This window comes from Miniopterus natalensis (assembly GCF_054644295.1).
Source record: "Miniopterus natalensis isolate mMinNat1 chromosome 9 unlocalized genomic scaffold, mMinNat1.hap1 SUPER_9_unloc_1, whole genome shotgun sequence".
NCBI classification, from domain to species: Eukaryota; Metazoa; Chordata; class Mammalia; order Chiroptera; family Miniopteridae; genus Miniopterus; species Miniopterus natalensis.
Genome location: NW_028269916.1, coordinates 197,561 through 334,362, shown reverse-complemented (window position 1 = coordinate 334,362; position 136,802 = coordinate 197,561). Strand labels below are relative to the sequence as shown.

General features: G+C 47.9%; 1 protein-coding gene and 1 non-coding gene across 3 annotated transcripts; both read right to left on the bottom strand.

The window, feature by feature from the left end:
• Positions 1-22,169: 22,169 nt before the first annotated feature.
• On the bottom strand, positions 22,170-60,864 carry KDM4A (lysine demethylase 4A). 2 transcript variants are annotated; one of them, XM_016199224.2, is made up of 22 exons: positions 60,759-60,864; positions 57,940-58,116; positions 57,101-57,276; positions 54,313-54,427; positions 52,913-53,106; positions 50,808-50,857; positions 49,956-50,059; positions 49,170-49,307; positions 48,275-48,513; positions 47,251-47,450; positions 45,855-46,222; positions 37,278-37,398; positions 33,489-33,670; positions 31,810-32,014; positions 31,284-31,360; positions 30,548-30,603; positions 28,775-28,883; positions 28,260-28,445; positions 25,985-26,155; positions 23,896-24,015; positions 23,537-23,629; positions 22,170-23,406 (listed from the first exon to the last, which is right to left on the bottom strand). In XM_016199224.2, exons 2-22 carry the CDS (start codon positions 58,075-58,077, stop codon positions 23,266-23,268), a joined length of 3,183 nt encoding a protein of 1,060 aa, XP_016054710.2. In that variant the 5' UTR covers positions 58,078-58,116; positions 60,759-60,864; the 3' UTR covers positions 22,170-23,265. The 2 variants fall into 2 exon arrangements, with proteins under 2 accessions (XP_016054710.2, XP_016054711.2); XM_016199225.2 differs by lacking the exon at positions 60,759-60,864 and adding an exon at positions 60,477-60,520.
• LOC148090360 (U6 spliceosomal RNA) lies at positions 47,867-47,970 on the bottom strand. Its single transcript, XR_015713828.1, has one exon. It is a non-coding gene; the product is annotated as a U6 spliceosomal RNA (small nuclear RNA).
• Positions 60,865-136,802: the final 75,938 nt, after the last annotated feature.

Sequence of the window (136,802 nt, the reverse complement as noted above, 5' to 3'; positions counted from 1 at the left end):
CAATCTTGGGGGCAGCAGTTTGCCCTGTGTCCCTCCCCTCTCTTATGGATCCAAGAAGAGCTACTAGATTTTTTTCAGTCTGTTCAGCTTTTTACTTGTTAGGACAGAGCAGCAACGTCCAAGCTCCTTAACATGTGGAACTGAAAACTGGAAGCTACAGAACTCTGAAAAATGTTGGTAACTGGACCAATATTACTCTTGAAGGCTTTCCGGTTAAACACTTGACCCAAGTCCTGGCAATTTGATTAAGCCTTGGCCACATGTAGCTCTCAGCTGCTCAAAACAAAGCAGTCTGCATCCTTCAACAACATGTCTTGGGATTAATGAAAGGATAAAATGATAGTTGTTTTATTTCTCAAGTTATAGGCTGAGAGCATAAAGGTATATGCTCATCTCATATCCATTTTACACAGAATAGTACATAAACCATAACAGGCACGTACTGCTTATTGAATGAACAATTTAATAATAAAAAGCTCTAGATTCCTCTCTGCCCCCCACCATGAAGGAATTCCAATAGGTAATCTTGGTAAGTCATATATAGTATAAAAATTAAGAAAAAATAATGCTAAGGGCATTTACTTTTTAAACGTGAAAATGCCCTCTAAGCTTCTCAGATGAAAGACATACAAATGTGATTACTAAGCCTCTTTGAAGCCTGATTCTACACTTGTAAAAGAGGGTAATAATAATAGAAACTATGGGATCAAATGAGATTATGAATATAAAGTTCCCATTACAGTCCAGACATATAGTAGACTCGCAATAAAAATGTTATTTTAATTTCATTATCATCATTAGTATTATCAACAATATTATTAAACCGAAGCCCGGGAAGCCTCTTCAGCTTGACTTTGTTTATTGAGTAAAGGACCCCTCTCTGATACGATAAGCCATCAGGGTTGGTCATATTCTGGTCTCTGATATTAAGCACAGAATATAATATGCTACAGTGAGAAGGTCTAAACAACCTATTCAAAGTCAAATATCTAAAAGACCTGAGGGCCAAAATAACAGAAAAGATATGAATAGTGGTTAGTCAGCTAACAATTAACTGAAAGGACAGCAGATAAGTACGAATAAGCTACCGAAGCCTACAGCACTAGTGAACAGCAGCCCTGTCACCTCCACCTAATAAACCCTTTTGTCGCCTGGAGAAATGGAGAACTTTCGCTCTCCTTTCCCCTTACTTTCCTTTCTATTTTCCCTCTACCGCCCTCCTGACTGACATTCTATTATTTTTCTGAGTCCCTCTCCTCTCTCCTTTCTCACCAATTAGAATACAGAATTAAATCCTATCCTTAGTACTTATTACACTTTTCAATAAAGTAATGAACATACATTTTAAAGACAGAAAATCAGTATTCCTAAAAATAGAAAATTCCAGTTGTAATAATGAGCTGTGTAAGTTAGGTAAACTAATTAAACTAAATATGCCAGTGTGCTCAACTGGAAAATAGATAATAATAGCATATTCACATGGTTATAGTAAGAACTGAGTAAAATTAAATGAATAAATTGTCTAGCCTAAGACCTGACACACAATAGGTCTTGCATAAAGTTAATATCTTTCTTGACCTATCTAGGAAAATATTATCTAATCCCTGATTATGTCTTCTACAGGTCAGTAGCCCTTATCAGAAAAGGAGATCCCCATTCCTTGTCCATGATTTTAATGGATACAGATGAATTTATCCATTTTGGATATAGATAATGCCTCTCCTCTAACCACAGAATTTTGCACTGCACTGATATAAACACTCCTTATTTTGGGTAGTCTTGATTTTAAAAATAAGTTGGAACACAAATTTAAGTAAACTCTGGAAACACAAAGTAATGAGTGATAATTACAAGCTAAACAGTTAAAAGGCACTTAAACATTCCATATGAAACAATTAATTAAAAATATAACACTTTATTTTTTAAACTGGCTTGAAACTGCTTCAGTAGTTTGGGCCATTTGAGAAATAAATGAACTACTTCATAGGAATGGTTCCCATGTTAAGGTCTCAACACGAGACCAACTGCCAGATGCCTCTCTCAACTCATTCTAACATTTTAACCTCACAGTGAGAGCCTAACTCTCTTCTCAAGTGAATTCTACACTGGTATCAGGTAGATGTTTGTGAAAATAAAACTACTTTAAGGAAGAGACATTCACTAGGAATCAGAAGAGACTACCCAGTATTTCCTGCAACAAGCTCAGACACCCTTCAGGCCAAAGAACCAAAAGGAACACTGCTTGTCACTGTGTGATACTTCAAGCTACTGCCAAAAAGAGAACTTGCAAAGCTGGTGTCTCTCAGTACAAGCCCTTCAACTGCAAGCCAAAAACCACAACACAGGCAACACTGGGGGAACTGAAACCAAGTCCAAGGGGTTCGGGTAGCTATATAGAACATGCTGGGTAGCACATAAGACCTGAGATCCAAATGGAAAGAAGGGATTAGGAGTTATTGGCTCGGGGATGGGTGGTGGGAAAGCCACTACAAATTCAGTACCAGCAAAGGCTAAAAAGATTAAAAAGATTAAGTAGACAGAATTTCTTTCAGAAAATAAAACAAAGACAATATTAAATTAAAAATTTAAGGAAAAGATGAAGTCTTAAAGGCAAAAGAAAACCAACTTCACTCCCAAGCCCTAAGGTAATAAACCGCAAACAGGAGCAGCAACACACTACAGTGACTAAAACGAGCAACGTTCAAGGACTAGAAGTACTGACACAGTTTGAGTTTACACTGAAGAAGGCACTTTCACTGCGTTCATAAAAGGATCTGCCATGGCATGCAGTTTTTTGTGTTTTTTTTTTTAAGTTCTTAACCTATAGCAACGAAAGTGGTAGTCAACATCTAAGCCTAAATTGCAGAAACGGTCAATTTACTTGCACTGCCCATCTCTGAAGAATATGAGAACATTGCAGCCACAAGAAAACCCAATAATTGCTCTGCAACAGGCTTTTCCTGGGGGTAGGCTAGAGGGACCATACTTACTGGAGTCCTCCCACTGGAGTAAATGTAGCTTCCATGCAGAGTAATACAAAAATCCCAGTACCAGAAAAAGGCAGAGGGCTAGCAGCAGATTGCGCACAAATACCAAGAGTCCCATCTTCACATGATTTCCGACTTCCTACATGACCTAAAAAAACAAACAAAAACCACAAAATAAAACCAATTTAGGTCATCTTAAAAGATAAAGCAATCATCTTATTGATATACTCTACCCTAAAGTAAGTATTTGCAGGAGAATTTTCAAATGAAGAATCCCCTGGAATTACCATAAGTTTATGACACGGCACCTTCCCGAATCTGCTCATCCGTGTCAAGGAACAGTTTCAATAGTCACTCAGCACCCAAGTCAGAACTCAGCAGTCATCCGTGTCCCGCCTTCCCCCACCGCTGACATTCAATTAATCACCAAATTCTGGTAATTCCAACCTCCCAAATAAGTATTAAATCACATCCCCTCCCCACCATCACTACCCTCCATCCATGCCACCACTATATTCCAGGAGACAAGTTTCCCTGCCACCAAATTGCATTTTCCCAAATCCATTTTCCATGCAGCACAGGAGTAGTCTGTTAATAACACAAAATCTGACATTACTTCCCTGCCTAAACCCCTCAGTGTTAGTACTCAGTGCTGTAACAAAGTACCATAAACTTAGCACTGTAAAATAAAACAAATTTATTTTCTCAGAGTTTTGTAGGCTCAGCTGGGTCCTCGGCATGGATTCTCACAAGGCCAAAATCAAGTGGTAAGCAGGGCTTTCTGGAGACACTGGAGATGAGTCTGCTTCCAGGTTCACTCAGGCTGTTGGCCGAATTCAGTTCCTTGCGGCTGTAGGGCCAAGGTCCCTGCTTCCTTGTCAGCCGTAAGAGTCTTCGCTCCTGTATTCCTGCTCATGTTTTCCACGTGGTCCCCTTCAGCCAGGGTGGGTTAAGTACCTCTCACTCAGTCTCTCCAACTTCCCCTCCTACCCTATCTTGCTTCTGCTTCCAGCCAGAGAAACTTCTTTGCTTTTCAGGCTCATGTGATTAGACTGGGCCCACTTAAATAATCCAGGATAGCCCTGGCCAATGTGGCTTAGTTGGCTGGAGCGTACACCAAAAGGCTGCGGGTATGATTCTCGGTCAAGGCACATACCCAGGTTGTGGCTTTGATCCCGGTTCTATCCCTCGTCAGGGCATGTCGATGTTTCTATCTCCCTTCCTCTCTCTAAAATCAATTAAAAAAAAAAAATCCAGGATAATCTACCCCCGTTTTAAGGTCCATTGCCTTAATTTCATCTGCAAAGTCCCTTTTGCCATGTAAAGTAACATATTTACAGATTCCAGGGATTAGGGTATGAACATCTTTGGGGGGCCATTCTACCTAACACACCTTTCATTAAATTCTCAATTCCTTTAGAATAAAGTAACTGCTCTGAGAATCCAGCAGCTTTGGACTATGCTCCTATTTCCTCTCCAACCCATCTCTTACTTCTTCCAACCTCGTTTACGTCCTATGCTCTAAGCCACTTTCCATTCACTGGCCACTGCCTATTGTTTCTCTCCCTTAGGCCTGCCTGGAATTCATTCTCCACCACCTTATTTCACCTGTTGCACATTCTTTGATACTCCCCTTAAATGTAACATCAGCCAAGGAGACTTCCCAGGATCACCCGTCACCACCCCCACTCAGATATCTTAGCCATGAGATAACTTATGAAGAAATTATGTATAAATATTATAAATGAAGTGATGGAAGTTATCATTTGCAGATTATATAACTGCCCACCAAGAAAAACCAAGAGAATCAACTGTAAAAACATTACAACTAACAGGAAGTAGGTGATTATAAGATTAAATCAAAAGCTTCTTAAAAACTGTACCAGTAATAACCAATTAGAAAAACTTCCAGCCCAGCTGGGCGTGGCTCAGCGGTTGAGCATCAACCTAGGATCCAGGCGATCAGGGTTCGATTCCCGGTCAGGGCACATGCCCGGGTTTCGGGCTCGATCCCCAGTGGGGGGCCTGCAGGGGGCAGCTGATCAATGACTCTCATCATTGATGTTTCTCTCTCTCTCCCTCTCCTTTCCTCTCTCTGAAATCAATAAAGATATATTTTTAAAAAAAGAAAAAAAAATTCCATTCATTATGGCAACAAAATCTATAAAATATCTAAAAATAAACTTAGGAGGAAACTGGCAAGATTTTCACCAAAGGACATAAAAAATCCACATACTTGTTATACAGAGATATAACAAGTTCCTAAGTGAGAAGATTCAATGATGGAAATATGTCAGTTCTTTTGAAATGCCATTTCTCTATAAATTCAGTCTAACTCTAGTAAAAAAAAAAAAAAAAATCCATGATTAAAAAAAATTTTTTTAAGTTAATTTGAAGACTTCATGTGCAAGAGAAGCCAAGATTTTTTTTAAGTAAAAATAATGAGGTAAGGCTTTGCTTTACCAGATATCAAAACCAACTGTGCCTGAAAGTGGGAAAATGCTCAAAGAGTGAGGACACGTAAAAAGGAAAAAGAAGCCAGTTCGAGGGGCTCCTACTGGCCAGATCATTCTTATTCTTACTATTAAATAAGAATGTAATAAATATGGAGAGGAGAAAATGCTCTTTTAGAGTGAAATGTCAACTAATGAATACAGGAGGAATAACGTAATTACAAAAATCACCATTTAGCAAACATTTTAGTAATAATTCAGCTAAAAAAAAACAAAGGATGCTAAAATTAAGGGTAAAAATTTGAGAAATGGGATCATATATAGTCTTCAAGTATCTCCCCACAAGATACTTATTAATTACAGAGGGGGGGAAAGTAACTTTACAATGGAGAACTCTGACAGACACTACCATAAACTAGCTGAAGATACATGTGGGAAGTTCTTTGTAATATTTTTGCAACTTTTTTTAAGTCTAAAATTATTTTAAAATTAAGTTAAAAAAAGAAAAACCAATTTTAAACTAAATACTCAGAGAAATGTTGGAGTAAACTCCAAATAAGAGATTATGTAGCCACTTAAGATGTTTATGAACATATTTTAATCATTTCGCATGGGAAACACATGATATAATATTGAAAAAATGTTAAGATACAAAGATACAAGTATCATATACTCAATTTAAAAAAAGACTAGAATGAAACATAAAAAGCTAAGAGATTAACGCTGAGGATTTTTCTGCCTGTGGGGATGCCCCCGGCCTCCTTTGCACAGCCGTAAAAAGGTTCGCAGGTAAAGAGCTGCAGCTGCTCACAGGAAGCTCCCCTCAGCACGGAGAGGGAACACAGCGATCTGGACTCAGCTCCCCCCACATACTTCATCTTATCTCAGAGAAGGGGGTGACCCTTCTGTCCAAAGCTAATGTAACAAACACTAAGTGCCAGGGATTGTGCAAGGCACAGAGGACACTCAGACCCTTGTCCTAGGAGCTGTCCACCTTCTCACTTCCTGTTCATTCTTCAGCCCACCATGACCTGATCTGGCTTCCAATCAGCACCTGACACCGTGAGAGGAGACACAGCATGGTGGTAAGAGCCCTTTCTCTGTCTTTGCCTGGCAATGCCAGCCCATCTTTTAGGATTCTGTTCAAGTCTTACCTCCTTCAGGAAGCTTTCCTTAATTACAGCCCTACACAGGCTATGGCTGGCTGTCCTCCCATAACACCAATGCTTACCTCTACCAGAGCATTTATAAAACATCTTGTTTCTTTTTCTGTCTTTGCAAAGAATTGGCATACAATTTGAAAGCAGAATCCATAACAGGTCTGTGAATCATGCATTTAATATCATAGCATCTAATACACAGCAACACTCAAGAAGTATGTTTAAAATTAAATAAATTAATGTATTTCTAATTATATACCCCAACTGTAGACATAACATAGTTTGTACACATTCCAAAAAGTAATATATACTAAAGGTTATATACATTTTAAATGTAGAGAAAAGTTTAGGATACTGAGGCTTTTTAAAATTCTCATTCTACAGATATCCCCAAGGCAACCTCATTACACTTCTGTGACTTCATTTACCATCTTTATCCCAAACTTTATATATCCCGTCTAGACATCTCTAAGTTCCATATCCATTTTTTAACTTCCTACTCTATAAGACCATCTCGGTGTTTCACAGATGCCTCAGAATTCCCCTATACACCTCCTCTTTCCTCGTGTTCACTATCTCAATAAAAGGCAACACCTTCACTAGTGTTTCTGTCAGAAACCTGGAAATTATCCTTGACACGAACCTCCTTCTCATCCCATGTCACCCTCCAAATATAATCAATTATCAGGTCCTATGAATCTTACCTGTTTTTTTAAAATTTATTTTGTAATCCTCACCTGAAGACATTTTTCCATTGTTTTTCTGAGAGTGGAGAGAGACAGAGAGAGAAACATCAGTGTGAGAGAGACACATCTATTGGTTGCCTCCCACACGAGCCCTGACCAGGGCTGGGGCCGGGGATCGAGCCTGCAACCGTGCGGGACATGCCCTTGGCTGGCATCGAACCCGGGGCCCTTCAGTCCGAGGGCCAACGCTCTAACCACTGAGAAAACCAGCCAGGGTGAATTTTACCTGTGAAATGCTTCTGAACCTCCTTCTCACTCTCATCTCGCCCTCCAAACATAATCAGTCATCAGGTCCTACGAATGTTACCTGTTAAATGCTCCTTAAATCCATCCTGCCGCCATCCTATTTCAAATCACTGGAATCTTTTGCTTGGGCTACTACCCGAGCCTCCTAATACACCTCCCACGCCCGTTCCTGATCCTCCCCAAGTCACTCTTGACACAGCAGCTAGCGTGAGTTTATTTCACTTCGTAAATTTCCCATCATCCTTAGGGTAAGTCCCAAATCCCGAACAGGCCTGTAAGACTCTGCTCCATCAGGCCTCTGACCACCGCTCCGCCCACATCTCTTGCCATCTCTTACCACCTCACCTCTGTAAGTCTACAACACTGCACGTCTCTCAGTGTTTTGAACATGTCATCTCCCAGCGTCAAGCTAAAGCCTCTTGACCCCAGGACTTCATCTGACCAACTACCACTCATTCTTCAAGTCTCAGCTTAAAGGTTAATCCCCGAGAAGCCACACCTGTCTCCACACGTTAGGTTAGGTCTCCCTATTATAAATTCTCACAGCACCTGTATAGCCCCATCCCAACACCTAATGCACTTATAATCTTATGAGTATCTGTTTAAAATTTACATTCTGGCTAATCCAGGCAGGAAACATGTCTATTTTGTTCACCAGTGTATCCCTGCTAGGTATTCAAAAACTATCTTTTTGCTGGTTAATATTCAGTCAGTAATAGTATGTACAAAAAAAGGTAAAAAGGCAATAAGGTACATAAAGCTAGGTTATTTTAATTAGCCATAAAAAGAAAATTAAAATTTAAACTCACCTAAACAAACTCACCAAACTCCTGTCATTTTAAAAAATCCTACAATATGGCTTTTTTTCAGAATTATACCAGGCAATAATTTTGTCTGAAATATCAGGATTTTGCCAACCTTCAAATATCAGCCATAATAGATATGAATTCAATTATAACAAAATTACACACAGTGAAAACCACAAAGTACTTCCTGAGCATGTCTCCTGTGAATATTTTTGAGGCAAGCTAATTAGAAGTTATTACGTACTATTTATTACCCAGCTTCCCAAACAAGTTACTGAAAAGCTCGTCAATTTTTAATAACATTTTTGTTGAATGCACACCTCCTATTCAGACTTTATGCATGACTAAGCAGATTTAAGTAGTTAATTAACAACATGCAATATATTAAATTATTCTATGCAGAAGAGCTGTGCACTTTCTAACTGCAAGTCAATATAAGGGGTAAAATAATTAATATTGCTAATATTCATACATCACTTACCACATTGTACGCGGGAAACATATTTATATGTTTTACGTTGACTGGTAGTAGAGCGCGCGATAAAAACTACCCGCAAACAATGTGTTACTGTGAACCAACCACAGTTCTAAGAGTTTTGTATGATTTAACTCAATGAATCTTCTCAACAATCCTATGAGGTTATCATTCCCATTATATAAAGAAGAAATTGAGTCACAGAAAGGTCAAATTATCTTGTCTAAGGTCATAGTGCTAATAAGTGGCAGAGCCAGGATTCAAATCCAAATGATCTGGCTTCAGTTATATAACATTTTTCATTTGAAGAGGCAAGAGTTTATCAGAACAATAATAAAAAGGAACCAGCACAGGATGTCAACAAAAATACTGAAGTGGAGAACACGAATGGGGAAGGGGAAAGGGGGATGAAGATCCCTCAACAGAAAAAATTTTTGTCACAGAACAGGTAAAGATCATTAACAAAGCTTCTCCCAGCCCACCCACTCCCAAATGGCTCTAGAAAACAAAAGCAAACTGAAAGCAGAGGTTAAAGGGAGAGCTTCTTGGAAAACAAGAGTAAAACAATATTTTAAAAATAAATTAAATTAGCACTCAGTAAAAGTGAACCAAAGCTTCAATGGAAGAGAACAAAGTAGACATTGCTGAAGACACAGTAAGAGTCATGAAGGCCATGCTGGATTAAAAAAAATGAGTAAGCCCGGCTGGGCGTGGCTCAGCGGTTGAGCGTTGACCTAGGATCCAGGCGATCCGGGTTCGATTCCCGTCAGGGCACATGCCCGGGTTGCGGGCTCGATCAATGACTCTCTCATCATTGATGTTTCTATCTCTCTCTCTCTCTCCCTCTCCTTTCCTCTCTCTGAAATCAATAAAGATATATTTAAAAAAATTTAAAAAATGAGTATGATAACATGAAAGTTTTTTTTAAAGTTTAAAAGGATTACCAAAACAAACCTCCAAAACAAATGAAAAACATGTAGCAATGGCATTCATAGGAGATCCAGCATAAGCATAACTGGAAGCTAAAAAAAAAAAAAAAAAAAGGACAACCAAGCAAATGGAACCAAAAAAGATATGCAAAAAAATTAGAGATGACTGGAGGCCCCGCAAGTATCTCATTGTGTTTTTGCTTTGCATCTCCTGATGGCTAATGATGTTGGGCATCTTTCCATGTGCTTAATTATTTACTTCTTACTAGCTTATCTCATGTTACTTCAATTCTCTGTTATAGTTAATAATTCTTACATTAAACTTTACCTGCCCAAAGGACCATGTGGTTTTGTTCTCCTGATTGGACCCAGACTCCTGTAACATGGGCAGTCAGTGACTTTCTAACTAGAAATCAGATATCTACCTAGGTTTTAAAAATAGATGAGAGAAGCCCTGGCTCAGTTGGCTGCGTGTTGTCCCATGCACCAAAGGGTTGCCGGTTTGATCCCCGTCACAGCACATGCCCAGGTTTTGGGCTCGATCCCCAGTAGGGGGCGTGCAGGAGGCAGCCAATTGATGTTACGCTTTCACATCAACGTTTCTCTTTTTCCCCTCTCCCTTTCTCTCTCTCTCAAAATCAATTTTAAAAAAATCCAGGACAGAAGAGAAAAGCTGAAAACTATTTTGTCTCTGGTCGGATACTCCCTTTAGAAGTAACTAACAAAAAGCCTAGGGGAGGGGGTAAAATTCCAAGGGCACAAAACCTTGTTTTTCTTTTTTTTTTTTTTTAAATATATCTTTATTGATTTCAGAGAGAGGAAAGGAGAGGGAGAGAGAGATAGAAACATTAATGATGATAGACTCATCGATCAAGCCGGCAACCCGGGCACGTGCCCTGACCGGGAATCGAACCCAGATCGCCTGGATCCTAGGTCGACGCTCAACCGCTGAGCCACGCCCAGCTGGGCCTTCTGTTTTTCATGTTTTAGGTTTTTTTTGTTTTTTTTGAACCAAAATAGGAGCTGTTAAGGTTTGGTTTTATTGGGGTTTTGCTTATTTTTTTAATGGTGCTCAGAGGATAAGGGTTCTATATATATTATTTTTTAATTGGAAAAAGGTGACTTCTATGTGAAAAATTAAAAATGCTGAATGCAATCCATCCTGAGAAAATTCAACTGAAATGTTTGAAAACATAACCTTCCTTTGCCCAAGCCAACTGAAATAAAAGGGCAGTGGCTGGTGTTGAAGGTAGCTGGGAGATGGCAATATGTCCAGAAAACTGAAAGCAGACAATTGTAGCACGAGAGCAGTCTATAATAATACTGAAATGAATTGGCATGTCTGTGTTCCAATGAAGCCTGCAGGCCAGTTGGCCAACCTCTGCTATGTACTGTCTCTGGACATACAATATGTAGCAAAAGCATAAAAACATGTATGAAAATTAAAAACTGTAAATTCAAGACAGTGTCTTCTCTGGTGAAAGAGGGAGGAGACCGGAGGAAAATAAATAGGAGGCATTTACTCAAAATGTAATGTTCTATTTCTTTTAAAAAAACACAAAAACTGACACAATAGTCATATTAAGATTTAATGATAGGTATCACCATATTGTTCTTCTTGTATATGTGAAATACATCATAAGAAAATATGAGGTAAATGTTCCCTTTCATTGCTATTATTTCTCTGAGACTTTAGGTGTCTTAGGCCTAGGTGGTAGTTCCATATTGTTTATCTGCCCACACCTTCTTCTTAAAAGGCAAGGAAAGAGCCCGGCCAGGCGTGGCTCAGCGGTTCAGCATCAACCTAGGTCCCGGAGATGGCAGTTCGATCCCAGTCAGGGCACATGCCCGGGCTGCGGGCTCGATCCCCAGTCGGGGCCGTGCAGGAGGCGGCCGATCGATGGTGAGAAACTCTCATCACTGATGTTTCTCTCTCTCTTCCTCTCCCTGTCTCTCTCTGAGGTCAATAAAGACATATTTAAAATAAATAAATAAAAAGCAAGGAAAGAAATTAGCACTGTGGAACAAGGCTGGAAGCTCCGCAGCCTTTCCGCCGGACGGGAGCCATTCCTGTGCGCCTGGGCACAGCGGGGGCACACAGTGGGGCAGAAACAAGGCACAGGCGGCCGGAGAGGGTGGAGACTGGCCGTCCTCGGTGAGGTTTAGGAAAAGCTTCAGCGCAGCAGCTGAAGCAGCAAAAGGGCAGTGGAGGCCTTAGATGCCACGCTAAGGGGTCTGAAATTTATTCCACTGGCAGTGAAGAACCACTAAGCAGAGAGATGACCTAGTCAGATCTGTATTTCAGGAAGGTCACTCACGCAGCACCGCGGACGGAGGGCAGCCTGGAGAAGGCGAAGGCGAGAGCAAGAAGATGAGCTCACGGCAGCCGCTCAGGCCACTCCTCTTCAGAGAGGATGGATGCAGTCCTTCCTCAGGGCCTGAGGGGCACTGGTTCCAGGGGCCCCCCGGCACTAAAACCCACGGATGCCCCAGTCCCTTATAAAAAATGGCTCAGTACTTGCATATAACTTACGCACATTCCCCCACGTACTTTAAATCCTCCCAATTACTCACAATACCTAATACACTGTAAATGCTATGTAAACAGTTGTTATGCTGTATTGCTTAGGGAACGACGGCAAGAAAGAAGTGCGACCATCTAGGCCTACAGAGTGCCTCAGCCACAACCTAACACTCCCCCCAGCCCAGCCCCTGCAAATATTTCCGATCCTCGGCTGGCTGAGTCCACAGGTGTGGAATCCACAGAGACAGAGCCAACTGTACATCTCAAAAGGTACTCGAAAGGATCGACCTCGGTGGCAAAAGAGAACACCGGAACGCTCGCCTACGACCTTGACTGACCACGGCCTCCTCACACAACCCGTGTCACAGGTCCTGTGGCACACGAGGTTCAGGAAGAGTCCTCAGGAGCGTGGGGGCAGCGGTGTCCTCGCTCACTCACTCGTTTTGTGATGCAGTGCAGTCCGTGTGCTACAAAATGGCACCAATGGGATCAGTTTCAGAAAAAACGGATCTTTTCCATAAGACCATAGCTGAACTTGACAATGAGATGATGAATAACCACAAATTCTTGCACCTCAAAGAAGTTCTCATCCGGTCAAATGCATAGAAGATTTCTGGAACTTAAAGAACAGCTGTATATTTTTCTCTTACAAAAATACTGGTGTTCCAAGTTTGCTGACCTTTTCCGGGATGGCAGATGCCTATGAGAAGGATGTACTTAGCAGATATTCCAAAAATACACACATCTGTCCTTTCAAAGAAAAGGAGATATCTTCACAAAAGATAGAAAATAATTTTTTTTTAAAAAAAGAAACTATGTTGAGTGTATTTTGAAAACATGCATGTCAGTTTTTCTATCCCTGTTTTCGTCGCCAAAAAGATGTAAAAGTGTCACTTATAAAAACTCTCACATCTGCCCTGGCCAGGTGGCTCAGTTGGCTGGGGCATCGTTCTGTACACCAGAGGGTTGTGGGTTCGATTCCTGGTCAGGGCACATACCTAGTTTTTGGGTTTGATGCCCAGTCCGTGTGCATATGGGAGGCAACTGATCAATGTTTTTCTCTCACATTAATGCTTCCCTCTTTCCCTCTTCCTCTCTCCCTAAAACCAATTTAAAATAATAATTAAAAAACCCTCTCACATCTGTATGCCAGTTTTCAAACTGTGACCCAAGGACCCTTGAGGGTCCCTAAGACCCTTTCAGTGAATCCACAGGTTTAAAACCATTTTCATAGTAATTCCCAGACATTATTTGCCTTGTCCACTCTGGCTCTCTCACAAGGATCCAGCAGAGTTTTCCAGAGGCAAATGGAGTGTGTGCTTGTGTACTCTTGTGATTTACCTATTTCTCAGTAATTTTTAGTACATTAAATATCAATAGACAAAACCCACAAAAATGAAAGTTCTTAGGAGTCTTCAATAATTTTTAAACTTATAAAGGGGTCTGAGACCAAGAAGTCTGAGAATCACTGACATATATTTTAAAAACTTATTAAATGAAATTTTTCTAACCTATGTTTAACATATTTCAAACACAAGGTTTTAGTGGGTTTTCAAGTCATGTTAAAAATACATTAACATGCCATCTTTCCATTGTTCTGTAAGAAAAACTGACATCAAGGAAAAGGAAAATTTACTGACATGTAGATAAATAATAAGGCAGCAGATGACATTCATCAGAATAACATAAATTAGCCCGGCTGGGCGTGGCTCAGCGGTTGAGCGTCGACCTAGGATCCAGGCGATTGGGGTTAGATTCCCGGTCAGGGCACATGCCCGGGTTGTGGGCTCGATCAATGACTCTCTCATCACTGATGTTTCTATCTCTCTCTCTCCCTCTCCCTTCCTGTCTCTGAAATCAATAAAGATATATTTTTAAAAAAAAGAAAAAAAAAAGAATAACATAAATTAAGCTGTACAGGAGTTCAGAGAGGAGGAACTCCCGTCAGCCAGGATGACCAGGGAGGAATCTAATGGAGAGCAAGCCTAAATTAAAACCCCATTACCGTCTTTAAAAACATGTTCAGAAGACTGAGGAGGAAGGAAATTTCAGGGGGAGGCAGGCAGCAATGATGACGACAGGCAGGCTGAAGGAAAAGTGCATACATTTTAGCGGCCCTTGCAGTGAGCACATGGTAATATCAGTGCCACAAGTGTATGCACATGTGCATGTGTGACTTCTGAGTGAGGGCTGGGGACAGCTGAAGAGCCATATGTAATCTATTGGCATTTAAAGAATGTTTAAGTCGGTATGATATTCATATCAATTCTTTCCTTCTCAAGTTCAGAATAATTCCCTCATGCCTAACAATCCCAAACCAGCATCACCAATCATTTAAGATGTATAAATAAAATGACAATTTTGGCAGTGGTTATGTCTAGGCGGTGGGATTAAGGCTAACAACCACTTATCATGAACCAGGTAATATATTAAACATGAGAAATCCTAAAACTAGTACTTTCATTATAAGAGATACCTTGAAAAATGATTTTTATCCCCATTTAAAAAATTTGAAAACCAAGAAGACACAAGAGGTTCTGCCCAAGGTCACACATGACTGAAATCCTGGTCTACTGACTCATATATAGTACTCTCTTCTACCCCAGGAAGGAAATGGACACAGTCCTTGTATTACTGCAGCAACCTAACTGGTATCCTTCCCACCAGTCTCACCTCATTCTAATCTCTCCTTATACATAAATATTTTATGACTGTCGTGTAGGAGGCACAGTACTATGGTCGCAAACCTCAGAACTTCCCATGCCAAGGAAATGGGATATTTGCTACTGTTTCCTCCACGTGCAGTACTCTTCCTAAAAGGTAAAGCTGTTAAAAGCCATGTCCTACCTTAGAATCCTTCAAGTGGCTCCTGATCACATGCAACACAGAGCTGTCACCCCTGGACTCACAAAGCCTTCACAATCTGACTTCTGCAGCCTCCACACACTCCCCAAACATTCTCTTGCCATTCAAGCGTCCTCAGGATGTAGCCACTCTCATGTATCTAGGCCGCTGCATCCATTGTTTCCTGTCTAAATGCCTTTTAAACCCACATCCACCCAGCTAATAATTAGTGATTCTTCAAGACTTAGGATAGGTGTGAACTTTTCTGGAAAACCATTATTTATATTCCCAGTGTGAATACAGGAGATCCCACAGGACCCACAAACACAGCCCTTGTTTCAATATATTCTAACCGCTGGTTTACTGGCTCTTGGTTCCACCACACCATGGGGTCTTTGAGGCCAGGGACACACCTTTTGTTTATCATGCCTAATGCTAGAACCTAGCATAGAGCCTGGCACAGAGCTCGTTCGTATTCAGTAAATATCTGTGGGATGACAAAAGCGCCTAGTCTAGTTAGACACACAAAGATGTATACAACTAAGTAAAGTATGGTAGATGTGAAAATAATAAAGGTGTGGCAAGAATGCTATCCAAGGAAGGGGAAAAAGGTAGGAAACCCTGGGGGAACCCTTTGGCCTACATTCCAGGGTTTCCTTTCCTGGTTTCTCAGTTTCTTCAAATCCTGCTGCTGCTGCGGAGCACGACCACGAGTGCCTACTTTGAACCAGGTACTGTGCACAGCACTTTACACAAACGAACTCATTTAATCCTCATAACTGCCCTACCATTTCACTGATAAGGAAACTCAGGCTCAAGAACAAGACACTTGCTCAATGTCAGACAATCAGTGGCAGAGCCAAGATTTCAACCCAGATCTTATCTCCTGAACCAAGGCTCCAAACAGCACTCTAAGCTTCTATTCCTCATCAAAAGTAAAATCTCCTCCCGTTACCAAAGTTTGATGGCCTCAATTAAACCCCGTTAAACCAATAAGGTTGAAGTAAGATTCCTTTCTATGCTAACCATTCAAGTGAAAATGTGCCTCAAGTTATCACACACTTCCTGGCATCTTAAATTGAATGCCTTAAATATAACTTAACTGTTTCAGGATGCCTAAGGACCATCCCTGTGTTCATTACCTAGGTGCTTTAAAACAGCATGCCCTTAGGAATGACTGCACTGGGATATAGTAGATGGCCCTTGTATCAACAGCACTGGCCTGTGAGCATTTCCAGTGCTCATAATGGAGTCCTGACTTCGAAATCCACCCTCACTCCCATGCCTAGTTAGAGCTATTATTTCTTGCTACTGTCAAAGTTTGTCTCTAGCAGCCCATCTGATTCTGCTACCTCTTATCTTCTACGGGCCATGATACTTGTAGGGATATAACAGTCGTTTGTGCTATTCACAAATTATTTCCGGCTCTGCTTTCCAGCACATGATAAGACTGCAACTCCCTGAGCTATTTTAAAGTCAGGCATGGCTGGCCCTGGCTGGGTAGCACAGTTGGTTAGAGTGCTGTACCTATAACGCCAAGGTTGCGGGTTTGATCCCCCGGGGTGAGGGCACAACAAACTGATGCTTCTCTCTCTCTCAAATCAATCAATCATCTAAAGTTATGCATGGCCATGTCACTTGCCTTAGCCAAAGAAATGTGAAAGTAACACATGCCACTTTGGGACAGAGACTTTAAAAGCCAGTGTCCCCTGACCACCACCTTTCAGTCGATCAAAAAGATCATGAAACACCATGTTAAGATGGAGTTTCCACCAGCCTGGGTCCCTGAGTAGCCGTGAGGAGCAGAGTTCCCCATGCACTACTGCTGGGCATGTGGAATGAAAGAGACAACTTTTGTTCCGTTAAGCCACTGAAGTCTCAAGGGTTTTCGTGAATGCTGCCTAACCCAGGCTCCAAACCAATACACCCGATCTCTCATTAAGTAATTCTCTCACACAAGTAACTTTATTTACAGATTTTGTGATGAGTATTTTGTTTGTGCAAAGAATTTTCTTTGCAGCCATCCTGGCTGAAAACTGTATTCAATATAAAATGTGTTTGCCAAGTACCTACTCTGTACAAAACACTGTACTAGATGATGAAGACGACAATACGTGTCTTGAAAGAGCTTCAGTCTTATGTTGGCAACTGTGCCAAAAAGGCAGACTTTGGAGTTATAACGGTTTAAATGAGAGACAAGTCCTATCTAGACAGGGAGAAGAGTACGGAAAAGTTGCACAAAGAAAATTCCATATCAAACGGCCCTGAAACATGGGTGAGAACCAACAATTAGAGACTGAAGGGGGTCATTTAAGATAGAAAAAGCAACATGAGCAAAGATATAGAACACAAAGATCAAACAGTTCCACTGATCTGGAAAATATAATATCATCTAAGGGAATGGCAAAAAAAAAAAAAAGAATTTACCCATAGTGCCCATGCCAGGCTGGTCTGTGCGTAATTCAACAGACAGCGGAGAGCCATTAAATCCTGGCTGGGGAAGTGCGATATCTGAAAGCGATGGTAGTACACAAGATAGATGGGAGGAAAGAAAAAAATGTTAGGGGGTTTCTGCAATAATTCAAGGGAATGATATATCGAAGGCCCCAGATCAGTGTGATGACAGCAGGAACCGAGAGCAGCAGACGCCAGAAATCGTGCCGAGGCCGTATCAAAAGGCCTGGCAACCAGCTGAGCCCAGAGGGAGAGAAAGGCAGGCGAGGATGACTCTTGAGGTATGACTCCCCGGCAGCAGAGAGCACTGTCACTGCACATAGCCGAGGCTAACCAGAAAAGGAACAAAAAGCCCGGGCGGTGTTGCTGTGCATCTTTTCCAATGGCTGGCTGCAGCTTCGCCTGGCGTGAATTCTACTGCCTGTTTACCCTTTGCGCCACTGCTCCACCCAGGAAAGGTGACTTCTTTTTAAAACTGTATTTGTTTAAAATATTACGAAAGGCTACTTCTTGATTTGATGCCACCTTCTTGGTACAACCTCATCGCCCACTCTTCCCAACAGGAACCCCCCTGGAACCACCGTGAGCATTCCGGGTTCTCCCCTGCCCCCTTTACCGTCCTCGCGTTCTCATTTCATCGTCCACCCTGGCTTTCCCATTCACGGCTCAGCTGAACTCCTTTGGCTGCAGTCTTACCGTACCCACTGACTCAGAAATCTAGAGACCATATTATTAGTTACCAATTTCCTGTGTGCCCTTCATTCCCACAATGAACGTACAGGCCCATTAGAGTAAGTCTTACCTCTCACAGGTCTTGGGTTCCCCACAGCTGTATTACCTTGCACACAATATACACACAATAGACAATATGGACGATCCAAAGTCAATTCGTTTCTAAGAATATGCACATCTTAGTTCTTCGCGTAACTTGTGAAATGGAGAGGTTCATCATTTAACACTTCAAAATGTCCTTGCGTTAAGAATCTTTAATCTTAGGAGCTACTATTGCTTTAGGAGATTATCTGAAAATACCATTTTGTCATACATTTTTGTGCCAGCTTCCTTTTAATTCTTTTGACTTGAAGGTATATCACAATTCAGTGATCATCACTCCAGGGTGATTATGACTTAGAAATAACCTTATTTTCCATGATGACTATTTTACTTTCAGAAACCTAATACGTGCTTTTTCCTACCTTCCTGTTCAACTACCTATAGTATACAGACCAGCAATTTTTTTTTTTTTTAAATACATTTTTATTGACTTCAGAGAGAGGAAAGGAGAGGGAGAGAAACAGAAACATCAATGATGAGAGAATCATTGATCGAGCCCGCAACCCAGGCATGTGCCCTGACCGGGAATCAAACCCTGCTCACCTGGATCCTAGGTCGATGCTCAACCCCTGAGCCACACCCGGCAGGGCTAGACCAGCGATTTTTGACCTTTTTCATCTCATGGCACAGATAAACTAGTTACTAAAATTCTCCAGCACACCAAAAAATGTCTTCTATTTTTTGTTAATCAGACCAAAAAAAAAAAAAGTAAAATTTTGATTCATTCAAACCAGATGGCTACTGTTGTTGGCTGTTTCGTTTTTTGTTGTTTTTTTATTTGACAAGCTAAGGGAAAAGAGGTACTGCATGTTTTAAAAATTCTTGCAGCCCACTGGTTGAAAATCGCTAGTATAGATAATTCAAAGCATATCCATAGAAAAGTTTGTGTGTGTGCGGGCGTGTTTACAAAGTAACAGCTGCCTTCGTGAGTCCCTCTTAATTAACTACAATGATTCAATTCAGCTTCACTCCTTCCTCATGTCAGGGGAACACGAATAGAAATAAGGTTTATTAAGGAATTATAAAAATGGCACTGTTGTAAAAAGGGATCCAACGCATCCGTGGGACACTGTCCTCGCCAAACCCGCTCTCCTCGCGCAGCGGGAGAAGGGCCAGCACGAAAGGAGGCCCGGAGGCGAGCCCGGCCGGCCACGGGAGCCCGGCCCCTCCGGCCCGGGAGAGCAGGGAGCCGCCACGGCCGCCGCCCCCGGCCCCCCGCCAGGGGCGCGGCGCTGCGGGCTCTCCCGCCAGCTGACCTCGGGCCACGCGGCCCGCTCTCCTCTGCCCTCGGGCCTGGCGGCCCCTGACCCGACCCGGCAGGACGGCCCGGGGCCGCTCTCCGCGCCCGAGCCCCGGTCCCAGCCCGACCTCCTCGCTCGGAGAGGCCGGGCAGCGCCACGACCCTCCGCCCCCGCGGAGCGCGCGCCGGCGCCGCGCGGGGCCCGGAGCCGCGGGCGGCGGGGGAGGGGCGGCGGGGTGACCGTTAGCCGGCAGCCGCGGCGCCCGACACCTTACCGCAGCGGGGAGGCGGCGCCCGGCTCGACGCGGGCGGGAACTCGGAGGCCACGGCGCAGGCGGCGGCGGCGGCAGCCGCGGGGGACCCCGGAGGGCGCCCAGGACGCTGTGGGCGGCATGGGCGCCGCCATGGTGGGGACGCAGCGGCGGGCGGGGCGCGCGCCCGCGGCCCGGGGCGGCGGGACCACCAATCCCGCTCTCCGCCTCGGCGCGCTCGCCGGGTCGGGCATCCGCGGCCAATCGGCGCGCGGAAGCGGGCGGGGTAGTGGGCAGGCGCAAGCACAGAGCGGGCCAATGGCACGGGAGCCCCAAATTTCCCCGGCCCGCCCGCCGGGGCGGCAGAGGGCTCGAGGGTCCCCGCTCGCGCTGGGCGCAGACGCGCTCGCCCGGCTCTCAGAAGCAAGTGCGGCGTCGGGAGGCTTCTTCCCCGGGTGCCTTCGCTTCCCAGAGGGGGCGCGTTTGGGATGCCAACGTCTGGTGCCCGCAGGGCGCGCTGTCAGCCGGCCTGACCCAGCCTCTCCAGAGCCCGTTTCACCCGTGCGGGGGGCCACGGCCGGTCCACGCCCAGGAGCGCTGCCAGTGCGCTCCCGGAGGCCCAAGACATCGCCCTCCTAGGGCTGAGCGACCCTGCCCAACCTCGTGGGATAAGAGTGGACGGGGTTCCCAGGCTGCGCTTCAGGGTGACCAACTTGAGCCTCGCAAAAAATTTTGTCCGGGGACAGGGTCAGCCTCTGCAGCTCTGGAGGTCCGAGCTCTCTCCCATTCCACTCCGTTCCAGCAGCTGAGCCCAGGCATTCGCCAGGGAACAATTTAAAACGTAATTCCTCAGGTGGGAAGAGGAACCGTTAGGTTGCAATCCTTGGTTGCCAACCCAAAAATCCTAAGAGGAGGGCAGCTTGCCCTGGAAAAAAGGCCCAGGAGGAGCCTAAGACAGGAGAGCACACTCTTCCCTGGAGTGGTCCTCTGAGGCCTGGTGCTGACTAAACTGGCAGGCAGTGAGGGAGAGAACTGCCTGTTATGTGCAATCTAAGTAAAATATGACCTCTTTAAATTTTGGTCTCCCCATGGTTATTAGCCTGACCAACATAAAAAGCACAAAGTTTCTAGACAAATAGTGAACTCTGCTGGGATCAGATCAAGAATCTTAGCTATGCAGGTCCTCCAAAGGGGGGTCAGTGGAGGTAGTGGGACCCTGCCAAGTGTGGGGAAGTGTTCCATTTCTCCAAAGGTATGGGCTCCCAAGGCTCACCAATCCATTAAGACTTGCCTCTGCCCAGTCTTACCCAGTGATCCCCTGGGAATCACTGGGTGCTGCACAAAAAAGCCAACCTCCTCCTTGGCCCCAGGAGGGAGCTGGCATAAAATAGTTTTTGAAACCTACTGCTCTGCCTGTGAGAATGAGACACCAGGAGGCAGGCACCTCCCAAGCTTCAGGACAAAAGCATTTGGAGCTGCTGGGCAGACACAAGCCGCTGTTGCACCTGGACAGGGCCATAAAACAGTGCCTGACCATCCAGGGACCTACTAGAGCAGCTCTGCTGTGCCCAAGTCCTGCACCTATTCACTGGCTCCTTCCTGGCCTGCTGCTGCTCTATAGCTGACCATGTGGACCATAGGAGCCCACCAGGCACAGGGACTAGGTCTTCCTCCAGGGAAGCTTCTCACCAACTACAGACAGCTCAGAGCAGCATCAGGATTCCACTGGGATACTTCTGGGGGTCAAGTCCCTTGCTTGACCTAAAATGTACTCCCTTCCTTTCAAGCTGGTTCCACAATCTGTATGGAACACATTGGAATGAACCTGACCAGCTTAATGAAGAGAGTCAGAAGTGAGAGATCAAATTCAGTTCTACAGGCTGAGTGGTGGTCTGGTCTTTCCTTTATTACCCCTTCCTTCCAATCTCTAAAGCAGGGGAAGCAACAGGTGCTCATGGACAGAGGTGCCTCTGCACCCCCCTTCCACTGTGCTTAGCCTAATACAGAACTACAGTACCAGAACTTGACAAGGAACCCATCTCTTTAGGACAACTTCCTAGATCTTTCTAGACTGAGTCTTAAAATACATGGCCCTGCTCCAGAGCCTATGACTATAGATACACCCCCAGCCTGACCCTGGGCCACTCAGGCTCCTTGGGGCAGACACAACCAATCCTCTGCTCGAGACATTTTATTGCTAAGGACAAGGTAATGCACCAGTTTTCAAAATAATTTGGTTTATAGCGTTCGTAAGTAACAAAAAACAGGGAAGTATTATAAATCTGATTCTTGTATACACAGGGTACAGGTGTGAAGCCCTCCAAGCCTGGGCTCAGGCAAACAAATTCATGAGGAGCAAAAACCTGTTTAACACCCCTTCAGTGTTGCCCTCCAGTCCCGCCCCACCCCCTCCCAAATCTACTCCCTCCCATCCCAGACCAGGGGCAAACCTGCCCCTGGCTACATGGCCCCAGTTCATCTTAATCCTCCCAGCCCCTGCATGATTGCAATTTTCTATTGACAGAATCGCCCACCAGGCTCTGCCTGCTTCCATCATTAAGATACCCCTGCACAGTATTCCCCACTCACACCCTCTAATACCGTGCCACAGGGGCTCGTGCCTAGAGAGATGGGCACACACCCATGTTACCTCTATCTTCTTAAGAGAGGGCAAAGAGGTGGTGTTAACTCCTTAGAATCTCAACACTGCAGCTTTGCCAACACTCCCTTGAGGCAGTTCAAGGGACAGATGCCACACCCATCTCCAGCCAACCCCAGGGGCCCTTATTCAGCTCAGCTGAGGGCAGAACTTCACATTTTGTTTGCCCTGGACAGGCAAGGAAGGAAGTAAAGGCCAGGGGCTGGCAAAAGCTGGTCCAGACCAAACGCACACACCCACACCCACCCACACACACATATAAATACAAAAAGGGGACGGGGAGGGGGCAAGCACCAGCACCTCTTCCTAGTTGGTGCAGGTGATCTTTAGGAAGCTAAGTCCTAGGCCAGGAACAGGGCAACCAGTCCAGCTAGCATAGTTGACCCCATTCGAGACCATGCAGCCACAGCATTCCAGTGCTCAGCTCCTCAGCTGGGAGCTCAGCGGCTGCTGCCACGAGTCCAAGAACGGCTTGTCCTTTCACTAGGGGAGAATGCAATGAGGGTTGGGTGAGAGGATAATGGGTCGGTTATTTCATTCCTTTGCATTTTACAACTTCATTTTAGAGACTTCAGAGTTCAAAAGGTCTGCTGTGCTGTGGAACCTCCAGAGTGCTCGTGCCTTGGTGGCTGGGAATCTCCTGGCTCCTGGAAGCACCTACTCCATGATGGCCCGGTACAGTGCAGGCTCAATGTAGTCTTCCCGGTATCTTGAGTTGATAACTCGCTGCCGTTTCTTTTCCTGTTTAACCTCCTTCTCTGTAAAAATCTCGTTGAAGCGCATGTCTGAGGCTACTGACTACAGAAGAATAGACAAACCAAATGAGCACTTTGTGGCCAACCACCAGGAGAAAAAAACCAAAGGGACACATCCTTGCCTTGTTCCCTTCCTCCCAGACAGGAACCAAGAGCACACAGAACACACTCACCAGTCTAGACTTGACTCTCTTGGGAAGCTCTTCATCCAGGGTGTACACATCATCTCTCTTAACCACAAGCTGTGAGCCATCCTCAAACTCCACCTACCGAGGAAACAGAGGCCTTTGACTAGCTTTTCTCCCTGGGCCACCCTGCACAGTGGCAATTTCCTGTTGACATAGGAAGAATTCAGAACACTGAAGGACTGAAGCCACATCTGGCAGACTGGACACAGGGCTGTCCCTTGCTCTGAAAGGGTTGTTACTAACTCCCTTAGCTCTCCAAAGAGCAAAGACACACCTCTGGCCCAAGAGGAAACACTGAATTAATCAAGTACCCTCCCAACCTCCTGGCAAAAACCTGTGGCTACCTGGTACATCTGGATGGGGTGCGAGGCCACGAACTTGGCTCCATAGACTTGGCCATCTGTCCATCGCACTTGAACCACTTCCCCTTCAGCAGGAGGACCCAACTGGAGACAGTCCTGACTCTGAGGGAACAATAAGAGAGGAGTGAAAGGAAGGTCCACCTGAACACAGTGTTAACCACCATCTACTGTGAGAAGAATGGACCAGGACAGAGTGACCAGGACGAATTCCTGCTTGTATGGAAACATTCGAGACACTTGCTACGTGCAGCATGATGGAAAATCCTGTGTAACTGAGTTGTGAATTGAAGCAGCTGCTTTTTCCATGGAATATAAGCTTTACTTGAAAAAAATGACTGAGCAACAAACTATGGTTATTCAGACTTGAGTACTGGCCGACACTGTCTCAAAAATGAATGAAGTGAGCCGGTCATGTCAAGGAAAACAACTGACAGTATCTAGTATTGCCAATGATAAAAATCTAAGCTTTCAAGCACAAATTAGAAATTAAGGAAAATTATATCAACAATATGAGCTTGAGGCTTCCCAAAACTTAAAGATTTTTCTGAGATGTGTCATACAAATGAATGGGATTTTGATAGTGTATAAGAAAATTTAACACTGGAAAGGTCTGCACAGCCCAATGCTCCAATATGGATATTGTTGTAAAACCATGCATAGATAGGCGAAAGACCCATTCTCAGTGCAGACCGCCCAATAGATTTGAATGTAACAGTATGCAGAGTTCACTGACCTGCTTTCACACCCCACACTGTACCTACCTTTTAAGAAATGAGCACTCATTGAGTTTTGGTGTAATATTAAAGAGAAATAACCACAATTATCTGAAAGGATATTAAAACACTCTTCCACTTCCCAAATACATGTGTCTATGACACAGAAGTTTCTTCATATAGTTTAACCAAAACAATACATTGCAACAGACTGAAGATGGGACATTAAAGATACCTGCAAAATTACAGAAAAATGGCATTCTCCCTGCTAATATTTTTCGTCTTAAAAGGTTGTTTTTACCTTCAACAATAAACTTTTTTAAAAAATAAAAGGAAGCTATTTTTTTTTTTATTAAAAGTGGAATATTTCAAATCAATTTCAGTTTTAATTTCTAACAGAGTAACTGTTGATGGACAAAACCCACAAAAAAATACAAGTTCTTTGGGGCCCTCACTAACATTTAGAGGAGAGTCCTGAAATCACTGTTCTGTAAGTTATAGATGACACCAACTACTTCTCAGAGTTGGTATGAGAGGTGACAGAAATACCTGACATAAAGCACTTAGCATACTGCCTGGCACACTGGAGAGCGTAATAAATCATAGCTATTTTATTGCCACAAATACTGTTACTATCATTCTTACTACCTTATAACTAATGAATGTGCTTTTAGCAACTACATTGTTAATGTGGCATAAATGGGGAAAATAACTGATTTTGTTAAAAGAAGTGGCTCGATCCCACTACCTTGATGCTTAGTTTAACACATGAAAAGGCAGGGTAGGGGTGGGGGAAACCTGAACTAAGTCTTGAGTACTGAGCCAGGAAACCTAGGATTGGGTCCAGGCAGGGCTTTGTGTCTCAAGTGTTGATGAGATAAGCAGGCTAGGGGTGTCTCAAAGCAGTTTCTGCTAAGCCCCAAAGCCTTCTGGTGTAAAGAACCAAAAGCCAATGCCATCTATGTACTAATAGGGCATGATAGAAAAAGAGAGCTAGCTGGACAATTCCAAATTCACACAGCTACTAAGCAATGGAGCTGGTACATGCACATGGGCCTGATCCCAAAGCCTGGGCCTTCTCACTGCAGTAGAATGCCTTCAAGGGTAGTTTAGACTGAAACACAAGTATGTTTCAAAGAAATGCAGAAACACTGATTCCTAAAAGCTTCTAGAGGAGGCACAGTACCCGAGCAGGACACAATTTCATTTGTACAGAAAGACCAGGCTTCTTGTTGTTCTGGGACCAACTGATGAAACCACGGGCCTGACTAGAAAAGGAAGGCCCACAACCAGTCTGCCATCCAGACCTAGGAACACCCCAGTCCCAAACTGCACAAGAAGCTCCTTTCAGAAGTTACCACTATGTCCTCAGGATAGAGATTGTCGCTGAAGGAGCCATCATCAAAGTTGACTTCATAGAAGGTCTCAGTGGTAAGCCTGACCACCTCACACTGGTAGAAGCGCCCGTTCTTGTGCTTGCTAATGACCTTCTGGCCTGCAGTGATGCTCTGCAAGGCGCCCTTGGCACGCTGGAAAAAACAGAGGCTTGGGTTACTCCCACGTTGACTTGACAGGTTTGGCAAATGGGGCCCAAAAAGCAACTGGTTCCTCTTTACCAGGGAAAGACAGCAAAGGAATGGAATAGTAAAAAGGAGTAAGAGATGGGAGTTCAAACAGGTCTTTCCAATTACACACACCCCAGCCAGGACACTGGAAGAAACTAGTATCATATTTTCTTACATAAATGTTGCTCCTCCCTAGTTCCCAGGCCACAACTGTCCTCATACCATACTGTCTTGCCCCAAACTCCCTGAACACTCTTGTAACTTCCCTACCTGTTGCCAGGAACTGACCAAATAGCACCTACTAACGCACACAACTTAGACACACATCAAAGTAGACATTCGACAGGTGATCTGAGGTCTAGGGCCCCCAGAAAATGCTCCACACAGATCTTAGCACTAGCTCTACCCTCACGGCTAGCACACAAAGACTGAGTTTCCCTGGATGCCCTCAGGTGCATAGGACAAAGGGCTCTCCATTACAAGGGCCTTGCCATCTCTGGGACCCTCACATCACCCTTCTTCTCATTCTGAACTTGCCTTTGATACAGATGGGATCACAGAGCATCTGTGGCCTCGTGTCCAACCACTCCTCCCCACACTGCCCAAGCACTGCACTCCAGCCATGCTGGCCTCCTTGTTGTTCTCTGAGCACATGTGCCAAAGGTGTTCCCACCTTGGGGTTTTTTGCACTGCATCTCCCCCTATCTGAAATGCTAGTCCCATTATATGCATGCTGCTCCCTCACATCCAAATGTCAACTTATTGACGCCGTTCCTCATGATCTCCTTTTCCACTCCCCTTATCCTGCCTTATTTTTACCTATTGCAATTTTCCCCATCTAATATACTATATATTTACTTGTTTCCTGACATGTGGTAGATGAATAAGTAAAGAATGAATTAATGAATACTCAACAGCATCAGCCGTTTCCTCACAGCATCAGCAACTTATGGCCACCCATTTAAGGATGTGAAGTGCAATTGATAATCACAAAATCACTATCCTGTTCCACAACAAAACTTCTGTTTCTCAACCAGAGCCAGGACCCAACACTATCTCAGGCCATTACTCTTCCAGAGTTTCATTCTTACATCCACTATTTTTTCACCTTCCTAAGCCCCTCACCCACCCTGACCACGTATAGTGCTCAGTAAAATACTTCTATGAAAGAGAAGAATCCAGTCAGCCAACAAGTCCTCTTCCATAATCCCAAATAGCAGAGGGAAAAGGGTTAGATGTGACACCAAAGCTCTGCCTCTATGTTCCCATTTCGGACTTCACATCTCTTGTAGGCTAACTCGTCTCCCTGCCTCCAATTCTTATTCCTTCAATCCTTGACTCCACCAGAGTGACAAATAAAAGAAGTGTAGCTAAAATCATAATATTGGAGCAGTTCTCCCAATCTACTGGCAGTGCAGCAGTCCTGGCCTCCACCCTCTGGAGCTGCTTGCCCTGCAATACCATCCCCACAAAGATGCCAGAACCAGTCTTACATGTTCATTCTTCTGAGACTTGTCTGTTCTGTTTCTGAAGCCTTGAATGCCCTCCGGCTCACAATTCCTACTCTTGTTTAAGACCCCCTTCAAATGCTACCTTCTACTGAAACCCTTCCATAACTCCTCCAGCTAAAATTACATATACTTTCTCTGAGCTTCAACATTTAGAGAAGTTCAAAGTCTCCACTGTATGGTGGTTAATGGTTAACTGCTGGGAGCTTTCCCTGTCTGTTCACAACATTTACAGAGTTTCTGCCATGTCCCTGACACTGTGCTAAGTAACAGGGACACTCAGATTAATAAAATATGGACCCTTGAGTTTACCTTGGAGGAGAGGCAAACAAACAGGTAATCAAAAGGAATCAGCCACAAGCAGTTTGGTGCCACTGGATTAGGAAGTGCCAGGCAGGGAGTAGAGATGGACAGGGCCATGTCTAAATCCCTTACTCATTAGCACTCTCCATAAAGCATAATGCTTGCGGAAATACTTGCTGAGACAATGAACGAACAACCTGCAGAGAAAATGATCCTGGAAACTGTCAGGAGGAGTCTAAAATGGCACCCTCCCTCACCTCCAAATTAGGAATCCTGTGCCGAAAGCAGGTAATGAAGACGACAAAAGGCCAGTCATCTGGCTGCATCATCACTCCTGCAGCCTGGGCGCAGCTCACGTGGAAAGCAGTTGGGCAACGGCCGTGAGAACACTGCACACAGCAGCCGGCAGTTCTTTTCCTTCGCTTCTTACAGAAGACACATTTCTACAGCACAGGAAGTAAGCCAATGATTCCAGGAACTGACAGTACAGTCACCTCTATCATCCTCCCCTCCCCGCCCCAAAGCAGAGCCAGGCCAGCAGGAGTCAACTTCCTTCCCGAACAGGAGGGTACACACCCCCTCTCAGAATCTCGTGTCTGATTACAGGTGTCCTCAGCAAGCACTTTCAACCATGGGGTGAGTATCACAAACCCTGGTCAAAACCAAGGGGTAAAAGCTGGACACTGGTGGAGCAGAGGCTGCCCTCAGAAGGGCTATGAGACTTGTAAACAAGGTAACGATGTAGTCTGCAGGCCCATCTCGTCTTCCTTACCAGCTTGAAGCGTGGCAGGGGAATTTTGCTCACATCCACTGGACTTCTTTCTGCAATGCTGACAAACCTCGCTTCCAGAATTGCCACAGCACATGAGACATGGACCCACCTGCCAAAAAAGGTAAAGGCTACCTTAGTCACCTGTGGCTCCAACACCCTGTGGCCTTCTCATCTCCTGTGGGCCCGCAGATGGTGCTTCCACCCTAACCCATCATGACTGCTGACCTCCACCAGCAAGTTCCTGGGACCCAGTGAGGTAAGAACCAGAGAGTCTGGAAAATGAGTGTGTGGAAACAGGTCCCCACCACACTGCCCTGGGTTAGCAGAGGGCTGCACTTCTTACAATCTGTTGCAAAAAGAGCAGAGCTAATTGAGTGTGGCGGATTTAGGGAAGTGAGAATAAATTAGAGAGCTCTACCTACACGTCCTTTACTTTAATACCTGGGTGCTTCCTCAAAATATCTCCAACTGTGCCCCCATCTGCCTAACAGCCTTCCCCTGCAGGCCTTTGCTAAAACCCTCCCCTGAGCTGAAACAACCTCTCCCTTCTACTCCCTTCATCCACAGCAGACTCACTCTTTAAGGTCTGGCCCAAGCACCCACTTACTCTGACAGGTAGGTTTAATGGACATTCTTAAAGTATTAAATAAGTTCTGGGCGTTACAGGAAACTGTCACGGCCCAAGATAAGAACTACAACAGGGAAAGCACTTAACAAGCAAGCCAGGTAGAAGCCTACAACAGATGGTGTTGGGGCTACACTGAAGCTGTCTGCAGTATTTACAGGACTATTATACGAGAGTGGGGACAGATTTTTTTTTTTTTTGCGTGGCCCTATAGGGCAGAACAAGAGTGATTTCCACTCCAAGTACAGAAGGACTTTAACAGTGCTATGCTGCAATTGTGAGGAACACCATGACCTCAAGTAATGTCAGCAAGTGCCTTTAAAGGAGTGGGAGCAGGAAGCAGAGGAGTCGTCTATCTGGAACAGCATGAAGGGGGTTCCCATGAGGCAGGAGGCCTGACACAATGTTGGTCCAAGTTCCCACAGGATTCCAGCTGGAAACAGGATACTGACCACTGGTTGCCTACCAAGCTGTGTGTACCACAACCTTGGGAGCCAGCTCTTCCCAGGCAAAAACCTCATTCACCGTACGTTTCTACCGCAGAACAAGTAAGCCAACACCAAGCACAAAGACTCAGCTCAGTGAAAATGAGCTGCCTGCTGTTGAGAAGCCCCGCTCTGGGCTAAGGTCAGATACTTCTGTAGGTCTGATTCAACAGCAAGTTGGCTTGGCCAAGCTCTCCTCAATGGCCCACTCTTCTCAAGGACACATGCCCTCATTCTGAACAGCGGCTCTGAACCAGGGAGAGCCTACCTTCGGAAAAGCACTCACTAGCCACCCATGGCTGTGGGCACCTCTGCACCCACCCAGCCGTAACAAAGTAACTGCCCTCACTTCCAGCCCACAAAGCCCTTGCTCCATCTTGACAGACAGGATCCTTACACCCTCAAGAGTCCATCTCAGCTCCTGCAAAAGGAGGAAGTTGCTTACAGCTCTGCCTCAGAGGGAAAGGTGGACTTGGAAAGGACCAGGACTTCTTGGCTCCCCCTGGCATCCCATTTTAAAATTAGTCTTGGAGATGCTACTCCGCTCCAAACAATGGGCTTCCTCAAACCTCATCAGTCATTCTGATGTGCAGCCACTGCCCTGAGTGCCTCCGCCGGCTGCCTCCGAACTGTACATTCCAAGACGCTGCTCAGGAGACTCACCTGTCGTCATTTGCTCTCTGCAGGGCTCCTCCTCGTAATGAGCATAAACAGCAGTCCTGCCAAGAAGGGAGGGGAGGAAGATGTTACCACCAAGTCACTAACATCCAACATGCTCTCCTCTAGACTTCCTCTGGGCAGCTGTAGCCTCCACATAAGAAAGCAGCCAAATGCCATGTGGGCTTTGCCCGCACAGCCGTTGTAACCAGGACTCCCCTGGAGGAAGACGGGAGGCCACTCTGGGCTAAACTGCACCAAATATTCGCTTGACTTAACATAATCCTCTTCGCTGTTACTGTTAATAACAACAGCTATAAGCAAAGTAACAAATGACACTCTGCTCAAACCAGAGGCACTACAGGGCTCTGACCCCCTCCTATGTGGGTACTGCCAGGTTTGTGGGTGGGGGTGATGAAGAGAAAGCTACAAAATGAGCCATCTGAGCCCCATTCTGGCACTCCAACCCAGTGGCTAAGTTCTTTAAAGGGGGTTAGGGCTCATCCGCAGGAGGACCTGTACTTGGTCCTGATACCACAGAGCAAACACAGCTTCCAGATTCCACATAGGCCCCACCATGGGTGGGCGGCAACCACTCTCACTGTCACGGTGATTTATTCTGACACCGCTGTGTACCAGGCCCCATGCAGACTTCTGGGGATATAAGTCCATAGGAAACAGTCTGGCCCTCAGCGAACTCTAAGTCTCACAGGGAAGAGAGTGACAGTGTGAACGCACTCACCTCCTCCAGGGCATTGGCAGAACAACGAGAACACATCCAGTCTTCAGAAGCCTTTGCAGGGGGGACCCCATAGCAACCTAACGGGGATACCGAGATGATCAAATGAAACCCAGAGGCCAGAGTCAGAATGAAGATTTGCAACTCTTTTCCATGTAGTATGTCCCAAAGCTACAACCAAATCTTCCAGAAACCCCTAAATTCTAGAGTCAGGGCACCCAGGGTTCAGCCTCAAAAAGTCAGAAACTGTAGATTCACTGGTTCAAACATCTAGTGCATAGTGAGGATAAGCTCCTCCTGGTATCTGAACCAAGAGGACAGCAGAGAGGTGGCTGTGAAGCATGGACCCCAGAGAGACAGGAAACTCAGACTCAATCACAACAAACTCCCCAAGAACACATAAGCAATCTTTACACTGGGGGACTGGGGAGGTCAGGGGAGGCTGGGGGAGAGGCCAATGGGGGCAAGGACTTCCAATGAAAAGGCCCATGCCCCCAAGACAGGACACGGGAAAAGGTAAGGCACTCACTGGCGTGGACCCGGACACTGCACTTCTTGCAGGAAACGAGAATGCTGGTGCCATCGTCCTCGAGGTAAGGGGTGGAAAGGTTGATGTCTGTGCTGCAGCCAGTGGAAGTGAAGCACATTTCCGGAATCAATGGCTTGGTCCTCTGCTTCTGTGGGGCTAAATCTGGAGTATTTCCACAGTTCTGACTAAGGCCTCCAAACTCAACCTGAAGACAGAGTGCGAGTGCACACCTCAGTGAACATGCCTGTGTTCTAGGCCCTCTGCCTGCTCCATCAGCAGGAAGCTGGCTCTCTTACCGATATGACTATGGCTGTGGCTCCCCAGTGCACAGCCATTATCCCCTAGCTGCTAATTGAAGTTACCTCTAATGACTCAAATTCAATTTCTCACAGCAGCATCAAACAGTGGCCCCTGGGGGCAACCAAGAAAAGGGAGCGCGATAAGAGGCAACTGGGATTTCAATCTCTTCAAACCAAGTGGTGATAAAGTGCACTGAGATGTTAGCAAGGCTGCTACTGTGGGCTACCCTATGTGCTGCACTGCACTGTGGATCCCACCCAGGGAGCTTACCCACAGCAGCTGCTCCCTATGGGCGAGCACTGATTTCCCCGTGGTACATGTCCGCAGGTCACCTGAGCTGCAGCCCAACCTGCCATTCCCGCCTGGGGACCTTTCAGGAAGAACACTGTGTTTATGTACTTCCTTGTGGCAAACAGCCTGACCACAAACATCTGCTGGCTCTGCCGCTGGATGGCACCATCACGCCCACTGCAAGGATGGCACCCAGAAACATGTCAACCCTAAGCCTACGCCACTCATGAAACTCTGAGCCGCAGTTGGTAAGTCTGCTGACAGTACAGCCAGGTCTTTCCACTTTGTTTCAGAGGCAAGGGCACACGTAGTTCTTCCATTTGGCTTTTTTGTCAATGCAAAGTAGTGCGTTCAATCCAAAATGTGTTGTCTGAGGTTCCATTCTTTGGCAGGCATGAACCTGAGCCCTGCCAGGCTCACTGGCAGCCATGCCACTTTTAACCACCATCGAAAGACTGGTTATTTACATGCCACCCTGGGCAGGTCCCAGCTGAGACTGAGCTGTTCACCTGGCACATGCTGAGGTGGGTGCCTTCCTGGCCTAAAAGACACACAATGGTGAAGCCATCAAATGCCCCGGGAGTACAGCTAAGCTCAGCCTTGGCACCTTCCCAGCCCCTCTCTCCCAGAAGGCCTTTGCTCCTCCCCGTCCCAAGTTCCCTCTGACTACTGAGGCAGTGGGACAGGGAGGAAGAGAGCACTGGGGATGTGGCTCCTCATCTGAAATTCAGACTGTGGTAAAGACACACTCCATCCTCTAGGCTGACTGGCCAGGACTACAAACCACTGGAAGGAATGTCACTGACTAGAATGGTAACAAAAGCACAGATTCCTCTGCAAACAGTACGAGGCACAGGGACCCCCCCCCCCGCAAGCCCCGTCATCAGCTCTTCTCCAAAGCATTCTCCAGTGAAAACTCACATTGCTGGGCTTTCTGCCTCAGAAGCCTGACCAGGACGATGGGGCAGAAAATACCAGAAAAGCGTGCCTTTCCCAAGACGACCAGCGACAAGCTATGTACCCACATTTAAACCTGGCTTCCCTCTGACTGCTGGTTCTGGCCATCAGAGCGGATGGGGTGGGCTCACCTGATTGTAAGTCTGAAAGATCATACAGACAGAGCAGTGAGGGGCCTGCTGGGCCATGGTCTCATTGAATTCCTTTTCAGCCTCAAAGTTCGGGGGTCGGTTCTGCCATAGTTGGCTCAGGGGCTTGGCCCAGGCCTCCGTCTCCTCAGCCTCCTCCTCGGGGGCCAGCTGTTCAGATGTCTCTAGAGAAGAAATCAGAGTGTGAGTCAGTACAGCCATGGTTCTGCCTGGAGAGTGGGTGAGCTCAGCCAGGACTCTTGGTCCCGGATTTAGACTAAACCCAAGATCCTATGGGTGATAAAGGCAAAGGGCAGAAGTAATTTTCAATAAACTCTGTCAATACTTGGATGATTTGCGGGGAGTCCTGCCTGTAGCCCTTACTCTGGTCAGACGATTCATGGTCTCTGCTCTCCTGGCCCCTAACAGCTGCCAGCACTCAACCCCTCTTCCCAAGGGCAGCAGAGTGGAACACTGCCTAGAAACCAAGTTACTTGCTGCCTCCAATATGTCAGCATGTTGAGTCCTTACCTTTCAAGTTTCCTCATTTAGTTGCACTGAAGGGAAACAAGGGAAATGGCAAGGCTTAAAAGTTTCTGCATCATTGCCTCTCGTCAGAACTTCCCGGCTCCCTCTGGAAAGGTCAGTGGGATCTCTGCTTGTTCTGGACAGGGCTCGCCAACCGTCCTGGCTCTGCCTCAAAGGCAGGCAGAGCATGTCTAAGATAAAGCCTTGTTCGGGCATTACGCAGGATGTAATGCCCGAGTCTAGACCAGGGGCTGGCACATGGACCAGATCCAGCCCACTAAGGGAGCTAAGAACTGTCTTTGCATTTTCAAAGGGTTGGGGGGGAAGGGGGGAATATGTGATAGAGACATAAGGCCCACAAAGTCTGAAATATTTACTCTCTGGTCCTTCAAAGACCCCTGGTCTAGATAAGTCTGTATCTCTTCATTACCCTAGACAGGAGAGCACATACTTCATCGGGCCTCAGCACTGCCTGCAAAAGGAAATCCCTTCTGGGCACATCTCCCAAAAGGGACATACTGCTGAATGGAAAACAAAAAACTGCTCACAAAACTAGGTGCACACTTTCCAGCTGCCCCAAATCAGCGAGAAGATGGGCACAGCCCACTAGCTCCCAGTAGAAACAGGTCAAGAAGGGAAGCTCCATAACTCTATCCTTATGGTAAACGAGGTCAAAGATGGGCAGCAGCAGCAACAAATACCAAAATAAACTGATGCCCAGAGTGTTTCTCCAGGTGTTCCCCCAAATGAGGGAAGGATGAGAAACTGTAATTGGGATGTCCCTCTGTGGCAAGTGTTCAAAGAAAGGCCCCAGAATGGAGCACCAGACAGGAGCCCGGTTCTGTGCCAGCCCCACATGAGGCACCTTATCAGACCACTATACCTCTCCATGTGTGGGCACCAGCAATCCCCAGCTACAACCGTTCCAAGGATCTTCTCAGTTCTTCCAAGCAGAAATGCTTTCCAAGAGGCCCTGGAGATCCATGCAGAGCAGCCCAAGAACACTCTGGTATATATATGCTTGCACCACGTGTCCATCTACTTGTTCCCTTCTGGCAGTTCCAGCTCAAGGCTCAGTGCAGATGAATAGTTATCTAGTCCACCTTTATAGTCATGTTTAATTTAAAGGGATCTGGCAGCTACCATGAGTGTGACCTCAGGGAAGGGAAGGTACATACCATAGCATAGTGAGGCCAATGCAGACAATTAAAATCAACCCCTATGAGCCCCATCCTCGAGCCCAGCCAGTAACCATGGCGCCAACCTAAAGCAGATGTTTTCCGCATCCTGGCCAAAATAAGAGTGACCAGGATAGGACCAAAAAAACAGAAACAGACAGCTTCACAATCACAAGAGAAAAATTAACGCACTGACATTTGTTTTGTTTACAAAACCATTAAGTGGCCAAAAATCATTCCATTTGTGAATACTGAACAATGAGGGAGATGTGAACTGTTATGTGAAAATTGCAGGAGTCAAAAGTTTACATTTACATATATAAACTTCACTGAGCTGTACAGTTAACATGTATGCATTTCACTAAATATGTTCTGCCTCAATTGAAAATATTTTAAGTGGGGAAGGGCACACTATGCTAAAAGAAGCTAAAAAAAAGAACTTCCAAATGTGTGACCTTAGATTGGTTTGTGCTGGTTTAAAGGGGAAAAACTATAAGACACATTTTTGGGATAAGCAGGGAAAAATGAAGATGGACTGAGGACTGGAGGGTATTATGAAATTACTGCTTATTTTCCCAGGTGTGATAACAGTAGTGTTTATATAGGAAATAATACTTAGGAGATCCCTCTCTGTATTTAAGTGAAGTGGCTTGATGACTACAACTTAGTTGCCAATGATATGGCAAATATGTACGTAGTATGCACACAAACAATGCAAATGGAGTGAGCAATTAAGGCAAAATGGTAACAGCTGTTGAATACAGGAGGCGAGCACAGTGCTTTTATCTTTCAACTTTTCCACATTTGAAAATTTTAATCATAAAAAGTTGGAGGGCTGTATATTATGATCTCAATTACATTATTATAAAAACACATACATGGGCATAATATCTGACCAGAAAAGTCAGCAAAATGTTCACAGTGATCACCGTTACAGGGTAATTTTGTTGTCCTCTTTGTAACTTTTCTGCTTTTCTACAACCTACATTGCTTTAGAACACTGCGGGGTTAATTATGAAGCTAGGCTGTTGCTACCCAGAGAACCTGAAGCCCCCATCAGGGTGAGAGGAAGACCAGAGGACTTCCTGAGACTCCAGCTCAAGGTCTAGCCTATTTCTGACTATAGGATCTCAAGACACTTTCCCCACCCAACTTATCATGACCCTTCTACCAAGGAAAGCAGTCAAGAAAGGTCATGTGGGGTCTGAGGAGAAGGCTGGTGAGGCTCCGGACCTTCCCACCCAGCTGATGGCACCAGGAAGGACAGGACAGAGTAGGAGAGGGCCTGGAATCAGTCAAGAATGACAGGGAACCTGTTCACTGATAGAGGCTCATCGGCACTGATTTTACTGGATCTCTGGGCTCCAGGCAGCACAGGAGACCACACTGCGCTGATGACAATCACTCCCTGAGCTCTAGTGATATACATCCGGGTTCTACTCCCCTTCTGTCTCCCTCACAGGTTCCTCTTCCTCCCTCCCCTGTCCTCTTAACCCCAGCCTCTGCTTACTGCCCTCTGCACCTCTCCCTGATTTGCCTCAGTTACTCTAAGAAATGTATCAAGGACCATACAACCCCAAGTCTACATCCTGCAGACACTGAACAGAGGTTTCTAAAACCCAGCCACAGCCAGAAACTAGGGAGGCACTCAACTCATGCCTCTCCTTCCCTTCCACCCTCACAGGTCCACATCCAACTGCCAAATCCATCTGACTTTATCTCCCCAGCATCTTTGCTACATCCCCTCCCCCCACCCCCACCTCCATCATCCCATTCAGACCCTCAAATCTCATGGAGACCACGACAAAAGCCTATCTGCTCCTCTCAGAGCCATTGTCAAGATGCAATCACTTGGAGCAATCTTTCTCATGTAAATTTGACCATGTAACTCTTTCTGCTTAACACGCTTCAAAGGCTTAATATAAGGTATCAAATGAAATCCTGCTGTCTTTATGGACTATCTGGAGGAAGAGCCCAGTCACAGGCCCACCCTCAGCCCTCAGCTTGGCCTCCCGGTGACCTGTCAGGCCAAGTCCTAATGTGGTGAGCTGCCTCCCTACTGGTAAAGAGAGAAGACAACGCTTACCATCATCACTGATGCAATCCTGCAACACAAGTGGGTGGTGGCGGGGGAGCTTGCTCAAGGGCTGACGCCGGCCCTTGGACTTCTTATTCTCCTCCAGGGAAAACATGTATTCATCCGCAACCTGTGCAAACCACAAGAAGAAATCAAAATGAGCTTGCCTCCACCTGAGGACACAGCAAAAGTTAGTCTTACGATGAAAACCAAGAAAAAGAGCCGGAACAGAGAAACACACAAAAAATAGAAAACCAAACACAGAAAACATTTGTTTTAGAAAAACAAAATGACAGTATCTTGACGCAAGCTAGTCTGAACTAGGATTATGTCAACATTTTAGAGCAACACTGTGCCTAGTAAGCGGGGGAAAAATGTATCACAAATAAACCTACTCCAGTTCTAAAGGAGCCTTGCCCCCACCCCTGTGCTCACTGTCATAAGACTGCATCTGAGAGCCCCTGAGAAACCCAGGTCCCCTCTCCTTGGACTGGAAAGCCAGCAGCACCTATTACAAAGTGACAGGCAGCTGGGTCATCTAGGTTTGAAAGGCTAGTGGACATTTAAAAGGGTGAGAAGTAGCTGATTCACTAAAGGTAAAATAGGCCAACTTCTCCTTATGCACTGTCGAGACCTCAGCTCTAGCTGACACCATTCATTCCTCTTCTGCAGGGGAGAACATCAGCCAGGACAGAGAGCACATCTAAAATTCTGGCCTAGCTGCAAAGGGAAAGGTTGATGTAATGCTGCATTTACATTAATCTCAAAGTAATTGTAATAAGGTTTAAGATGTATAGGATTGAGTCAGTAATACCACAGAAAAGTTTCTTTCTAACCCACATATCTATAAAACTTTGTTATATTGACATTAGGAGACATGGGGTTCAGCAAAACCTATTAAGCAAGGAAATGAGGCCTCCAAGAGGGCTACTTTGCAACTGTGACAAATACCAATGCCTTCGAGTGGAGCGAGATGGGGCAGCACTGCAGTGCCACCATGCAGTACCTGGGCCTGTAGGTGCCTGGTGCAATGTCACAGAACCCCAGAACTTAAGAACCACACTTGGAATGTCAGGAAAAAACAAACTCTCAGCAGGCCACATCCAAATGTAACAGAGCCTACTCTTCCAAACATAAATTTAACCAATAAGTTTCAGTGTCCATTAGACAAATATTTACTGAGACAACTGAGTGCAAAGGGCCTGCCCAGGAAAGGAGAAAGGTGTGGAGAAATGATCTAAAAAGATGTGATCTCTGCATACTGGAGTGACGCTGACTCAATGAGCAGGAACATACTGGAAGAGTGAGGACGTTAGGGACCTCTTACTACTGATGTCCATGAGACTCAGGAGATCACAGACTTCTAATCAGTTCTGAACCACACAGATTAGTGCCAGTGTCTCCAAATGTACATCAAAAAGGCCCTCAAGAGCCTCCATCAGAGTCAATGGGCAGGGCCCTAGGCCCTGCCTCCATTCCAACCAGAACAGCCCCACTTTAGATTTACATTTTTTTAAATGATTAAGATTTCACTTAAACAAAGGGTTCTTTGGCTAAAACAAACTGGAAAACCCATACTCACCAAATTTGATAGCGCTATCATAAAAATAAAAAATTTCAGGACACGCACCCCAACCTACATATACTTACTAATGAATTACAGATACTAAGATACTTATACACATTTTAAAACAAAAACAGGCTTATAAAAGCATTTTTTAAGTTCCATTATTTTACTCCTGCATCCTAATAACCTTGCATTCCCCACTCTGAACACCACCTAGACAGCAGGCCTAAGCCTGGGAAGTGGCAGAGACTGGGAAGTAAAAGAAGGAAGATAAAGGAACCAGAAGTGGTGGGGATTTCTGGCCTGAGTCACCATGGGAAAGCGGGAGTAGTAATAAGGTGAAACATGCTGCACGTGGTTCACAAGGCCCATATTTGTGGGTCCTTCATTTGGCCCAGAGGCTTAATAAGAAATTTAAACAAGGATTCCGGAGGTTTAGACAAGAGGTCAGAGTAAGAGCTATGGACCTGGGAATCCTCAGCATCAGGTTCAGAACTAAAATCATGGGAGTGACTAAGGTTATCTATGGAAGATAAGTTGACTGGAGCCCACGCCCTCCAGGACAGGAGGAAGAAGGGAGAGAAGGAGGAGAATTGGAAGCAGATAGGTGAGAAGAAGAAAAGCAAGCAAGGAGGGGAGGGCTGCCAGAAGGGACAATCAGGGGGGACAAAGAATACAGAACTGCTGAGCAGAAAGTGGCCAATGGACTGGGCAAGGGGGGAGGGGTCAGCATTTTTTTTGAGATAAATTCCAGCAGGCAGAGGTAAGGAGCTAAGGAGGAAATACATCATAGAAGCTATTTTCAAAAAGAGCAAGGGAAGGAATGAGATTATAGCTTGAGAAGGAAATTTCCTCCAACTACACTTTAGGATAGGGGCTATGTATGGTTTGCTGAGAGGAAAGAAGCTTGTGAAAGGAGAGATATTAGGATAGGTGGTAAATAGAATGGTCCCCCCAAAATGGCCAGTCCTAATCCCTGTGAATATGTTAGCATGACAAAAGGATTGTTAAAGTTGCTAATTAGAGGGCCCGGAAAGTGAGATAATCCTGGATTATCCGGGTGGGCCCAACAGAATCAAACCTTGCTTAACAATGAAGTCAGTGTCTGTGATGTGATATGAGAAAGACTTGGCTGGGATGTTGCTGCCTCTGAAGATGGAAGAGGGCCACAGGCCAGGGAAAGTGGGTGGCCTGCAGAAGCCGGAAAAGGCAAGGACACCACTGTCAGCTTAGAGCCTACAGGAAGGGCTGCAGTCCTATGGACACCTTGACTTTAGCACAGTGAGGCCCATTTCAGACTTCTGAACTGAACAACTAGAAGATAATAAATTTGTGTTGTTTTAAGACTTTAAGTTTGTGGTTAACTTGTTAAAGCAGCAAGAGAAAATAAATATGGGTAGGAAGGGAGACAGACCACTTTATAGGTCCAAGTACTGGAGGAAGTAGAGGGGTCAAGATCAAGAGCCCCAGAGTGCAGCTCTGGGAAGAGGAAGGCGCCTTTCTTCACATGTTTAGTCAGAGGGCCTCCTATACACCCAGCACCCGTGCCCAGCATACACGCTTGGTGTTGTGGCAATGCAGAGACAGGTGAGATGTCATCTCCAACCTCGAGGAGCTTATGACCCAGCAGAGGGAGGCCTGGTGTCCAAGTCTAAAGTCTGTGCCCTTCCACTACTGTCATGCCCTTGACTAAGGTAGTCAGGTCTATTTAAATTTGAAGACCTTCCCATATTCTCATCTGCTAAATGCTCCTCCTGCTACAGGGCATCCGCACCATTCCTCAGTGTGGCCTCTCCCTACAACGTTCTCCAAATTCTAAATTCCCTCAGCATATAGCAGAAACCCCATTCAACCAACGAGCTGTGTGTACTCAGGCGAGTAGCAACCCACTAATAAAATGGGGGTGTGGAGTGCTGCCCCACAGGGCCCTTTGTGAGGATGGAGGGGAGAGCATGTAGCATCTCCCAGGCCCCTGCCCGAATGAGAGCTGGAGCTCAAGCCCTCCACCCCCATGCCTCTGCGTCTCCTTCTAACATTGGGCACCCAGAGTCAAAGTCAATGTTCCTTACAGAGGAGAATCAGTTATTCTCTCCTTGTCTTCCAAGGTACTTAAACAAGAACTTTTGCAGCCAACACATTACTGTGGCCCAGTGTGCACTTGAATGAAACCTCTATGGCTTTGGTGCTTCAACAGTCAGACAACCAAGGAGCCTTTACCAGGGCCCTTGACATAAGACAGTGGCACATAAACTGACTAGCAAGAGCCCCAAATTACACCTTGGGGGGTTGTTAAAGTGGGGAGGGGGTGAGGCACACAGGGTGCTCTTAGAAATCCAGCTGTTTCCAAATACAGATACAGTGCTGTTAGACTTCTCGAGGGACAGGCAAAGTGGTTCAGCCTCTGCCCCCAGCTTGACTGTCAGTCCCCCATTCCACCTTGTCAATTAATCCGAATGTCAGCTTCTCACTAAAACTAAATTTCCATTCCTTCCTCTCTTACAGAAAGCTCACGGGCCAAGCCCTGGGGACCATGCTAGTGCCTCAAGAAGTGAGGCTGAGTGTGGCACAGGGCCTGGGCTCCTAGTGATCTTCCTCACCAACCTAGGGTAAATGTACTGAGACCAAAGCAGAGTGTCATAAAAAAGAAACCAAGTGCTAAAGGGACTCAACAGAGAAAGGAAGAGAAGTAGATGGGAAGCAATGAAAGGTTTCTGAGAGTGGTGACTTTTGCAAAGGGCTGCACTCCAGTGAGCAAAAACAGGTATCTGACTTTTCCAGGAGACCCATGGAGACACTTCCCTATCTCCCACCTCGACGCCACCTGCAGCCTGGTGATAGCTGCAAGACAATGTGAATGCAGTTAAGGCCACTGAACTGCATACTAAAAAATGGCTGAAATGACAGGTTTTATGTCATGTATATAGTATTTTATCACTATTAAAAACAAATGGACCCAACCTCAGCCATCCCTTCCTGTCTCCACTTGTGCTGGAGAGCCCACCCGCCCTCCCGCTTAGACCTACGGGATCCAGTCTCTCCCCGGGCCCCCATTACCTCAAGACTCCCGCCCTGCTCGGCTCTCCCCGTTGCCGGAGGCAAACTCGGCCACAGCTCCCACTGCTGCCAATCCTCCTCCTTCCCCAGCTGTGGGCACACTCCTAGCTCGTCCTCCTACTTCAAAACCGCTGGCTTCGCCTCCTTCCTGCGCCCTCTACCTCCACCCAGTGAAAACTGTCCTCATGCTTCGCACGAGCTCTTTCTTGCCCACAACATCCACCTGGTGACTCCCAGAGGACCCTTCCTGAGCTTCAGATCTGTGCGGACACATCTCCACGGCCTACCTCACGGGCAGGGCCCGCTCCACGCACCCCGGGAGGAACTCACCTCCTGAGCCACACCCGACCATATACCCCTTCACTTTTCTTATACTCTCTACCTTCCACTGATGCACACCATCCATCCAGTAACTCCAGCCAGAATCCCAAGTCAACCCCTGTACTGCCTCTTACTTGGTCCACGGCGAGCCCCCCAATCCTATGCTCTTCCCTTCTGAGCAACTCGAGTCAGCCTCCTACTCCCCCACCGCTGCCTCCACCCAGCTCAGGTCCGCAAAACTCTGCTTCCAGGCTAAGGAATGGGTTTCAAATGGGTTTCCTTATTGCAGATCTTTTTTCCTCCTTTCCTGAAGTAGAAGTAACATGTTAATCACAAAAAATATTCAAACAATTTATAAATGCAGGAAGTGAAAATAATCCATAATTCCATCAAGAGAACCTCTGCTGTTTCTAATTTTGCCTTCTTCCTCCACTCAAAAAACCTTTATACTGCTCCCAAAATGATCTTCCAAAACATCAGTAAAGAGCTTAAAAAACTCTTCATTGCACAATCTAAAGAACTGACATGGTCTCTTGATTAAGTCAATGGTGGGGAAAAGGGAATGCTGCCCTGGAATAAGGTAGAATTAAGATACAATAAACAAATGTAAAGTGTGAGACTAGATTAAACCTTAACTCAAACAAAACTACCATAAAAATAATTTTTAGACAATTGGGAAATTTTAATTAGAGTGGGTATTAGATGATGCTAAAGAAGTTTTGTAATGTTGGTAGGAGTAATAATGGCATAATAATTAAGAAAATATCCATATTTTTTAGATACACACTAAAGTAGGGGGAAAAAATGACACAATTATTTCAGATTTGCTTTAGGATACTTCAGTAAATAAGAAACGATGATGCAAATGTAGCGAGATACGGACAACTGTCAGATCTAGGTGATGAGAATTTGTGGGTTCACCACATTCCTGTGTACACATCTTTGTGCACTTAAAAAATGTACCATGGAAATCTTCAGTCTCCAAAAACACATGGTGGGGAATCTCCCACTGCTCCCCACACCACAACTCTAAATTGCTTCACAAAGCTGAACCACCCTGATCTGGGTCCTGACTCACCCTCTAACACTTCCTAGGCCTCTCCAGTCCCATATGCCTGAGACAAATGGAACCACTGTAGACCCCTCCATGTGCTCTGACCTTGGCATGAGCTACCATCACCATGCAGAATACTCTCCTTTCGCAGATTCCCTTTCCAATTTCATTCTGCCCACCTGGCATGCTCCTGCCAACCTCAGCCTAGCTAAAATTCTTCCTTCTCTGCAGTCTCCCTGAACACTGCACCCCAACCCCGGACTGAGCTGCTAACTCTTCTGCTTGTGCCACAACATGGATCTCTAAATACTAGAATTATTTACTCCCATCTGTCAACTAGTCTAGCCTGTGAGCTCCTTGAAGGAACAGAACTAGCCCAGAGTAGGCATGCCATAAATGACGACAGAGTAAACCGAAGAGGCAGGCAGCTAAGATATTTTTAGAGAAACTGAAGAAGTTCAAAGATGCCAACACATCAAAGGGGGTGGGGGAGGGATGGTTGGTGTGCAGTGGAGAAGGGTATCATCACACAACCGCTAAGAACTCCATACAGGAATGAAAAGGAGCCAGGAAGGCACTGACCGGTTTATCAGCAGGGGTTGAGCGAGGCATGTTGGAGAGCAGCCTCCTTCCTTGGCGTATTTCCCCTGGAGGGATCCCTGGCTTTTCTCCCAGCCCTGGGATATTAGTGAGCTTCACTTAGCTAGGGTCTGCCTCTGGCAGGAGTGCATTCTGGTCTGTGTCCACAACACACAGAAGGCAAGTGGGAAACACTCTGCTGCAACGAGAGGGGCCTGCATCCTCCAGGACAGCCTGTGACTAGGAAGATAATCTGCCTCATTGAGGGTAAATGAGCAGTAGGGCCATTTGGCCACAGGTTAAAAATCCACTTTCTTCAATCATTTTAACTGGTAACAAAGTGACACTCTGAGTGCCATACGATGGACTTCTATATCCATTACTTTATGGTTCCTAATTTGGGAGAAAAAAGATAGTTGTTGCCCTGGCCAGGCAGCTCGGTTGGTTAGGGTGTCATCCCAATACGCCAAGGTTGCAGGTTCGATCCCCCATCAAAGGCACATACAAGAGTCAACCAATGAATGCATGGAACAACAAATAAATGTTTCTCCCTCTCTCTCTAAAAATCAGTAAATATTTTTTAAAAAGAAGAGATGGGTGTTATTATCAGCTCCTCCCCCCAAAAAACCCACAAAAAACTTGACTCTGTGGTTCGATTAATGAAGCAGTAATATATAGTCTAAGCAATGCATATGAAGTATTCAGTATAAAATAAGTCTTTGCTATTGTCAGCTGCTTTTGTGGATGTGACTGCAACTGGAGGCCAGAAAGTCAAGACATTGCAGAGAGGAACAGCGGGACCTGTGGTATGAAAGCAGGACGAACAAGAGGGCACAGAGCTTTGTGAAGAAAGAATGCCTCAATGCGGCAAAGGGGAGTATAAGGGATTCCAGTTTCCAAGCAGAAAAGCCCTCTCCTGTGGGAGCTGCCATACAGAGACGGGGAGCAGCACTCCAAGGCCAGGAGGACACAGAGCAGGCGTCAGCACGGGCCTGCGCCCACTGCGGGGGGAGGGGCACCTGAAAACATGAAGTCTACAGACAATGAACCCTGAGATGCAGGGAGGGCAGAAAAAAAATTACATGGATATTAAAAACAGGACAAACCAACCACAAAAAGGCACTAGTGGGAAAAGTAGAGGGAGTTTTAATATGGACTGTTAGTATTTCAAAGAGAAGATAAAGTCAATACGCCAAATGTTAATACACAGACAATAAGTATACGTAAGGGGCTTCTGAATATACTTGAGAAATGTTTCTTAATAACTTTTAAAAGATATATTCTCAAAAATAAGGTAAGGAGATGGGGAATAAAGAAGACCTTCTGCACTGACTACTGTCCACCCACCCCCACCCAAGGCTGCAACTTGACCCACCTAAGCTATGAGGCTGGGGAAGAAGCCATGTCACTTGGGTAGATGTGAGTACAGCTACATCCAACACAGCTCTGCTGTATCCCACTCAGATCCACCAGGAGTGTCTAGCAGGAAGCCTGAACAAACTTGTTCACACTGATGGCTTTGGGGATTCATCCTGGTCTCCAAAAGGATACTCTATCAACCAGGTAATTCTGGGAGATGAAAAATCATATGGGGTGGGATGGATTGGGGGGAAAGTAGAGGGAGAATTCTCATGGGCATCTACAGGGCAGACACAACTTGTAAGGAAAAAACTTGAATTTTAGAATAAGAGGCCATCTCATCCCCAACCCTCAGATATCTGCGCTGCATCCACTGCCACCCTAAGGCAAGGAGGGTCCAAGGGTGCAACCAATCATCCGCCACTGTCCCCAAGGCTGCAGGGCAATCCTTGGGAACAACAGTCACACAGAGATAAAGAGAAAGGAACTCCTTTCTGGAAGTAAGCCAATGCCAGCTGGCTTTCTGCTTGACACAGCAGACTGGACGTCCACCCTAAGGGCCTCTCCTGCCATCCTGGCCACTGTTGCAGCCCCGCCTCCACAGGGTCCCTCCCAGGCAGCTCATCCTCCAACTGCCGCCCACAGCCCATACCTCCGCCAGCTCCGGCTCGCTGACACTCCTGGTGGCGAGGCCCTTCTTCCGCACGCACGGCTCTCTCCCGGCGACACTGCCATCCCCCTTGGCATAGCTGTGCACAGTGAGAACTCCCGTCTGCCCGTGGGCTCGGCAGGACAGGGGCTCACTGGTCTCTGAATCAGAAGAAACAGAATCCTGTGATGAACTGGAGCCCAGGCTGGATGAGGATTTCTTTTTGGAGCCTGAGAAGACCAGGCGCCTCCCTGCAGAGGCAGGGTTCACAGAGAGATCCAAGGCGGCTGCTTCTGTCTCCTCCTCCTCCTCCTCCTCCAGCTTCACATTTTTAAGCTCTTCAAACTTGACTTCAGTGGAGTCAGGATAATCTGAAACACACATACATGTTGCACAGAGCCAACTCCTTCCCGCACAGCTGAACTTCGAGGCGGCAGAGAGGCAAAGCACACGGGTGGCGAGTGAGGGCTGGCCTTGAATCCCAGCGGCGACCTACAGCGTGCCTGTGTGACGAGGGGCTACCTGCTTACCCTCTCGGGGCCCCCAGTTTCTTCCTCTCTAAGGCGAAGGCACTACCAGGGTTCTGTGTATAAGACGGAGCACAGCCTGGCACACAGCAGACACTCAACTGACAGCTGCCATTCCTCAGAAGTCTTGCAGGAAATGAAGGCCTGAGCTCAGGAGAGACCTGGCACCCCCAGCCCAGGTCCCAGTCCACGGTGCTGCCTGGCTCTCAGCAGAGGTACTGACAAGGTACTGTCGATGCAGAGATTATTCAAGCCTGACTAGGGACTGATATAAGCCCCTCCCCAGGAAACCTACCCTCAACAACCAACCATCCAAGGGACTGCTCTAGAACACTGTGACCACACTAGTCCCTTCCTAAAATACAAATGGCTCCTCACGCCCCCAAGGGAGCAAACCTAAGACAGCAGGCAGTCCGCACATCCTCTCACTTCCATTTCTCTAGCCTCACCCCCTGGTAACACACCTGTCTGCCACCCTTCCGCCCCATATTCAAACGACAGGAAATCACTACCAACTCCCCACATTGCTTGTGTCCTTTCACACCTCCATTTCTTTTGCCCTTGCTACTCCTCTTGGGGATGCCCTTTCTCAGGCCCCAACTCTGTCTGCCTGGAAGATGCCTACTGATCTTGCACGAGTTGGGTGATCGTCACTTCACCAAAACCTTCATTGTTCCCCTGACCCCTCACCAGGCAAGGGGAGGGGCCTTTCCCCTATGTCCCCATCACCCTGTGTGTTCCTGACCGAAGTGCTCCTCACACTCAGACCTGTCTCTCCCCCTTTTCTTATTTGTGACTGTGCATTAAACATGGCATCTGACACAGAACAGAACACAGTTAGGGTTGGGAAGGAAACACCACAACCAACTGACCTGGGAAGGCGAGGCCATCCTCGACCTGCCGCACAGAGCTGTGGGTGGGCCTCACGGGCGCGAGTGCAGCCTGGCACCCAGTCAGATAGTACTGGCTGGGATTCAGCTCCTCCTTGGGGAAGAGCTCGCTCTGACTGACCTCCTGTGGTATCTCAAGACAGACTCGGTGCCTCTTTGTCCCTATACGGTGCTTGGCGAAGCTGCAAGGAGAGCAAGCTTTTTAAAGGTCCACATGCACATCCGCTCACACAAACACATCCACACACAACCCAAAAGCGAGTGGCCGGAGCCTGGCAGGCCTGCTTCACGCTGAGGTGCCACCTCTTATAAATGGGACCTGAGACAAAGCACTTCACCCGAGTTGATCAAATGGAGATAGGAATATCACCACCCCTCACAGGCTTGATGTGAGGCTTGAGGAAAGGTGCGCAGAGTACGCGACAGCACCTAACATAAACTAGGTACCCCGTCAATGCCCCTCCTTTCTCCTCCACATGGCCCAGGATAATGATCCTTAGGGGACAGATCCTCTGGCTCAGACAGTGATGAGGCCGGCCAATGTCAACACCATTCCCTTGATCTCGAGAGTCTCACTCCCACACTCGTTTTTTAATTTTTAAATATGGAATGCTTCACGAATCTGAGTGTCACCCTTGCACAGGGGCCATGATAATCTCTGTAGTGTTCCCATCTTAGTATATGTGCTGCAGAAACAAGCTCCACTCTCCCCATTTTAGAAAGCTCTCATGATGATGAGAAAATGTGACTTCTCTGGCTCAGAGGGATCTGGGCCCTGGCACATGTGTGACACTCGCTCCAACAGACCACAGGCCCACCAACAGGTGCTATCACTCCTGGGAACAGCCGCCAGGGGGACCTAAATGCCCTTGCTCTGAGCATTTTGGAGCCTTTACCAAGAAAATTCCCTCAGCTGTGGCTCAAACACCCCTCTTAGAAACAGCCGCTTGGCAGGTTCTGGGGAGCTGCCCAAACGTCCCCTCACACAGCAGGGCTACTGGGTTACCTTCTCTTCAGGTCGCCCTCCTCAACCCCTTCCATGTCCTCCTCTGGGCACTCCTCCTCCTCTGCGGCCCTTGGGGGCAGCTCGCTCTCCTTAAGAAACTCAGCGGCTTCTGGTGTGGGCAGAGTATGATCGATGACTGTGCTGTCCTTCCCAGCTTTCCAAAGTTTGTACCTTTCTGGCTGGAACTTTCTCACAAATACGTCCATGGAGATCTTCACCATATCCTTTCTGCAGGAGCACTGTCACAAGTAACCAGAAGAACCTTAAGTGAGCACACTGCTTCCACCTGACACCATACCCATCTCCTCCTTCAGGCAGACAAAGGTACAAGACAGTTTAAAGCCAAACAGTTTAGGTTCACAGACTAAAGGCATATTGCAGAGTCTTTAGACGCAGAGAAGAGCAGGGCAGAGAATGTACGGCACTGGGCGAGTCCACCCAGGCACCAATAAGCATGCATGAGAACCGTTAGCGATGAAGCTCAGCACTAGACCCCAGATGGTCAACATCCACCTTCCCGTTGAGATCTCTCCAAACCAGGACCATACCTGCGAGTCTACTCCTGATCAAAGGTCCAGCCCTGCTGCTTCTCTCAAGTAAAAGTAAACCCCTAAGAATTTCTCAACAGAGAAATCCCAGAGTGGCTAAAGTAAGAAGTATCAATGTGTGTGTGTGTGGTTTTAATGCCTAATGGTCTTAATGGAAACCTCACTTTATACGTCCCATATCTGAACAAATTTTTAACAAACACAAGATGTTGGGCACTTCTGCACATTCTCAGCGACTTGGTTTCTGAATTCCAGAAGTTCAAAGACAAGCTCTAATCACCAGCCAGTGGACCTAACAAGAACCAGACAGTTTAGGCATAGAGGGACCAGAAGCCGAGCAGACTCACCAGCACTGCTTGTTTGCCATACTCAATCCACCGCCGTGTAGCAAAATTAGTAGACTCCGCGCAGTTGAAGCCATGGTTAAAGCCAGCGTGGTAACCGTAAGGGAATGTGATCATAAACTCTCCAGCTTCCTGAGTGACCTGAATAAGAGCAGACTTGAAGAGCTGCATCAAGTGGCAGAACTGGGGCTCTGAGCTCCAGCTCCGCCTCAACCTAGCTGAGTAACCAAAGACAAGCCATAAAAGCAGTGGGGTTGCCCCGCCGGGCGTGGCTCAGTGGTTGAGCGTTGACCTGGGATCCAGGCGATTGGGGTTTGATTCTTGGTCAGGGCACATGCCCGGGTTGAGGGCTGGATCTCCAGTGGGGGGGCGTGCAGGAGGCAGCCGATCAATGACTCTCTCATCATTGATGTTTCTAACTCTCTCTCTCCTTCTCCTTTCCTCTCTCTGTAATCAATAAAGATATATTAAAAAAAAAAAAAAAAAAAAAGCAGTGGGGTCTTGGTGTGTTCTGTAAAATGCAAAGCCCAACACGTCAGATGCCATGACTGTAACAGCCATTCTTCCAAAGGAACCTGTTCACAGGGATGTGACTCTCCTCTGGTCCTGGGAAGGTACTGTAGCTCCACCTTTAATACCCTGATATCAAAGTGTCATTATACAGGTTCACTCTGGCCCACACATGGCACAGGGTAATGAACTAGAATAAAGCTCCTCTGTGAAACACAGATCAGAAAGGATGGTTTCTGGTGAGCCTAATAAGGACTTCCATATGTAAAATCAGCTCACCTTGTCAAAGGGAATTCCGTATTTCTTCAGCATTAAAGGGGAAATCAAGGTCATCTTATGGCGGAGAAAAGCCTCACAGCTTTGAGCACTTCCTGGGAAAAAGCCTGTTTAATTGAAAATAGGCATAAGTTAACAGTGCTCTATACTAGTTCTGTAACTAACATCACTATACACCTATGCGTCTCATCTGGCCAATAACAATGAGGACAAACCACCAACGTGATCTCCATGGCTCTTTCTAGCTTCAGACAGATTCTAAGATTCCACAATGAGCCTCTGGGCTCTTCCGTGTAGGCTGTTATGTGGGTAATCAAATTCTGTTTGGGGAACTGAGATGACCCAAGCAGCCTCTTTTCTTATAAAGAGCTTTGAAACTATTTAGGACCTTTCTCCATTTACCTGTATCCTCAGTCTTTTGTTAGTAACACATCTACTACAGAACAGACAACCTAAGCTCCCTTGAAATGGGCACTTGAGGAATAAATCTATCAAAACCCACTTAAAAGAATCAAAGCATTAAATAATTCAATTTTGACTTTTAACATTTGGGTTTCTGGCAGAAAACTCAGACCCAATATCACTGGTACACTGTCTCTGTTTAAATAAATCCATGCTTGATAAAACTGAGGCAAAGGCAGCCTAAGAAGGAATTATTAAGCCCTTCCCAGGACAAAGTGGGGACGGGCTCTCATTTTAGTTGTTCCATTAGGATAACCAACCCAGCAGTCTGGCTTATCCCCCACCTGCAGGCCTGGGAAAGGACGTGAGAATCTGTCCGCAGAGAATGGATGAGTTAAAGCAATGAGCTAACTCACAGGAGGCTCTGACCCAGCTACGGAGGAGACACAGTACCTTTGGCGAGGCGCTCCAACCGCTTCCCGTGCTCGGGGGGAACAGAGTACCTGCAATCACATAAAAGCAATCAATGGACACCGAACAGAGGCCAGAACAGAAGTGAAAAGGCTCATTCCCACTCTCAAAAGAGCTCAAAGTATCAGATTTTTCAACTTCCCAACTACAAAAACGAGAAAAGAATCTGGAGCAATGAATTAGATATTTGGGCAGAGGAGTGGGGAGCCCACAGAGAAGTGTGAGTGAATTTCTCTTTTATATTCATTCATTGACAAGACATTTGCTGAATATTTACCATGAGCCAGGATTTAGGTATGCACTCAATGTTGCTCTCCTTTATAATGTCATTAATGAAATGCAATGCAGTGAAATGCAATGAAATGAAACGGAAGGACAGCATGAAAGTGCTCTTGGCAGAGCCTGATGGAAAACACGGTAAAAATGGATTAGACACTTAGAGACCTGGCCCCATATCTGCTGCTGAACCCACTTCATTTCCCCTTCGTCTGCAGTTATACTGATTACCCAGTAATTACTCCTCCACCCAGAAGGTTATCTAGACACCACAGAAACTGCTCTTCATAAAAAACCCCAAAAAACCATGTAAGACGATTAAAAACTTTTGCAAAACTGCTAAACTTTGTACTCTGAAACTCACAGTAAGTCTATCTTAACCTTTATAATTGAGTCTAAAGATTATTCCACCACAAAAACTTCCCATCCCAAATAGCTTCATTATGAAACAAAACAGATGAAGAGTTGAGGAAATGTTTGTCACCTAAAGGACTTTGGGCAACCTTGCACAGAAATCTCGGAGGTCCCACTTCAGATGACCTAGAGTGTATGTAATAACCAGAAAACCTGTTCTCCACATGAGAACAGAAATCCAGTTTCAGGGAACTTTGGAGTGAACATAGTGAAGACACAAAAGCTGCATTTACAGATCCTAGAAGTCTAGCCAACTAAGGAAGGTAATGGGACAGTAGTTAGGAGGTAATCACAGGCTCAAAAAAAAATTTGCCCCAAGATTAGAACTGGAAAGTATTTGAAAGAAGAAAGGAAAACCCCTGGGAAGGGATGTGGAGTAAGATGCTGGAAAAGAAAACGAAGATGGATGCAGTTTCCACGACTCCCCATGACCTGGCCCATGCTGTTCCCTCTGGCCTCCTCATTCTCTCCCAGGTTTGTACACAGCACCCAAACCACTATGAACTTCCTCTAGTTCACCAAAGACATCACACTCTCTCAGCTTAGGATCTTTACACCTATTTTCCAACCACTTAGACATACTTCCCTCAGCCTCCTCTCTCCTGAACCCACCATCATCCCACCCAGCTACTTCCTCATTTGTTATGTCTCAGCTTAATTGTCACCTCCTTTGGGGGCAACCTCTATAATCCCTACCTCTCATGTACCCTTTCCATGTGGACCTACAGAATCCAACATTTCCCATCAGAGCTTTTCTCACCCCGTGTTATTTTCTCACTTTGTATCTCCTGTCTGTGTGAGGGTGGACACCTCATTTTTGTCATTCACTGCTGTTGCATGCAACACCTTCACTAAATGCTAAGACTGAGTGATGAGGGAGAGGGAGAACACGTCTTTGCCTCCCCAGCTAGACTGAGAACATCCTGGAGAGCAGGAAACATATGCTGAGTGGTCTTGCATCTCCTCTTGTGTTAAGTACACACTGCTGCTCACCAAATATTTTTTCCACAAGGAAAAGAAAGCTTCCTATCGCCTGAAGGCGTGACTCCAGACTTGGAAGTCAGCCTCTAAGAAATGCGTCAGGCCCGCTCAGAAAAAGAAATCAGAAAGCAGTGGGAGACTCTGGAATAGCCTCTGTGGCTCCCAGTCACTCAGCCAACTTATGCCTTCATACAGTGGTATGAACTTCCTTGCCCTCTAAAGCCTGCTACTCAAAAGGCAGCCTGAGCGCCAGAGCTCCAACAGCATCTCATCACTTGAAAGTATGTTTAAAATGTAAAATGCCAATCCCACCCCAAGCCTACTGAACCAGAGTCTGCATTTTAACAAGAACTGGAGGCATTTCCTATGCACATGAAAGCTGAGAAGCACCAGTGCCAACTGCACGCTGACTTTACCAGGACTTTGGTTCTCCGAAGTGCAGGTAATTGATGCTGTACAGGTCCATGTCTTCAGTGTGCCAGGCGAAGGACGTCTTCCACATACCAAAGTACAGGTATGGGGTGTTCACACCCTCAATGGTGATCCCACTCTCCTTTTCCACCAAGTCCAGGATTGTTTTCAGCCGGCCAATATTCCACTCATCAACATGCTACAAAGGAAATGACAGTCCGGGGCAAGTCATAATGAATATAAACTGAGGCTCTGAACCTACAAATCATGGAGTAGGTCATAGGTGAGCTGTCACCTCTAGCAAAGATGTGGGGTAATGTCAAAACAGCATGGGCATGAAGATCATAGCATGCCTCACGCACTCTTCAGGGCCACCCCTGGAAATGATGCCATTATACCTCTGAAAGGCAAATACCACCGGTGAACACTAGTGTATGAAAGATGAGTAAAAAGGTGACAGCCACCTGTTCTAAACCCCAGGGAGAGTGTTTAAATGGAAGCTAAAGAAACTTATTCAAAAGAGGAAAAACCTCTTAAACCATAAGAAAATACAAAAGATGGGCATGAACTAGACCAGTTTGTGACTTTTTTTAGCCCCAATTTCCACTGAGCAGCATTTTTAGTAAAAAAGTGTCTCCCAACTCCTTTTCCTGAGCTGTAATGGTCAGCTAGGAGCCCACCTCCTATGGCATGTTATGGATTATTATACCCTGCTTGTATCTCCCCATCCCAGGTCCTTTTAGTATCTTCCTGACATTAATGTCTCTCTGTTTCACTTCCCCACCAACCAAAAAACTGTCATTAACAAACTTGGAATTCACTTTTAAACTCCTTCCTTCTAATAATTTACAAAAACACTGGAATTAATCTGAGAGATAATCCCTGAAACGCCCTACAAATTTTTTAATCATCCAAAAAACCATTCCAAACATTCCTTCCTTTTACATCCCAAGCCAGTGCAATTTTTTTAAACAGCATGTGCTACAGAATCTTATCTGTGGGTTCAGAAAATCTAAATAAGTTTCTTTTCTTAAATATATATACTCCTTTCATTAGTCAGTGATCTTTTTTTCTGCAGAAACCGCACTGCCTCTCCCCCAACAATTCATTCAATGTGATCCCACCCTTTCAAGAACTCATCAGCTACCACCCACAGACTATTCTAACAGCTCTTGCAAAGAACACCACATCATCCGATTCACATGTAGAGTGGGAGAAGTAACATTCAGTCACATGCAAAAATGGTCCCCATTAAGTGAGCACAGCATATCAGCTGGTGGTGGATCATTCCTTTGTTCACCCACCCATTCAGCAAACAGCTTCTGGAGGCCTACTAAGTGCTGGGCAAATAAAAATGGCATTACATTACAAAAATACTGCACAGAGAGTTGCCAGTGAGTCTCACCTTTTCATAAAGAGTGCCATTCACATCTGCACCATAGATTGGGGGATTGAAAGTAAGATTTTTCCAGTATTTCCGTTCGAGCTCTTCAAACTCACTATAGCGTGGGGTACAGTACCTTTCAAAAGTAAAAGAAGTGTTAACCACTTACAAGGGACTAAACTCATTAGGCATTACAAACAGCATAAGACACAATCCCCTGTTCTACAAACAGCAAGATATTTCAAACAAATATTGCATAACCTTGGCCTTCAAGGCTCTAAGACACAGTAACTCCCTCAATATCCCTCCCATGAGCTCTGGGCCCAAGGAAGGTAATGTACATGAAGATGTATTGGCATCTTCCTTAAGAAGTATGGTATGTTCAACTCTTTGTAGAGAATCTATTAAAGCTACACCCCCCTAGAATCAGAAGTGGCCTGGCCACCAAGGTAGAAAATAGGCTTACAAACTTGTGAGATCCGAGAACTGCAAATACCTATACAGCCGACCCTTGAACAACATAGGTTTGAACTAGGCAGGTCCACTTAAACGTGGGTTATTTTTCTGTAAGTGTATTTTCTCTTCCTTATGATTTTCTTAATAGCATTTTCTTTTCTCTAGCTTACTTTATGGTTAAAATACAGTAAATAATACATAAACAAAATGTGTTAATAGACTGTGTATGTTACCAGTAAGGCTTCTGGTGAACAGTAGGCTATTTATTAGTAGTTAAGTTGGGGGAAGTAAAAAGTTATACTCTGATTTTTGACTTTACAGGGTGGGGGTGGGGATGCGGAGTCAATGCCCAAACCTGTACATTGTTCAAGGGTCAGATGTATACCCAGAGACAACCAAAACTCAACAGTCTGTGAAGAGCCGAAGCCCTGGCACAACATTATTTCCCTGCACTCAAGTGAAGGAAGTGGCTCTGAGGGCTCATGCCTCACTGCCAGCACCCAATCCAGCGGCTAACACTCAACAAATAATTGTGCTTACAAACAAAATAATTTAAAACAATTTAAAAATTATTACACAGTGATTTTAAAAAGAGTAACATATAAACCTAATAGGTATTTTAAAATGCACACTATAACTCGAATGGCAAAAAATATCAAGAGTGGATAGAGTGGAAGCGAAGGCCAAAATGAAATTGTATGGAGATAATGAGATAAGAAAAAAAAAATTTTACTTTAAATACTGGCTTACATATTATTGTCAACCTAATGAATAATAAAGTTTAGAACTCTAAAGTATCCTTTGAAATACAAATAACTCTTCTGCCTCCAACTGACCTGGCTTTATAAATTTCGATTTTTACCTACTGGGTTTTGCTGACCATGCAAATAGAAATCAAGGGTAAGAATTTGTCGTATTTCAGATGAAAAGAAAAGACACAGGACTGGTTAATTTAAAAAAGAAAGGAGGTATTGTGAAAGAAGAAAAGGCCTACCATATGTTGACAAGAAGAGAAGACAGGCACTGGAGGCTGAGGCCTCTGGTGGAAGCCCATGTGAAACAGAAAGCAGGTGTGCTTGGTACCGCCACCCCACACACGCACTGCACAGATAAAAATCAGACACAAAGGGTGACAAAGCCTTTCATCTGCAGAGCATGTCACACTTCTTCCACATGCCTGCACATAAATTATCTCACGAGACAGCAGGTTGGCCAGCATTATAGATGTTTTACGCATCAAGCTGTCAATAAAACTGGAAGACCATATCTAGAACTGTGATAAGCAAAAGGAAAAGAAGGCAAAGCATAGAAATAGAAAGAGCGAGATCTGATGTGAGAGAAATGATAAGGCGCATGAAGTCATGCCCCCAAAGTGTGAAGACTGGCAAGCTACAGATCTGGCTCTGGGCTCGTTCACAGTGAAGGCACAACATGTCTGAATGGCTGAAATCGAGACGCATAGATCAGTAAGGCTCGGGAGAAAATCTAGAAAGGGAAAAGGAAGGAATCCCTGTGGACGCTCAAAATTATGGAGCAGCATAGGAAGGGAGAAGATCCGAGGAAAGGGGTTAAGGAGCAGTGAGAGCTGATGAGGGATAGACAAAATTCATTCGCTATACACCTGAAGTCAAATGAGAGCTTGATGTTACGAACAGCAGAGAAAAACAACTGGGAACAGCAGGCCTAAACAAAGAAAGGCGTTTCTAACAGAAACAAGAATGTACAGGTGATGTAGAATGGAGTCAGAGAAAATGGCAACCCGCTTGGCAGTTGATTCACATCGAGTTAATGTCAAAATAGCAAGAAGACAGAGCTTTATGGGTAGTGAGGATTCTGAGCATGATTAAAGACAGAAGGATCCAGAAGGAAGAGCTTAGACTACTAAGGTCACTTTTAGATAAGCAGGCGATATCAATACATCTGGTAAAAGCTCCTTCTGAACCAACTCCAACGTTCTCCTTTGGAAATCTGCAACTTACCAGAGTCAGAAAGTGATTCTACTTTTGATGGAAAAACAATGGGATCACTTTACGTAAGCATATGGACAAGTTTAGACTGGGACAGCATACTGAGAGGAGGAAATGCTTCCATAAAAAGGTCAGAAAGGGAGACAGAAGCTATAGCTGAGGAAACTGGTCTTCAGTAGGACAGCAGCAGTCTTTTGTCTTTTTAAATTTATTTTCATTGTTGAAAGTATTACAGATGTCCCCTTTTCCCCCCTCCATTGATCTCCTCCACCTGGCATTCGCCCCGCACCCTCTCCAGGACAGCACCAGTCTTGAAGATAGCTATGAAGATAAGTTAGGTACTAGATGCTATGATAGGTTAAAGGAAGAAACTGGTTTTCACTCACTTGTCACTATTGGCTATCTTGCGAAACTCTCGGACAGTCATGGCTTTCTTCTGTATGTTGTACTGAGTAAAAAGGCCAGACTGCCCGGTCACCAGCTGCTGGATGGGAGCAGGAATGACCAGATCATCAATGTCATCATAGGACACTCGAGGCTTCCACTCCTTAGGAGGAACAACCTGTAGGGAACACAAGAAACAAAGAGACAGATCAGAAACCTGATGAGCTGGTCAGAGTCCAGGAAGTGTGTAGCCTGCTATCCAATATAACAGTCAATTTTACCAGAAAGTTACTTTCATTTAACCATGCTCATCTAAATACAGCAAGTCGCACTGTCATGTTAACGCTGATCCAGTTCTGCTGCCAACTAGCTGCCTGGTTGCCATTCCCTAACGTAAGTCATATTTGTTTCTCAGTCTCAGTGTCTTAACAGGTACCAAAAGAAGAGGTTAAAGAGCTGCTTCTCTCTCAATCGACAGAAAGTCCACATGGGAAGCCAAATTACTATCAGAATGCTGGCTGAGAGGGAAATGGCAACAAGGGAAGTTGAATGGCACAAGCACTCAATGACAGATAAAAATCCTCAAGCATCATCTCCACCTTGAGGATGGAAGCACCACAGCTTTACATTCCTTTTAAAGATTCCAAGCAGCTCTCCCACTACCTGAAAGAGAGATGCTTCAGATGTTAACAAAAGGAATTAACTTGCAAATAGGACAGCACATACTCAGCTCATCACCCTGCCTGGCTTTCAGTAAAACTCAGTTGTTCCAGCATTCATTTAGGAAGCCTTACTACTGCCCTGAGCACAAAAGCCATTGCTGAACAAGCCAACCCCTCACCTTGGCCAGCCCAGCCCGATGTGCTCCTTGGGATTCAATGTAGGCAATGTATCGACTGAAGTTCCGGAACTCCTCCATAGTCGGATAAAAGGTCATTATCCGAGCGCTGGGATTCAGGGTTTCAGATTCGGAAGCCATTTTCCCTCCTTTTTGAGGTCACTTTGGTCAGACAGGAGTCTGAAGAAATACATAAGAGCATAAAATTATATAAAATGTAACTAAAATTAAGTGCTGGGAATGTCAGTGCTGAAAACAGTAAAAGACAATTTAGAAATTCTTAAGAAGTATTAAGACCTCACACCTGGCCCTGGTGGGTGTGGTTCAGTGGTTAGAGCATCGCCCGGTGCACCAAAGGGTCATGGGTTCGATTTCCGACAAGGGCACATACCCAGGTTGAGGCTCATAGAGGAGGCAACCAATCAATGTTTCTCCCTCTCCCTCCTCTCTCGGATCAATGAAAAAACAAACAACAAATAAAACATATCCTAGGATGAAGATTTAAAAAAAAAAAAGACCTCACACCTGGAATCTGCCTCCAGATGTTATTTAAATGAACCAGAGACAGAAAAGGCTCTGTTTAAAAGAACCTGTCTATCAACGTTGCATGTATTCAAATCTCATTTAAATTGAGACATCGTTTAAGCTAATAAAGGAAATCTCAATTATTTGATTGTTGGTCCTATCTAACAGTACGGGCGGCCCTGCCCATAGTTTGCCCTTATCTTTTCAAGTTGCTCCCTTATTCACACCTTGCTAATTGCTTCTAAGAGTATTAACATAACATACTACAAGTAGATTTAAAAAGCAACCTATGGGCTCCCTTCTCAGGAACAGCTTTAAAATAGGATTATAGATCCCTAAGAAAAGTTACTTAGCTACAAGATTACAAAGTTTAATGTAATTAAAGTATTCTGAGCTCTGGTTGGGTAGCTTCGTTGGTTATGGTGTCATCCTGATACATCAAGGTTGCAGGTTCAATTTCCAGTCAGGGCACATATAAGAAGCAACCAATGAATGCATAAATAAAAGAAATAACAAATCGATGTTTCTGTTACTCTCTCTCTCAAATCAATAAATAAAATAAATTTAAAAAGTAAAGATATACTTTAAAAAAAGTATTTAGGTATTAGTAGCATGAGCTATGATTTTAAAAATTGTATCTAAACCAAAAGGCAGGTTCAGCAGTACTTAATGAAGTCAAGCTAGAGACTGGTTTAACTGCACTGTACCCAGAACTCAAACGACAAAATTTCAACAGGCAATAAACTGGCAATACAGGGCAAACTTCATAACTGACTGGAAAAGGGGAAATGCTTTGTTTTTCAATGAGGCCTCCAGCTAAGTGGGTACATTCCCATTACCAGGCACTACAAGAAATTACTACAACTGAATTAAGAACCAAGCATACCAGCTCAAAGAAGCCAGTCAAGAAGCACAAGGAAATTCTAGAACTCCCCCAATCTGGGCCCCAAAGCCACGGCAGTTCAGCTCCCAGAGTGCCCTTGAGAGCTAGAGAGCTCAGAAGGGAGGAAGCTGCCTCTAACCTGCCAGCAATCTAGTGACAGACTGGGAAGGCAGCAGGGAGCAGAACTAAGGTAAGAGAGAAGACAGCCCCCCTCCCATCTCTCAGGCTTCCATTTTGCCAAAAAGAAGTGTGCCCCAGCCAGGTGCTCTTCACGCACCTTGCCAAACCTTTGCATGACAGTGTACCATTATCCCTGTTTTACATATCAGGAAATCTGCCCATCATCAGTAAAGCACTCCTGGTGCTCCTTCCATTACTCTATGCTGCCTGCATAATAATCATCTCCACCTAGACTAAGCCCTTTAAAAGGGGAGATCCAAGTGTAGGGGAACCTGAAGTTTATTCCATTTTGAAGACGCTCTTTTCAAAAAAGATTACAAAATACCTTACTTTTGCAAATTTTACCAAAACATACTAATCGTGTGAAAGCTGTTAGGGTCCATTCTCAGTGTTGGGGCCCATCGCCTCTGACCTTATTCATCTTTGTGTGCCTAGAACCTGGAACAATGCACGGCATAGAGTAGGCACTCAGGAACTCTTGAATACCTGATTTCCTTGCCTTCACCTCTGTTGCTCATTCCCTTTCTTCAACCTCAGATTCCCTTCCCCCAATCAACTCCCTGGGGAAAGCTCCTGTTCCCTGACACCTTCCTTCTCCCATCCAGCAACAAAGCCTAGTGGTTTAAGAGCACCGGCTCCGGAGTCAAAGCAACTCTGAATACAGATCCGGTTTCTGCCTTTTATTAGCTGTGTGACCTTGGCTGTGTGAGTTGCCAGATCCTCAGTTTCTCCACCTGTAAGATGGGGATCCCAACCTCCTTGCTGGCAGGGTTGCTGTGATTAACTCAGATGATGCAAGCAAAATGCTAAGCACTAGGCCCGGTACTTAACCACTCTGTAAAGGCAGCTATTGCTAAGAATCACTTCAAACTCCTGCCCCCTCCCCTCTCCGCCGCTCCCGCGGGTATCACTCCCAAGACAGCCCCCAGCTCCCAAGGTCCCCGAACCTCACCGTGTAGAGAGGCCCAGCCCCTCCCGGCCCCGCCGCCTCGGCGAAAGGGGCCCCGCCGCAGGAAGAAAATACTGCCTAGTAGACCCGCCCCCCTTCCCGACGACCATTGGCTATAAGAAATTGGAAAGGACCAATCTCAGGACGCATTTTAAAAGCTCCTGCTTCCATTGGCTGAGAACCGTGCCCATCACTCACTCCCCTCACCCCTCACCCACCGGATCTCACGGTCAAGGCCAAAGCAGCAACAAATATAAAAAGATTCCAAAACCCTATGGTTCTCACCTATAGCCTACCGCCCCGGCAGGGCTAAGGCCCAGCTTCTGCTGCCGCCACCAGCCGATTCCACTGCTTTTCCTTCTAGCGAAGAACGGGGCTCCGCCTCCTCTAAAGTCGGTCTCCGCGCAGCCGCACAGATCCTCACAGAGTCAACCAATCCGAGGGCCACTGTAAGCCCTCAAACAACCAATGAGCACCCGCTGTAGGTGTCCCAAAGCCCGGGCGCATCAGTCCGCTCAGCCTATGAGCGTCCGCTCGGGCTGTTGCCAGGAGGAAACACTGTGCGGCTCGGCACCGCGGCCACTGAACGTCTCCGCTAAATGCGGCGCTAGCCTATCATAGGCAGGCTTCTGGCCACCTAGCTAATCCGGGTAGGAAGAGGCGAGTGCCGAGAAATGGGATGGTCGGACGCGCACGGGCGAGGAGGTTACTGTCGAATGCTTCTAACGGAAGCGTGGGGCAGAGCCTTTTAGGGGTGAGTACGACTCTTGCCTAAGGTGGAAGTGTGCTGGGAGCCCTTAAGGTGCAGCTCCCCAGGTCAAGGAGTTCCTCATACGGTGACCAACTTGTCCTGGTTTGCCCCGGACTGTCTCGGTTTTTAAGACCGAAAGTCCCGTGCCCTGGGATGCCCCTCTCTCGCCGGCACACTCGGACGTTCCTTGAAGAGAGTAGTTTCTGAATGGGAAGAAGCTCGGCGGGTTATTAGGACGGATCCTAAGGGGCGATGTCTTTAGAGTCATTAAACAGCAGTTCCCCGGTGAGCGAGGATTTGGGGGTCATTAGGAGCAGCTCTTGGGGAAGAGATCCTGGGAGTCATTAGACGCACGGGGGGGTAGGGGGAGAGGAGGCTCCTAGAATTCGTTAGGAGCAGTTCCTGAGGGGTAGTGAGTCGCCTTAATGCAGGAGCTCCCAAACTGTCAAGGGTGATGGGGAACGAAAGCGTACAGGACGCTCTGATGGGTCCAATAGAAAAGTAGGATACTCACAACCAGTCATAAAAAAAAAAAAAGTACAAAATTACCCATAGAGAGCTATGGGTAATTTCAGATTTCTGTTCCAAACCAGTGCTACTCTGAGTCTGGGATTTCCCATCGGTAAAATGGAAAAGATAATACTAGCCTGGCAGGATTGCTATGGAGATGAGAGCTAATATATGTTGGCAAAAAAGGATGGTATTACATACAATGGTATGGACTTGGACCAATCGTGGTGTATCCCATGCTTGCCCCCTCCTACTCCCAAAAAGTAGAGTTCTGTTTCCAAACGGACAAGGGAGTAACTGTTGGGTAGTCAACCAACAGTCTTTCACAATTACAAAGTTTTTCTCTCTTGACCTAGTCAGGTAATATATTAGATTATGCTGGGTAGCTCACAAAATTGCTACTAGTCTGAAGAACCCAACTTGGGGGATACGTAATGAGGAAAATCACATCAAATCATGCTGCAGAGGTCACCCACCATTGCTGTGCTCCTGCCACCAAGGACAGATTCTTGCTTTACAGACTCCACTATCCTGCACATGGATATACTTACCAGCACTGCTGTCATTACCAACTACTTCATGAATTTAATCTTGTTACATTTCCTGCTGTTGCCAAAGAGGATTTTCTAACATCACGGCTACTTTGTATCACTAGCTTTCATTTGGTGTGTACATGGGGTAGGTGGAGCCTAGATCAAGTTCTCTTGACATCCTCCCATTTCTCTGATCAGTTTATCTCAGCCACCCTTTTAAGCTCATCTTTCCTTTTCCATTCCTTAAATGTTGACATTCAAGGCAAAAGTCAATGTTGTGGTTACCTTTGGGGAGCCAGGGCGGCATATATAATGCTTCTGGGGTGTTGATAATGTCCTATTTCTTCATCTGGATGGTCGTTATTACACTGGTGTAACATTCGAGGTACATACCTTAATTTTTAAAAATTAATTACAAAGTTAATAATTTTTATTTTAATTTCTTGTAAAAAGAAAATCAGGTTGATGTTTTCATAGCTGTGTCCTTTGCCCTATTCTCTCATTCTACAAACTTTCCTTAGGTGTATCTGGTTTCACGACTCACTGGCGGTATGACTTAGGGGCAATTACTTAGTTTTCCAATCCTCACTTATCTAATAATTAAAACTGGAACAGGACTCCCTTTCTTGGTTGTCAGAATTGAATGAGATGATACAGGCATAGCACTTTGATGTTGAATTGGCATGTAGTATGTGCTTAGTCAATGTTAGTTGCACTGATGGATGATGATGGTAATGATACAAAGCACTTACTTAGCATAAATTCTGAAACAAGAGCTCAGTATACGAGTCACTCATGTGCACACTGACGACACCCATTCTATACTCCAGCACAATCTTCTCCCCTGAGGTCAGATCCATATATTATCCTTCATCTAGACTCCCTCCCCCCGCCCGCCCCCCCCCCCCCCACCGGGTGTCCTACAAGTACCTGAAACTCACATGCCCAATAAAGAATTACTCTCTGCCTCACCAATGAACTCCACCTCCTAAGTTTCCTATACAGTTAGTGGGGTAGCCGCCCACACAATCACCTAAGCCAGAAACCAGTATGCAACTAGGGACTCCTACATGGGTCCATTACTTCACCCTGTACAGAGTTCCACAAGTGTTTTACAAGTGTGTGTGGGGGGGGTTTCATTGTCATCTTCCTCCACTGGACAAAAATCTCTCAAGAGTATCGCATCAGTCTTATTGGCAGTATCATTTAGAAATGTGCTTCATTGCCGGAAATAGAACTCTAGCAAGAGCGGCTTAAACAAACATAGTTCTTTTTCTCAAGTAATAAGAAGTCGGAAGACTGACATTCGTTGACATTGGCTCAGTATTCAACAAAGGCACCAGAGATACAGGTTCTTTCCATTTTACTCCATCACACTTCACAACCTGGTTTTGGCCCTCGTGTGTGCACCTCATGGTGATTGTAGGGTGATGGCTGCAGTTCCAGACAGCCTGCCCACGATCATGGGGATGAAGAAGAAAGGGACCGTTTTATCAGGAGCACCTGCTCTTCCCACCAGATGCAGCAAGAAGCCTCCCAGAACCTGCCCACCTGTTACCGAATCCCACCATGACTGAATGAGTGGGACGGCCCCTTCACTGCCCCCATGGTGTTTACAGTCTAGTGAGGAAGACAGACAGGAAACAAGTGCTCAAGCTAATAAAGAAAACCACAACAGCTGTGCTTGTTATGAAGGGAAAAAATGGGGGAGAACAACCTTTAGAGTGACTTGTTAGCAGTGATGGTAGGATTTGGAGATAAACCCTGGCACTATGGCATAAAGTTCATGCCATGCTCCTAGCTCAAGGATGCTTTCCTGGAGCTTCACTTGATCCAGCAACCAGCACAATGCCCAGCACATAGTAAGCATGGCAATATCACTAGCCTTCAAAGTTAACTAAAGGTACTCAGCCCGTATTATGTTCCAAACACTATACTAAATACTTTATATACACAAAAGTTGTATACCTTGTCATTAATGTTTTTCTTTTTATAAAAACTTTATTGTGGTATAATTTACATACCATAAAATCCTCCCATTTTAAGGGTATGATATAATGATTTTTTTTTTTTTATTGATTTGAGAGAGAGAGAGAGGGAGGGAGAAAGATTTGTCGTTCTACTCACCCATGCAGTCATTGGCTGGTTGTTACTTTCTATAAAGTATATCATTATTGATTTCAGAGAGAGGAAGGGAGAGGGAGAGAAACATCAATAATGAGAGTCATCATTGATCAGCTGCACCCTGCATGCCCCAACTGGGGACTGAGCCCACAACCCGGGCATGTGCCCTGACGAGGAATCGAACATTAATCTCCTGAATCATAGGTGAATGCTCAACCACTGAGACACACTAGGCTGGGGAGTTGGTTGTTCTTGTATGTACCTTGACCAGGGATCAAAACTACAACCTTGGCGAATCTGTATGATGCTCCAACCAATTAGATACCTTTCCAGGGCTTATGTACAAAAGTCACGCAACCATCACCTAATTCAGTTTTAGAACATTTCTATCACCTCATTAAGGTCGCTAGTACCCAACTACAATCATTCTCTTTCCCCAATCCCAGCCCCAGGGAATGATTTAGGGTTAGGATTACGAATATGGTTAGCATTAGGATTAGACCTAGGGTTAGGGTTAGGATGAGGGATAGAGTTAGGGGGATGGTTACGGTTAGGATTAGACCTACGGTTAGGATTATGTTCAGGGGGTTACCATAACGGAGATGGTTACACTTAGGATTAGACCTAGGGAAAGAGTTACGTTGACTGTAAGGGTTAGGGAGATGGTTAAGATTAGGATTAGGCCGAGGATTACGGTTATGTTGAGGGTTAGGGTTAGAGAGACGGTTAGGGTTAGGATTGGCAATAGGGTTAGGGTTATGTTGAGGGCTAGGCTTAGAGAGACGGTTAGGGTTAGGATTGGAACTAGGGTTAGGGTTATGTTTAGGGCTAGGGTTAGAGAGACGGTTAGGGTTAGGATTGGACCTAGGGTTAGGGTTATGTTGAGGGCTAGGGTATAGAGAAAAGGTTAGGGTGAGGATTGGACCTAGGGTTAGGGTTATGTTGAGGGCTAGGGTTAGAGAGACGGTTAGGGTGAGGATTGGACCTAGGGTTAGGGTTATGTTGAGGGATAGGCTTAGAGAGACGGTTAGGGTTAGGATTGGACCTAGGGTTAGGGTTATGTTGAGGGCTAGGGTTAGAGGGACGATTAGGGTTAGGATTGGACCTAGGGTTAGGGTTATGTTGAGGGCTAGGGTTAGAGGGACGGTTAGGGTTAGGATTGGACCTAGGGTTAGGGTTATGTTGAGGGCTAGGGTGAGAGGGACGGTTAGGGTTAGGATTGGACCTAGGGTTAGGATAATGTTGAGGGCTAGGGTTAGAGGGATGCTTAGGGTTAGGATTGGACCTAGGGTTAGGGTTATGTTGAGGGCTAGGGTTAGAGGGACGGTTAGGGATAGGATTAGACCTAGGGTTAGGGTTATGTTGAGGGCTAGGGTTAGACGGACGATTAGGGTTAGGATTGGACCTAGGGTTAGGGTTATGTTGAGGGCTAGGGTTAGAGAGCCGGATAGGGTTAGGATTAGACCTAGGGTTCGGGTTATGTTGAGGGCTACGGTTAGAGAGTCGGTTAGGGTTAGGATTGGACCTAGGGTTAGGGTTATGTTGAGGGCTAGGGTTAGAGAGACGGTTAGGGTTAGGATTGGACCTAGGGTTAGGGTTATGTTGAGGGCTAGGGTTAGAGAGACGGTTAGGGTTAGGATTGGACCTAGGGTTAGGGTTATGTTGAGGGCTAGGGTGAGAGGGACGGTTAGGGTTAGGATTGGACCTAGGGTTAGGGTTATGTTGAGGACTAGGGTTAGAGGGACGGTTAGGGTTAGGATTGGACCTAGGGTTAGGGTTATGTTGAGGGCTAGGGTGAGAGGGATGGTTAGGGATAGGATTGGACCTAGGGTTAGGGTTATGTTGAGGGCTATTGTTAGAGAGTCGGTTAGGGTTAGGATTGGACCTAGGGTTAGGGTTATGTTGAGGGCTAGGGTTAGAGAGCCAGTTAGGGTTAGGATTGGCAATAGGGTTAGGGTTATGTTGAGGGCTAGGGTTAGAGAGACGGTTAGGGTTAGGATTGGACCTAGGGTTAGGGTTATATTGAGGGCTAGGGTTAGAGAGACCATGAGGGTTAGGATTGGACCTAGGGTTAGAGTTATGTTGAGGGCTAGGATTAGCGGGACGGTTAGGGTTAGGATTGGACCTAGGGTTAGGGTTATGTTTAGGGCTAGCGTTAGAGGGACGGTTAGGGTTAGGATTGGACGTAGGGTTAGGGTTATGTTGAGGGCTAGAGTTAGAGAGGTGATTCGGGTTAGGATTGGACCTAGGGCTGGGGTTATGTTGAGGGCTAGGATTAGAGAGCCGGTTAGGGTTAGGATGGACCTAGGGTTAGGGTTATGTTGAGGGCTAGGGTTAGAGGGACGGTTAGAGTTAGGATTAGACCTAGGGTTCGGGTTATGTTGAGGGCTAGGGTTAGAGAGCCGGTTAGGGTTAGGATTGGACCTAGGGTTAGGGTTATGTTGAGGGCTAGGGTTAGAGAGCCGGTTAGGGTTAGGATTGGACCTAGGGTTAGGGTTATGTTGAGGGATAGGGTTAGAGAGACGGTTAGGGTAAGGATTGGACCTAGGGTTAGGGTTATGTTGAGGGCTAGGGTTAGAGAGATGATTAGGGTTAGGATTGGACCTAGGGTTGGGGTTATGTTGAGGGCTAGGGTTAGAGAGCCGGTTAGGTTTAGGATGGACCTAGGGTTAGGGTTATGTTGAGGGCTAGGGTTAGAGAGAAGGTTAGGGTTAGGATTGGACCTAGGGTTAGGGATATGTTGAGGGCTAGGCTTAGAGAGACGGTTAGGGTTAGGATTGGACCTAGGGTTTGGGTTATGTTGAGGGCTAGGTTTAGAGAGACGGTTAGGGTTAGGATTGGACCTAGGGTTAGGGTTATGTTGAGGGCTAGGGTTAGAGAGACGGTAGGGTTAGGATTGGACCTAGGGTTAGGGTTATGTTGAGGGCTATGGTTAGAGAGACGGATAGGGTTAAGATTGGACCTAGGGTTAGGGTTATGTTGAGGGCTTGTGTTAGAGAGACGGTTAGGGTTAGGATTGGACCTAGGGTTAGGGTTATGTTGAGGGCTAGGGTTAGAGAGACGGTTAGGGTTAGGATTGGACCTAGGGTTAGGGTTATGTTGAGGGCTAGGGTTAGAGAGACGGTTAGGGTAAGGATTGGACCTAGGGTTAGGGTTATGTTGAGGGCTAGGGTTAGAAGACGGTTAGGGTTAGGATTGGACCTAGGGTTAGGGTTATATTGATGGCTACGGTTAGAGAGACGGTTAGGGTTAGGATTGGACCTAGGGTTAGGGTTATGTTGAGGGCTAGGGTTAGAGAGACGGTTAGGGTTAGGATTGGACCTAGGGTTAGGGTTATGTTGAGGGCTAGGGTTAGAGAGACGGTTAGGGTTAGGATCGGACCTAGGGTTAGGGTTATGTTGAGGGCTAGGGTTAGAGAGACGGTTAGGGTTAGGATTGGACCTAGCGTTAGGGTTATGTTGAGGGCTAGGGTTAGAGAGACGGTTAGGGTAAGGATTGGACCTAGGGTTAGGGTTATGTTGAGGGCTAGGGTTAGAGAGACGGTTAGGGTTAGGATTGGACCTAGGGTTAGGGTTATGTTGAGGGCTAGGGAAGGAGAGACGTTTAGGGTTAGGATTGGAACTAGGGTTAGGGTTATGTTGAGGGCTAGGGTTAGAGAGACGGTTAGGGTTAGGATTGGACCTAGGGTTAGGGTTATGTTGAGGGCTAGGGTTAGAGAGACGGTTAGGGTTAGGATTGGACGTAGGGTTAGGGTTATGTTGATGGCTAGGGTTAGAGAGACGGTTAGGGTTAGGATTGGACCTAGGGTTAGGGTTATGTTGAGGGCTAGGGTTAGAGAGACGGTTAGGGTTAGGATTGGACCTAGGGTTAGGGTTATGTTGAGGGCTAGGGTTAGAGAGACGGTTAGGGTTAGGATTGGATCTAGGGTTAGGGTTATGTTGAGGGCTAGGGTTAGAGAGACGTTTAGGGTTAGGATTGGACCTAGGGTAAGGGTTATGTTGAGGGCTAGGGAAGCAGAGACGGTTAGGGTTAGGATTGGACCTAGGGTTAGGGTTATGTTGAGGGCTAGGGTTAGAGAGACTGTTAGGGTTAGGATTGGACCTAGCGTCAGGGTTATGTTCAGGGCTAGGGTTAGAGAGACGGTTAGGGTTAGGATTGGACCTAGGGTTAGGGTTATGTTGAGGGCTAGGGTTAGAGAGCCGGTTAGGGTTAGGATTGGACCTAGGGTTAGGGTTATGTTGAGGGCTAGGTTTAGATAGACGGTTAGGGTTAGGATTGGACCTAGGGTTAGGGTTATGTTGAGGGCTAGGGTTAGAGAGACGGTTAGGGTTAGGATTGGACCTAGGGTTAGGGTTATGTTGAGGGCTGTGGTTAGAAAGACGGATAGGGTTAAGATTGGACCTAGGGTTAGGGTTATGTAAAGGGCTTGTGTTAGAGAGACGGTTAGGGTTAAGATTGGACCTAGGGTTAGGGTTATGTTGAGGGCTAGGGTTAGAGAGACGGTTAGGGTTCGGATTGGACCTAGGGTGAGGGTTATGTTGAGGGCTAGGGATAGAGAGACGGTTAGGGTTAGGATTGGACCTAGGGTTAGGGTTATGTTGAGGGCTAGGGTTAGCGAGACGGTTAGGGTTAGGATTGGACCTAGGGTTAGGGTTATGTTGAGGGCTAGGGTTAGAGAGACGGTTAGGGTAAGGATTGGACCTAGGGTTAGGGTTATGTTGAGGGCTAGGGTTAGAGAGACGGTTAGGGTTAGGATTGGACCTAGCGTTAGGGTTATGTTCAGGGCTAGGGTTAGAGAGACGGTTAGGGTTAGGATTGGACCTAGGGTTAGGGTTATGTTGAGGGCTAGGGTTAGAGAGCCGGTTAGGGTTAGGATTGGACCTAGGGTTAGGGTTATGTTGAGGGCTAGGTTTAGATAGACGGTTAGGGTTAGGATTGGACCTAGGGTTAGGGTTATGTTGAGGGCTAGGGTTAGAGAGATGGTTAGGGTTAGGATTGGACCTAGGGTTAGGGTTATGTTGAGGGCTATGGTTAGAGAGACGGATAGGGTTAAGATTGGACCTAGGGTTAGGGTTATGTTAAGGGCTTGTGTTAGAGAGACGGTTAGGGTTAAGATTGGACCTAGGGTTAGGGTTATGTTGAGGGCTAGGGTTAGAGAGACGGTTAGGGTTCGGATTGGACCTGGGGTGAGGGTTATGTTGAGGGCTAGGGATAGAGAGACGGTTAGGGTTAGGATTGGACCTAGGGTTAGGGTTATGTTGAGGGCTAAGGTGAGAGAGACGGTTAGGGTTAGGATTGGACCTAGGGTTAGGGTTATGTTGAGGGCTAGGGTTAGAGAGACGGTTAGGGTTAGGATTGGACCTAGGCTTAGGGTTATGTTGAGGGCTAGGGTTAGAGAGACGGTTAGGGTTAGGATTGGACCGAGGGTTAGGGCTATGTTGAGGGCTAGGGAAGGAGAGACGGTTAGGGTTAGGATTGGACCTAGGGTTAGGGTTATGTTGAGGGCTAGGGTTAGAGAGACGGTTAGGGTTAGGATTGGACCTAGGGTTACGGTTAAGTTGAGGGCTAGGGTTAGAGAGACGGTTAAGGTTAGGATTGGACCTAGGGTTAGGTTTATGTTGAGGGCTAGGGTTAGAGAGACGGTTAGGGTTAGGATTGGACCTAGGGTTAGGGTTATGTTGAGGGCTAGGGTTAGAGAGCCGGTTAGGGTTAGGATTGGACCTAGGGTTAGGGTTATGTTGAGGGCTAGGTTTAGATAGACGGTTAGGGTTAGGATTGGACCTAGGGTTAGGGTTATGTTGAGGGCTAGGGTTAGAGAGACGGTTAGGGTTAGGATTGGACCTAGGGTTAGGGTTATGTTGAGGGCTATGGTTAGAGAGACGGATAGGGTTAAGATTGGACCTAGGGTTAGGGTTATGTTAAGGGCTTGTGTTAGAGAGACGGTTAGGGTTAAGATTGGACCTAGGGTTAGGGTTCTGTTGAGGGCTAGGGTTAGAGAGACGGTTAGGGTTCGGATTGGACCTAGGGTGAGGGTTATGTTGAGGGCTAGGGATAGAGAGACGGTTAGGGGTAGGATTGGACCTAGGGTTAGGGTTATGTTGAGGGCTAAGGTGAGAGAGACGGTTAGGGTTAGGATTGGACCTAGGGTTAGGGTTATGTTGAGGGCTAGGGTTAGAGAGACGGTTAGGGTTAGGATTGGACCTAGGCTTAGGGTTCTGTTGAGGGCTAGGGTTAGAGAGACGGTTAGGGTTCGGATTGGACCTAGGGTGAGGGTTATGTTGAGGGCTAGGGAAGGAGAGACGGTTAGGGTTAGGATTGGACCTAGGGTTAGGGTTATGTTGAGGGCTAGGGTTAGAGAGACGGTTAGGGTTAGGATTGGACCTAGGGTTAGGGTTATGTTGAGGGCTAGGGTTAGAGAGACGGTTAAGGTTAGGACTGGACCTAGGGTTAGGTTTATGTTGAGGGCTAGGGTTAGAGAGACGGTTAGGGTTAGGATTGGACCTAGGGTTAGGGTTATGTTGAGGGCTAGGGTTAGAGAGACGGTTAGGGTTAGGATTGGACCTAGGGTTAGGGTTATGTTGAGGGCTAGGTTTAGAGAGACGGTTAGGGTTAGGATTGGACCTAGGGTTAGGGTTATGTTGAGGGCTAGGGTTAGAGAGACGGTTAGGGTTAGGATTGGACCTAGGGTTAGGGTTATGTTGAGGGCTAGGGAAGGACAGACGGTTAGGGTTAGGATTGGACCTAGGGTTAGGGTTATGTTGAGGGCTAGGGTTAGAGAGGAAGTTAGGTTTAGGATTGGACCTAGGGTTAGGGTTATGTTGAGGGCTAGGGTTAGAGAGAAGGTTAGGGTTAGGATTGGACCTAGGGTTAGGGTTATGTTGAGGGCTAGGGAAGCAGAGACGGTTAGGGTTAGGATTGGACCTAGGGTTAGGGTTATGTTGAGGGCTAGGGTTAGAGAGACGGTTAGGGTTAGGATTGGACCTAGGGTTAGGGTTATGTTGAGGGCTAGGGTTAGAGAGACGGTTAGGGTTAGGATTGGACCTAGGGTTAGGGTTAAGTTGAGGGCTAGGGTTAGAGAGCCGGTTAGGGTTAGGATTGGACCTAGGGTTAGGGTTATGTTGAGGGCTAGGGTTAGAGAGACGGTTAGGGTTAGGATTGGACCTACGGTTAGGGTTATGGTGAGGGCTAGGGTTAGAGAGACGGTTAGGGTAAGGATTGGACCTAGGGTTAGGGTTATGTTGAGGGCTAGGTTTAGAGACACGGTTAGGGTTAGGATTGGACCTAGGGTTAGGTTTATGTTGAGGGCTAGGGAAGCAGAGACGGTTAGGTTTAGGATTGGACCTAGGGTTAGGGTTATGTTGAGGGCTAGGGTTAGAGAGACGGTTAGGGTTAGGATTGGACCTAGGGTTAGGGTTATGTTGAGGGCTAGGGTTAGAGAGACGGTTAGGGTTAGGATTGGACCTAGGGTTAGGGTTATGTTGAGGGCTAGGGTTAGAGAGTCGGTTAGGGTTAGGATTGGACCTAGGATTAAGGTTATGTTGAGGGCTAGGGTTAAAAAGACGGTTAGGGTTAGGATTGGACCTAGGGTTAGGGTTATGTTGAGGGCTAGGGTTACAGAGACGGTTAGGGTTAGGATTGGACCTAGGGTTAGGGGTATGTTGAGGGCCAGGGTTAGAGAGCCGGTTAGGGTTAGGATTGGACCTAGGGTTAGGGTTATGTTGAGGGCTAGGGTTAGAGAGACGGTTAGGGTTAGGATTGGACCTAGGGTTAGGGTTATGTTGAGGGCTAGGTTTAGAGAGACGGTTAGGGTTAGGACTGGACCTAGGGTTAGGGTTATGTTGAGGGCTAGGGTTAGAGAGACGGTTAGGGTTAGGATTGGACCTAGGGTTAGGGTTAAGTTGAGGGCTAGGGTTAGAGAGACGGTTAGGTTTAGGATTGGACCTAGGGTTAGGGTTATGTTGAGGGCTAGGGAAGGAGAGCCGGTTAGGGTTAGGATTGGACCTAGGGTTAGGGTTATGTTGAGGGCTAGGTTTAGAGAGACGGTTAGGGTTAGGATTGGACCTAGGGTTAGGGTTATGTTGAGGGCTAGGGTTAGAGAAACGGTAGGGTTAGGATTGGACCTAGGGTTAGGGTTATGTTGAGGGCTATGGTTAGAGAGACAGATAGGGTTAAGATTGGACCTAGGGTTAGGGTTATGTTGAGGGCTTGTGTTAGAGAGACGGTTAGGGTTAAGATTGGACATAGGGTTAGGGTTATGTTGAGGGCTAGGGTTTGAGAGACGGTTAGGGTTCGGATTGGACCTAGGGTTAGGGTTATGTTGAGGGCTAGGGTTAGTGAGACGGTTAGGGTTAGGATTGGACCTAGGGTTAGGGTTATGTTGAGGGCTAGGGTTAGAGAGACGGTTAGGGTTAGGATTGGACCTAGGGTTAGGGTTATGTTGATGGCTAGGGTTAGAGAGACGGTTAGGGTTAGGATTGGACCTAGGGTTAGGGTTATGTTGAGGGCTAGGGTTAGAGAGACGGTTAGGGTTAGGATTGGACCTAGGGTTAGGGTTATGTTGATGGCTAGGGTTAGAGAGACGGTTAGGGTTAGGATTGGACCTAGGGTTAGGGTTATGTTGAGGGCTAGGGTTAGAGAGACGGTTAGGGTTAGGATTGGACCTAGGGTTAGGGTTATATGGATGGCTAGGGTTAGAGAGACGGTTAGGGTTAGGATTGGACCTAGGGTTAGGGTTATGTTGAGGGCTAGGGTTAGAGAGACGGTTTGGGTTAGGATCGGACCTAGGGTTAGGGTTATGTTGAGGGCTAGGGTTAGAGAGACGGTTAGGGTTAGGATTGGACCTAGCGTTAGGGTTATGTTGAGGGCTAGGGATAGAGAGACGGTTAGGGTAAGGATTGGACCTAGGGTTAGGGTTATGTTGAGGGCTAGGGTTAGAGAGACGGTTAGGGTTAGGATTCGACCTAAGGTTAGGGTTATGTTGATGGCTAGGGTTAGAGAGACGGTTAGGGTTAGGATTGGACTTAGGGTTAGGGTTATGTTGAGGGCTAGGGTTAGAGAGACGGTTAGGGTTAGGATTGGACCTAGGGTTAGGGTTATGTTGAGGGCTAGGGTTAGAGAGACGGTTAGGGTTAGTATCGTACCTAGGGTTAGGGTTATGTTGAGGGCTAGGGTTAGAGAGACGGTTAGGGTTAGGATTGGACCTAGGGTTAGGGTTATGTTGAGGGCTAGGGAAGGAGAGACGTTTAGGGTTAGGACTGGACCTAGGGTTAGGGTTATGTTGAGGGCTAGGGTTAGAGAGACGGTTAGGGTAAGGATTGGACCTAGGGTTAGGGTTATGTTGAGGGCTAGGGTTAGAGAGACGGTTAGGGTTAGGATTGGACCTAGGGTTAGGGTTATGTTGATGGCTAGGGTTAGAGAGACGGTTAGGGTTAGGATTGGACCTAGGGTTAGGGTTATGTTGAGGGCTAGGGTTAGAGAGACGGTTAGGGTTAGGATTGGACCTAGGGTTAGGGTTATATTGATGGCTAGGGTTAGAGAGACGGTTAGGGTTAGGATTGGACCTAGGGTTAGGGTTATGTTGAGGGCTAGGGTTAGAGAGACGGTTAGGGTTAGGATTGGACCTAGGGTTAGGGTTATGTTGAGGGCTAGGGTTAGAGAGACGGTTAGGGTTAGGATCGGACCTAGGGTTAGGGTTATGTTGAGGGCTAGGGTTAGAGAGACGGTTAGGGTTAGGATCGGACCTAGCGTTAGGGTTATGTTGAGGGCTAGGGATAGAGAGATGATTAGGGTAAGGATTGGACCTAGGGTTAGGGTTATGTTGAGGGCTAGGGTTAGAGAGACGGTTAGGGTTAGGATTGGACCTAAGGTTAGGGTTATGTTGATGGCTAGGGTTAGAGAGACGGTTAGGGTTAGGATTGGACCTAGGGTTAGGGTTATGTTGAGGGCTAGGGTTAGAGAGACGGTTAGGGTTAGTATCGGACCTAGGGTTAGGGTTATGTTGAGGGCTAGGGTTAGAGAGACGGTTAGGGTTAGGATTGGACCTAGGGTTAGGGTTATGTTGAGGGCTAGGGTTAGAGAGACGGTTAGGGTTAGTATCGGACCTAGGGTTAGGGTTAAGTTGAGGGCTAGGGAAGAAGAGACGGTTAGGGTTAGGATTGGACCTAGGGTAAGGTTTATGTTGAGGGCTAGGGTTAGAGAGACGGTTAGGGTTAGGATTGGACCTAGTGTTAGGGTTATGTTGAGGGCTAGGGTTAGAGAGACGGTTAGGGTTAGGATTGGACCTAGGGTTGGGGTTATGTTGAGGGCTAGGGTTAGAGAGACGGTTAGGGTTAGGATTGGACCTAGGGTTAGGGTTATGTTGAAGGCTAGGGTTAGAGAGACGGTTAGGGTTAGGATTGGACCTAGAGTTAGGGTTATGTTGAGGGCTAGGTTTAGAGAGACGGTTAGGGTTAGGATTGGACCTAGGGTTAGGGTTATGTTGAGGGCTAGGGTTAGAGAGACGGTTAGGGTTAGGATTGGACCTAGGGTTAGGGTTATGTTGAGGGCTAGGGTTAGAGAGACGGTTAGGGTTAGGATTGGACCTAGGGTTAGGCTTATGTTGAGGGCTAGGGTTAGAGAGACGGTTAGGGTTAGGATTGGACCTAGGGTTAGGGTTATGTTGAGGGCTAGGGTTAGAGAGACGGTTAGGGTTAGGATTGGACCTAGGGTTAGGGTTATGTTGAGGGCTAGGGTTAGAGAGACGGTTAGGGTTAGGATTGGAGCTAGGGTTAGGGTTATGTTGAGGGCTAGGGTTAGAAAGACGGTTAGGGTTAGGATTGGACCTAGGGTTAGGGTTATGTTGAGGGCTAGGGTTAGAGAGACGGTTAGGGTTAGGATTGGACCTAGGGTTAGGGTTGTGTTGAGGGCTAGGGTTAGAGAGACGGTTGGGGTTAGGATTGGACCTAGGGTTAGGGTTATGTTGAGGGCTAGGGTTAGAGAGACGGTTGGGGTTAGGATTGGACCTAGGGTTAGGGTTATGTTGAGGGCTAGGGTTAGAGAGACGGTTGGGGTTAGGATTGGACGTAGGGTTAGGGTTATGTTGAGGGCTAGGGTTAGAGAGACGGTTAGGGTTAGGATTGGACCTAGGGTTAGGGTTGTGTTGAGGGCTAGGGTTAGAGAGACGGTTAGGGATAGGATTGGACCTAGGGTTAGGGTTATGTTGAGGGCTAGGGTTAGAGAGACTGTTAGGGTTAGGATTGGACCTACGGTTAGGGTTATGTTGAAGGCTAGGGTTAGAGAGACGGTTAGGGTTAGGATTGGACCTAGAGTTAGGGTCATGTTGAGGGCTAGGTTTAGAGAGACGGTAGGGTTAGGATTGGACCTAGGGTTAGGGTTATGTTGAGGGCTAGGTTTAGAGAGACGGTTAGGGTTAGGATTGGACCTAGGGTTAAGGTTATGTTGAGGGCTAGGGTTAGAGAGACGGTTAGGGTTAGGATTGGACCTAGGGTTAGGGTTATGTTGAGGGCTAGGGTTAGAGGGACGGTTAGGGTTAGGATTGGACCTAGGGTTAGGGTTATGTTGAGGGCTAGGGTTAGAGAGACGGTTAGGGTTAGGATTGGACCTAGGGTTAGGGTTATGTTGAGGGCTAGGGTTAGAGAGACGGTTAGGGTTAGGATTGGACCTAGGGTTAGGGTTATGTTGAGGGCTAGGGTTAGAGAGACGGTTAGGGTTAGGATTGGACCTAGGGTTACGGTTATGTTGAGGGCTAGGGTTAGAGAGACGGTTAGGGTTAGGATTGGACCTAGGGTTAGGGTTATGTTGAGGGCTAGGTTTAGAGAGACGGTTAGGGTTAGGATTGGACCTAGGGTTAGGGTTATGTTGAGGGCTAGGGTTAGAGAGACGGTTAGGGTTAGGATTGGACCTAGGGTTAGGGTTATGTTGAGGGCTAGGGTTAGAGAGACGGTTAGGGTTAGGATTGGACCTAGGGTTAGGGTTATGTTGAGGGCTAGGGTTAGAGAGACGGTTAGGGTTAGGATTGGACCTAGGGTTAGGGTTATGTTGAGGGCTAGGGTTAGAGAGACGGTTAGGGTTAGGATTGGACCTAGGGTTAGGGTTATGTTGAGGGCTAGGGTTAGAGAGACGGTTAGGGTTAGGATTGGACCTAGGGTTAGGGTTATGTTGAGGGCTAGGGAAGGAGAGACGGTTAGGGTTAGGATTGGACCTAGGGTTAGGGTTATGTTGAGGGCTAGGGTTAGAGAGACCGTTAGGGTTAGGATTGGACCTAGGGTTAGGGTTATGTTGAGGGCTAGGGAAGGAGAGACGGTTAGGGTTAGGATTGAACCTAGGCTTAGGGTTATGTTGAGGGCTAGGGTTAGAGAGACCGTTAGGGTTAGGATTGGACCTAGGGTTAGGGTTATGTTGAGGGCCAGGGTTAGAGAGACGGTTAGGGTTAGGATTGGACCTAGGGTTAGGGTTATGTTGAGGGCTAGGGTTAGAGAGACGGTTAGGGTTAGGATTGGACCTAGGGTTAGGGTTATGTTGAGGGCTAGGGTTAGAGAGAAGGTTAGGGTTAGGATTGGACCTAGGGTTAGGGTTATGTTGAGGGCTAGGGTTGGAGAGACGGTTAGGGTTAGGATTGGACCTAGGGTTAGGTTTATGTTGAGGGCTAGGGTTAGAGAGACGGTTAGGGTTAGGATTGGACCTAGGGTTAGGGTTATGTTGAGGGCTAGGGTTAGAGAGACGGTTGGGGTTAGGATTGGACCTAGGGTTAGGGTTATGTTGAGGGCTAGGGTTAGAGACACGGTTAGGGTTAGGATTGGACCTAGGCTTAGGGTTATGTTGAGGGCTAGGGTTAGAGAGACGGTTAGGGTTAGGATTGGACCTAGGGTTAGGGTTATGTTGAGGGCTAGGGTTAGAGAGACGGTTAGGGTTAGGATTGGACCTAGGGTTAGGGTTATGTTGAGGGCTAGGGTTAGAGAGACGGTTAGGGTTAGGATTGGACCTAGGGTTAGGGTTATGTTGACGGCTAGGGTTAGAGAGACGGTTAGGGTTAGGATTGGACCTAGGGTTAGGGTTATGTTGAGGGCTAGGTTTAGAGAGAAGATTAGGGTTCGGATTGGACCTAGGGTTAGGGTTATGTTGAGGGCTAGGTTTAGAGAGAAGGTTAGGGTTTGGATTGGACCTAGTGTTAGGGTTATGTTGAGGGCTAGGGTTAGAGAGACGGTTAGGGTTAGGATTGGACCTAGGGTTAGGGTTATGTTGAGGGCTAGGGTTAGAGAGACGGTTAGGGTTAGGATTGGACCTAGGGTTAGGGTTATGTTGAGGGCTAGGGTTAGAGAGACGGTTAGGGTTAGGATTGGACCTAGGGTTAGGGTTATGTTGAGGGCTAGGGTTAGAGAGACGGTTAGGGTTAGGATTGGACCTAGGGTTAGGGTTATGTTGAGGGCTAGGGAAGGAGAGACGGTTAGGGTTAGGATTGGACCTAGGGTTAGGGTTATGTTGAGGGCTAGGGTTAGAGAGACCGTTAGGGTTAGGATTGGACCTAGGGTTAGGGTTATGTTGAGGGCTAGGGAAGGAGAGACGGTTAGGGTTAGGATTGAACCTAGGGTTAGGGTTATGTTGAGGGCTAGGGTTAGAGAGACCGTTAGGGTTAGGATTGGACCTAGGGTTAGGGTTATGTTGAGGGCTAGGGTTAGAGAGACGGTTAGGGTTAGGATTGGACCTAGGGTTAGGGTTATGTTGAGGGCTAGGGTTAGAGAGACGGTTAGGGTTAGGATTGGACCTAGGGTTAGGGTTATGTTGAGGGCTAGGGTTAGAGAGAAGGTTAGGGTTAGGATTGGACCTAGGGTTAGGGTTATGTTGAGGGCTAGGGTTGGAGAGACGGTTAGGGTTAGGATTGGACCTAGGGTTAGGGTTATGTTGAGGGCTAGGGTTAGAGAGACGGTTAGGGTTAGGATTGGACCTAGGGTTAGGGTTATGTTGAGGGCTAGGGTTAGAGAGACGGTTAGGGTTAGGATTGGACCTAGGGTTAGGGTTATGTTGAGGGCTAGGGTTAGAGAGACGGTTAGGGTTAGGATTGGACCTAGGGTTAGGGTTATGTTGAGGGCTAGGGTTAGAGAGACGGTTAGGGTTAGGATTGGACCTAGGGTTAGGGTTATGTTGAGGGCTAGGGTTAGAGAGACGGTTAGGGTTAGGATTGGACCTAGGGTTAGGGTTATGTTGAGGGCTAGGGTTAGAGAGACGGTTAGGGTTAGGATTGGACCTAGGGTTAGGGGTATGTTGAGGGCTAGGGTTAGAGAGACGGTTAGGGTTAGGATTGGACCTAGGGTTAGGGTTAAGTTGAGGGCTAGGGAAGGAGAGACGGTTAGGGTTAGGATTGGACCTAGGGTTAGGGTTATGTTGAGGGCTAGGGTTAGAGAGACGGTTAGGGTTAGGATTGGACCTAGTGTTAGGGTTATGTTGAGGGCTAGGGTTAGAGAGACGGTTAGGGTTAGGATTGGACCTAGGGTTAGGGTTATGTTGAGGGCTATGGTTAGAGAGACGGTTAGGGTTAGGATTGGACCTAGGGTTAGGGTTATGTTGAAGGCTAGGGTTAGAGAGACGGTTAGGGTTAGGATTGGACCTAGAGTTAGGGTTATGTTGAGGGCTAGGTTTAGAGAGACGGTTAGGGTTAGGATTGGACCTAGGGTTAGGGTTATGTTGAGGGCTAGGGTTAGAGAGACGGTTAGGGTTAGGATTGGACCTAGGGTTAGGGTTATGTTGAGGGCTAGGGTTAGAGAGACGGTTAGGGTTAGGATTGGACCTAGGGTTAGGGTTATGTTGAGGGCTAGGGTTAGAGAGACGGTTAGGGTTAGGATTGGACCTAGGGTTAGGGTTATGTTGAGGGCTAGGGTTAGAGAGACGGTTAGGGTTAGGATTGGACCTAGGGTTAGGGTTATGTTGAGGGCTAGGGTTAGAGAGACGGTTAGGGTTAGGTTTGGAGCTAGGGTTAGGGTTATGTTGAGGGCTAGGTTTAGAGAGACGGTTAGGGTTAGGATTGGACATAGGGTTAGGGTTATGTTGAGGGCTAGGGAAGGAGAGACGGTTAGGGTTAGGATTGAACCTAGGCTTAGGGTTATGTTGAGGGCTAGGGTTAGAGAGACCGTTAGGGTTAGGATTGGACCTAGGGTTAGGGTTATGTTGAGGGCTAGGGAAGGAGAGACGGTTAGGGTTAGGATTGAACCTAGGGTTAGGGTTATGTTGAGGGCTAGGGTTAGAGAGACCGTTAGGGTTAGGATTGGACATAGGGTTAGGGTTATGTTGAGGGCTAGGGAAGGAGAGACGGTTAGGGTTAGGATTGAACCTAGGGTTAGGGTTATGTTGAGGGCTAGGGTTAGAGAGACCGTTAGGGTTAGGATTGGACATAGGGTTAGGGTTATGTTGAGGGCTAGGGTTAGAGAGACGGTTAGGGTTAGGATTGGACCTAGGGTTAGGGTTATGTTGAGGGCTAGGGTTAGAGAGACGGTTAGGGTTAGGATTGGACCTAGGGTTAGGGTTATGTTGAGGGCTAGGGTTAGAGAGAAGGTTAGGGTTAGGATTGGACCTAGGGTTAGGGTTATGTTGAGGGCTAGGGTTGGAGAGACGGTTAGGGTTAGGATTGGACCTAAAGTTAGGGTTATGTTGAGGGCTAGGGTTAGAGAGACGGTTAGGGTTAGGATTGGACCTAGGGTTAGGGTTATGTTGAGGGCTAGGGTTAGAGAGACGGTTAGGGTTAGGATTGGACCTAGGGTTAGGGTTATGTTGAGGGCTAGGGTTAGAGAGACGGTTAGGGTTAGGATTGGACCTAGGGTTAGGGTTATGTTGAGGGCTAGGATTAGAGAGACGGTTAGGGTTAGGATTGGACCTAGGGTTAGGGTTATGTTGAGGGCTAGGGTTAGAGAGACGGTTAGGGTTAGGATTGGACCTAGGGTTAGGGTTATGTTGAGGGCTAGGGTTAGAGAGACGGTTAGGGTTAGGATTGGACCTAAGGTTAGGGGTATGTTGAGGGCTAGGGTTAGAGAGACGGTTAGGGTTAGGATTGGACCTAGGGTTAGGGTTAAGTTGAGGGCTAGGGAAGGAGAGACGGTTAGGGTTAGGATTGGACCTAGGGTTAGGGTTATGTTGAGGGCTAGGATTAGAGAGACGGTTAGGGTTAGGATTGGACCTAGTGTTAGGGTTATGTTGAGGGCTAGGGTTAGAGAGACGGTTAGGGTTAGGATTGGACCTAGGGTTAGGGTTATGTTGAGGGCTAGGGTTAGAGAGACGGTTAGGGTTAGGATTGGACCTAGGGTTAGGGTTATGTTGAAGGCTAGGGTTAGAGAGACGGTTAGGGTTAGGATTGGACCTAGAGTTAGGGTTATGTTGAGGGCTAGGTTTAGAGAGACGGTTAGGGTTAGGATTGGACCTAGGGTTAGGGTTATGTTGAGGGCTAGGGTTAGAGAGACGGTTAGGGTTAGGATTGGACCTAGGGTTAGGGTTATGTTGAGGGCTAGGGTTAGAGAGACGGTTAGGGTTAGGATTGGACCTAGGGTTAGGGTTATGTTGAGGGCTAGGGTTAGAGAGACGGTTAGGGTTAGGATTGGACCTAGGGTTAGGGTTATGTTGAGGGCTAGGGTTAGAGAGACGGTTAGGGTTAGGATTGGACCTAGGGTTAGGGTTATGTTGAGGGCTAGGGTTAGAGAGACGGTTAGGGTTAGGATTGGAGCTAGGGTTAGGGTTATGTTGAGGGCTAGGTTTAGAGAGACGGTTAGGGTTAGGATTGGACATAGGGTTAGGGTTATGTTGAGGGCTAGGGTTAGAGAGACGGTTAGGGTTAGGATTGGACCTAGGGTTAGGGTTATGTTGAGGGCTAGGGTTAGAGAGACGGTTGGGGTTAGGATTGGACCTAGGGTTAGGGTTATGTTGAGGGCTAGGGTTAGAGAGACGGTTGGGGTTAGGATTGGACCTAGGGTTAGGGTTATGTTGAGGGCTAGGTTTAGAGAGACGGTTAGGGTTAGGATTGGACCTAGGGTTAGGGTTATGTTGAGGGCTAGGGTTAGAGAGACGGTTGGGGTTAGGATTGGACCTAGGGTTAGGGTTATGTTGAGGGCTAGGGTTAGAGAGACGGTTGGGGTTAGGATTGGACCGAGGGTTAGGGTTATGTTGAGGGCTACGGTTAGAGAGACGGTTAGGGTTAGGATTGGACCTAGGGTTAGGGTTATGTTGAGGGCTAGGGTTAGAGAGACGGTTAGGGTTAGGATTGGACCTAGGGTTAGGGTTATGTTGAGGGCTAGGGTTAGAGAGACGGTTAGGGTTAGGATTGGACCTAGGGTTAGGGTTATGTTGAGGGCTAGGGTTAGAGAGACGGTTAGGGTTAGGATTGGACCTAGGGTTAGGGTTATGTTGAGGGCTAGGGTTAGAGAGACGGTTAGGGTTAGGATTGGACCTAGGGTTAGGGTTATGTTGAGGGCTAGGGTTACAGAGACGGTTAGGGTTAGGATTGGACCTAGGGTTAGGGTTATCTTGAGGGCTAGGGTTAGAGAGACGGTTAGGGTTAGGATTGGACCTAGGGTTAGGGTTATGTTGAGGGCTAGGGTTAGAGAGACGGTTGGGGTTAGGATTGGACCTAGGGTTAGGGTTATGTTGAGGGCTAGGGTTAGCGAGACGGTTGGGGTTAGGATTGGACCTAGGGTTAGGGTTATGTTGAGGGCTAGGGTTAGAGAGACGGTTAGGGTTAGGATTGGACCTAGGGTTAGGGTTATGTTGAGGGCTAGGGTTAGAGAGACGGTTGGGGTTAGGATTGGACCTAGGGTTAGGGTTATGTTGAGGGCTAGGGTTAGAGAGACGGTTGGGGTTAGGATTGGACCTAGGGTTAGGGTTATGTTGAGGGCTAGGGTTAGAGAGACGGTTAGGGTTAGGTTTGGACCTAGGGTTAGGGTTATGTTGAGGGCTAGGGTTAGAGAGACGGTTAGGGTTAGGATTGGACCTAGGGTTAGGGTTATGTTGTGGGCTAGGGTTAGAGAGCCGGTTAGGGTTAGGATTGGACCTAGGGTTAGGGTTATGTTGAGGGCTAGGGTTAGAGAGACGGTTAGGGTTAGGATTGGACCTAGGGTTAGGGTTATGTTGAGGGCTAGGGTTAGAGAGACGGTTAGGGTTAGGATTGGACCTAGGGTTAGGGTTATGTTGAAGGCTAGGGTTAGAGAGACGGTTAGGGTTAGGATTGGACCTAGAGTTAGGGTTATGTTGAGGGCTAGGTTTAGAGAGACGGTTAGGGTTAGGATTGGACCTAGGGTTAGGGTTATGTTGAGGGCTAGGGTTAGAGAGACGGTTAGGGTTAGGATTGGACCTAGGGTTAGGGTTATGTTGAGGGCTAGGGTTAGAGAGACGGTTAGGGTTAGGATTGGACCTAGGGTTAGGGTTATGTTGAGGGCTAGGGTTAGAGAGACGGTTAGGGTTAGGATTGGACCTAGGGTTAGGGTTATGTTGAGGGCTAGGGTTAGAGAGACGGTTAGGGTTAGGATTGGACCTAGGGTTAGGGTTATGTTGAGGGCTAGGGTTAGAGAGACGGTTAGGGTTAGGATTGGAGCTAGGGTTAGGGTTATGTTGAGGGCTAGGGTTAGAGAGACGGTTAGGGTTAGGATTGGACATAGGGTTAGGGTTATGTTGAGGGCTAGGGTTAGAGAGACGGTTAGGGTTAGGATTGGACCTAGGGTTAGGGTTATGTTGAGGGCTAGGGTTAGAGAGACGGTTGGGGTTAGGATTGGACCTAGGGTTAGGGTTATGTTGAGGGCTAGGGTTAGAGAGACGGTTGGGGTTAGGATTGGACCTAGGGTTAGGGTTATGTTGAGGGCTAGGTTTAGAGAGACGGTTAGGGTTAGGATTGGACCTAGGGTTAGGGTTATGTTGAGGGCTAGGGTTAGAGAGACGGTTGGGGTTAGGATTGGACCTAGGGTTAGGGTTATGTTGAGGGCTAGGGTTAGAGAGACGGTTGGGGTTAGGATTGGACCTAGGGTTAGGGTTATGTTGAGGGCTAGGGTTAGAGAGACGGTTGGGGTTAGGATTGGACCTAGGGTTAGGGTTATGTTGAGGGCTAGGGTTAGAGAGACGGTTAGGGTTAGGATTGGACCTAGGGTTAGGGTTATGTTGAGGGCTAGGGTTAGAGAGACGGTTGGGGTTAGGATTGGACCTAGGGTTAGGGTTATGTTGAGGGCTAGGGTTAGAGAGACGGTTGGGGTTAGGATTGGACCTAGGGTTAGGGTTATGTTGAGGGCTAGGGTTAGAGAGACGGTTAGGGTTAGGATTGGACCTAGGGTTAGGGTTATGTTGAGGGCTAGGGTTAGAGAGACGGTTAGGGTTAGGATTGGACCTAGGGTTAGGGTTATGTTGTGGGCTAGGGTTAGAGAGCCGGTTAGGGTTAGGATTGGACCTAGGGTTAGGGTTATGTTGAGGGCTAGGGTTAGAGAGACGGTTAGGGTTAGGATTGGACCTAGGGTTAGGGTTATGTTGAGGGCTAGGGTTAGAGAGACGGTTAGGGTTAGGATTGGACCTAGGGTTAGGGTTATGTTGAGGGCTAGGGTTAGAGAGCCGGTTAGGGTTAGGATTGGACCTAGGGTTAGGGTTATGTTGAGGGCTAGGGTTAGAGAGCCGGTTAGGGTTAGGATTGGACCTAGGGTTAGGGTTATGTTGAGGGCTAGGGTTAGAGAGACGGTTAGGGTTAGGATTGGACCTAGGGTTAGGGTTATGTTGAGGGCTAGTGTTAGAGAGACGGTTAGGGTTAGGATTGGACCTAGGGTTAGGGTTATGTTGAGGGCTAGGGTTAGAGAGACGGTTAGGGTTAGGATTGGACCTAGGGTTAGGGTTATGTTGAGGGCTAGGGTTAGAGAGACGGTTAGGGTTAGGATAGGACCTAGGGTTAGGGTTTTGTTGAGGGCTAGGGTTAGAGAGACGGTTAGGGTTAGGATTGGACATAGGGTTAGGGTTATGTTGAGGGCTAGGGTTAGAGAGACGGTTAGGGTTAGGATTGGACCTAGGGTTAGGGTTATGTTGAGGGCTAGGGTTAGAGAGACGGTTAGGGTTAGGATTGGACCTAGGGTTAGGGTTATGTTGAGGGCTAGGGTTAGAGAGAAGGTTAGGGTTAGGATTGGACCTAGGGTTAGGGTTATGTTGAGGGCTAGGGTTGGAGAGACGGTTAGGGTTAGGATTGGACCTAGGGTTAGGGTTATGTTGAGGGCTAGGGTTAGAGAGACGGTTAGGGTTAGGATTGGACCTAGGGTTAGGGTTATGTTGAGGGCTAGGGTTAGAGAGACGGTTAGGGTTAGGATTGGACCTAGGGTTAGGGTTATGTTGAGGGCTAGGGTTAGAGAGACGGTTAGGGTTAGGATTGGACCTAGGGTTAGGGTTATGTTGAGGGCTAGGGTTAGAGAGACGGTTAGGGTTAGGATTGGACCTAGGGTTAGGGTTATGTTGAGGGCTAGGGTTAGAGAGACGGTTAGGGTTAGGATTGGACCTAGGGTTAGGGTTATGTTGAGGGCTAGGGTTAGAGAGACGGTTAGGGTTAGGATTGGACCTAGGGTTAGGGGTATGTTGAGGGCTAGGGTTAGAGAGACGGTTAGGGTTAGGATTGGACCTAGGGTTAGGGTTAAGTTGAGGGCTAGGGAAGGAGAGACGGTTAGGGTTAGGATTGGACCTAGGGTTAGGGTTATGTTGAGGGCTAGGGTTAGAGAGACGGTTAGGGTTAGGATTGGACCTAGTGTTAGGGTTATGTTGAGGGCTAGGGTTAGAGAGACGGTTAGGGTTAGGATTGGACCTAGGGTTAGGGTTATGTTGAGGGCTAGGGTTAGAGAGACGGTTAGGGTTAGGATTGGACCTAGGGTTAGGGTTATGTTGAAGGCTAGGGTTAGAGAGACGGTTAGGGTTAGGATTGGACCTAGAGTTAGGGTTATGTTGAGGGCTAGGTTTAGAGAGACGGTTAGGGTTAGGATTGGACCTAGGGTTAGGGTTATGTTGAGGGCTAGGGTTAGAGAGACGGTTAGGGTTAGGATTGGACCTAGGGTTAGGGTTATGTTGAGGGCTAGGGTTAGAGAGACGGTTAGGGTTAGGATTGGACCTAGGGTTAGGGTTATGTTGAGGGCTAGGGTTAGAGAGACGGTTAGGGTTAGGATTGGACCTAGGGTTAGGGTTATGTTGAGGGCTAGGGTTAGAGAGACGGTTAGGGTTAGGATTGGACCTAGGGTTAGGGTTATGTTGAGGGCTAGGGTTAGAGAGACGGTTAGGGTTAGGATTGGAGCTAGGGTTAGGGTTATGTTGAGGGCTAGGGTTAGAGAGACGGTTAGGGTTAGGATTGGACATAGGGTTAGGGTTATGTTGAGGGCTAGGGTTAGAGAGACGGTTAGGGTTAGGATTGGACCTAGGGTTAGGGTTATGTTGAGGGCTAGGGTTAGAGAGACGGTTGGGGTTAGGATTGGACCTAGGGTTAGGGTTATGTTGAGGGCTAGGGTTAGAGAGACGGTTGGGGTTAGGATTGGACCTAGGGTTAGGGTTATGTTGAGGGCTAGGTTTAGAGAGACGGTTAGGGTTAGGATTGGACCTAGGGTTAGGGTTATGTTGAGGGCTAGGGTTAGAGAGACGGTTGGGGTTAGGATTGGACCTAGGGTTAGGGTTATGTTGAGGGCTAGGGTTAGAGAGACGGTTGGGGTTAGGATTGGACCGAGGGTTAGGGTTATGTTGAGGGGTAGGGTTAGAGAGACGGTTAGGGTTAGGATTGGACCTAGGGTTAGGGTTATGTTGAGGGCTAGGGTTAGAGAGACGGTTAGGGTTAGGATTGGACCTAGGGTTAGGGTTATGTTGAGGGCTACGGTTAGAGAGACGGTTAGGGTTAGGATTGGACCTAGGGTTAGGGTTATGTTGAGGGCTAGGGTTAGAGAGACGGTTAGGGTTAGGATTGGACCTAGGGTTAGGGTTATGTTGAGGGCTAGGGTTAGAGAGACGGTTAGGGTTAGGATTGGACCTAGGGTTAGGGTTATGTTGAGGGCTAGGGTTAGAGAGACGGTTAGGGTTAGGATTGGACCTAGGGTTAGGGTTATGTTGAGGGCTAGGGTTAGAGAGACGGTTAGGGTTAGGATTGGACCTAGGGTTAGGGTTATGTTGAGGGCTAGGGTTACAGAGACGGTTAGGGTTAGGATTGGACCTAGGGTTAGGGTTATCTTGAGGGCTAGGGTTAGAGAGACGGTTAGGGTTAGGATTGGACCTAGGGTTAGGGTTATGTTGAGGGCTAGGGTTAGAGAGACGGTTGGGGTTAGGATTGGACCTAGGGTTAGGGTTATGTTGAGGGCTAGGGTTAGAGAGACGGTTGGGGTTAGGATTGGACCTAGGGTTAGGGTTATGTTGAGGGCTAGGGTTAGAGAGACGGTTAGGGTTAGGATTGGACCTAGGGTTAGGGTTATGTTGAGGGCTAGGGTTAGAGAGACGGTTGGGGTTAGGATTGGACCTAGGGTTAGGGTTATGTTGAGGGCTAGGGTTAGAGAGACGGTTGGGGTTAGGATTGGACCTAGGGTTAGGGTTATGTTGAGGGCTAGGGTTAGAGAGACGGTTAGGGTTAGGATTGGACCTAGGGTTAGGGTTATGTTGAGGGCTAGGGTTAGAGAGACGGTTAGGGTTAGGATTGGACCTAGGGTTAGGGTTATGTTGTGGGCTAGGGTTAGAGAGCCGGTTAGGGTTAGGATTGGACCTAGGGTTAGGGTTATGTTGAGGGCTAGGGTTAGAGAGACGGTTAGGGTTAGGATTGGACCTAGGGTTAGGGTTATGTTGAGGGCTAGGGTTAGAGAGACGGTTAGGGTTAGGATTGGACCTAGGGTTAGGGTTATGTTGAAGGCTAGGGTTAGAGAGACGGTTAGGGTTAGGATTGGACCTAGAGTTAGGGTTATGTTGAGGGCTAGGTTTAGAGAGACGGTTAGGGTAAGGATTGGACCTAGGGTTAGGGTTATGTTGAGGGCTAGGGTTAGAGAGACGGTTAGGGTTAGGATTGGACCTAGGGTTAGGGTTATGTTGAGGGCTAGGGTTAGAGAGACGGTTAGGGTTAGGATTGGACCTAGGGTTAGGGTTATGTTGAGGGCTAGGGTTAGAGAGACGGTTAGGGTTAGGATTGGACCTAGGGTTAGGGTTATGTTGAGGGCTAGGTTTAGAGAGACGGTTAGGGTTAGGATTGGACCTAGGGTTAGGGTTATGTTGAGGGCTAGGGTTAGAGAGACGGTTAGGGTTAGGATTGGAGCTAGGGTTAGGGTTATGTTGAGGGCTAGGGTTAGAGAGACGGTTAGGGTTAGGATTGGACATAGGGTTAGGGTTATGTTGAGGGCTAGGGTTAGAGAGACGGTTAGGGTTAGGATTGGACCTAGGGTTAGGGTTATGTTGAGGGCTAGGGTTAGAGAGACGGTTGGGGTTAGGATTGGACCTAGGGTTAGGGTTATGTTGAGGGCTAGGGTTAGAGAGACGGTTGGGGTTAGGATTGGACCTAGGGTTAGGGTTATGTTGAGGGCTAGGTTTAGAGAGACGGTTAGGGTTAGGATTGGACCTAGGGTTAGGGTTATGTTGAGGGCTAGGGTTAGAGAGACGGTTGGGGTTAGGATTGGACCTAGGGTTAGGGTTATGTTGAGGGCTAGGGTTAGAGAGACGGTTGGGGTTAGGATTGGACCGAGGGTTAGGGTTATGTTGAGGGCTAGGGTTAGAGAGACGGTTAGGGTTAGGATTGGACCTAGGGTTAGGGTTATGTTGAGGGCTAGGGTTAGAGAGACGGTTAGGGTTAGGATTGGACCTAGGGTTAGGGTTATGTTGAGGGCTACGGTTAGAGAGACGGTTAGGGTTAGGATTGGACCTAGGGTTAGGGTTATGTTGAGGGCTAGGGTTAGAGAGACGGTTAGGGTTAGGATTGGACCTAGGGTTAGGGTTATGTTGAGGGCTAGGGTTAGAGAGACGGTTAGGGTTAGGATTGGACCTAGGGTTAGGGTTATGTTGAGGGCTAGGGTTAGAGAGACGGTTAGGGTTAGGATTGGACCTAGGGTTAGGGTTATGTTGAGGGCTAGGGTTAGAGAGACGGTTAGGGTTAGGATTGGACCTAGGGTTAGGGTTATGTTGAGGGCTAGGGTTACAGAGACGGTTAGGGTTAGGATTGGACCTAGGGTTAGGGTTATCTTGAGGGCTAGGGTTAGAGAGACGGTTAGGGTTAGGATTGGACCTAGGGTTAGGGTTATGTTGAGGGCTAGGGTTAGAGAGACGGTTGGGGTTAGGATTGGACCTAGGGTTAGGGTTATGTTGAGGGCTAGGGTTAGAGAGACGGTTGGGGTTAGGATTGGACCTAGGGTTAGGGTTATGTTGAGGGCTAGGGTTAGAGAGACGGTTAGGGTTAGGATTGGACCTAGGGTTAGGGTTATGTTGAGGGCTAGGGTTAGAGAGACGGTTGGGGTTAGGATTGGACCTAGGGTTAGGGTTATGTTGAGGGCTAGGGTTAGAGAGACGGTTGGGGTTAGGATTGGACCTAGGGTTAGGGTTATGTTGAGGGCTAGGGTTAGAGAGACGGTTAGGGTTAGGATTGGACCTAGGGTTAGGGTTATGTTGAGGGCTAGGGTTAGAGAGACGGTTAGGGTTAGGATTGGACCTAGGGTTAGGGTTATGTTGTGGGCTAGGGTTAGAGAGCCGGTTAGGGTTAGGATTGGACCTAGGGTTAGGGTTATGTTGAGGGCTAGGGTTAGAGAAACGGTTAGGGTTAGGATTGGACCTAGGGTTAGGGTTATGTTGAGGGCTAGGGTTAGAGAGACGGTTAGGGTTAGGATTGGACCTAGGGTTAGGGTTATGTTGAGGGCTAGGGTTAGAGAGCCGGTTAGGTTTAGGATTGGACCTAGGGTTAGGGTTATGTTGAGGGCTAGGGTTAGAGAGCCGGTTAGGGTTAGGATTGGACCTAGGGTTAGGGTTATGTTGAGGGCTAGGGTTAGAGAGACGGTTAGGGTTAGGATTGGACCTAGGGTTAGGGTTATGTTGAGGGCTAGTGTTAGAGAGACGGTTAGGGTTAGGATTGGACCTAGGGTTAGGGTTATGTTGACGGCTAGGGTTAGAGAGACGGTTAGGGTTAGGATTGGACCTAGGGTTAGGGTTATGTTGAGGGCTAGGGTTAGAGAGACGGTTAGGGTTAGGATAGGACCTAGGGTTAGGGTTTTGTTGAGGGCTAGGGTTAGAGAGACGGTTAGGGTTAGGATTGGACATAGGGTTAGGGTTATGTTGAGGGCTAGGGTTAGAGAGACGGTTAGGGTTAGGATTGGACCTAGGGTTAGGGTTATGTTGAGGGCTAGGGTTAGAGAGACGGTTAGGGTTAGGATTGGACCTAGGGTTAGGGTTAAGTTGAGGGCTAGGGAAGGAGAGACGGTTAGGGTTAGGATTGGACCTAGGGTTAGGTTTATGTTGAGGGCTAGGGTTAGAGAGACGGTTAGGGTTAGGATTGGACCTAGTGTTAGGGTTATGTTGAGGGCTAGGGTTAGAGAGACGGTTAGGGTTAGGATTGGACCTAGGGTTGGGGTTATGTTGAGGGCTAGGGTTAGAGAGACGGTTAGGGTTAGGATTGGACCTAGGGTTAGGGTTATGTTGAAGGCTAGGGTTAGAGAGACGGTTAGGGTTAGGATTGGACCTAGAGTTAGGGTTATGTTGAGGGCTAGGTTTAGAGAGACGGTTAGGGTTAGGATTGGACCTAGGGTTAGGGTTATGTTGAGGGCTAGGGTTAGAGAGACGGTTAGGGTTAGGATTGGACCTAGGGTTAGGGTTATGTTGAGGGCTAGGGTTAGAGAGACGGTTAGGGTTAGGATTGGACCTAGGGTTAGGGTCATGTTGAGGGCTAGGGTTAGAGAGACGGTTAGGGTTAGGATTGGACCTAGGGTTAGGGTTATGTTGAGGGCTAGGGTTAGAGAGACGGTTAGGGTTAGGATTGGACCTAGGGTTAGGGTTATGTTGAGGGCTAGGGTTAGAGAGACGGTTAGGGTTAGGATTGGAGCTAGGGTTAGGGTTATGTTGAGGGCTAGGGTTAGAGAGACGGTTAGGGTTAGGATTGGACCTAGGGTTAGGGTTATGTTGAGGGCTAGGGTTAGAGAGACGGTTAGGGTTAGGATTGGACCTAGGGTTAGGGTTATGTTGAGGGCTAGGGTTAGAGAGACGGTTGGGGTTAGGATTGGACCTAGGGTTAGGGTTATGTTGAGGGCTAGGGTTAGAGAGACGGTTGGGGTTAGGATTGGACCTAGGGTTAGGGTTATGTTGAGGGCTAGGGTTAGAGAGACGGTTGGGGTTAGGATTGGACCTAGGGTTAGGGTTATGTTGAGGGCTAGGGTTAGAGAGACGGTTAGGGTTAGTATTGGACCTAGGGTTAGGGTTATGTTGAGGGCTAGGGAAGGAGAGACGGTTAGGGTTAGGATTGGACCTAGGGTTAGGGTTATGTTGAGGGCTAGGGTTAGAGAGACCGTTAGGGTTAGGATTGGACCTAGGGTTAGGGTTATGTTGAGGGCTAGGGTTAGAGAGACGGTTAGGGTTAGGATTGGACCTAGGGTTAGAGTTATGTTGAGGGCTAGGGTTAGAGAGACGGTTAGGGTTAGGATTGGACCTAGGGTTAGGGTTATGTTGAGGGCTAGGGTTAGAGAGACGGTTAGGGTTAGGATTGGACCTAGGGTTAGGGTTATGTTGAGGGCTAGGGTTAGAGAGACGGTTAGGGTTAGGATTGGACCTAGGGTTAGGGTTATGTTGAGGGCTAGGGTTAGAGAGACGGTTAGGGTTAGGATTGGACCTAGGGTTAGGGTTATGTTGACGGCTAGGGTTAGAGAGACGGTTAGGGTTAGGATTGGACCTAGGGTTAGGGTTATGTTGAGGGCTAGGTTTAGAGAAAAGGTTAGGGTTCGGATTGGACCTAGGGTTAGGGTTATGTTGAGGGCTAGGTTTAGAGAGAAGGTTAGTGTTAGGATTGGACCTAGGGTTAGGGTTATGTTGAGGGCTAGGGTTAGAGAGACCGTTAGGGTTAGGATTGGACCTAGGGTTAGGGTTATGTTGAGGGCTAGGGTTAGAGAGACGGTTAGGGTTAGGATTGGACCTAGGGTTAGGGTTATGTTGAGGGCTGGGGTTAGAGAGACGGTTAGGGTTAGGATTGGACCTAGGGTTAGGGTTATGTTGAGGGCTAGGGTTAGAGAGACGGTTAGGGTTAGGATTTGACCTAGGGTTAGGGTTATGTTGAGGGCTAGGGAAGGAGAGACGGTTAGGGTTAGGATTGGACCTAGGGTTAGGGTTATGTTGAGGGCTAGGGTTAGAGAGACCGTTAGGGTTAGGATTGGACCTAGGGTTAGGGTTATGTTGAGGGCTAGGGAAGGAGAGACGGTTAGGGTTAGGATTGAACCTAGGCTTAGGGTTATGTTGAGGGCTAGGGTTAGAGAGACCGTTAGGGTTAGGATTGGACCTAGGGTTAGGGTTATGTTGAGGGCTAGGGTTAGAGAGACGGTTAGGGTTAGGATTGGACCTAGGGTTAGGGTTATGTTGAGGGCTAGGGTTAGAGAGACGGTTAGGGTTAGGATTGGACCTAGGGTTAGGGTTATGTTGAGGGCTAGGGTGGGAGAGAAGGTTAGGGTTAGGATTGGACCTAGGGTTAGGGTTATGTTGAGGGCTAGGGTTGGAGAGACGGTTAGGGTTAGGATTGGACCTAGGGTTAGGGTTATGTTGAGGGCTAGGGTTAGAGAGACGGTTAGGGTTAGGATTGGACCTAGGGTTAGGGTTATGTTGAGGGCTAGGGTTAGAGAGACGGTTAGGGTTAGGATTGGACCTAGGGTTAGGGTTATGTTGAGGGCTAGGGTTAGAGACACGGTTAGGGTTAGGATTGGACCTAGGCTTAGGGTTATGTTGAGGGCTAGGGTTAGAGAGACGGTTAGGTTTAGGATTGGACCTAGGGTTAGGGTTATGTTGAGGGCTAGGGTTAGAGAGACGGTTAGGGTTAGGATTGGACCTAGGGTTAGGGTTATGTTGAGGGCTAGGGTTAGAGAGACGGTTAGGGTTAGGATTGGACCTAGGGTTAGGGTTATGTTGAGGGCTAGGGTTAGAGAGACGGTTAGGGTTAGGATTGGACCTAGGGTTAGGGTTAAGTTGAGGGCTAGGGAAGGAGAGACGGTTAGGGTTAGGATTGGACCTAGGGTTAGGTTTATGTTGAGGGCTAGGGTTAGATAGATGGTTAGGGTTAGGATTGGACCTAGTGTTAGGGTTATGTTGAGGGCTAGGGTTAGAGAGACGGTTAGGGTTAGGATTGGACCTAGGGTTAGGGTTATGTTGAGGGCTAGGGTTAGAGAGACGGTTAGGGTTAGGATTGGACCTAGGGTTAGGGTTATGTTGAGGGCTAGGGTTGGAGAGACGGTCAGGGTTAGGATTGGACCTAGGGTTAGGGTTATGTTGAGGGCTAGGGTTAGAGAGACGGTTAGGGTTAGGATTGGACCTAGGGTTAGGGTTATGTTGAGGGCTAGGGTTAGAGAGATGGTTAGGGTTAGGATTGGACCTAGGGTTAGGGTTATGTTGAGGGCTAGGGTGAGAGAGCCGGTTAGGGTTAGGATTGGACCTAGGGTTAGGGTTATGTTGAGGGCTAGGGTTAGAAAGACGGTTAGGGTTATAATTGGACCTAGGGTTAGGGTTATGTTGAGGGCTAGGGTTAGAGAGACGGTTAGGGTTAGGATTGGACCTAGGGTTAGGGTTATGTTGAGGGCTAGGGTGAGAGAGACGGTTAGGGTTTGGATTGGACCTAGGGTTAGGGTTATGTTGAGGGCTAGGGTTAGAGAGACGGTTAGGGTTAGGATTGGACCTAGGGTTAGGGTTATGTTGAGGGCTAGGGTTAGAGAGACGGTTAGGGTTACGATTGGACCTAGGGTTAGGGTTATGTTGAGGGCTAGGGAAGGAGAGACGGTTAGGGTTAGGATTGGACCTAGGGTTAGGGTTATGTTGAGGGCTAGGGTTAGAGAGACCGTTAGGGTTAGGATTGGACCTAGGGTTAGGGTTATGTTGAGGGCTAGGGTTAGAGAGACGGTTAGGGTTAGGATTGGACCTAGGGTTAGGGTTATGTTGAGGGCTAGGGTTAGAGAGACGGTTAGGGTTAGGATTGGACCTAGGGTTAGGGTTATGTTGAGGGCTAGGGTTAGAGAGACGGTTAGGGTTAGGATTGGACCTAGGGTTAGGGTTATGTTGAGGGCTAGGGTTAGAGAGACGGTTAGGGTTAGGATTGGACCTAGGGTTAGGGTTATGTTGAGGGCTAGGGTTAGAGAGACGGTTAGGGTTAGGATTGGACCTAGGGTTAGGGGTATGTTGAGGGCTAGGGTTAGAGAGACGGTTAGGGTTAGGATTGGACCTAGGGTTAGGGTTATGTTGAGGGCTAGGGTTAGAGAGACGGTTAGGGTTAGGATTGGACCTAGGGTTAGGGTTATGTTGAGGGCTAGGGTTAGAGAGACGGTTAGGGTTAGGATTGGACCTAGGGTTAGGGTTATGTTGAGGGCTAGGGAAGGAGAGACGGTTAGGGTTAGGATTGGACCTAGGGTTAGGGTTATGTTGAGGGCTAGGGTTAGAGAGACCGTTAGGGTTAGGATTGGACCTAGGGTTAGGGTTATGTTGAGGGCTAGGGTTAGAGAGACGGTTAGGGTTAGGATTGGACCTAGGGTTAGAGTTATGTTGAGGGCTAGGGTTAGAGAGACGGTTAGGGTTAGGATTGGACCTAGGGTTAGGGTTATGTTGAGGGCTAGGGTTAGAGAGACGGTTAGGGTTAGGATTGGACCTAGGGTTAGGGTTATGTTGAAGGCTAGGGTTAGAGAGACGGTTAGGGTTAGGATTGGACCTAGAGTTAGTGTTATGTTGAGGGCTAGGTTTAGAGAGACGGTTAGGGTTAGGATTGGACCTAGGGTTAGGGTTTTGTTGAGGGCTAGGGTTAGAGAGACGGTTAGGGTTAGGATTGGACCTAGGGTTAGGGTTATGTTGAGGGCTAGGGTTAGAGAGAGTGTTGGGGTTAGGATTGGACCTAGGGTTAGGGTTATGTTGAGGGCTAGGGTTAGAGAGACGGTTGGGGTTAGGATTGCACCTAGGGTTAGGGTTTTGTTGAGGGCTAGGGTTAGAGAGACGGTTAGGGTTAGGATTGGACCTAGGGTTAGGGTTATGTTGAGGGCTAGGGTTAGAGAGAGTGTTGGGGTTAGGATTGGACCTAGGGTTAGGGTTATGTTGAGGGCTAGGGTTAGAGAGACGGTTGGGGTTAGGATTGCACCTAGGGTTAGGGTTATGTTGAGGGCTAGGGTTAGAGAGACGGTTGGGGTTAGGATTGGACCTAGGGTTAGGGTTATGTTGAGGGCTAGGGTTAGAGAGACGGTTAGGGTTAGGATTGGACCTAGGGTTAGGGTTATGTTGAGGGCTAGGGTTAGAGAGACGGTTAGGGTTAGGATTGGACCTAGGGTTAGGGTTATGTTGAGGGCTAGGGTTAGAGAGACGGTTAGGGTTAGGATTGGACCTAGGGTTAGGGTTATGTTGAGGGCTAGGGTTAGAGAGACGGTTAGGGTTAGGATTGGACCTAGGGTTAGGGTTATGTTGAGGGCTAGGGTTAGAGAGACGGTTAGGGTTCGGATTGGACCGAGGGTTAGGGTTATGTTGAGGGCTAGGTTTAGAGAGACGGTTAGGGTTAGGATTGGACCTAGGGTTAGGGTTATGTTGAGGGCTAGGGTTAGAGAGACGGTTAGGGTTAGGATTGGACCTAGGGTTAGGGTTATGTTGAGGGCTAGGGTTAGAGAGACGGTTAGGGTTAGGATTGGACCTAGGGTTAGGGTTATGTTGATGGCTAGGGAAGGAGAGACGGTTAGGGTTAGGATTGAACCTAGGATTAGGGTTATGTTGAGGGCTAGGGTTAGAGAGACCGTTAGGGTTAGGATTGGACCTAGGGTTAGGGTTATGTTGAGGGCTAGGGTTAGAGAGACGGTTAGGGTTAGGATTGGACCTAGGGTTAGGGTTATGTTGAGGGCTAAGGTTAGAGAGAAGGTTAGGGTTAGGATTGGACCTAGGGTTAGGGTTATGTTGAGGGCTAGGGTTAGAGAGACGGTTAGGGTTAGGATTGGACCTAGGGTTAGGGTTATGTTGAGGGCTAGGGAAGGAGAGACGGTTAGGGTTAGGATTGGACCTAGGGTTAGGGTTATGTTGAGGGCTAGGGTTAGAGAGACGGTTAGGGTTAGGATTGGACCTAGGGTTAGGGTTATGTTGATGGCTAGGGAAGGAGAGACGGTTAGGGTTAGGATTGAACCTAGGATTAGGGTTATGTTGAGGGCTAGGGTTAGAGAGACCGTTAGGGTTAGGATTGGACCTAGGGTTAGGGTTATGTTGAGGGCTAGGGTTAGAGAGACGGTTAGGGTTAGGATTGGACCTAGGGTTAGGGTTATGTTGAGGGCTAGGGTTAGAGAGACGGTTAGGGTTAGGATTGGACCTAGGGTTAGGGTTATGTTGAGGGCTAAGGTTAGAGAGAAGGTTAGGGTTAGGATTGGACCTAGGGTTAGGGTTATGTTGAGGGCTAGGGTTAGAGAGACGGTTAGGGTTAGGATTGGACCTAGGGTTAGGGTTATGTTGAGGGCTAGGGTTAGAGAGACGGTTAGGGTTAGGATTGGACCTAGGGTTAGGGTTATGTTGAGGGCTAGGGTTAGAGAGACGGTTAGGGTTAGGATTGGACCTAGGGTTAGGGTTATGTTGAGAGCTAGGGTTAGAGACACGGTTAGGGTTAGGATTGGACCTAGGCTTAGTGTTATGTTGAGGGCTAGGGTTAGAGAGACGGTTAGGGTTAGGATTGGACCTAGGGTTAGGGTTATGTTGAGGGCTAGGGTTAGAGAGACGGTTAGGGTTAGGATTGGACCTAGGGTTAGGGTTATGTTGAAGGCTAGGGTTAGAGAGACGGTTAGGGTTAGGATTGGACCTAGGGTTAGGGTTATGTTGAGGGCTAGGGTTAGAGAGACGGTTAGGGTTAGGATTGGACCTAGGGTTAGGGTTATGTTGAGGGCTAGGGTTAGAGAGACGGTTAGGGTTAGGATTCGACCTAGGGTTAGGGTTATGTTGAGGGCTAGGGTTAGAGAGACGGTTAGGGTTAGGATTGGACCTAGGGTTAGGGTTATGTTGAGGGCTAGGGTTAGAGAGACGGTTAGGGTTAGGATTGGACCTAGGGTTAGGGTTATGTTGAGGGCTAGGGTTAGAGAGACGGTTGGGTTAGGATTGGACCTAGGGTTAGGGTTATGTTGAGGGCTAGGGTTAGAGAGACGGTTAGGGTTAGGATTGGACCTAGGGTTAGGGTTATGTTGAGGGCTAGGGATAGAGAGACGGTTGGGGTTAGGATTGGACCTAGGGTTAGGGTTATGTTGAGGCCTAGGGTTAGAGAGACGGTTAGGGTTAGGATTGGACCTAGGGTTAGGGTTATGTTGAGGGCTAGGGTTAGAGAGACGGTTAGGGTTAGGATAGGACCTAGGGTTAGGGTTTTGTTGAGGGCTAGGGTTAGAGAGACGGTTAGGGTTAGGATTGGACCTAGGGTTAGGGTTATGTTGAGGGCTAGGGTTAGAGAGAGTGTTGGGGTTAGGATTGGACCTAGGGTTAGGGTTATGTTGAGGGCTAGGGTTAGAGAGACGGTTGGGGTTAGGATTGCACCTAGGGTTAGGGTTATGTTGAGGGCTAGGGTTAGAGAGACGGTTGGGGTTAGGATTGGACCTAGGGTTAGGGTTATGTTGAGGGCTAGGGTTAGAGAGACGGTTAGGGTTAGGATTGGACCTAGGGTTAGGGTTATGTTGAGGGCTAGGGTTAGAGAGACGGTTAGGGTTAGGATTGGACCTAGGGTTAGGGTTATGTTGAGGGCTAGGGTTAGAGAGACGGTTAGGGTTAGGATTGGACCTAGGGTTAGGGTTATGTTGACGGCTAGGGTTAGAGAGACGGTTAGGGTTAGGATTGGACCTAGGGTTAGGGTTATGTTGAGGGCTAGGGTTAGAGAGACGGTTAGGGTTCGGATTGGACCGAGGGTTAGGGTTATGTTGAGGGCTAGGTTTAGAGAGACGGTTAGGGTTAGGATTGGACCTAGGGTTAGGGTTATGTTGAGGGCTAGGGTTAGAGAGACGGTTAGGGTTAGGATTGGACCTAGGGTTAGGGTTATGTTGAGGGCTAGGGTTAGAGAGACCGTTAGGGTTAGGATTGGACCTAGGGTTAGGGTTATGTTGAGGGCTAGGGTTAGAGAGACGGTTAGGGTTAGGATTGGACCTAGGGTTAGGGTTATGTTGAGGGCTAGGGTTAGAGAGACGGTTAGGGTTAGGATTGGACCTAGGGTTAGGGTTATGTTGAGGGCTAGGGTTAGAGAGAAGGTTAGGGTTAGGATTGGACCTAGGGTTAGGGTTATGTTGAGGGCTAGGGAAGGAGAGACGGTTAGGGTTAGGATTGGACCTAGGGTTAGGGTTATGTTGAGGGCTAGGGTTAGAGAGACGGTTAGGGTTAGGATTGGACCTAGGGTTAGGGTTATGTTGATGGCTAGGGAAGGAGAGACGGTTAGGGTTAGGATTGAACCTAGGATTAGGGTTATGTTGAGGGCTAGGGTTAGAGAGACCGTTAGGGTTAGGATTGGACCTAGGGTTAGGGTTATGTTGAGGGCTAGGGTTAGAGAGACGGTTAGGGTTAGGATTGGACCTAGGGTTAGGGTTATGTTGAGGGCTAGGGTTAGAGAGACGGTTAGGGTTAGGATTGGACCTAGGGTTAGGGTTATGTTGAGGGCTAAGGTTAGAGAGAAGGTTAGGGTTAGGATTGGACCTAGGGTTAGGGTTATGTTGAGGGCTAGGGTTAGAGAGACGGTTAGGGTTAGGATTGGACCTAGGGTTAGGGTTATGTTGAGGGCTAGGGTTAGAGAGACGGTTAGGGTTAGGATTGGACCTAGGGTTAGGGTTATGTTGAGAGCTAGGGTTAGAGACACGGTTAGGGTTAGGATTGGACCTAGGCTTAGGGTTATGTTGAGGGCTAGGGTTAGAGAGACGGTTAGGGTTAGGATTGGACCTAGGGTTAGGGTTATGTTGAGGGCTAGGGTTAGAGAGACGGTTAGGGTTAGGATTGGACCTAGGGTTAGGGTTATGTTGAGGGCTAGGGTTAGAGAGACGGTTAGGGTTAGGATTGGACCTAGGGTTAGGGTTATGTTGAGGGCTAGGGTTAGAGAGACGGTTAGGGTTAGGATTGGACCTAGGGTTAGGGTTATGTTGAGGGCTAGGGTTAGAGAGCCGGTTAGGGTTAGGATTGGACCTAGGGTTAGGGTTATGTTGAGGGCTAGGGTTAGAGAGACGGTTAGGGTTAGGATTGGACCTAGGGTTAGGGTTATGTTGAGGGCTAGGGTTAGAGAGACGGTTAGGGTTAGGATTGGACCTAGGGTTAGGGTTATGTTGAGGGCTAGGGTTAGAGAGACGGTTAGGGTTAGGATTGGACCTAGGGTTAGGGTTATGTTGAGGGCTAGGGTTAGAGAGACGGTTAGGGTTAGGATTGGACCTAGGGTTAGGGTTATGTTGAGGGCTAGGGTTAGAGAGACGGTTAGGGTTAGGATTGGACCTAGGGTTAGGGTTATGTTGAGGGCTAGGGTTAGAGAGACGGTTAGGGTTAGGATTGGACCTAGGGTTAGGGTTATGTTGAGGGCTAGGGTTAGAGAGACGGTTAGGGTTAGGATTGGACCTAGGGTTAGGGTTATGTTGAGGGCTAGGGTGAGAGAGCCGGTTAGGGTTAGGATTGGACCTAGGGTTAGGGTTATGTTGAGGGCTAGGGTTAGAGAGACGGTTAGGGTTATAATTGGACCTAGGGTTAGGGTTATGTTGAGGGCTAGGGTTAGAGAGACGGTTAGGGTTAGGATTGGACCTAGGGTTAGGGTTATGTTGAGGGCTTGGGTGAGAGAGACGGTTAGGGTTAGGATTGGACCTAGGGTTAGGGTTATGTTGAGGGCTAGGGTTAGAGAGACGGTTAGGGTTAGGATTGGACCTAGGGTTAGGGTTATGTTGAGGGCTAGGTTTAGAGAGACGGTTAGGGTTAGGATTGGACCTAGGGTTAGGGTTATGTTGAGGGCTAGGGTTAGAGAGACGGTTAGGGTTAGGATTGGACCTAGGGTTAGGGTTATGTTGAGGGCTAGGGAAGGACAGACGGTTAGGGTTAGGATTGGACCTAGGGTTAGGGTTATGTTGAGGGCTAGGATTAGAGAGAAGGTTAGGTTTAGGATTGGACCTAGGGTTAGGGTTATGTTGAGGGCTAGGGTTAGAGAGACGGTTAGGGTTAGGATTGGACCTAGGGTTAGGGTTATGTTGAGGGCTAGGGAAGCAGAGAGGGTTAGGGTTTGGATTGGACCTAGGGTTAGGGTTATGTTGAGGGCTAGGGTTAGAGAGACGGTTAGGGTTAGGATTGGACCTAGGGTTAGGGTCATGTTGAAGGGTAGGGAAGCAGAGACGGTTAGGGTTGGGATTGGACCTAGGGTTAGGGTTATGTTGAGGGCTAGGGTTAGAGAGACGGTTAGGGTTAGGATTGGACCTAGGGTTAGGGTTATGTTGAGGACTAGGGTTAGAGAGCCGGTTAGGGTTAGGATTGGACCTAGGGTTAGGGTTATGTTGAGGGCTAGGTTTAGAGAGACGGTTAGGGTTAGGATTGGACCTATGGTTAGGGTTATGGTGAGGGCTAGGGTTAGAGAGACGGTTAGGGTAAGGATTGGACCTAGGGTTAGGGTTATGTTGAGGGCTAGGGTTAGAGAGACGGTTAGGGTTAGGATTGGACCTAGGGTTAGGGTTATGTTGAGGGCTAGGGTTAGAGAGACGGTTAGGGTTAGGATTGGACCTAGGGTTAGGGTTATGTTGAGGGCTAGGGTTAGAGAGACGGTTAGGGTTAGGATTGGACCTAGGGTTAGGGTTATGTTGAGGGCTAGGGTTAGAGCGACGGTTAGGGTTAGGATTGGACCTAGGGTTAGGGTTATGCTGAGGGTTAGGGTGAGAGAGACGGTTAGGGTAAGGATTGGACCTAGGGTTAGGGTTATGTTGAGGGCTAAGGTGAGAGAGACGGTTAGGGTTAGGATTGGACCTAGGGTTAGGGTTATGTTGAGGGCTAGGGTTAGAGAGACGGTTAGGGTTAGGATTGGACCTAGGGTTAGGGTTATGTTGAGGGCTAGGGAAGGAGAGACGGTTAGGGTTAGGATTGGACCTAGGGTTAGGGTTATGTTGAGGGCTAGGGTTAGAGAGACGGTTAGGGTTAGGATTGGACCTAGGGTTAGGGTTATGTTGAGGGCTAGGGAAGGACAGACGTTTAGGGTTAGGATTGGACCTAGGGTTAGGGTTATGTTGAGGGCTAGGGTTAGAGAGACGGTTAGGGTTAGGATTGGACCTAGGGTTAGGGTTATGTTGAGGGCTAGGGAAGCAGAGACGGTTAGGGTTGGGATTGGACCTAGGGTTAGGGTTATGTTGAGGGCTAGGGTTAGAGAGACGGTTAGGGTTAGGATTGGACCTAGGGTTAGGGTTATGTTGAGGGCTAGGGAAGCAGAGACGGTTAGGGTTGGGATTGGACCTAGGGTTAGGGTTAATTTGAGGGCTAGGGTTAGAGAGACGGTTAGGGTTAGGATTGGACCTAGGGTTAGGGTAATGTTGAGGGCTAGGGTTAGAGAGCCGGTTAGGGTTAGGATTGGACCTAGGATTAGGGTTATGTTGAGGGCTAGGTTTAGAGAGACGGTTAGGGTTAGGATTGGACCTATGGTTAGGGTTAGGGTGAGGGCTAGGGTTAGAGAGACGGTTAGGGTAAGGATTGGACCTAGGGTTAGGGTTATGTTGAGGGCTAGGGTTAGAGAGACGGTTAGGGTTAGGATTGGACCTAGGGTTAGGGTTATGTTGAGGGCTAGGGAAGCAGAGACCGTTAGGTTTAGGATTGGACCTAGGGTTAGGGTTATGTTGAGGGCTAGGGTTAGAGAGACGGTTAGGGTTAGGATTGGACCTAGGGTTAGGGTTATGTTGAGGGCTAGGGTTAGAGAGTCGGTTAGGGTTAGGATTGGACCTAGGGTTAGGGTTATGTTGAGGGCAGGGTTAGAGAGACGGTTAGGGTTAGCATTGGACCTAGGGTTAGGGTTATGTTGAGGGCTAGGGTTAGAGAGACGGTTAGGGTTAGGATTGGACCTAGGGTTAGGGTTATGTTGAGGGCTAGGGTTAGAGATTCGGTTAGGGTTAGGATTGGACCTAGGGTTAGGGTTATGTTGAGGGCTAGGGTTAGAGAGACGGTTAGGGTTAGGATTGGACCTAGGGTTAGGGTTATGTTGAGGGCTAGGGTTAGAGAGACGGTTAGGGTTAGGATTGGACCTAGGGTTAGGGTTATGTTGAGGGCTAGGGTTAGAAGACGGTTAGGGTTAGGATTGGACCTAGGGTTAGGGTTATGTTGAGGGCTAGGGTTAGAGAGACGGTTACGGTTAGGATTGGATCTAGGGTTAGGGTTATGTTGAGGGCTAGGGAAGGAGAGACGTTTAGGGTTAGAATTGGACCTAGGGTTAGGGTTATGTTGAGGGCTAGGGTGAGAGAGACGGTTAGGGTTAGGATTGGACCTAGGGTTAGGGTTATGTTGAGGGCTAGGGAAGGAGAGACGGTTAGGGTTAGGATTGGACCTAGGGTTAGGGTTATGTTGAGGGCTAGGGTTAGAGAGACGGTTAGGATTAGGATTGGACCTAGGGTTAGGGTTATGTTGAGGGCTAGGGTTAGAGAGACGGTTAGGCTTAGGAATGGACCTAGGGTTAGGGTTATGTTGAGGGCTAGGGTTAGAGAGACGGTTAGGGTTAGGATTGGACCTAGGGTTAGTGTTATGTTGAGGGCTAGGGTTAAAGAGACGGTTAGGGTTAGGATTGGACCTAGGGTTAGGGTTATGTTGAGGGCTAGGGTTAGAGAGACGGTTAGGGTTAGGATTGGACCTAGGGTTAGGGTTATGTTGAGGGCTAGGGTTAGAGAGACGGTTAGGGTTAGGATTGGACCTAGGGTTAGGGTTATGTTGAGGGCTAGGGTTAGAGAGACGGTTAGGGTTAGGATTGGACCTAGGGTTAGGGTTATGTTGAGGGCTAGGGTTAGAGAGACGGTTAGGGTTAGGATTGGACCTAGGGTTAGGGTTAAGTTGAGGGCTAGGGTTAGAGAGACGGTAAGGGTTAGGATTGGAGGTAGGGTTAGGGTTATGTTGAGGGCTAGGGTTAGAGAGACGGTTAGGGTTAGGATTGGACCTAGGGTAAGGGTTATGTTGAGGGCTAGTGTTAGAGAGACGGTTAGGGTTAGGATTGGACCTAGGGTTAGGGTTATGTTGAGGGCTAGGGTTAGAGAGACGGTTAGGGTTAGGATTGGACCTAGGGTTAGGGTTATGTTGAGGGCTAGGGTTAGAGAGACGGTTAGGGTTAGGATTGGACCTAGGGTTAGGGTTATGCTGAGGGCTAGGGTGAGAGAGACGGTTAGGGTAAGGATTGGACCTAGAGTTAGGGTTATGTTGAGGGCTAAGGTGAGAGAGACGGTTAGGGTTAGGATTGGACCTAGGGTTAGGGTTATGTTGAGGGCTAGGGTTAGAGAGACGGTTAGGGTTAGGATTGGACCTAGGGTTAGGGTTATGTTGAGGGCTAGGGTTAGAGAGACGGTTAGGGTTAGGATTGGACCTAGGGTTATGGTTATGTTGAGGGCTAGGGAAGGAGAGACGGTTAGGGTTAGGATTGGACCTAGGGTTAGGGTTATGTTGAGGGCTAGGGTTAGAGAGACGGTTAGGGTTAGGATTGGACCTAGGGTTAGGGTTATGTTGAGGGCTAGGGTTAGAGAGACGGTTAAGGTTAGCATTGGACCTAGGGTTAGGTTTATGTTGAGGGCTAGGTTTAGAGAGACGGTTAGGGTTAGGATTGGACCTAGGGTTAGGGTTATGTTGAGGGCTAGGGTTAGAGAGACGGTTAGGGTTAGGATTGGACCTAGGGTTAGGGTTATGTTGAGGGCTAGGTTTAGAGAGACGGTTAGGGTTAGGATTGGACCTAGGGTTAGGGTTATGTTGAGGGCTAGGGTTAGAGAGACGGTTAGGATTCGGATTGGACCTAGGGTGAGGGTTAGTTGAGGGGTAGGGATAGAGAGACGGTTAGGGTTAGGATTGGACCTACGGTTAGGGTTATGTTGAGGGCTAGGGTTAGCGAGACGGTTAGGGTTAGGATTGGACCTAGGGTTAGGGTTATGTTGAGGGCTAGGGAAGGAGAGACGTTTAGGGTTAGGATTGGACCTAGGGTTAGGGTTATGTTGAGGGCTAGGGTTAGAGAGATGGTTAGGGTTAGGATTGGACCTAGGGTTAGGGTTATGTTGAGGGCTAGGGTTAGAGAGACGGTTAAGGTTAGGATTGGACCTAGGGTTAGGTTTATGTTGAGGGCTAGGGTTAGAGAGACGGTTAGGGTTAGGATTGGACCTAGGGTTAGGGTTATGTTGAGGGATAGGGTTAGAGAGACGGTTAGGGTTAGGATTGGACCTAGGGTTAGGGTTATGTTGAGGGCTAGGTTTAGAGAGACGGTTAGGGTTAGGATTGGACTCAGGGTTAGGGTTATGTTGAGGGCTAGGGTTAGAGAGACGGTTAGGGTTAGGATTGGACCTAGGGTTAGGGTTATGTTGAGGGCTAGGGAAGGACAGACGGTTAGGGTTAGGATTGGACCTAGGGTTAGGGTTATGTTGAGGGCTAGGGTTAGAGAGAAGGTTAGGTTTAGGATTGGACCTAGGGTTAGGGTTATGTTGAGGGCTAGGGTTAGAGAGACGGTTAGGGTTAGGATTGGACCTAGGGTTAGGGTTATGTTGAGAGCTAGGGAAGCAGAGACGGTTAGGGTTGGGATTGGACCTAGGGTTAGGGTTATGTTGAGGGCTAGGTTTAGAGAGACGGTTAGGGTTAGGATTGGACTCAGGGTTAGGGTTATGTTGAGGGCTAGGGTTAGAGAGAAGGTTAGGTTTAGGATTGGACCTAGGGTTAGGGTTATGTTGAGGGCTAGGGTTAGAGAGACGGTTACGGTTAGGATTGGACCTAGGGTTAGGGTTATGTTGAGGGCTAGGGAAGCAGAGACGGTTAGGGTTGGGATTGGACCTAGGGTTAGGGTTATGTTGAGGGCTAGGGTTAGAGAGACGGTTAGGGTTAGGATTGGACCTAGGGTTAGGATTATGTTGAGGGCTAGGGAAGGAGAGACGGTTAGGGTTAGGATTGGACCTAGGGTTAGGGTTATGTTGAGGGCTAGGGTTAGAGAGCCGGTTAGGGTTAGGATTGGACCTAGGGTTAGGGTTATGTTGAGGGCTAGGTTTAGAGAGACGGTTAGGGTTAGGATTGGACCTATGGTTAGGGTTATGGTGAGGGCTAGGGTTAGAGAGACGGTTAGGGTAAGGATTGGACCTAGGGTTAGGGTTATGTTGAGGGCTAGGGTTAGAGAGACGGTTAGGGTTAGGATTGGACCGAGGGTTAGGGTTATTTTGAGGGCTCGGGAAGCAGAGACGGTTAGGTTTAGGATTGGACCTAGGGTTAGGGTTATGTTGAGGGCTAGGGTTAGAGAGACGGTTAGGGTTAGGATTGGACCTAGGGTTAGGGTTAAGTTGAGGGCTAGGGTTAGAGAGACGGTTAGGGTTAGGATTGGACCTAGGTTTAGCGTTATGTTGAGGGCTAGGGTTAGAGAGACAGTTAGGGTTAGGATTGAACCTAGGGTTAGGGTTATGTTGAGGGCTAGGGTTTGAGAGACGGTTAGGGTTAGGATTGGACCTACGGTTAGGGTTATGTTGAGGGCTAGGGTTTGAGAGACGGTTAGGGTTAGGATTGGACCTAGGGTTAGGGTTATGTTGAGGGCTAGGGTTAGAGAGACGGTTAGGGTTAGGATTGGACCTAGGGTTAGGGTTATGTTGAGGGCTAGGGTTAGAGAGACGGTTGGGGTTAGGATTGGACCTAGGGTTAGGGTTATGTTGAGGGCTAGGGTTAGAGAGACGGTTGGGGTTAGGATTGGACCTAGGGTTAGGGTTATGTTCAGGGCTAGGGTTAGAGAGACGGTTAGGGTTAGGATTGGACCTAGGGTTAGGGTTATGTTGAGGGCTAGGGTTAGAGAGACGGTTAGGGTTAGGATTGGACCTAGGGTTAGGGTTATGTTGAGGGCTAGGGTTAGAGAGACGGTTAGGGTTAGGATTGGACCTAGGGTTAGGGTTATGTTGAGGGCTAGGGTTAGAGAGACGGTTAGGGTTAGGATTGGACCTAGGGTTAGGGTTATGTTGTGGGCTAGGGTTAGAGAGCCGGTTAGGGTTAGGATTGGACCTAGGGTTAGGGTTATGTTGAGGGCTAGGGTTAGAGAGCCGGTTATGGTTAGGATTGGACCTAGGGTTAGGGTTATGTTGAGGGCTAGGCTTAGAGAGCCGGTTAGGGTTAGGATTGGACCTAGGGTTAGGGTTATGTTGAGGGCTAGGGTTAGAGAGCCGGTTAGGGTTAGGATTGGACCTAGGGTTAGCGTTATGTTGAGGGCTAGGGTTAGAGAGCCGGTTAGGGTTAGGATTGGACCTAGGGTTAGGGTTATGTTGAGGGCTAGGGTTAGAGAGACGGTTAGGGTTAGGATTGGACTTAGGCTTAGGGTTATGTTGAGGGCTAGGGTTAGATAGACGGTTAGGGTTAGGATTGGACCTAGGCTTAGGGTTATGTTGAGGGCTAGGGTTAGAGAGACGGTTAGGGTTAGGATTGGACCTAGGGTTAGGGTTATGTGGAGGGCTAGGGTTAGAGAGACGGTTAGGGTTAGGATTGGACCTAGGGTTGGGGTTATGTTGAGGGCTAGGGTTAGAGAGACGGTTAGGGTTAGGATTGGACCTAGGGTTGGGGTTATGTTGAGGGCTAGGGTTAGAGAGACGGTTAGGGTTAGGATTGGACCTAGGGTTAGGGTTATGTTGAAGCCTAGGGTTAGAGAGACGGTTAGGGTTAGGATTGGACCTAGAGTTAGGGTTATGTTGAGGGCTAGGTTTAGAGAGACGGTTAGGGTTAGGATTGGACCTAGGGTTAGGGTTATGTTGAGGGCTAGGGTTAGAGAGACGGTTAGGGTTAGGATTGGACCTAGGGTTAGGGTTATGTTGAGGGCTAGGGTTAGAGAGACGGTTAGGGTTAGGATTGGACCTAGGGTTAGGGTTATGTTGAGGGCTAGGGTTAGAGAGACGGTTAGGGTTAGGATTGGACCTAGGGTTAGGGTTATGTTGAGGGCTAGGGTTAGAGAGACGGTTAGGGTTAGGATTGGACCTAGGGTTAGGGTTATGTTGAGGGCTAGGGTTAGAGAGACGGTTAGGGTTAGGATTGGAGCTAGGGTTAGGGTTATGTTGAGGGCTAGGGTTAGAGAGACGCTTAGGGTTAGGATTGGACCTAGGGTTAGGGTTATGTTGAGGGCTAGGGTTAGAGAGACGGTTAGGGTTAGGATTGGACCTAGGGTTAGGGTTATGTTGAGGGCTAGGGTTAGAGAGACGGTTGGGGTTAGGATTGGACCTAGGGTTAGGGTTATGTTGAGGGCTAGGGTTAGAGAGACTGTTGGGGTTAGGATTGGACCTAGGGTTAGGGTTATGTTGAGGGCTAGGGTTAGAGAGACGGTTGGGGTTAGGATTGGACCTAGGGTTAGGGTTATGTTGAGGGCTAGGGTTAGAGAGACGGTTAGGGTTAGGATTGGACCTAGGGTTAGGGTTATGTTGAGGGCTAGGGTTAGAGAGACGGTTAGGGTTAGGATTGGGCCTAGGGTTAGGGTTATGTTGAGGGCTAGGGTTAGAGAGACTGTTAGGGTCAGGATTGGACCTAGGGTTAGGGTTATGTGGACGGCTAGGGTTAGAGAGACGGTTAGGGTTAGGATTGGACCTAGGGTTAGGGTTATGTTGACGGCTAGGGTTAGAGAGACGGTTAGGGTTCGGATTGGACCTAGGGTTAGGGTTATGTTGACGGCTAGGGTTAGAGAGACGGTTAGGGTTCGGATTGGACCTAGGGTTAGGGTTATGTTGAGGGCTAGGTTTAGAGAGACGGTTAGGGTTAGGATTGGACCTAGGGTTAGGGTTATGTTGAGGGCTAGGGTTAGAGAGACCGTTAGGGTTAGGATTGGACCTAGGGTTAGGGTTATGTTGAGGGCTAGGGTTAGAGAGACGGTTAGGGTTAGGATTGGACCTAGGGTTAGGGTAATGTTGAGGGCTAGGGTTAGAGAGACGGTTAGGGTTAGGATTGGACCTAGGGTTAGGGTTATGTTGAGGGCTAGGGTTAGAGAGACGGTTCGGGTTAGGATTGGACCTAGGGTTAGGGTTATGTTGAAGGCTAGGGTTAGAGAGACGGTTAGGGTTAGAATTGGACCTAGAGTTAGGGTTATGTTGAGGGCTAGGCTTAGAGAGACGGTAGGGTTAGGATTGGACCTAGGGTTAGGGTTATGTTGAGGGCTAGGTTTAGAGAGACGGTTAGGGTTAGGATTGGACCTAGGGTTAGGGTTATGTTGAGGGCTAGGGTTAGAGAGACGGTTAGGGTTAGGATTGGACCTAGGGTTAGGGTTATGTTGAGGGCTAGGGTTAGAGGGACGGTTAGGGTTAGGATTGGACCTAGGGTTAGGGTTATGTTGAGGGCTAGGGTTAGAGAGACGGTTAGGGTTAGGATTGGACCTAGGGTTAGGGTTATGTTGAGGGCTAGGGTTAGAGAGACGGTTAGGGTTAGGATTGGACCTAGGGTTAGGGTTATGTTGAGGGCTAGGGTTAGAGAGACGGTTAGGGTTAGGATTGGACCTAGGGTTACGGTTATGTTGAGGGCTAGGGTTAGAGAGACGGTTAGGGTTAGGATTGGACCTAGGGTTAGGGTTATGTTGAGGGCTAGGGTTAGAGAGACGGTTAGGGTTAGGATTGGACCTAGGGTTAGGGTTATGTTGAGGGCTAGGGTTAGAGAGACGGTTAGGGTTAGGATTGGACCTAGGGTTAGGGTTATGTTGAGGGCTAGGGTTAGAGTCGGTTAGGGTTAGGATTGGACCTAGGGTTAGGGTTATGTTGAGGGCTAGGGTTAGAGAGACGGTTAGGGTTAGGATTGGACCTAGGGTTAGGGTTATGTTGAGGGCTAGGGTTAGAGAGACGGTTAGGGTTAGGATTGGACCTAGAATTAGGGTTATGTTGAGGGCTAGGGTTAGAGTGACGGTTAGGGTTAGGATTGGACCTAGGGTTAGGGTTATGTTGAGGGCTAGGGTTAGAGAGACGGTTAGGGTTAGGATTGGACCTAGGGTTAGGGTTATGTTGAGGGCTAGGGTTAGAGAGATGGTTAGGTTTAGGATAGGACCTAGGGTTAGGGTTTTGTTGAGGGCTAGGGTTAGAGAGACGGTTAGGGTTAGGATTGGACATAGGGTTAGGGTTATGTTGAGGGCTAGGGTTAGAGAGACGGTTAGGGTTAGGATTGGACCTAGGGTTAGGGTTATGTTGAGGGCTAGGGTTAGAGAGACGGTTGGGGTTAGGATTGGACCTAGGGTTAGGGTTATGTTGAGGGCTAGGGTTAGAGAGACGGTTGGGGTTAGGATTGGACCTAGGGTTAGGGTTATGTTGAGGGCTAGGGTTAGAGAGACGGTTAGGGTTAGGATTGGACCTAGGGTTAGGGTTATGTTGAGGGCTAGGGTTAGAGAGACGGTTGGGGTTAGGATTGGACCTAGGGTTAGGGTTATGTTGAGGGCTAGGGTTAGAGAGACGGTTGGGGTTAGGATTGGACCTAGGGTTAGGGTTATGTTGAGGGCTAGGGTTAGAGAGACGGTTAGGGTTAGGATTGGACCTAGGGTTAGGGTTATGTTGAGGGCTAGGGTTAGAGAGACGGTTAGGGTTAGGATTGGACCTAGGGTTAGGGTTATGTTGAGGGCTAGGGTTAGAGAGACGGTTAGGGTTAGGATTGGACCTAGGGTTAGGGTTATGTTGAGGGCTAGGGTTAGAGAGACGGTTAGGGTTAGGATTGGACCTAGGGTTAGGGTTATGTTGACGGCTAGGGTTAGAGAGACGGTTAGGGTTAGGATTGGACCTAGGGTTAGGGTTATGTTGAGGGCTAGGTTTAGAGAGAAGGTTAGGGTTCGGATTGGACCTAGGGTTAGGGTTATGTTGAGGGCTAGGTTTAGAGAGAAGGTTAGGGTTAGGATTGGAACTAGGGTTAGGGTTATGTTGAGGGCTAGGGTTAGAGAGACCGTTAGGGTTAGGATTGGACCTAGGGTTAGGGTTATGTTGAGGGCTAGGGTTAGAGAGACGGTTAGGGTTAGGATTGGACCTAGGGTTAGGGTTATGTTGAGGGCTAGGGTTAGAGAGACGGTTAGGGTTAGGATTGGACCTAGGGTTAGGGTTATGTTGAGGGCTAGGGTTAGAGAGACGGTTAGGGTTAGGATTGGACCTAGGGTTAGGGTTATGTTGAGGGCTAGGGTTAGAGAGACGGTTAGGGTTAGGATTGGACCTAGGGTTAGGGTTATGTTGAGGGCTAGGGTTAGAGAGACCGTTAGGGTTAGGATTGGACCTAGGGTTAGGGTTATGTTGAGGGCTAGGGAAGGAGAGACGGTTAGGGTTAGGATTGAACCTAGGCTTAGGGTTATGTTGAGGGCTAGGGTTAGAGAGACCGTTAGGGTTAGGATTGGACCTAGGGTTAGGGTTATGTTGAGGGCTAGGGTTAGAGAGACGGTTAGGGTTAGGATTGGACCTAGGGTTAGGGTTATGTTGAGGGCTAGGGTTAGAGAGACGGTTAGGGTTAGGATTGGACCTAGGGTTAGGGTTATGTTGAGGGCTAGGGTTAGAGAGAAGGTTAGGGTTAGGATTGGACCTAGGGTTAGGGTTATGTTGAGGGCTAGGGTTGGAGAGACGGTTAGGGTTAGGATTGGACCTAGGGTTAGGGTTATGTTGAGGGCTAGGGTTAGAGAGACGGTTAGGGTTAGGATTGGACCTAGGGTTAGGGTTATGTTGAGGGCTAGGGTTAGAGAGACGGTTAGGGTTAGGATTGGACCTAGGGTTAGGGTTATGTTGAGGGCTAGGGTTAGAGACACGGTTAGGGTTAGGATTGGACCTAGGCTTAGGGTTATGTTGAGGGCTAGGGTTAGAGAGACGGTTAGGGTTAGGATTGGACCTAGGGTTAGGGTTATGTTGAGGGCTAGGGTTAGAGAGACGGTTAGGGTTAGGATTGGACCTAGGGTTAGGGTTATGTTGAGGGCTAGGGTTAGAGAGACGGTTAGGGTTATGATTGGACCTAGGGTTAGGGTTATGTTGAGGGCTAGGGTTAGAGAGACGGTTAGGGTTAGGATTGGACCTAGGGTTAGGGTTAAGTTGAGGGCTAGGGAAGGAGAGACGGTTAGGGTTAGGATTGGACCTAGGGTTAGGTTTATGTTGAGGGCTAGGTTTAGAGAGACGGTTAGGGTTAGGATTGGACCTAGGGTTAGGGTTATGTTGAGGGCTAGGGTTAGAGAGACGGTTAGGGTTAGGATTGGACCTAGGGTTAGGGTTATGTTGAGGGCTAGGGTTAGAGGGACGGTTAGGGTTAGGATTGGACCTAGGGTTAGGGTTATGTTGAGGGCTAGGGTTAGAGAGACGGTTAGGGTTAGGATTGGACCTAGGGTTAGGGTTATGTTGAGGGCTAGGGTTAGAGAGACGGTTAGGGTTAGGATTGGACCTAGGGTTAGGGTTATGTTGAGGGCTAGGGTTAGAGAGACGGTTAGGGTTAGGATTGGACCTAGGGTTACGGTTATGTTGAGGGCTAGGGTTAGAGAGACGGTTAGGGTTAGGATTGGACCTAGGGTTAGGGTTATGTTGAGGGCTAGGGTTAGAGAGACGGTTAGGGTTAGGATTGGACCTAGGGTTAGGGTTATGTTGAGGGCTAGGGTTAGAGAGACGGTTAGGGTTAGGATTGGACCTAGGGTTAGGGTTATGTTGAGGGCTAGGGTTAGAGTCGGTTAGGGTTAGGATTGGACCTAGGGTTAGGGTTATGTTGAGGGCTAGGGTTAGAGAGACGGTTAGGGTTAGGATTGGACCTAGGGTTAGGGTTATGTTGAGGGCTAGGGTTAGAGAGACGGTTAGGGTTAGGATTGGACCTAGAATTAGGGTTATGTTGAGGGCTAGGGTTAGAGTGACGGTTAGGGTTAGGATTGGACCTAGGGTTAGGGTTATGTTGAGGGCTAGGGTTAGAGAGACGGTTAGGGTTAGGATTGGACCTAGGGTTAGGGTTATGTTGAGGGCTAGGGTTAGAGAGATGGTTAGGTTTAGGATAGGACCTAGGGTTAGGGTTTTGTTGAGGGCTAGGGTTAGAGAGACGGTTAGGGTTAGGATTGGACATAGGGTTAGGGTTATGTTGAGGGCTAGGGTTAGAGAGACGGTTAGGGTTAGGATTGGACCTAGGGTTAGGGTTATGTTGAGGGCTAGGGTTAGAGAGACGGTTGGGGTTAGGATTGGACCTAGGGTTAGGGTTATGTTGAGGGCTAGGGTTAGAGAGACGGTTGGGGTTAGGATTGGACCTAGGGTTAGGGTTATGTTGAGGGCTAGGGTTAGAGAGACGGTTAGGGTTAGGATTGGACCTAGGGTTAGGGTTATGTTGAGGGCTAGGGTTAGAGAGACGGTTGGGGTTAGGATTGGACCTAGGGTTAGGGTTATGTTGAGGGCTAGGGTTAGAGAGACGGTTGGGGTTAGGATTGGACCTAGGGTTAGGGTTATGTTGAGGGCTAGGGTTAGAGAGACGGTTAGGGTTAGGATTGGACCTAGGGTTAGGGTTATGTTGAGGGCTAGGGTTAGAGAGACGGTTAGGGTTAGGATTGGACCTAGGGTTAGGGTTATGTTGAGGGCTAGGGTTAGAGAGACGGTTAGGGTTAGGATTGGACCTAGGGTTAGGGTTATGTTGAGGGCTAGGGTTAGAGAGACGGTTAGGGTTAGGATTGGACCTAGGGTTAGGGTTATGTTGACGGCTAGGGTTAGAGAGACGGTTAGGGTTAGGATTGGACCTAGGGTTAGGGTTATGTTGAGGGCTAGGTTTAGAGAGAAGGTTAGGGTTCGGATTGGACCTAGGGTTAGGGTTATGTTGAGGGCTAGGTTTAGAGAGAAGGTTAGGGTTAGGATTGGAACTAGGGTTAGGGTTATGTTGAGGGCTAGGGTTAGAGAGACCGTTAGGGTTAGGATTGGACCTAGGGTTAGGGTTATGTTGAGGGCTAGGGTTAGAGAGACGGTTAGGGTTAGGATTGGACCTAGGGTTAGGGTTATGTTGAGGGCTAGGGTTAGAGAGACGGTTAGGGTTAGGATTGGACCTAGGGTTAGGGTTATGTTGAGGGCTAGGGTTAGAGAGACGGTTAGGGTTAGGATTGGACCTAGGGTTAGGGTTATGTTGAGGGCTAGGGTTAGAGAGACGGTTAGGGTTAGGATTGGACCTAGGGTTAGGGTTATGTTGAGGGCTAGGGTTAGAGAGACCGTTAGGGTTAGGATTGGACCTAGGGTTAGGGTTATGTTGAGGGCTAGGGAAGGAGAGACGGTTAGGGTTAGGATTGAACCTAGGCTTAGGGTTATGTTGAGGGCTAGGGTTAGAGAGACCGTTAGGGTTAGGATTGGACCTAGGGTTAGGGTTATGTTGAGGGCTAGGGTTAGAGAGACGGTTAGGGTTAGGATTGGACCTAGGGTTAGGGTTATGTTGAGGGCTAGGGTTAGAGAGACGGTTAGGGTTAGGATTGGACCTAGGGTTAGGGTTATGTTGAGGGCTAGGGTTAGAGAGAAGGTTAGGGTTAGGATTGGACCTAGGGTTAGGGTTATGTTGAGGGCTAGGGTTGGAGAGACGGTTAGGGTTAGGATTGGACCTAGGGTTAGGGTTATGTTGAGGGCTAGGGTTAGAGAGACGGTTAGGGTTAGGATTGGACCTAGGGTTAGGGTTATGTTGAGGGCTAGGGTTAGAGAGACGGTTAGGGTTAGGATTGGACCTAGGGTTAGGGTTATGTTGAGGGCTAGGGTTAGAGACACGGTTAGGGTTAGGATTGGACCTAGGCTTAGGGTTATGTTGAGGGCTAGGGTTAGAGAGACGGTTAGGGTTAGGATTGGACCTAGGGTTAGGGTTATGTTGAGGGCTAGGGTTAGAGAGACGGTTAGGGTTAGGATTGGACCTAGGGTTAGGGTTATGTTGAGGGCTAGGGTTAGAGAGACGGTTAGGGTTATGATTGGACCTAGGGTTAGGGTTATGTTGAGGGCTAGGGTTAGAGAGACGGTTAGGGTTAGGATTGGACCTAGGGTTAGGGTTAAGTTGAGGGCTAGGGAAGGAGAGACGGTTAGGGTTAGGATTGGACCTAGGGTTAGGTTTATGTTGAGGGCTAGGGTTAGAGAGACGGTTGGGGTTAGGATTGGACCTAGGGTTAGGGTTATGTTGAGGGCTAGGGTTAGAGAGACGGTTGGGGTTAGGATTGGACCTAGGGTTAGGGTTATGTTGAGGGCTAGGGTTAGAGAGACGGTTAGGGTTAGGATTGGACCTAGGGTTAGGGTTATGTTGAGGGCTAGGGTTAGAGAGACGGTTAGGGTTAGGATTGGACCTAGGGTTAGGGTTATGTTGAGGGCTAGGGTTAGAGAGACGGTTAGGGTTAGGATTGGACCTAGGGTTAGGGTTATGTTGAGGGCTAGGGTTAGAGAGACGGTTAGGGTTAGGAGTGGACCTAGGGTTAGGGTTATGTTGACGGCTAGGGTTAGAGAGACGGTTAGGGTTAGGATTGGACCTAGGGTTAGGGTTATGTTGAGGGCTAGGTTTAGAGAGAAGGTTAGGGTTCTGATTGGACCTAGGGTTAGGGTTATGTTGAGGGCTAGGTTTAGATAGAAGGTTAGGGTTAGGATTGGACCTAGGGTTAGGGTTATGTTGAGGGCTAGGGTTAGAGAGACCGTTAGGGTTAGGATTGGACCTAGGGTTAGGGTTATGTTGAGGGCTAGGGTTAGAGAGACGGTTAGGGTTAGGATTGGACCTAGGGTTAGGGTTATGTTGAGGGCTAGGGTTAGAGAGACGGTTAGGGTTAGGATTGGACCTAGGGTTAGGGTTATGTTGAGGGCTAGGGTTAGAGAGACGGTTAGGGTTAGGATTGGACCTAGGGTTAGGGTTATGTTGAGGGCTAGGGAAGGAGAGACGGTTAGGGTTAGGATTGGACCTAGGGTTAGGGTTATGTTGAGGGCTAGGGTTAGAGAGACCGTTAGGGTTAGGATTGGACCTAGGGTTAGGGTTATGTTGAGGGCTAGGGAAGGAGAGACGGTTAGGGTTAGGATTGAACCTAGGCTTAGGGTTATGTTGAGGGCTAGGGTTAGAGAGACCGTTAGGGTTAGGATTGGACCTAGGGTTAGGGTTATGTTGAGGGCTAGGGTTAGAGAGACGGTTAGGGTTAGGATTGGACCTAGGGTTAGGGTTATGTTGAGGGCTAGCGTTAGAGAGACGGTTAGGGTTAGGATTGGACCTAGGGTTAGGGTTATGTTGAGGGCTAGGGTTAGAGAGAAGGTTAGGGTTAGGATTGGACCTAGGGTTAGGGTTATGTTGAGGGCTAGGGTTGGAGAGACGGTTAGGGTTAGGATTGGACCTAGGGTTAGGGTTATGTTGAGGGCTAGGGTTAGAGAGACGGTTAGGGTTAGGATTGGACCTAGGGTTAGGGTTATGTTGAGGGCTAGGGTTAGAGAGACGGTTAGGGTTAGGATTGGACCTAGGGTTAGGGTTATGTTGAGGGCTAGGGTTAGAGACACGGTTAGGGTTAGGATTGGACCTAGGCTTAGGGTTATGTTGAGGGCTAGGGTTAGAGAGACGGTTAGGGTTAGGATTGGACCTAGGGTTGGGGTTATGTTGAGGGCTAGGGTTAGAGAGACGGTTAGGGTTAGGATTGGACCTAGGGTTAGGGTTATGTTGAAGGCTAGGGTTAGAGAGACGGTTAGGGTTAGGATTGGACCTAGAGTTAGGGTTATGTTGAGGGCTAGGTTTAGAGAGACGGTTAGGGTTAGGATTGGACCTAGGGTTAGGGTTATGTTGAGGGCTAGGGTTAGAGAGACGGTTAGGGTTAGGATTGGACCTAGGGTTAGGGTTATGTTGAGGGCTAGGGTTAGAGAGACGGTTAGGGTTAGGATTGGACCTAGGGTTAGGGTTATGTTGAGGGCTAGGGTTAGAGAGACGGTTAGGGTTAGGATTGGAGCTAGGGTTAGGGTTATGTTGAGGGCTAGGGTTAGAGAGACGGTTAGGGTTAGGATTGGACCTAGGGTTAGGGTTATGTTGAGGGCTAGGGTTAGAGAGACGGTTAGGGTTAGGATTGGACCTAGGGTTAGGGTTATGTTGAGGGCTAGGGAAGGAGAGACGGTTAGGGTTAGGATTGGACCTAGGGTTAGGGTTATGTTGAGGGCTAGGGTTAGAGAGACCGTTAGGGTTAGGATTGGACCTAGGGTTAGGGTTATGTTGAGGGCTAGGGAAGGAGAGACGGTTAGGGTTAGGATTGAACCTAGGCTTAGGGTTATGTTGAGGGCTAGGGTTAGAGAGACCGTTAGGGTTAGGATTGGACCTAGGGTTAGGGTTATGTTGAGGGCTAGGGTTAGAGAGACGGTTAGGGTTAGGATTGGACCTAGGGTTAGGGTTATGTTGAGGGCTAGGGTTAGAGAGACGGTTAGGGTTAGGATTGGACCTAGGGTTAGGGTTATGTTGAGGGCTAGGGTTAGAGAGAAGGTTAGGGTTAGGATTGGACCTAGGGTTAGGGTTATGTTGAGGGCTAGGGTTGGAGAGACGGTTAGGGTTAGGATTGGACCTAGGGTTAGGGTTATGTTGAGGGCTAGGGTTAGAGAGACGGTTAGGGTTAGGATTGGACCTAGGGTTAGGGTTATGTTGAGGGCTAGGGTTAGAGAGACGGTTAGGGTTAGGATTGGACCTAGGGTTAGGGTTATGTTGAGGGCTGGGGTTAGAGACACGGTTAGGGTTAGGATTGGACCTAGGCTTAGGGTTATGTTGAGGGCTAGGGTTAGAGAGACGGTTAGGGTTAGGATTGGACCTAGGGTTAGGGTTATGTTGAGGGCTAGGGTTAGAGAGACGGTTAGGGTTAGGATTGGACCTAGGGTTAGGGTTATGTTGAGGGCTAGGGTTAGAGAGACGGTTAGGGTTAGGATTGGACCTAGGGTTAGGGTTATGTTGAGGGCTAGGGTTAGAGAGACGGTTAGGGTTAGGATTGGACCTAGGGTTAGGGTTAAGTTGAGGGCTAGGGAAGGAGAGACGGTTAGGGTTAGGATTGGACCTAGGGTTAGGTTTATGTTGAGGGCTAGGGTTAGAGAGACGGTTGGGGTTAGGATTGGACCTAGGGTTAGGGTTATGTTGAGGGCTAGGATTAGAGAGACGGTTGGGGTTAGGATTGGACCTAGGGTTAGGGTTATGTTGAGGGCTAGGGTTAGAGAGACGGTTAGGGTTAGGATTGGACCTAGGGTTAGGGTTATGTTGAGGGCTAGGGTTAGAGAGACGGTTAGGGTTAGGATTGGACCTAGGGTTAGGGTTATGTTGAGGGCTAGGGTTAGAGAGACGGTTAGGGTTAGGATTGGACCTAGGGTTAGGGTTATGTTGAGGGCTAGGGAAGGAGAGACGGTTAGGGTTAGGATTGGACCTAGGGTTAGGGTTATGTTGAGTTCTAGGGTTAGAGAGACCGTTAGGGTTAGGATTGGACCTAGGGTTAGGGTTATGTTGAGGGCTAGGGAAGGAGAGACGGTTAGGGTTAGGATTGAACCTAGGCTTAGGGTTATGTTGAGGGCTAGGGTTAGAGAGACCGTTAGGGTTAGGATTGGACCTAGGGTTAGGGTTATGTTGAGGGCTAGGGTTAGAGAGACGGTTAGGGTTAGGATTGGACCTAGGGTTAGGGTTATGTTGAGGGCTAGCGTTAGAGAGACGGTTAGGGTTAGGATTGGACCTAGGGTTAGGGTTATGTTGAGGGCTAGGGTTAGAGAGAAGGTTAGGGTTAGGATTGGACCTAGGGTTAGGGTTATGTTGAGGGCTAGGGTTGGAGAGACGGTTAGGGTTAGGATTGGACCTAGGGTTAGGGTTATGTTGAGGGCTAGGGTTAGAGAGACGGTTAGGGTTAGGATTGGACCTAGGGTTAGGGTTATGTTGAGGGCTAGGGTTAGAGAGACGGTTAGGGTTAGGATTGGACCTAGGGTTAGGGTTATGTTGAGGGCTAGGGAAGGAGAGACGGTTAGGGTTAGGATTGGACCTAGGGTTAGGGTTATGTTGAGGGCTAGGGTTAGAGAGACGGTTAGGGTTAGGATTGGACCTAGGGTTAGGGTTATGTTGATGGCTAGGGAAGGAGAGACGGTTAGGGTTAGGATTGAACCTAGGATTAGGGTTATGTTGAGGGCTAGGGTTAGAGAGACCGTTAGGGTTAGGATTGGACCTAGGGTTAGGGTTATGTTGAGGGCTAGGGTTAGAGAGACGGTTAGGGTTAGGATTGGACCTAGGGTTAGGGTTATGTTGAGGGCTAGGGTTAGAGAGACGGTTAGGGTTAGGATTGGACCTAGGGTTAGGGTTATGTTGAGGGCTAGGGAAGGAGAGACGGTTAGGGTTAGGATTGGACCTAGGGTTAGGGTTATGTTGAGGGCTAGGGTTAGAGAGACGGTTAGGGTTAGGATTGGACCTAGGGTTAGGGTTATGTTGATGGCTAGGGAAGGAGAGACGGTTAGGGTTAGGATTGAACCTAGGATTAGGGTTATGTTGAGGGCTAGGGTTAGAGAGACCGTTAGGGTTAGGATTGGACCTAGGGTTAGGGTTATGTTGAGGGCTAGGGTTAGAGAGACGGTTAGGGTTAGGATTGGACCTAGGGTTAGGGTTATGTTGAGGGCTAGGGTTAGAGAGACGGTTAGGGTTAGGATTGGACCTAGGGTTAGGGTTATGTTGAGGGCTAGGGTTAGAGAGACGGTTAGGGTTAGGATTGGACCTAGGGTTAGGGTTATGTTGAGGGCTAGGGTTAGAGAGACGGTTAGGGTTAGGATTGGACCTAGGGTTAGGGTTAAGTTGAGGGCTAGGGAAGGAGAGACGGTTAGGGTTAGGATTGGACCTAGGGTTAGGTTTATGTTGAGGGCTAGGGTTAGAGAGACGGTTGGGGTTAGGATTGGACCTAGGGTTAGGGTTATGTTGAGGGCTAGGATTAGAGAGACGGTTGGGGTTAGGATTGGACCTAGGGTTAGGGTTATGTTGAGGGCTAGGGTTAGAGAGACGGTTAGGGTTAGGATTGGACCTAGGGTTAGGGTTATGTTGAGGGCTAGGGTTAGAGAGACGGTTAGGGTTAGGATTGGACCTAGGGTTAGGGTTATGTTGAGGGCTAGGGTTAGAGAGACGGTTAGGGTTAGGATTGGACCTAGGGTTAGGGTTATGTTGAGGGCTAGGGAAGGAGAGACGGTTAGGGTTAGGATTGGACCTAGGGTTAGGGTTATGTTGAGTTCTAGGGTTAGAGAGACCGTTAGGGTTAGGATTGGACCTAGGGTTAGGGTTATGTTGAGGGCTAGGGAAGGAGAGACGGTTAGGGTTAGGATTGAACCTAGGCTTAGGGTTATGTTGAGGGCTAGGGTTAGAGAGACCGTTAGGGTTAGGATTGGACCTAGGGTTAGGGTTATGTTGAGGGCTAGGGTTAGAGAGACGGTTAGGGTTAGGATTGGACCTAGGGTTAGGGTTATGTTGAGGGCTAGCGTTAGAGAGACGGTTAGGGTTAGGATTGGACCTAGGGTTAGGGTTATGTTGAGGGCTAGGGTTAGAGAGAAGGTTAGGGTTAGGATTGGACCTAGGGTTAGGGTTATGTTGAGGGCTAGGGTTGGAGAGACGGTTAGGGTTAGGATTGGACCTAGGGTTAGGGTTATGTTGAGGGCTAGGGTTAGAGAGACGGTTAGGGTTAGGATTGGACCTAGGGTTAGGGTTATGTTGAGGGCTAGGGTTAGAGAGACGGTTAGGGTTAGGATTGGACCTAGGGTTAGGGTTATGTTGAGGGCTAGGGAAGGAGAGACGGTTAGGGTTAGGATTGGACCTAGGGTTAGGGTTATGTTGAGGGCTAGGGTTAGAGAGACGGTTAGGGTTAGGATTGGACCTAGGGTTAGGGTTATGTTGATGGCTAGGGAAGGAGAGACGGTTAGGGTTAGGATTGAACCTAGGATTAGGGTTATGTTGAGGGCTAGGGTTAGAGAGACCGTTAGGGTTAGGATTGGACCTAGGGTTAGGGTTATGTTGAGGGCTAGGGTTAGAGAGACGGTTAGGGTTAGGATTGGACCTAGGGTTAGGGTTATGTTGAGGGCTAGGGTTAGAGAGACGGTTAGGGTTAGGATTGGACCTAGGGTTAGGGTTATGTTGAGGGCTAAGGTTAGAGAGAAGGTTAGGGTTAGGATTGGACCTAGGGTTAGGGTTATGTTGAGGGCTAGGGTTAGAGAGACGGTTAGGGTTAGGATTGGACCTAGGGTTAGGGTTATGTTGAGGGCTAGGGTTAGAGAGACGGTTAGGGTTAGGATTGGACCTAGGGTTAGGGTTATGTTGAGGGCTAGGGTTAGAGAGACGGTTAGGGTTAGGATTGGACCTAGGGTTAGGGTTATGTTGAGAGCTAGGGTTAGAGACACGGTTAGGGTTAGGATTGGACCTAGGCTTAGTGTTATGTTGAGGGCTAGGGTTAGAGAGACGGTTAGGGTTAGGATTGGACCTAGGGTTAGGGTTATGTTGAGGGCTAGGGTTAGAGAGACGGTTAGGGTTAGGATTGGACCTAGGGTTAGGGTTATGTTGAAGGCTAGGGTTAGAGAGACGGTTAGGGTTAGGATTGGACCTAGGGTTAGGGTTATGTTGAGGGCTAGGGTTAGAGAGACGGTTAGGGTTAGGATTGGACCTAGGGTTAGGGTTATGTTGAGGGCTAGGGTTAGAGAGACGGTTAGGGTTAGGATTCGACCTAGGGTTAGGGTTATGTTGAGGGCTAGGGTTAGAGAGACGGTTAGGGTTAGGATTGGACCTAGGGTTAGGGTTATGTTGAGGGCTAGGGTTAGAGAGACGGTTAGGGTTAGGATTGGACCTAGGGTTAGGGTTATGTTGAGGGCTAGGGTTAGAGAGACGGTTGGGTTAGGATTGGACCTAGGGTTAGGGTTATGTTGAGGGCTAGGGTTAGAGAGACGGTTAGGGTTAGGATTGGACCTAGGGTTAGGGTTATGTTGAGGGCTAGGGATAGAGAGACGGTTGGGGTTAGGATTGGACCTAGGGTTAGGGTTATGTTGAGGCCTAGGGTTAGAGAGACGGTTAGGGTTAGGATTGGACCTAGGGTTAGGGTTATGTTGAGGGCTAGGGTTAGAGAGACGGTTAGGGTTAGGATAGGACCTAGGGTTAGGGTTTTGTTGAGGGCTAGGGTTAGAGAGACGGTTAGGGTTAGGATTGGACCTAGGGTTAGGGTTATGTTGAGGGCTAGGGTTAGAGAGAGTGTTGGGGTTAGGATTGGACCTAGGGTTAGGGTTATGTTGAGGGCTAGGGTTAGAGAGACGGTTGGGGTTAGGATTGCACCTAGGGTTAGGGTTATGTTGAGGGCTAGGGTTAGAGAGACGGTTGGGGTTAGGATTGGACCTAGGGTTAGGGTTATGTTGAGGGCTAGGGTTAGAGAGACGGTTAGGGTTAGGATTGGACCTAGGGTTAGGGTTATGTTGAGGGCTAGGGTTAGAGAGACGGTTAGGGTTAGGATTGGACCTAGGGTTAGGGTTATGTTGAGGGCTAGGGTTAGAGAGACGGTTAGGGTTAGGATTGGACCTAGGGTTAGGGTTATGTTGAGGGCTAGGGTTAGAGAGACGGTTAGGGTTAGGATTGGACCTAGGGTTAGGGTTATGTTGAGGGCTAGGGTTAGAGAGACGGTTAGGGTTCGGATTGGACCGAGGGTTAGGGTTATGTTGAGGGCTAGGTTTAGAGAGACGGTTAGGGTTAGGATTGGACCTAGGGTTAGGGTTATGTTGAGGGCTAGGGTTAGAGAGACGGTTAGGGTTAGGATTGGACCTAGGGTTAGGGTTATGTTGAGGGCTAGGGTTAGAGAGACCGTTAGGGTTAGGATTGGACCTAGGGTTAGGGTTATGTTGAGGGCTAGGGTTAGAGAGACCGTTAGGGTTAGGATTGGACCTAGGGTTAGGGTTATGTTGAGGGCTAGGGTTAGAGAGACGGTTAGGGTTAGGATTGGACCTAGGGTTAGGGTTATGTTGAGGGCTAGGGTTAGAGAGACGGTTAGGGTTAGGATTGGACCTAGGGTTAGGGTTATGTTGAGGGCTAGGGAAGGAGAGACGGTTAGGGTTAGGATTGGACCTAGGGTTAGGGTTATGTTGAGGGCTAGGGTTAGAGAGACGGTTAGGGTTAGGATTAGACCTAGGGTTAGGGTTATGTTGATGGCTAGGGAAGGAGAGACGGTTAGGGTTAGGATTGAACCTAGGATTAGGGTTATGTTGAGGGCTAGGGTTAGAGAGACCGTTAGGGTTAGGATTGGACCTAGGGTTAGGGTTATGTTGAGGGCTAGGGTTAGAGAGACGGTTAGGGTTAGGATTGGACCTAGGGTTAGGGTTATGTTGAGGGCTAAGGTTAGAGAGAAGGTTAGGGTTAGGATTGGACCTAGGGTTAGGGTTATGTTGAGGGCTAGGGTTAGAGAGACGGTTAGGGTTAGGATTGGACCTAGGGTTAGGGTTATGTTGAGGGCTAGGGAAGGAGAGACGGTTAGGGTTAGGATTGGACCTAGGGTTAGGGTTATGTTGAGGGCTAGGGTTAGAGAGACGGTTAGGGTTAGGATTGGACCTAGGGTTAGGGTTATGTTGATGGCTAGGGAAGGAGAGACGGTTAGGGTTAGGATTGAACCTAGGATTAGGGTTATGTTGAGGGCTAGGGTTAGAGAGACCGTTAGGGTTAGGATTGGACCTAGGGTTAGGGTTATGTTGAGGGCTAGGGTTAGAGAGACGGTTAGGGTTAGGATTGGACCTAGGGTTAGGGTTATGTTGAGGGCTAGGGAAGGAGAGACGGTTAGGGTTAGGATTGGACCTAGGGTTAGGGTTATGTTGAGGGCTAAGGTTAGAGAGAAGGTTAGGGTTAGGATTGGACCTAGGGTTAGGGTTATGTTGAGGGCTAGGGTTAGAGAGACGGTTAGGGTTAGGATTGGACCTAGGGTTAGGGTTATGTTGAGGGCTAGGGTTAGAGAGACGGTTAGGGTTAGGATTGGACCTAGGGTTAGGGTTATGTTGAGGGCTAGGGTTAGAGAGACGGTTAGGGTTAGGATTGGACCTAGGGTTAGGGTTATGTTGAGAGCTAGGGTTAGAGACACGGTTAGGGTTAGGATTGGACCTAGGCTTAGTGTTATGTTGAGGGCTAGGGTTAGAGAGACGGTTAGGGTTAGGATTGGACCTAGGGTTAGGGTTATGTTGAGCGCTAGGGTTAGAGAGACGGTTAGGGTTAGGATTGGACCTAGGGTTAGGGTTATGTTGAAGGCTAGGGTTAGAGAGACGGTTAGGGTTAGGATTGGACCTAGGGTTAGGGTTATGTTGAGGGCTAGGGTTAGAGAGACGGTTAGGGTTAGGATTGGACCTAGGGTTAGGGTTATGTTGAGGGCTAGGGTTAGAGAGACGGTTAGGGTTAGGATTCGACCTAGGGTTAGGGTTATGTTGAGGGCTAGGGTTAGAGAGACGGTTAGGGTTAGGATTGGACCTAGGGTTAGGGTTATGTTGAGGGCTAGGGTTAGAGAGACGGTTAGGGTTAGGATTGGACCTAGGGTTAGGGTTATGTTGAGGGCTAGGGTTAGAGAGACGGTTGGGTTAGGATTGGACCTAGGGTTAGGGTTATGTTGAGGGCTAGGGTTAGAGAGACGGTTAGGGTTAGGATTGGACCTAGGGTTAGGGTTATGTTGAGGGCTAGGGATAGAGAGACGGTTGGGGTTAGGATTGGACCTAGGGTTAGGGTTATGTTGAGGCCTAGGGTTAGAGAGACGGTTAGGGTTAGGATTGGACCTAGGGTTAGGGTTATGTTGAGGGCTAGGGTTAGAGAGACGGTTAGGGTTAGGATAGGACCTAGGGTTAGGGTTTTGTTGAGGGCTAGGGTTAGAGAGACGGTTAGGGTTAGGATTGGACCTAGGGTTAGGGTTATGTTGAGGGCTAGGGTTAGAGAGAGTGTTGGGGTTAGGATTGGACCTAGGGTTAGGGTTATGTTGAGGGCTAGGGTTAGAGAGACGGTTGGGGTTAGGATTGCACCTAGGGTTAGGGTTATGTTGAGGGCTAGGGTTAGAGAGACGGTTGGGGTTAGGATTGGACCTAGGGTTAGGGTTATGTTGAGGGCTAGGGTTAGAGAGACGGTTAGGGTTAGGATTGGACCTAGGGTTAGGGTTATGTTGAGGGCTAGGGTTAGAGAGACGGTTAGGGTTAGGATTGGACCTAGGGTTAGGGTTATGTTGAGGGCTAGGGTTAGAGAGACGGTTAGGGTTAGGATTGGACCTAGGGTTAGGGTTATGTTGACGGCTAGGGTTAGAGAGACGGTTAGGGTTAGGATTGGACCTAGGGTTAGGGTTATGTTGAGGGCTAGGGTTAGAGAGACGGTTAGGGTTCGGATTGGACCGAGGGTTAGGGTTATGTTGAGGGCTAGGTTTAGAGAGACGGTTAGGGTTAGGATTGGACCTAGGGTTAGGGTTATGTTGAGGGCTAGGGTTAGAGAGACGGTTAGGGTTAGGATTGGACCTAGGGTTAGGGTTATGTTGAGGGCTAGGGTTAGAGAGACCGTTAGGGTTAGGATTGGACCTAGGGTTAGGGTTATGTTGAGGGCTAGGGTTAGAGAGACGGTTAGGGTTAGGATTGGACCTAGGGTTAGGGTTATGTTGAGGGCTAGGGTTAGAGAGACGGTTAGGGTTAGGATTGGACCTAGGGTTAGGGTTATGTTGAGGGCTAGGGTTAGAGAGACGGTTAGGGTTAGGATTGGACCTAGGGTTAGGGTTATGTTGAGGGCTAGGGAAGGAGAGACGGTTAGGGTTAGGATTGGACCTAGGGTTAGGGTTATGTTGAGGGCTAGGGTTAGAGAGACGGTTAGGGTTAGGATTGGACCTAGGGTTAGGGTTATGTTGATGGCTAGGGAAGGAGAGACGGTTAGGGTTAGGATTGAACCTAGGATTAGGGTTATGTTGAGGGCTAGGGTTAGAGAGACCGTTAGGGTTAGGATTGGACCTAGGGTTAGGGTTATGTTGAGGGCTAGGGTTAGAGAGACGGTTAGGGTTAGGATTGGACCTAGGGTTAGGGTTATGTTGAGGGCTAGGGTTAGAGAGACGGTTAGGGTTAGGATTGGACCTAGGGTTAGGGTTATGTTGAGGGCTAAGGTTAGAGAGAAGGTTAGGGTTAGGATTGGACCTAGGGTTAGGGTTATGTTGAGGGCTAGGGTTAGAGAGACGGTTAGGGTTAGGATTGGACCTAGGGTTAGGGTTATGTTGAGGGCTAGGGTTAGAGAGACGGTTAGGGTTAGGATTGGACCTAGGGTTAGGGTTATGTTGAGAGCTAGGGTTAGAGAGCCGGTTAGGGTTAGGATTGGACCTAGGGTTAGGGTTATGTTGAGGGCTAGGGTTAGAGAGACGGTTAGGGTTAGGATTGGACCTAGGGTTAGGGTTATGTTGAGGGCTAGGGTTAGAGAGACGGTTAGGGTTAGGATTGGACCTAGGGTTAGGGTTATGTTGAGGGCTAGGGTTAGAGAGACGGTTAGGGTTAGGATTGGACCTAGGGTTAGGGTTATGTTGAGGGCTAGGGTTAGAGAGACGGTTAGGGTTAGGATTGGACCTAGGGTTAGGGTTATGTTGAGGGCTAGGGTTAGAGAGACGGTTAGGGTTAGGATTGGACCTAGGGTTAGGGTTATGTTGAGGGCTAGGGTTAGAGAGACGGTTAGGGTTAGGATTGGACCTAGGGTTAGGGTTATGTTGAGGGCTAGGGTTAGAGAGACGGTTAGGGTTAGGATTGGACCTAGGGTTAGGGTTATGTTGAGGGCTAGGGTGAGAGAGCCGGTTAGGGTTAGGATTGGACCTAGGGTTAGGGTTATGTTGAGGGCTAGGGTTAGAGAGACGGTTAGGGTTATAATTGGACCTAGGGTTAGGGTTATGTTGAGGGCTAGGGTTAGAGAGACGGTTAGGGTTAGGATTGGACCTAGGGTTAGGGTTATGTTGAGGGCTTGGGTGAGAGAGACGGTTAGGGTTAGGATTGGACCTAGGGTTAGGGTTATGTTGAGGGCTAGGGTTAGAGAGACGGTTAGGGTTAGGATTGGACCTAGGGTTAGGGTTATGTTGAGGGCTAGGTTTAGAGAGACGGTTAGGGTTAGGATTGGACCTAGGGTTAGGGTTATGTTGAGGGCTAGGGTTAGAGAGACGGTTAGGGTTAGGATTGGACCTAGGGTTAGGGTTATGTTGAGGGCTAGGGAAGGACAGACGGTTAGGGTTAGGATTGGACCTAGGGTTAGGGTTATGTTGAGGGCTAGGGTTAGAGAGAAGGTTAGGTTTAGGATTGGACCTAGGGTTAGGGTTATGTTGAGGGCTAGGGTTAGAGAGACGGTTAGGGTTAGGATTGGACCTAGGGTTAGGGTTATGTTGAGGGCTAGGGAAGCAGAGAGGGTTAGGGTTTGGATTGGACCTAGGGTTAGGGTTATGTTGAGGGCTAGGGTTAGAGAGACGGTTAGGGTTAGGATTGGACCTAGGGTTAGGGTCATGTTGAAGGGTAGGGAAGCAGAGACGGTTAGGGTTGGGATTGGACCTAGGGTTAGGGTTATGTTGAGGGCTAGGGTTAGAGAGACGGTTAGGGTTAGGATTGGACCTAGGGTTAGGGTTATGTTGAGGACTAGGGTTAGAGAGCCGGTTAGGGTTAGGATTGGACCTAGGGTTAGGGTTATGTTGAGGGCTAGGTTTAGAGAGACGGTTAGGGTTAGGATTGGACCTATGGTTAGGGTTATGGTGAGGGCTAGGGTTAGAGAGACGGTTAGGGTAAGGATTGGACCTAGGGTTAGGGTTATGTTGAGGGCTAGGGTTAGAGAGACGGTTAGGGTTAGGATTGGACCTAGGGTTAGGGTTATGTTGAGGGCTAGGGTTAGAGAGACGGTTAGGGTTAGGATTGGACCTAGGGTTAGGGTTATGTTGAGGGCTAGGGTTAGAGAGACGGTTAGGGTTAGGATTGGACCTAGGGTTAGGGTTATGTTGAGGGCTAGGGTTAGAGCGACGGTTAGGGTTAGGATTGGACCTAGGGTTAGGGTTATGCTGAGGGTTAGGGTGAGAGAGACGGTTAGGGTAAGGATTGGACCTAGGGTTAGGGTTATGTTGAGGGCTAAGGTGAGAGAGACGGTTAGGGTTAGGATTGGACCTAGGGTTAGGGTTATGTTGAGGGCTAGGGTTAGAGAGACGGTTAGGGTTAGGATTGGACCTAGGGTTAGGGTTATGTTGAGGGCTAGGGAAGGAGAGACGGTTAGGGTTAGGATTGGACCTAGGGTTAGGGTTATGTTGAGGGCTAGGGTTAGAGAGACGGTTAGGGTTAGGATTGGACCTAGGGTTAGGGTTATGTTGAGGGCTAGGGAAGGACAGACGTTTAGGGTTAGGATTGGACCTAGGGTTAGGGTTATGTTGAGGGCTAGGGTTAGAGAGACGGTTAGGGTTAGGATTGGACCTAGGGTTAGGGTTATGTTGAGGGCTAGGGAAGCAGAGACGGTTAGGGTTGGGATTGGACCTAGGGTTAGGGTTATGTTGAGGGCTAGGGTTAGAGAGACGGTTAGGGTTAGGATTGGACCTAGGGTTAGGGTTATGTTGAGGGCTAGGGAAGCAGAGACGGTTAGGGTTGGGATTGGACCTAGGGTTAGGGTTAATTTGAGGGCTAGGGTTAGAGAGACGGTTAGGGTTAGGATTGGACCTAGGGTTAGGGTAATGTTGAGGGCTAGGGTTAGAGAGCCGGTTAGGGTTAGGATTGGACCTAGGATTAGGGTTATGTTGAGGGCTAGGTTTAGAGAGACGGTTAGGGTAAGGATTGGACCTAGGGTTAGGGTTATGTTGAGGGCTAGGGTTAGAGAGACGGTTAGGGTTAGGATTGGACCTAGGGTTAGGGTTATGTTGAGGGCTAGGGAAGCAGAGACCGTTAGGTTTAGGATTGGACCTAGGGTTAGGGTTATGTTGAGGGCTAGGGTTAGAGAGACGGTTAGGGTTAGGATTGGACCTAGGGTTAGGGTTATGTTGAGGGCTAGGGTTAGAGAGTCGGTTAGGGTTAGGATTGGACCTAGGGTTAGGGTTATGTTGAGGGCAGGGTTAGAGAGACGGTTAGGGTTAGCATTGGACCTAGGGTTAGGGTTATGTTGAGGGCTAGGGTTAGAGAGACGGTTAGGGTTAGGATTGGACCTAGGGTTAGGGTTATGTTGAGGGCTAGGGTTAGAGATTCGGTTAGGGTTAGGATTGGACCTAGGGTTAGGGTTATGTTGAGGGCTAGGGTTAGAGAGACGGTTAGGGTTAGGATTGGACCTAGGGTTAGGGTTATGTTGAGGGCTAGGGTTAGAGAGACGGTTAGGGTTAGGATTGGACCTAGGGTTAGGGTTATGTTGAGGGCTAGGGTTAGAAGACGGTTAGGGTTAGGATTGGACCTAGGGTTAGGGTTATGTTGAGGGCTAGGGTTAGAGAGACGGTTACGGTTAGGATTGGATCTAGGGTTAGGGTTATGTTGAGGGCTAGGGAAGGAGAGACGTTTAGGGTTAGAATTGGACCTAGGGTTAGGGTTATGTTGAGGGCTAGGGTGAGAGAGACGGTTAGGGTTAGGATTGGACCTAGGGTTAGGGTTATGTTGAGGGCTAGGGAAGGAGAGACGGTTAGGGTTAGGATTGGACCTAGGGTTAGGGTTATGTTGAGGGCTAGGGTTAGAGAGACGGTTAGGATTAGGATTGGACCTAGGGTTAGGGTTATGTTGAGGGCTAGGGTTAGAGAGACGGTTAGGCTTAGGAATGGACCTAGGGTTAGGGTTATGTTGAGGGCTAGGGTTAGAGAGACGGTTAGGGTTAGGATTGGACCTAGGGTTAGTGTTATGTTGAGGGCTAGGGTTAAAGAGACGGTTAGGGTTAGGATTGGACCTAGGGTTAGGGTTATGTTGAGGGCTAGGGTTAGAGAGACGGTTAGGGTTAGGATTGGACCTAGGGTTAGGGTTATGTTGAGGGCTAGGGTTAGAGAGACGGTTAGGGTTAGGATTGGACCTAGGGTTAGGGTTATGTTGAGGGCTAGGGTTAGAGAGACGGTTAGGGTTAGGATTGGACCTAGGGTTAGGGTTATGTTGAGGGCTAGGGTTAGAGAGACGGTTAGGGTTAGGATTGGACCTAGGGTTAGGGTTAAGTTGAGGGCTAGGGTTAGAGAGACGGTAAGGGTTAGGATTGGAGGTAGGGTTAGGGTTATGTTGAGGGCTAGGGTTAGAGAGACGGTTAGGGTTAGGATTGGACCTAGGGTAAGGGTTATGTTGAGGGCTAGTGTTAGAGAGACGGTTAGGGTTAGGATTGGACCTAGGGTTAGGGTTATGTTGAGGGCTAGGGTTAGAGAGACGGTTAGGGTTAGGATTGGACCTAGGGTTAGGGTTATGTTGAGGGCTAGGGTTAGAGAGACGGTTAGGGTTAGGATTGGACCTAGGGTTAGGGTTATGCTGAGGGCTAGGGTGAGAGAGACGGTTAGGGTAAGGATTGGACCTAGAGTTAGGGTTATGTTGAGGGCTAAGGTGAGAGAGACGGTTAGGGTTAGGATTGGACCTAGGGTTAGGGTTATGTTGAGGGCTAGGGTTAGAGAGACGGTTAGGGTTAGGATTGGACCTAGGGTTAGGGTTATGTTGAGGGCTAGGGTTAGAGAGACGGTTAGGGTTAGGATTGGACCTAGGGTTATGGTTATGTTGAGGGCTAGGGAAGGAGAGACGGTTAGGGTTAGGATTGGACCTAGGGTTAGGGTTATGTTGAGGGCTAGGGTTAGAGAGACGGTTAGGGTTAGGATTGGACCTAGGGTTAGGGTTATGTTGAGGGCTAGGGTTAGAGAGACGGTTAAGGTTAGCATTGGACCTAGGGTTAGGTTTATGTTGAGGGCTAGGTTTAGAGAGACGGTTAGGGTTAGGATTGGACCTAGGGTTAGGGTTATGTTGAGGGCTAGGGTTAGAGAGACGGTTAGGGTTAGGATTGGACCTAGGGTTAGGGTTATGTTGAGGGCTAGGTTTAGAGAGACGGTTAGGGTTAGGATTGGACCTAGGGTTAGGGTTATGTTGAGGGCTAGGGTTAGAGAGACGGTTAGGATTCGGATTGGACCTAGGGTGAGGGTTAGTTGAGGGGTAGGGATAGAGAGACGGTTAGGGTTAGGATTGGACCTACGGTTAGGGTTATGTTGAGGGCTAGGGTTAGCGAGACGGTTAGGGTTAGGATTGGACCTAGGGTTAGGGTTATGTTGAGGGCTAGGGAAGGAGAGACGTTTAGGGTTAGGATTGGACCTAGGGTTAGGGTTATGTTGAGGGCTAGGGTTAGAGAGATGGTTAGGGTTAGGATTGGACCTAGGGTTAGGGTTATGTTGAGGGCTAGGGTTAGAGAGACGGTTAGGGTTAGGATTAGACGTAGGGTTAGGGTTATGTTGAGGGCTAGGGAAGGACAGACGGTTAGGGTTAGGATTGGACCTAGGGTTAGGGTTATGTTGAGGGCTAGGGTTAGAGAGACGGTTAGGGTTAGGATTGGACCTAGGGTTAGGGTTATGTTGAGGGCTAGGGTTAGAGAGACGGTTAGGGTTAGGATTGGATCTAGGGTTAGGGTTATGTTGAGGGCTAGGGTTAGAGAGACGCTTAGGGTTAGGATTGGACCTAGGGTAAGGGTTATGTTGAGGGTTAGGGAAGCAGAGACGGTTAGGGTTAGGATTGGACCTAGGGTTAGGGTTATGTTGAGGGCTAGGATTAGAGAGACGGTTAGGGTTAGGATTGGACCTAGCGTTAGGGTTATGTTCAGGGCTAGGGTTAGAGAGACGGTTAGGGTTAGGATTGGACCTAGGGTTAGGGTTATGTTGAGGGCTAGGGTTAGAGAGCCGGTTAGGGTTAGGATTGGACCTAGGGTTAGGGTTATGTTGAGGGCTAGGTTTAGATAGACGGTTAGGGTTAGGATTGGACCTAGGGTTAGGGTTATGATGAGGGCTAGGGTTAGAGAGACGGTTAGGGTTAGGATTGGACATAGGGTTAGGGTTATGTTGAGGGCTAGGGTTAGAGAGACGGTTAGGGTTAGGATTGGACCTAGGGTTAGGGTTATGTTGAGGGCTATGGTTAGAGAGACGGATAGGGTTAAGATTGGACCTAGGGTTAGGGTTATGTTAAGGGCTTGTGTTAGAGGGACGGTTAGGGTTAAGATTGGACCTAGGGTTAGGGTTATGTTGAGGGCTAGGGTTAGAGAGACGGTTAGGGTTCGGATTGGACCTAGGGTGAGGGTTATGTTGAGGGCTAGGGATAGAGAGACGGTTAGGGTTAGGATTGGACCTACGGTTAGGGTTATGTTGAGGGCTAGGGTTAGCGAGACGGTTAGGGTTAGGATTGGACCTAGGGTTAGGGTTATGTTGAGGGCTAGGATTAGAGAGACGGTTAGGGTTAGGATTGGACCTAGGGTTAGGGTTATGTTGAGGGCTAAAGTTAGAGAGACGGTTAGGGTTAGGATTGGACCTAAGGTTAGGGTTATGTTGAGGGCTAGGGAAGGAGAGACGGTTAGGGTTAGGATTGGACCTAGGGCTAGGGTTATGTTGAGGGCTAGGGTTAGAGAAACGGTTAGGGTTAGGATTGGACCTAGGGTTAGGATTATGTTGAGGGCTAGGGAAGGAGAGACGGAGTAGGTTAGGATTGGACCTAGGGTTAGGGTTATGTTGAGGGCTAGGGTTAGAGAGACGGTTAGGGTTAGGATTGGACCTAGGGTGAGGGTTTTGTTGAGGGCTAGGGTTAGAGAGACGGTTAGGGTTAGTATTGGACCTAGGGTTAGGGTTATGTTGAGGGCTAGGATGAGAGATACGGTTAGCGTTAGGATTGGACCTAGGGTTAGGGTTATGTTGAGGGCTAGGGTTAGAGAGACGGTTAGGGTTAGGATTGGACCTAGGGTTAGGGTTATGTTGAGGGCTAGGGTTAAAGAGACGGTTAGGGTTAGGATTGGACCTAGGGTTAGGGTCATGTTGAGGGCTAGGGTTAGAGAGACGGTTAGGGTTAGGATTGGACCTAGGATTCGGTTTATGTTGAGGGCTAGGGTTAGAGAGACGGTTAGGGTAAGGATTGGACCTAGGGTTAGGGTTATGTTGAGGGCTAGGGTTAGAGCGAGGGTTAGGGTTAGGATTGGACCTAGGGTTAGGGTTATGCTGAGGGCTAGGGTGAGAGAGACGGTTAGGGTAAGGATTGGACCTAGGGTTAGGGTTATGTTGAGGGCTAAGGTGAGAGAGACGGTTAGGGTTAGGATTGGACCTAGGGTTAGGGTTATGTTCAGGGCTAGGGTTAGAGAGACGGTTAGGGTTAGGATTGGACCTAGGGTTAGGGTTATGTTGAGGGCTAGGGAAGGAGAGACGGTTAGGGTTAGGATTGGACCTAGGGTTAGGGTTATGTTGAGGGCTAGGGTTAGAGAGACGGTTAGGGTTAGGATTGGACCTAGGGTTAGGGTTATGTTGAGGGCTAGGGTTAGAGAGACGGTTAAGGTTAGGATTGGACCTAGGGTTAGGTTTATGTTGAGGGCTAGGGTTAGAGAGACGGTTAGGGTTAGGATTGGACCTAGGGTTAGGGTTATGTTGAGGGATAGGGTTAGAGAGACGGTTAGGGTTAGGATTGGACCTAGGGTTAGGGTTATGTTGAGGGCTAGGTTTAGAGAGACGGCTAGGGTTAGGATTGGACTCAGGGTTAGGGTTATGTTGAGGGCTAGGGTTAGAGAGACGGTTAGGGTTAGGATTGGACCTAGGGTTAGGGTTATGTTGAGGGCTAGGGAAGGACAGACGGTTAGGGTTAGGATTGGACCTAGGGTTAGGGTTATGTTGAGGGCTAGGGTTAGAGAGAAGGTTAGGTTTAGGATTGGACCTAGGGTTAGGGTTATGTTGAGGGCTAGGGTTAGAGAGACGGTTAGGGTTAGGATTGGACCTAGGGTTAGGGTTATGTTGAGAGCTAGGGAAGCAGAGACGGTTAGGGTTGGGATTGGACCTAGGGTTAGGGTTATGTTGAGGGCTAGGTTTAGAGAGACGGTTAGGGTTAGGATTGGACTCAGGGTTAGGGTTATGTTGAGGGCTAGGGTTAGAGAGAAGGTTAGGTTTAGGATTGGACCTAGGGTTAGGGTTATGTTGAGGGCTAGGGTTAGAGAGACGGTTAGGGTTAGGATTGGACCTAGGGTTAGGGTTATGTTGAGGGCTAGGGAAGCAGAGACGGTTAGGGTTGGGATTGGACCTAGGGTTAGGGTTATGTTGAGGGCTAGGGTTAGAGAGACGGTTAGGGTTAGGATTGGACCTAGGGTTAGGATTATGTTGAGGGCTAGGGAAGGAGAGACGGTTAGGGTTAGGATTGGACCTAGGGTTAGGGTTATGTTGAGGGCTAGGGTTAGAGAGCCGGTTAGGGTTAGGATTGGACCTAGGGTTAGGGTTATGTTGAGGGCTAGGTTTAGAGAGACGGTTAGGGTTAGGATTGGACCTATGGTTAGGGTTATGGTGAGGGCTAGGGTTAGAGAGACGGTTAGGGTAAGGATTGGACCTAGGGTTAGGGTTATGTTGAGGGCTAGGGTTAGAGAGACGGTTAGGGTTAGGATTGGACCGAGGGTTAGGGTTATTTTGAGGGCTCGGGAAGCAGAGACGGTTAGGTTTAGGATTGGACCTAGGGTTAGGGTTATGTTGAGGGCTAGGGTTAGAGAGACGGTTAGGGTTAGGATTGGACCTAGGGTTAGGGTTAAGTTGAGGGCTAGGGTTAGAGAGACGGTTAGGGTTAGGATTGGACCTAGGTTTAGCGTTATGTTGAGGGCTAGGGTTAGAGAGACAGTTAGGGTTAGGATTGAACCTAGGGTTAGGGTTATGTTGAGGGCTAGGGTTTGAGAGACGGTTAGGGTTAGGATTGGACCTACGGTTAGGGTTATGTTGAGGGCTAGGGTTTGAGAGACGGTTAGGGTTAGGATTGGACCTAGGGTTAGGGTTATGTTGAGGGCTAGGGTTAGAGAGACGGTTAGGGTTAGGATTGGACCTAGGGTTAGGGTTATGTTGAGGGCTAGGGTTAGAGAGACGGTTGGGGTTAGGATTGGACCTAGGGTTAGGGTTATGTTGAGGGCTAGGGTTAGAGAGACGGTTGGGGTTAGGATTGGACCTAGGGTTAGGGTTATGTTCAGGGCTAGGGTTAGAGAGACGGTTAGGGTTAGGATTGGACCTAGGGTTAGGGTTATGTTGAGGGCTAGGGTTAGAGAGACGGTTAGGGTTAGGATTGGACCTAGGGTTAGGGTTATGTTGAGGGCTAGGGTTAGAGAGACGGTTAGGGTTAGGATTGGACCTAGGGTTAGGGTTATGTTGAGGGCTAGGTTTAGAGAGACGGTTAGGGTTAGGATTGGACCTAGGGTTAGGGTTATGTTGTGGGCTAGGGTTAGAGAGCCGGTTAGGGTTAGGATTGGACCTAGGGTTAGGGTTATGTTGAGGGCTAGGGTTAGAGAGCCGGTTATGGTTAGGATTGGACCTAGGGTTAGGGTTATGTTGAGGGCTAGGCTTAGAGAGCCGGTTAGGGTTAGGATTGGACCTAGGGTTAGGGTTATGTTGGCTAGGGTTAGAGAGCCGGTTAGGGTTAGGATTGGACCTAGGGTTAGCGTTATGTTGAGGGCTAGGGTTAGAGAGCCGGTTAGGGTTAGGATTGGACCTAGGGTTAGGGTTATGTTGAGGGCTAGGGTTAGAGAGACGGTTAGGGTTAGGATTGGACTTAGGCTTAGGGTTATGTTGAGGGCTAGGGTTAGATAGACGGTTAGGGTTAGGATTGGACCTAGGCTTAGGGTTATGTTGAGGGCTAGGGTTAGAGAGACGGTTAGGGTTAGGATTGGACCTAGGGTTAGGGTTATGTGGAGGGCTAGGGTTAGAGAGACGGTTAGGGTTAGGATTGGACCTAGGGTTGGGGTTATGTTGAGGGCTAGGGTTAGAGAGACGGTTAGGGTTAGGATTGGACCTAGGGTTGGGGTTATGTTGAGGGCTAGGGTTAGAGAGACGGTTAGGGTTAGGATTGGACCTAGGGTTAGGGTTATGTTGAAGCCTAGGGTTAGAGAGACGGTTAGGGTTAGGACTGGACCTAGAGTTAGGGTTATGTTGAGGGCTAGGTTTAGAGAGACGGTTAGGGTTAGGATTGGACCTAGGGTTAGGGTTATGTTGAGGGCTAGGGTTAGAGAGACGGTTAGGGTTAGGATTGGACCTAGGGTTAGGGTTATGTTGAGGGCTAGGGTTAGAGAGACGGTTAGGGTTAGGATTGGACCTAGGGTTAGGGTTATGTTGAGGGCTAGGGTTAGAGAGACGGTTAGGGTTAGGATTGGACCTAGGGTTAGGGTTATGTTGAGGGCTAGGGTTAGAGAGACGGTTAGGGTTAGGATTGGACCTAGGGTTAGGGTTATGTTGAGGGCTAGGGTTAGAGAGACGGTTAGGGTTAGGATTGGAGCTAGGGTTAGGGTTATGTTGAGGGCTAGGGTTAGAGAGACGCTTAGGGTTAGGATTGGACCTAGGGTTAGGGTTATGTTGAGGGCTAGGGTTAGAGAGACGGTTAGGGTTAGGATTGGACCTAGGGTTAGGGTTATGTTGAGGGCTAGGGTTAGAGAGACGGTTGGGGTTAGGATTGGACCTAGGGTTAGGGTTATGTTGAGGGCTAGGGTTAGAGAGACTGTTGGGGTTAGGATTGGACCTAGGGTTAGGGTTATGTTGAGGGCTAGGGTTAGAGAGACGGTTGGGGTTAGGATTGGACCTAGGGTTAGGGTTATGTTGAGGGCTAGGGTTAGAGAGACGGTTAGGGTTAGGATTGGACCTAGGGTTAGGGTTATGTTGAGGGCTAGGGTTAGAGAGACGGTTAGGGTTAGGATTGGGCCTAGGGTTAGGGTTATGTTGAGGGCTAGGGTTAGAGAGACTGTTAGGGTCAGGATTGGACCTAGGGTTAGGGTTATGTTGACGGCTAGGGTTAGAGAGACGGTTAGGGTTAGGATTGGACCTAGGGTTAGGGTTATGTTGACGGCTAGGGTTAGAGAGACGGTTAGGGTTCGGATTGGACCTAGGGTTAGGGTTATGTTGACGGCTAGGGTTAGAGAGACGGTTAGGGTTCGGATTGGACCTAGGGTTAGGGTTATGTTGAGGGCTAGGTTTAGAGAGACGGTTAGGGTTAGGATTGGACCTAGGGTTAGGGTTATGTTGAGGGCTAGGGTTAGAGAGACGGTTAGGGTTAGGATTGGACCTAGGGTTAGGGTTATGTTGAGGGCTAGGGTTAGAGAGACGGTTAGGGTTAGGATTGGGCCTAGGGTTAGGGTTATGTTGAGGGCTAGGGTTAGAGAGACTGTTAGGGTCAGGATTGGACCTAGGGTTAGGGTTATGTTGACGGCTAGGGTTAGAGAGACGGTTAGGGTTAGGATTGGACCTAGGGTTAGGGTTATGTTGACGGCTAGGGTTAGAGAGACGGTTAGGGTTCGGATTGGACCTAGGGTTAGGGTTATGTTGACGGCTAGGGTTAGAGAGACGGTTAGGGTTCGGATTGGACCTAGGGTTAGGGTTATGTTGAGGGCTAGGTTTAGAGAGACGGTTAGGGTTAGGATTGGACCTAGGGTTAGGGTTATGTTGAGGGCTAGGGTTAGAGAGACCGTTAGGGTTAGGATTGGACCTAGGGTTAGGGTTATGTTGAGGGCTAGGGTTAGAGAGACGGTTAGGGTTAGGATTGGACCTAGGGTTAGGGTAATGTTGAGGGCTAGGGTTAGAGAGACGGTTAGGGTTAGGATTGGACCTAGGGTTAGGGTTATGTTGAGGGCTAGGGTTAGAGAGTCGGTTCGGGTTAGGATTGGACCTAGGGTTAGGGTTATGTTGAAGGCTAGGGTTAGAGAGACGGTTAGGGTTAGAATTGGACCTAGAGTTAGGGTTATGTTGAGGGCTAGGCTTAGAGAGACGGTAGGGTTAGGATTGGACCTAGGGTTAGGGTTATGTTGAGGGCTAGGTTTAGAGAGACGGTTAGGGTTAGGATTGGACCTAGGGTTAGGGTTATGTTGAGGGCTAGGGTTAGAGAGACGGTTAGGGTTAGGATTGGACCTAGGGTTAGGGTTATGTTGAGGGCTAGGGTTAGAGGGACGGTTAGGGTTAGGATTGGACCTAGGGTTAGGGTTATGTTGAGGGCTAGGGTTAGAGAGACGGTTAGGGTTAGGATTGGACCTAGGGTTAGGGTTATGTTGAGGGCTAGGGTTAGAGAGACGGTTAGGGTTAGGATTGGACCTAGGGTTAGGGTTATGTTGAGGGCTAGGGTTAGAGAGACGGTTAGGGTT

Bases quoted from the DNA above. Each gene is read 5' to 3' on its own strand.
- KDM4A (XM_016199224.2), bottom strand. From the start codon at position 58,077: ATGGCTTCCGAATCTGAAACCCTGAATCCCAGCGCTCGGATAATGACC. The intron at 54,428-57,100 runs GTGAGTGAAAAC...TACTTTTGAAAG, and splicing joins AAGATAGCCAATAGTGACAA to GTACTGTACCCCACGCTATA. The intron at 24,016-25,984 runs GTAACTTCTGAA...TTGTTCCCTCAG, and splicing joins TCTATCCTGAGGACATAGTG to AGTCAGGACTGTCTCCAGTT.